At 47.4% G+C, this 121,896-nt stretch overlaps 1 protein-coding gene across 1 annotated transcript; it reads left to right on the top strand.

Annotated features, from left to right (window-relative positions):
- The first annotated feature begins 3,198 nt into the window (after positions 1 to 3,198).
- LOC119381056 (glutamate receptor 3) lies at positions 3,199 to 108,351 on the top strand. Its single transcript, XM_049412206.1, is given in 17 exon segments — positions 3,199 to 3,979; positions 25,519 to 25,674; positions 26,458 to 26,706; positions 35,748 to 35,989; positions 39,554 to 39,703; positions 42,843 to 43,031; positions 47,523 to 47,630; positions 53,861 to 53,971; positions 54,027 to 54,236; positions 54,638 to 54,993; positions 74,842 to 75,040; positions 90,902 to 91,045; positions 91,047 to 91,147; positions 96,733 to 96,835; positions 97,373 to 97,582; positions 103,582 to 103,713; positions 105,011 to 108,351. Coding segments are annotated over 17 exon segments (2,955 nt in total). The 5' UTR covers positions 3,199 to 3,873; the 3' UTR covers positions 105,200 to 108,351.
- Positions 108,352 to 121,896: the final 13,545 nt, after the last annotated feature.

Below are 121,896 nucleotides of genomic sequence, written 5' to 3'. Positions count from 1 at the left end.
ATATAGTTACCGCGGCTGCCGCGGGATGCCGCGACGTGCCCGCGCGCTCGCTCGCTATCACACTGAAAGTAAGCCACGCGTTCGAGGAAAAAGAAAAAAAAAAGTGGTGAAAGTCATGATGCGAACTAACGAACGGATGTAGATTATTTCTCCCTTGTCATCCCCCTCCGTGCGTAGCTTTCAGCGCGCTCGCTGGTACGAAAGGGCAGAGAACGTGCTTAAAGCGTGCGACAAACCCCCGTCACTCCGCTCGTACCTGACGGATTCTAAAAATTTCTGCGGCGGTCGATTCGTGGGCAATAAACTCCTTTAATGAAGTCATTCGGTGAAAACTTGGAAAATGTTGCAGGGCCCCTTTAACGATAACTGAACGCCGCATATCTTAGTCCCGAACTCGCTCCACAGCTGGCGATCCTCGGCGTGTGCCCGCTGTTCACGCACAGCCCAAGACCCGGCTGGTCAGCCAAGAGTAAGTGATCAGGGCGAAAACGGTGTCTTCAATTAAAGCGCTAGTTTTCGCCAATGACGAATGCGGGAAAATGACACGCGTGATGCGCGACTTATGCATCTCAAAGAGCCATACTGTCACGACAACACTACGCGAGTTCCTTTGGTCGCCATGAGCATACTTTATAAATACGTACGTATGCGCATTGTTCCGCATTGTCGAAAAGTGCATGAGAGGAGAAAGAATAAAGAATGTGCACAGCTTGCACTAGCGGTGCAAAGCTGGAACCAATAGTGGAGGTGTTACGTGATTTTACTTGGTCGAGCACCATGGTATATATACCATGGTGGTATAGTATACCACCTGCTTTTTGGAGGCCATTCATGATGATGAGAGTTCTTTTTTTGTGAGCGTAAGCGGAATTTCGTCAATCTTAAACAGCTCGCTGTCAAAAGAGCATTCCGCGTTGCAGAAAACGGTACGCCATCCGCGCGCACGTGTTTATCTCATCCACTGAAACCAGGCGCTGAACTTTTTCGCACTCACCCTGGCTTACCCTGGCGACGGAGCGGATGGCAGCGACACCGCTTTGTCGTATCGATCGAAAGCACGCGGCTCTCTCGCCGTTATATGCTTTGGTGTCCGCAAAGAAGGCGTCGGTCGGGGGGGACCGATGCCGATTGAGCAAATCTGTACCAAAAGGAAGCACTCGCTCTCGCCACGATACGTTTTGTTGCGTTCAACTATTTAGCGTGCCGCTAAATCAGCAAAATCAGTCTGCTGGTGAATCGAATTACCGCACAGGCCAGTAGCGGAAGGCATATTGCTCGCCTGAGTTCGAGCCAACTGAACGGAGTGTTGTCCACTTCGCTTTACGTTTTTTGCAATCAAACGCTTTTCACATCTCTAGAAACGCACGGCGCAGGTGATGTTGATAGCGGAACTGCATAATACGGTGGCGCAGACAGCGTTTGTGCGCCTCAAGTCTTCATAAATTGCTACCGAAATTATGCAAGTAAATATCACCCTTTTGAGCATCTTTTCCTTTTCTTTTTTTGTCGTGGTGCAATGTTGAGCCAAGGGAGGACGCGGAATGGGGATGCACAGGAAAGGGAGGAAAGACAACGAAGTCGGTGAAACGCGCTTTTGGTTTGCTGCCCTACGCACAAGGAAAGGGGCATTGGCATCAATTAACGTAACATGAGAATTGCAAACTTAGCTGGTTGGTAATGTATCGGGTAGCGCTCACAAAAACAACCAACGAGAAAGGCATGCTTTCCTTTGTCCTTCCTTTTTTTGTGTGTGTGTGTGTCAAACGCCATAACTTTCAGCTTCAGTGGTACCGCTCAGGCAGTCAGCTGTGCTCGTTACGAACCCGCCGTGGCAGCGCTAAGGTGTTGCTCTGCTTAACAAGAGTTCCATTCCCGGCCACAGCGGCTGCATTTCAAAAGACTTCTTTATGCGTTTACCTAAGACGACTCGAATGCGAAAGCCATCTTCTTTTCATTCCCAGTCAGCTGCATTACCCCCCCCCCCCCCCGAAAACTTTCTGCATGTCAGGTGGTTTCGCAGTGCCTCCGGAATCGGTCCACCTTCGACCATACAATGATGTCATGTAATGACGTCACGGTGAAGTCGTGTTATGTGAAGTCCTTGTGACGTTATGAGGACGTCACAAATTTTAGCCGGCCTGTGACGTCATCATATGATGATTTTTTTCATCACTCGTGTTGACGCAGCCGACGATCACTTTCCGCATTTCATGAGCCACCGAAGGCTTTCGCCATAATAAGGATTATATGCAAAAACGTCCATCTACTTAGATTTCGGTGACAGATAAGGAATCCTGTTGCGCCATTCCTCACAATCATCGTGGTTTTTGCTCGCAAAATCCCAAAATTGATTTCTTTAAAATCTTATATGCATTAATCCCAAAATCATTTCATCAAAGTTGCCCTATCCTTAAATTTGCGCACAGTTTTCATAGTCTCCCACCACCAATGTGTGCGCAGGGTTCCCCATTAGGGGGTCAGTGTCGACGCTGTGCAACATCCCCCGCCCCGGTTTGTCGAGTACAAAAAGTAACAAAAAAGAAGAAAATGAGGCGATGACACGCTTCTCGCAATGGCCTTCCTTTGGTCTTCCCCGGAGTATGATGGGAAGTAAACAGCTCTTGGAATGCAACGTCCTTCGGCCGCCATTGTCAAAAACATGCGTGGCGATAACCCTGCTCTTGAAAAATGACGGGAGAGGTCGGACTGAGTAAAAGTAGAGGAATAGACTGTTGGGCAAGTTGCTATTCCTTTATCAGGGAAGCTGCGCGAAGAAACGTGGACAAAGGGAGAAAAGAACAACACAAGTGCATACTAACAACTGACATTCTATGGAAAACACTAAGAATATATCGGACAATAAGCAGGTGTGCGATTAAACAACAGAAAGAACCTACATGTGCGCATCAAGATAACCAATCTCTGTGTAATGCTACGCAGGGCTTGGCGACCAACCTCGTAAAACAGAAAATACGTTCAGAGTAATATAACTGCATGAATGCGAAATTAGCTGGCATCAGCGTCCGCGCGCGAGCACCTTCTGCTGAATGAATGTTCCATAAGTCGTCCGAAAAGAAGACAGATGAATCCGGGTAAGAGCAAAAAGAAAAAAAAAACATTCGCTCTTTTTTGAACGGCACGATGCCAACAGAAAGGCGGCACCCAGGCGTCATGCATTGCGTGCCAGCAAAAAGGAGCAACGTAGGGCACCGTGGAAAGGCAAAAAAGAAAGTGAGCGCTCTGCAGCGAACGCCTTTTGCGGAGCGCTTGTTGAGGCAGGCTAGAGTCGCTGCACGGGCCACTGCGCGACTGCGGCTCGCACTCCGCCGCCGCCATATTGCTGGGGACGCTCCCTCCTCTCCCGAGCATCGCGCGCCTTTGGGGAGCTCCCTTCCTCTGGCCACACCCACGAGCAGGCTCCCGTAATGGCGGCCGTCGTCTCCCCAGTTCGCCGCGGCGGACGCCACTGAGCGGACTCCCCGTCATGCAAACCGCGCTCTTCTGAAATCGCGGCCGCGGTCGAGGCTGCCTTGTGCTGTTTTCACGGACGCGAGTCGCGTCTTCTTCATTTTGTAATTCAAAGTGGTCGTCGCTGTACTACGTGAATCGTTGGAGGGGGAAAAAAAAGGGAGCGCGAGAAGAGGCTGCCCTGTGCTGGCCGTGTGCCGTCGAATATGGGAGGAGACACGGTGAGCCGGCCGCCGATGGCTGCGCGGTGACGGCGGTCACCAAGGTGTGCTCTTCGTCACATCCCTGAGGGAAGTGAGTGTTTGTGTGTGTGTGTGTGTGGGCTTGTGTCCAGTGCCGCGAAGGAAACGCTTTCACAGAGATCGTCGGTGCCCGTTTCTTTGTGGAAGCGCCTGTATGCTTGCCATGGGCTGCGTGTTGCGAGCAGGCCGTCGGCAGGCCGTTTCCTGGGTGCCACTCTTCCTGCTGGTCCTCCGCCTTCAGCAACATGCGGCGGACGCGCTCAAGATAGGTAAGCCAGCGGGAGGAAGCATGTGTAATACTTCGACGAAAGCATCATCGCCGGCTGCTGGTTCGCAATCTTTATGGATGTCATCATAAAGGTGCTCGTGTTCATAAGGGTCCCATGAGTTGCAACGATATTACCGTTTAAGAACGCTCCAGAAAGGCAGGCGTGGGAAAATATCACAATTTATTTTGCATTGTTGCCATCCTTTATTTGACGACAGCTCGATGGAGTAGACGTACTGTGGCATCCTATGAGAGTGCGCCGTGATTGCAGCTTCTTGTGCTGCTGTTTATAGCTAATATGCAGTGAGGACCCCCTCCCTCCCTTCCGTGATCGAAATCTTAGCATCCTAATTACTAGTAGTATTTTTGCCACATGTCCTATACCGCTGAAATGAACCTGGTGTTAGCAAATTCAAATTTTGGGCACAGCCACAATTTTATTTTGCATGTGTACCTCCTGCAATACACAGCTACTTCGGCTATTAACCCCCCCCCCCCCTTTTTTTTCCCCAGAGAATATAGGAAAACTGCGAAAACTATGAATCTGCAAATGGATGTCTGCTCTCCCAGATTATTGTTTGTGCTTTGCTTACATCATTGACAAGTTTTAAGGTGTATCACAATTTCTTTCGGTGATCGAGCGTATACTCTCAAAAACGAAGCCACCCAAGTGAACTGAAGCTGGTGGCGAGTCTACTGGTTCGACCAGGCTGCGAACGCGCTTGTGCTCCGCGATTTTGCTCCGGAACTCCGGCTGAAGAAATGAGCGTGCTTCATATCCCGTGTATTGTATTTAAAACCAACAAATGCAACAGCATGTAAGCACGATCTTGAGAACTTCTCAGCCCGTTTAAATTAAGCATGCAAATCCTTTTTAACCTTTAGGCATTACTACAGTAATGCTGATTCTGCAAGCGATATGTAGCGCAGACACTTCTTATAATCAAGTAATCCATTACCGCACTTCTGCAGCGAGTTTCCTGGCCTAAGTTCGTTGTATGTTCGGGCGCTGGAAATTGGCGGAATGTCTTGTGGAACACCCATGCTATACGAACCAACTTCTAAGTTTGTTTCCTTTTTCAAATAAAAAAAGGACACAGAACTCTTCTGTAAACGGAAAAAAAAAATAAATAAGTGAACGCATTGAAGTCAACATCAAACGTTCACAAACAAAAATGTCTGAGATGCTCAATACTTCCGCCAGCTGGGCGTTCTGCACCAAGGTGTCCAGCCTATAGGAACATACAGCTGTTATGGCCGCAAGCAGCCAGTGAAAGTAGCGCACCATCCACGTTTTACAGCGTCTGTATACAAATGAGCGTTAAAGTTGCGTGTTTTCATACAACTCCTCGAAAAGGATACCCCGCGCGAGTTGAACATGTTCGCTATCAATTGTTCTCACCAACTGACTTTGCATTCTTCATTTCGGTTTGTTAATAGAAGTTCGACATGCAAGAATTGATTACGGATATTATGCAGACGAGGGTCCCAATGTCTGACGACTGCTGCGGAACCGTTGGTGAACAATGAAGATTCGTACATAACAGGAGCCCGTAGGCTAAAAACAGAAGACATTAACAAACGTATGGATAAAGTATACAATTCTCTACAGGAAAATACTTATGTAGATAGAAGGAGAGAGAGAAACAGATGTATGTGAAACATTGTAAAGCATTGTATGTAAGTACATCCAATGCTATAAGAAATGAATTAATATCGTACATAGCACAAAAGATGGAAAGCATAAATAAACAGCAAGAAACTTAATAGATCAACGAACTATTTAGAGGAAACAAAGCTTTTTTAATTAGACTTTGAATGGATCCAAAAACGAAGATGATTAATGTGAATAGAGTAAGTGATTCCAAAAGTTAATCGCCGGAAACGATGACGCCATTTTTCTGTTGGTGTTACACTTAGATAGTTGAAACCTAAAACTGCGACCAAATCTAGTGCTGTTAGTATTAGAGAGCAACCAAGAGTCCCTGAGTTCATAATAAAGTTGCTTGTTACGCAATTTCAAAAACAGAATGATTGAATGTTGCCTAAACAAATCAGATATAGGAAGAATGAGGTTACCCTGAAAGGTCGCGGAAGTATTGCAGTCAGAAGAACTGCGGGCAATTATGCAAGATAGCCTGGTTCTGTATGTTCTGAGAGTTATACTTGCTTTCCCAGAAAGTAATTCCTGTGGGAGCCACGTCCATCACCCAGCTACTATCAAAGCTACACGTGGTGCGCACTGGCGATGCGCGTGGCCCACTCACTTGGTTTAATGGTGGCAGCCGAGACGCGGCGCGGGCAGTCGGCGGCGGACACAGGGTTGCCAGTCTGAAAACACAAGAAATAGCCAGGAAATTGGAAAAACTAGCCGAAAAGTAGCCAACTTCAGCCAAGCATAGCAAAAGTAGCCAAATGTAGCCACGTGTATTTGGAAACAAATTTGATGTTCTCATTTTAATGACTAAATGAAAAAGTCCTTTCGACTGAAATATAAATAAGTAGATCACAAGCCATTCAAAATCAATATTACACAGATTAAGGCATAAATTATAGGACTTTAGCAATCATTTCTTGCAGGATGACAAAGTTTCTTGCACTATTGCAAAAATGACGCTCTCTTCGCGCGTCTTGCATGACTTTTCTTAAGAAGGACCAGATAACGATGATAAAAATAATGTATACGGCATGAGTGTACTTAAAACCGCAGTTGCTGCGGTTGAAGCATAAGCAGTAGCCGCTTTCGCAATAATTTCTTGCAAGATGAAGAAGTCTGAGCAGTTAACAGTGCAGTGTCACAGTCCGTGCCTGATACTAAGAACTACAAGCAGTTCATCGGACCTTCGGTTTATAATTTAGATTATTGCAGAGCGCCCTGGATGTGGAGCGCCTTCAATTGTCCTGTGCCCTTCCAATTATACGGCTTGCAGTCGTGTTCATCAAAAGGGGGCCAACAATTTTTCCTGACCCCCAGCTACATATCCAAAGGCCGTTTCGTTCTTTTTTTTTTTTTTTGCGCGCGAGATCTCCTTCACTGGCAGGTTATGAACGTTTTTTTTACTATTTATTTTGTCGTCTTCACCATTGACCCTTACCCCTGCATAGGCAACTGGGCCATTAATTTAATTAATGTTGATTCTCAGCGAGTGCTAAATTCAATTTTGGGAGCTGGAAGCGCGCTTTGGCCGCCATGTTTTGACACCACATACTCGAACACCAGCGGCTGCGACGTCACCAGATATTGATAATTCAGCTCAAATCGAGGGAAGGCGAAAGTAGCAACAAAATAGCCAAGTAGCCAAGACGTTTTTTCTGCCGCCACCGGCCTCAAAAAGTAGCCAAATTGGCGCAAAGTAGCCAAACCTGGCAACCCTGGGCGGACAGGCAGCAGTGCCGGGGGACCTTGAATTCTATACGGCGCGGCGAGGGGCAAGTGCGGTGGCCTCTGAGTTACTGTGCAGTTTTTAATTCATGTTCCTACTAATAAATGTTCTGTTTTTGAGTTCCACCGGTAGCGACCTCGGTGTCCTTGGTGCAGACGGCCTCGAAGCCTTCATACCATAGTAGGTGATATACACGGACCAGGGGCGTAGCCAAGGGGGGGGGGGGGGGGGGGGTTGGGGGGGTTCAAACCCCCCCCCCCGAAATTTTTCAATTTTGCTTGCGCATATATACACGCACACACCAGGCACGTAGGCAAGGGGGGGGCCCGGGGGGCCCGGCCCCCCCCCCCGAAATTTTTCCAGCCCTCTATATTCCCAGGCAACTTTTTTTTTTGTTTTTGCCATAGAAAGATTGTCTTTCGAACAATTAGGCCTTGGGCCCCCCCCGAAAAAAAATCCTGGCTACGTGCCTGGCACACACACAAACGCACGCACGAACATGCATAATGTATGGTTGAACCACCCCCGAAAAAAATTTCTGGCTACGCCCCTGACACGGACGCAAAGATTCTGAAAACATTCCGGCACTTCCTACGCATTGTGGGCGTCGATGACATGCGAAGCAGCCAGCGGCGCTCACAACGTCCGTTGTATTTTACTGTTTCGCCGACCGCGCGTTGCGTTCATGCATATATATCGTAAATGTTTTTAAGTGCGGAGCACTTCAGCATACCATAGTCCTGTATGGCATCACGCAGGCAAAACCATGTATAGCATAGCCATGTAACTATGGTATAGTAAGGGTGCGAGAAAGGGAAGTGAGCGTGAGGATGAGGAAACGCAGGAGGGGAGAGGGTAAAGCATAGCACAGCCATGCATAGGAAGCATAACAAGTTGGCGGGAAAGGGAAGTGAGGGCGAAGAGGGGGGAAAGGACGAATGGTGGGTAGCATAACCGTGTATAGCAAAGGGGTGGAAAAGGGAAGATGAAAGGTTAGTAGGGGGAGGGTAAAGCCAGCATAGTTATGTGCGATACAGAATAGCAAGGGGTGGGAAAGGGAAGTGAGGGTGAAGAGCAGCTTTTTGTGACAGCTCCTATCTCTCCTTTCTTAAAGATGAATAAACTTGATTTGAAGAGTGGTGTGCAAGTGAGGAGGAGGGAAATGGTATAACATAGCATAGCCGTGCATAGTACAGTATAGCAGTTCTACTGAGCAGCGTATCTGAGTATGGCTATCTGACTATCGTATTTATGGCTCAGTTGCACAGCTCAAAGCGAGCGTTTAGCGCTATCTGAACAAGCACAAGAAAAACATTAGCTATAAGTGGAACTTTCGGAGTATAAAAGATATGTATAATGCCTTGTTTATTGGCTTTATGCCAGAAGAAACTCTCTCTGCCTTGGAAACTGCCTGAGCCTCTTCGAACGGATCGTCGTAAAATATACAGATGCATTTGTGTCTGTCAAAAATTTTGTTCCTGAGCAAAATGCTGTTGAGGAGTTAAACTTAATCATTTACTTAACCGAAATTTCTCGTCTGAATATGGCGGTGAAGGAAAACGTCATTGTCGGACGTCCTACGCCATGCAGGCGCAAGAAGGCGGAGATCCTTGGTGCCGTCTCCAGGACACTTTCTGCGCGGACCCAGTCTTCCATCAATGCCTGTCTCGCGTCCTGTGTGCATATAAGGATGAAAAAAACTGTTGCATGGGAAAACCCGACTCGAATGTGCATCTAGACGAACTTTTTCCTAGAATTGCTTTCGCCAGGAACAACACTACGACGACTAGAAATACGCATATGTACAAATGTGCACTTTAAAGCAACACTTCGTCTTTTTTCCTGTCACTTTGATGTTTCGTGAACACAACAGAACATACCTAAGACCCCAAAATCATGACAATGGCAACTATAGCTACCTGCTCGCTCATTTAAATGGCTGCGCGGGAACGTCAATTTAGGCACTTTGGCGGCATTGTAACTCCGACCTCACAAAAATATTACCACATGTTTTTACAGATTCACTTATAGCACGCACTGGGCTTTAATTCTAGGGAGATTAAAGAAAATGTATGATAGCTTTTTTAATTGCATTTCAATGTATTGCATTTTTATAGACATGCCTTCTCTTATGCATTTTTGGTTTGCGTTTGACATCATTCTCGGCAATCATATTTAACACAATTGGTAAAGTAATGTGTGGCAACACTCCGGGAAATTTTGAAAAGTCTGAGTATTATAGACGTGAAGCAAAATATCTGAAACTACGGTGTTATTGAGCAATGTGCCATATTTGCGATTTTGTTTCGTAAAATACGAGCAACAAACCTGCACGATAACAATATTTGGTAAAAATAAGTTACTCGCAGTGTGCCTAGAAAAATTTTGAGACTCACAGCAAGAATAGTTATATTGTAGGACCTCGTCAAAATCCCATTTTCGCACAATTCGCAAAAAGCGGTTCTGCTGAGTGAAGACTTCCGAATTTTTTAATACTAAGACAAACTTTTTTTTCGCGAGACTAACAATGGTTTCGTGGTCCTGGGGACTCAAGCCACAAAATATATTTTTTTCAGTGAAATGAAAGGGTGTGTGAACACACACTGCAGCGTTTCAAAGAGGACGAGACGCTACAAGGGTATTCAGACGGGGGAGGAATGCTCGGGGGAGACGGGGGGGATTGCGTATCACGTGACCGCGACGTCACGGATTAACGAGTGGGCGTGACCCCCCCGCGCCTCCTCGGAGGAGACGGGGACGTTTTCCCCGAAAGGACAAACGATCCCCCTGCGGTGGGGGATGTGGCGGAATTTCGGGCTCTTGTTTGGCCACATTGTTGCACTTGCTCCTGCAGAGAGCGGCAGTGGGTGTCCAGTCTGCAGCTGGATGGTCGTCTGCAGCTCGTCATCAGCAGCTCGTCAAACGGGTGGTGCAAGCCACCAGAGTAGTCTAGTAACACTGGACTCCCTCTCCGTTTGCCTCGTCCGTGTGAGTGGGGGGCATTTGTGGAGACTTCTCCTCGCGAGCTGACGTCACTAGGCTCCGCCTTTACCCCCCCGAGCATTTCTCCCCCGTCTGAATACCCCTTACGACCATGCCCACAACGACGATGGGCAGGATGCTGAAGAAGCTTGGCTTCAATTAGAAGAAACGCTCTTGGACCGCACTTCTCATAGAAGCGATGCATATTACGCAGTGTCGCTGCTGGTATCTGCGCCAAATAGCGGAGCTGCGACGCCATGGTAGGCCAGCTTTTCCCCCCGACAAAACGTGGCTCAACGCTGGCCACACGGGTGGGGAGAGTAGTCGAGTATGGATAGACGGCACTGTCCAGTCTACGTACGAAACAGGTCGATCTGGTTTGTCGACTGGTTTTCAAAACCCTAGTGGCGAAGGCGGCAGACTTATTTGCACGCAATGCGGCAGCGAATGTGGTTTCGTTGAAGGCGCAGTGGAAGTCGTACGAGCTAAGAAATGCTCAGGCGACTACCGCGAGGAAATGAACGGGGAACACTAGGAAAAGTGATTCTACCAAAGGCTGCTCCCAACGCTACCACCAGGCAGTGTTATAGTCATGGATAACGCGCCATATCATTAAGACAGGACAAAGTGCCGCGCATGAGTAGCCTCAAAAGGACATACAGGCTTGGCTTTCCGAAAAACGTGTTGCGTGGAGCAGCAACATGGTGAAGGCGGAGCTCATGATGCTTGTCGACAGCGTACACGCAAGCGGGGACCGATACCGGGTGGACTGCATCGCTGAGGCTGCTGGTCACCTCGATGTGCGCCTACCTCCCTACCATTGCCAACTGAACCCCATAGACCCAACAAACCACCAACCTCCCGAAAATGTCCCAAAAAGGTTTTGGTGGGACACATACTACTTCCCAGAAAAAACCCTACAGCGCCAAAAAACGTCCCCAGTACGCTTTAGCAACCAGCAATTTACAACTTAGTTGTCCTCCCAGAGACCTCCAAATAAGGGTTTCTCATTAATATATCGGCTCCTGCTCAGAATGACGAAGCTGTTTTTTGTGTGTAGCATCTAGACATCTAAATGCACATACCAGCCGAATTTAGTGCACTTAAATCCAGTCGTGTAGACAGGGGCGGGAGTGGCACTCTGGTGAATACAATTCACCGATGTGCCACTGTCGCCCATGGCTACACCGAGGGATTTAAGTGCACGGAATTTGGTTTGCAGGTGCATTTACACATCCAAACACTGTACACAAAAAATCCGGTTCGTTGTACCGTTGTGCCAATGCATGTCTGTGAAATCGGTGCAAAGTAAACAAGGTTTACTTTGAAAACTGAGTACACTCATTGCGAAATATATTTTAATAAAATAACTATGTAAATACAGAAGCGATTAATTTTCAGCTCATCTTCTGCAGTCTAGCCCAAGTAGAAGAACCTTAGTTGCAGTGCTTCTCTTCTTCCTCTGTTTTTGAATATCTGGAAGAAAGCAGAACCCGAGAAAACAAACCTGAGACACCTACAGCATTGTTGACACTCTGCGTACCCTTCTGCGTGCACTCTGCCATCAAAACTCAGGGGCCGCCTGCCACATACAAAGCGAAAAATTCGGCAGATGCCACGCATTGTCGGAAGGCTGTATTCCATGGCTTTGAGTCAAGCATTACGAGGTGGATCGACGTGTTTTTGTAAGTGTAATAGCTGTATGCCCATCGTGGGGTTACCAGGCACGTCGACAACACTGGCGTTTAAAGGGTAACTTATGGTGCGACGTAACGTCACCTCACACGTTAGAGTACATACGTCAGTATTATCGAGACTAAGTGCACTTTATGGTGCAATCATGTGAATATCATACGTAACTTTCGTTAATGTATTCCTTCGCGCTCGAGCAATGCTTCAATATAGCTTTCTGAATCATAGGAACACAAATGTGATGTTTATTAGACTGCTACAAAAGCGGAGCGAACACTGGAACCACCGACGTTAATCTGATATGACGCCTGTATCGTAGGAGTTCATCTGTAGTGTTTATTGCTTTCTTGTAAAATTAGATACAACCACAATCGACGTTGCACCGACAATACGCCTGCATAGGCAGTTTTCCCAAACCAGTTTATAGACCTGGAGTGGCTCTGTAGTAGAATACCTGATTGCAACGCAGAATTCTTGGCTTCGATTCATGCTGGGATCCTAATTTGTAATATTTCCATTCGTCGGGTCAACGCTGCTGATGTCGGTTTTTCTTAACGCTCTCGCACTTAAATGACCAATGTCTGTTTTCCCCGTTCCTGGGTATCTAAACAGCCAATCACCTGCGGCGCATACTCGTACACCGCGGCCCGTGCCATGGTAAACGGGTATGTGCCACAAGTGTCTGGAGGAAAGGGTTTGACGATGTACTGACAGGATTTTCTCGTTATTGATGTCATGACACGACAGTCATATTCGTCAAATCATCTTACCCTCCTATGCAAGTTTTGGTACCTATACACCAAGTTAAGGAGGCGATCATGAGAGCATCCAGACGTAGGCGGCTAGATAGATAGATAGATACGTAGATGGAAACGCTCAAAGTGCCAAATTAAGGTTTGCTAAGAAATGCTTCGCATTTATTATACAAGTGAATGAGTACAGCTTACATAAAGTAATTTCAACATCAGCAGAGTTTTTTGTTCTTTAGGGCAGCGCATCTTTCGCAGAAGCATACATGCAGGTTCGGCTTCTGAAAATGGGTTGATTCTCGAACCCTATCTCTTCCTCGCGAGTTATTTCCTTATAAAACACGTGGACAAAATCAGCACTAAGCGTCTAGCCTATCAGTTATTTCGCGCTATTCGACTGCATGCTGTTATCTCCTCTTGCGCAGCCGAAAACACACAAAACGAAGTGGAATCAGTTGATCGCGCACGATAGTCATGCAAGACAGGACAGAACGGGCATGCGACTCCATGGCAAAGCAAAGTTGGAGAATTCACAACTCATATATGGAGCAATCGAGATCTTATTTCTTAATGGTGTCACGTGAACAGCCTGCGGACGCCATGAATTGGGCAGAAAAAACGGAAAACGCCAAATATTTCGGTCGTACTTTCTATCTTGAGAGGTTGTTTAGGGCCCTTTAAATGTATTACTCTTCACTTACAGATGCAACCTGCCCTTCAATCAAAACAACTTCGGCAGCTTCCAGTTTCATCAACGTTTTCCTATAGCCACTTAAAGCAACATAACTATTCCTGCCTGCTCTCTTGAGCTGTGGCTAATGCGGCAGCCTTGCATATTCAAAGTAGGCAGTGAATGCATGCATGCTGCAACAAACATGTATGGGAAATGCAAGCAGTGAACAGCTGCTTGGAATAGTGAAAAAGTACTTATGGCCTATCGGTTGATAATTAGAAGTGCGTGATGCGCGACCTCACACATTTACAAGGAAGATAAGGGTAAGCGCAAGCTCCATCTTTCACTGTCACTTTCGTTTGATGTCACTGTCTGTTTCTCTTGTGAGCTTGCGCTTGTATGCTACAAATCAAGCGGAGTACACCGCTTACTGTACATAAGCGTTACTATACTGGTTGCGGCTATACACATTGCACACGGTAACCCTCACTTAGCGAAAATGGGGTAGATGTACGCGCTGCTCGACAGACAAAGCTCGAGAGCACCGCCGAACATGCACTTCCCTCGTGGCAGAGCACGTAGGCTACGAATTATCAGCCTGCTGTGAGCGCAACGTGCCAACTCGACGTTAAGCGCTGAGCGTAGTGGGTGAGCATAAAGTGAGAAATAGGAATGATCAAGCGTAACAACTTCCATGCGCTTTTCGATTTTGCTAATATGCGGGGGGAGTATCTTTAGTCCTAACATGAAGTCGGCATTATCAGCCACATTCACACATAAGGGTAAGCAGAAACTAAGATATGAAGGCTACCGTTATATTTATTTCCCGTTTACATCTCGATAGGGCACGCCTTAGAGTATATAATATTTTAAAAGCATTCTCGCATCTAGTTTGGTTTTTGCATGCAAGAAAGCTTTTAAAATATTAATGTATACACTAAGGCGTGTCCTATCGAAATGCAAACGGGAAAATGATATGTGGGAAAGATGTACAGTTCCGCAAAAAGGCTCAATGCAAGACGGTATTTATTTCTATTCCTACGGTCTCAAACAAGACAATTATGTCACGAATCATCTCAAACGGGTTTTTGTGTTAGGTTTTCGTTGCGCCCGCGTTCCCTTGCGACTCGTCGTAGTGAAAAGGAAACAAAGACAGCAGCGGTGAACTCGTAACTTTGCGTTCGCACGCACTATTGAACTTACACCACTTACACGCACAACACAAATATGAGATTGCAACTTCGTCGCATCGAGATGGTCGTACATACCTTTCGTAGCGATGAAAACCCACAAAAATCCTGCAATCTTGACGATGACTTCTTCACTGCCGCCCGAATCCACAGAGCACACACACCCAACGAAAAACCGCGGCTGCACATCGGATCATGAAGGCAGCGCTGCAAAGTTCACAAAGACGGCAGACAAAGACGACACAGACGAAGCACGTCAACAAGCGCGCATGCGCGAAGCGAAACACCAAGCGCCCATGCTGCGCCGCTTTTCTTTTTCCTTTCTTTTTCACAAAAGTATTTTGCTCCCACAAGGGCATTTCGGGGATCAATGCGGGCTGTTTTGTTTTGATGGTGTTTTTATGAAAATTGGTGGTCCCGCAATGACCTTATGTAGCTCTTTTTGGTGCTTAGTAACTTTTGAGTTGTTTGTATATATCCAGAAAAACGTTTTGCCACTTTTTAAGAAACGTAAATTTAGGAGCTCCACATTCGGGTCATTTCGGTATATCCAAGGGAGATGGTGTGGTTTGTTGGGGAGCTTAGATGGGTGGCGCTAATTCCCATAGAGCTTGTTTACAACGACGCGAATGGATTCGTAGCTACTGCAAACAAGACGTTTAAGCACCTATAGACGTTCAGCCTCTGCTATGGCAAGACTACTGTGATTGAAAACCGTATTTCACAAGTTGAGGATTCAGAGCGGAAGCTTGCGGCTAGAATCGACGACCTCGAAAACAGGAGCCGGAGGCTAAATCTGGTCTTTTTTGGCATCCACGACAATGAGCCGAAAGGAACATGGCAAAATTCTGAACAACTAGTCAAAACGGTATGTCAAAACAAAGTTGGCATTGATGACATACTTATAGAAAGGGCGCATCGGGTGGGAGCATACCGGGAGGGGGAAAATCGGCCTATTGTAGCGAACTTTTCGAGTTGGAAAGCACGTGAAACTGTGTTACAGAACGCTAACAAATTTAAAGGCACGGGTCTCGGCGTTTCGGAAGATTTCAGTCACGCAGTCCGAGAAAAACGGCGTCTTCTCTGGGATTTCACTAAAGAAAAACGTCAAAGCAAAGAATTCCGTGTGCGTCTAAAATATGATAAGGCGATCATAAATGGGGACACATATGTATGGGACTTTAACACAAGGCAACCAGTTTTACTGAGAGCGCCTGCGCGTTCTCATGGCGGGGAATGACATGTGCAAGATAAAACCTCTCAAAGCCGCAACAAAGGCTCGGTTGGGCTCAAAGAATTTTCAGTGCTCCTAGTAAACTGCAGAAGCATAAAGAATAAAAGAGATTATTTTGCCTCTCTGGTTGCAACTGTACAGCCACATGTCGTACTAGGCACCGAGTCCTGGTTAGATAACAGTATCGCTAACATCGAAGTGTTCCCACCAGGGTTTCCAGTCTTCCGCAAAGATAGACACCGGCACGGCGGGGGCGTTTTTATTTTAATATCAAATGGCTTGCCTAGTGAAGAACTTCATTTTGAAACCGATACAGAATCAGTATGGTGTCGAGTGCACTTCCCAAAGGGGCATAAACTCGTATTTGGATCCTTCTACCGCCCACCCGATAGTAAGGAAATTCCGATTCAAAATCTTGCTGACATCTTATCAGTGCTCTCTGATACTGTCTTTTTGGGTGGTGATTTTAACCTCCCAGATATAACTTGGACTAGCGATGGTGCAATAACTAACAAATCACGAATTAATACAAGTTTTAAAGAACTACTTATGTTAAACAATTTAACCCAATATGTTCTCGTTCCTACTAGACAACGAGCTACATTAGATCTTGTCCTTTGTAACGACCCCAGCGTTGTAACCAAGGTATCAACGCAGCCTGGACTAAGTTACCATGAGGCAGTCGTTACAAATTTAAACATTTCAGTGGTCCCGACGCGGGTACAAATCCCACGGCGAGTATTCTTGTACGAGAAAGGTAACTTTGACGCCATTCAAGCAGAATTAGTAACATACTTGCCAATTTTCCAGCGTCTGTCAGAAAGTAGTGATGCAGAGCATTTGTGGTCCACCTTTCACAGCAAATTATTAGAACTACTAGAGAAATATATTCCTACAAAATTCCTGCGGCAAAAGAAAAAAGATAAACCGTGGTTTAATTCTGAAGTGCGCACGTTGATACGGAGAGCAAGAAGCGCGTACAAAAACTTCTGTAGCAATAACACTTCACTTAACCGCCAGAACTTAACTGATGCAAACAGAATGCTAAAGCTAAAAATCAAGGAAACAAAACAATCATATTTTGCCCAATTAAACACACACCTGAAAAAAAAAACCCTAAAGCCTTCTGGAAATATGTAAAAACAAGCAGAAGTGATGACACTTCCATTCCAGCTCTAAAAAAATCCGATGGAACTACTATAACGACAGACGCTGAAAAGGTTGAAATGTTTAATCATTACTTTAAATCGGTGTTTTCTGACGGTATAATCGCCGGTACAGCTGCATCCCTTTCTTCCAATGTTAGCCCCGCCGACGGGATGCCTGAAATAACCATAGATGTAAACGGTATTGACTGTCTCTTGCGGGAGCTGGACACCTCAAAAGCTATCGGTCCTGATAGAATTCCATCATATATGCTAAAGAAATGTCATGGTATTATCGCACAGTATCTATGTATTGTATTTCAAATGTCTTATAAGACTGGGTTGGTTCCACAGGACTGGAAAATCGCGGCTGTTAATCCTATCTTTAAATCAGGAGACAGAAGACTGGTGGAAAACTACAGACCCATTTCCTTAACGTCGGTATCTTGCAAGATTTTTGAGCACATAATATACAGTCAATTATTTAAATACCTCGAATCAATCAGCTTTTTTACTGCGTCACAGCACGGATTTCGTAACGGTCACTCATGCAATACTCAGTTAGTTGAATTTCAACACTATATAGGTAAATCCCTTGACAATAATAAACACGTCGACGCACTATTCCTCGATTTCAGGAAGGCGTTCGACACAGTATGTCACCGCCTGCTAAATACTAAGTTAAAGGGCTTAAACATACACAATAAAACCGAAAACTGGATTTGTAACTATCTAAACGGTCGTAAACAGTGTGTAGTCCTTAACTGGTTGTAGCTCATCATACATAACAGTATCATCGGGAGTGCCCCAGGGCAGCGTTCTGGGGCCACTGTTGTTCCTCATATACATTAATGATATTGTAGATGACATACAGTCCCCCATTAAACTTTTTGCAGATGACTGCGTCGTCTACAGAGAAATTAATTTTATATCAGATATAACAATCCTGCAGACCGACCTTGATAAAATAGTAAATTGGTGTCAGCGGTGGCAGATGAGCTTGAATATTAGTAAATGTAATCACATCCGCTTTTCAAACAAGAAATTGGAACGTCAAACAAAATACACAATTGAAGGCACAACGATAAACACAGTCCCAGAGTGCAAATACCTCGGGATGTACTTTACGCCGAAACTAAAATGGAACGAACATATCCAACACACAATATCTAAAAGCAAGTAAAATGTTGTTTTTTATTCGCAGAAATTTCAAATCAGCGTCCAAAGATGTCAAAGAAACACTATACTTTTTACATGTTAGATCTATCCTAGATTACGCCTCTATGATCTGGGACCCTTATCAGGACTATTTGATAAAAGCAATAGAAAAGCTTCAAAATCAGGCTGCACGATTCGTCTCCAGTAATTACAGCCCTTTTCAAAGTGTCACTGAATTAAAAGCATTGCTGGGCTGGGAAACTTTAACAGCTAGAAGAAAAAACTTAAGGCTCAAATTTTTCCACCGTATTTTTTATAATCAAACAGGCATTGACAGCCGCACCTACTTGTCGGAACCATCCTACGTCTCGACTAGGCACGACCACTCCAAGAAAGTACGCGCATACAGTTGCAACACAAATCATTTTTCCAGATATTTTTTTCCACAAACTGCACGAGATTGGAACCTGTTACCGGAAGACTTACGCTTCTGTACCTGATAATCATAATTTTTATTCCCGATTGTGTTTACAATAATGTATAATTGTGCTAGTTTTTGTTTCAACTTTATGTTACCTTTGAACATGCTAACCTATTGTCCTTTCACTTGTTTATCTTGATGTTAACCTTAATTGTTTCATATATTTTTGTTGCTTATTTTCACTGTAAAACATGTAGCATATGATCCTACAGATGTCTCCCCTGCGATAACGCCTTTGAGGCAACGCAGGTATCCTGTAAATAAATAAATAAATAAACATGCAAGTGACCGCTGAGAAGTCAAAAAGATACGTGGAGCATGTTATCAATCAGGAAGATGTCATGAGAAAACTGGACCACATCATCAACCATATTGTTGACCATAATCCATCTGTCTTAATCGACGTGGAGGACAAAACAATGAGCAGTTCTGATTCAAGTTGTGATGAGCACGATAATGTGTTAACATTTCTAACGGACTCACGGCAATAATTACACGTGTGCCTACAGGTCGGGATCAATCAGTACTATCGCGGTGAGAGTAGCCAAAATCAGATAAAGGAATGGTACTATTATGTTGGAAAACAAACCTTCGGATTGATTGATTCAATCATTCGTTCGTTAATTGATTCAGTGGTTGATTTAAATTCATTGGTTGATTCAATGACTGCAGTAAATATTTTTTACGCGTTTCACAGACATTAAAAAACAACTCTGACGTGACACATAGGTAGAAGTGACGATAAAATAAATAGAAAAAGTCGGGCCAGTTCCTTTGGAACGGAAGTCGGCCCGTCCAAAAACAAGCAAAACAGACCAAGAAGGTGCCAAGTACCCATAGGCGTGCGCACAGCGGGGGGGGCGGCCGCCCCCTCTAATCACCTAAGAGGGGGGGGGCGCAAAATCTGCCCCATACGTTGACTTAGTAGGGTGTGGGGCGCTGCGATGAACCTTCGCCCCCCCTAATGGGGAACCCTGCGCACGCCTATGCAAGTACCACTGCTACAAAAATAAGAAAATTAATATAGTGCACCTTTTTCTACACAGAGGGGGCCACCTATCACATTCACGGAAGTGACATGCGCGTACAAACACAATTATGAAGTGCGCTCTGTCATGATTGGCTGAGGGCACTCGTACCTTCCACAGTGCTGCCAACAGCTCGTGAAACGGAGTATAGTACGGTATAGCAAGGGAGTGGGAAGTGAGGATCAGCGATGAGGGTGAGAAGGAAGGAAAGGAGGGGAGGGTAAAGCATAGCATAGATGAGCGAGTATGGTATAGCAAGGCGGCGAGGAGGAAAGAAAGGAGCAGGGTAAAGCATAGCGTAGCCGTGTGATGATGATGATGATGATGATGATGTGTTGGCGGCCTGCCCCTTTGCAACGGAGGAACACCCTCAGTGTCCTGGCCTCAAGAAAAATAAAAATAAAAAGAAAACGGAATGAAAAACACACGACAAAAGGCAGGAGACGCGCACAGAGCAGCCTAAGGTCCTAATTCCGTCGTACAGTTGCCCACCACTCAGAAAGCCGCCTTTTCGTGACTGCCACCGCGTATCGTCCACCCCCATTATCACTGCTGCCATCTTCATCGAGCAATTGAAACCCCAGCGCCTGTGGGAGGGTTGCGCCCTCCACCGGAGCAGTTGGGAGACTCCTGCATCGAAGAACGAGGTGTTCTTGCGTCTCAGTCTTGACACCGCAAACTCTGCACAGGCTGCTGACTACATCGTCGTCGAACCTTCTGCGGTACTCAAGAGTGCGAAGAGCCCCAACTCTCGCCTCGAACAGGAGGCTGCTGCCAATACTGTTGTCGTAGAAGCGCGACCCACTTATGCTCTCCTCATGTTTCCTGTAGCATCCGACGGTGGACTTGGCCTCCATAGCCTTTCTCCATAGGGTGCCTTCTGCTTCCCTGACTCGCAGGCAGACCTCGACCGCCCACTTAGCCGCAGTTTCAGTAGGGATGGATTCTGCAAAGAAGCCATACTTCTTTTCCAGCTGTTAGATTCGTCGTGTCCAGTCAGTGTATTGGCCGCGAGAGTCGCCGCCTGGCGGCTACTGGCTGAACCACGCTTAGTGTGTATGCCTCCTTTCGTAGCCTGCTAGCCACATGCGCGCATACGTCATGCACGTCCTCAAAGGTTAGACTGTGCTTTGCGTTAGTACGATCTTAACTGCTTGTACGTATACCTATCACGATGTACAGAAGCACTTGGCCTTACTATGCTGTACATGCGATGTAATACAATCAATGAGGGCAGCTGTCGAGAGTTCTGTGTGTGGTCGTCGCATCCTCCGTTCGGAAAAATCGTTTCGGTGTGGGTGCCACTGTTTGGTTCAACCACATCGCAAAGTGCACTTAACGTCATCCTAATCACGAGGAAGCATTAAATGTAATGTGAGTGCAGCGTTTTAGCGACTCAGGGGTAACGACAACAAAGGCTGTAAGCCGTGCATTTCGCTTTACGCTTTTTGTTGGATGTATAATTGCGTCAATGTCGTTTATCGATTACGCGACGAGCTTTGGATGGGCTTAAGATGTCCTTTTATTCTAATGACCTGTTCCCACAACAGAGAAATATTTCTGTCAAGTGAAGTCTGACACTGCGGTATTTAAATAGTCCCCTAAAAACAGAAAATGGAGTGACACAGAAGCGGTAAAACTGAGTTGCCGGGCGAAACTTGGGGCGAAATTTATACAAAAACGCCGGTGTACTTAGATTTAGGTTCGACTTAAATAACACAAATGATCAACATTAATCCAGACGGTGTGATTACAATCATGTCGTGCTAATTTCACGCAAAATCTTTTCTTTACATTAACTCGACCTTTTGTGTGGCGTTGTTATAGATTGATGGAAGGCAGCGGACATTATTCGCGTGGAAAAAACACCAACAACAACATATTTTTGTCCCATAAGATAACCGCCCCTTTGTTTCATCACTGTCATGCAAGTAATCAACCCAGAAAGCTCTGTGCTGAGCTGTTACATTTTTATACTGTTAATGGAATAAAAGCAAGCGCGTACGTGTGAAGCATCTTCATAGTGCTAAAGCGCTGTCTGCCCACGTAGCTTTTCTGACTAAATTTCTCATCAACTGCCCTACATTCATGGAGAACCGAATAAGAAGAAAATGCAGGGATGTTTATTCGTGCACGCAGTGCATAAAATGCAATTCTGTTGGCAGATGAGCAAGAAGTGAATAATTAATCTAGTCGGGCATCAGCAGTGCGTTGTAAAAGGAGCACAAGCTAAACACATACAAATAAAACAACAAAAAACTTAGAGGACGCTTGAGCTTCGCCTTCAAGAGTAGAACGCGATAGCGTAATAGTGCCCCGTGCGCAGCGCCTTCCTAATTGCTAGCCTAGCTTCGATTCTCGGTGGAGGCCTCAACCGTGCCGCAAGGAAACAAACGTATGTGCGCGTAACACTGGCCGTTTCACACTACCCTAGAATGCCTACTGCAGATAGAATTGCGAAGTGCCCACTACGCGTACGTAAGGCAACACGCGAACCCTACGCAGCTGCTCACCTTGTTGATGCTTTTGCTGCTGATGATGATTAAATATGTCTGAGTGCTTTAGAATGGGTTGTGCGATTCGTTGTGTGATTCACATGTGTTGGCGCCTGGCGCGATTCTACGCTTCTGCCACTCAAGTTTACATGCGTTAAGGAGACTGGGTTCCCTAGTCTAAAAGACGAAAAAAGCCAAACTATTGGAAAAACTAGCCAAAAAGAAGCCAACTTGAGACACGAGTAGTAAATGGAGCCAAAAATAGCCACGCATGTGTAAAAGCAACTGCGGCATTTTTATTTGAATGATTAAATTCAAGAGTTTTTTGTCGGAAATGCACATAAGTACAGCAATTGAACCCTTCAAAATCATGATTGCTGAGTTTAAAGTAGAAATGGTTGACTTTAGCAATCATTTCGTGAAGGATCACGAAGTTTCCTGTTGCAAAAATGACACTCTCTTCACGTGTATTGCGTGACTTTTCATTAAAGGACCAGAAGTACCAGCCTTGGGGTGACGTTCAAAATGTACACTGCATGACTGTGCTCAAAATCACAGTTGCTGGGATTGCAGCATAAACTGTAGTCACTTTCGCAAGCGTTTCTCCCATGATGACGAAGTCCGAGCAGTTAATATTTCCGAGTTGCACTCCTTACCTAATTCTAAGAAACAGCACAGACAGTTCGTCAGACATCCGATTTCCAGTATTGATGAGTGCAATATTGATGAGTGATGCGGAGAGCTTTCGATTGTCCTGTTCACTTAAAATTGCAGTTTAAAGTCGCATTCACCAATAGGTAGTCCGCTAAATGAGGCGCCATGCAACAGATTTCCCTCGGAGCCTCAGCCACGTATCTTTTCTTTTGTGTAATGTAAGCACCAAATTCAATTTCGGTAGCAGGAAGCATGCCTTTCTCGCCATGTTTTGACAGCGCCTGCTCGATCGCCAGCGGCTGCAACGTCACAAGATGTGTATAATTTCATTGAAATCGAGGAAACCAGAAAGTCGCCAAAAAGTAGCCAAGTAGCGAAGGCGTTTTTTCTGCCGCCACCGGCCTAAAATAGTAGCCAAACCTGGCAACTCTGTGAGGAGACTCCTCGCACTACACGACATTCGCAGAAGGTTCTTTTTGCGCAAACAGTTCCACGCAAAGGCGACACTATATGCCCGCTGACTTGCTCGTACGAATGCACAATTTACGGAAAACTCGCATTTTAGACAGGCATGCGGAACCATAGCGGTCGCATTTTCATACAACTGGCTCTACAGCTGAAAGACTTTTATGAACAACTACAGTTTCAGCCGGTTTTTAATCCACTGTTCACGAAAATGCACTGCTCTAATACCCTTTCAGAACACAGTGTTACTTGAAACTTCTTTATGTGTAACGCTTATTATGCGCTTATAGAGGCAGCTTTGAGTATTTTGTACGCTATGTATATACATTAAGCGCATTTTCAATAGATACCATGCCAGAAAAAAAAAACAATGGCGTGGCTCTGTGGTAGAACACTTGCTCGCCACGCAGAAGGCTTGGGTTGAATTCCCACTCGAACAAAGATTTTTATTATTTATTTATTTGCATCCATCTCGAATTTTCGCTCAGGAGCAACGCCGATTTCTTGCTCACAACCAACCCCTCTTCTACTTTCTGTGCAGAAATATATTGAGGTCATATAATCGAAGGAAATTCATGAACCTAGTCGAGTGGTTTTGATAAGGTTCAAGTAAGCCAATAAATTGTGCTTGATGTGGGTTCGTTCCTCTGTGATACTCTGGTAATTGTTCCAAAGGTTGTGTTATTTGGTATTGTAAAACGTAATCTTTTGTACTTAAACATAAATTGCAGTTTCCCTTGCCCATTATACGTCCTCATTATAAGACACGCCGCCGTAGCAGGTGGACTCTTGATAATTTTTAACCAGCCGAGGTACTTTAACGTTCACCCAAGTGCGTAAGCGTTCCTGCATCTATCTTTGCTGAGAGGGGGTCGATTGTGAGAGTGACACCAAGTGGCCTCCGGTGTGGGGTTCCGGTCCCCAGTGCCCCCGTCGATATTCTAGTTGGGAGAGAGATGGGTGCTGGAGAAGGTGGCCTTTTCTTTTCTCTCTCCCCCCCCCCCCCTCCCCCAACGAAACTGCGCCGTGCTCCCTTGTGGATGGCAAAAATAAGCGTCTATCGCAACGTCACTATATCTCGACGCGACGTACTATTTCTCCAGGATCAGTCTTGCGTTGCAACTTGTCGAGGCCCCCAATCAGACAAGAATGGAAATTTCCTCTTGTCTGCAGTAGTTTCATGTCGACGATATTGTCAGGTTTCCCTACCACTGTCATAATACCACTCATGATATTTGAGCTGTTTTCTCGCTTGCGTGTGCTTTATTCATGGACGTGGCACAGAAGCACAGTATCTGTGTAATTAATTTTAAGTGTGTAGCATTTTTGGGGCCCTGCTTGTCATCTGTAGATCTCATGTGGCGTGATTACGCTCACAATCAAGCGCTCAATACAGGCATAAAACAAGGCTAGCAATGCTCAAAACCGGGTTAAAATAAACTAACAATGTCTGAAATAAATATAATTACCAGAAATAGCCGAGACGTAATCGCAATAATTAAGCCAAAATTGCTAAAAGCCTCTCGGAAACGTCCGTCTGACACCCGCGCCGCGCAAGAGACGGCGCCACCGCCTCGCCAAGCGCGCGATTGCTCCTCCTTCTGCGGCGCTTCGTCGCTACATCTGAAGGGGGAAACAACCTGACGGAACTCGCTAAAAATAAGGTCACCCTCTTTTTTTTTTTTTTTCTCGTGCCTTGGAAAGCGTACATGCTTACCTCAAACATTGACACCATCGGCGGTTTGGTAAACGGAGCAGCAGGAACTCTACGAATGGGAATCGCTGGGTGCCCGTGCTTCCCCGGGGTTCTTCACTAGTGGAGTGGCACTGAGCGCAGGATTTAGAACTACATAAATGTACGCAAGTTTTTTTTTTTTTTATATATAAAGGCTCGCATGTTCTGACCACGAGTTCAATTAGATGGAGCGTACGGCTCTCCGGCTCCTTAATTTCGAACGCTTTCTTCCGAGTCTTTCTCGGCTCGGTCCTAGTCATCAGTGACGTGGTCTAGCGTCTGCATGAATGCTTCACAATTACCCACCTGTATGGAAAACGCGTTTTTGGTACGTAGCAATTTTGTCGGCACAGGTGTCGTAAGTAGCTCCGCCGCCTCCACAATGATGCGAATGAGCTGGCGCTGAGCCCCATCAATGTGAATTATGCGACGGCCGAAACGGCATCGTGCTGTCTTTTTTTTTTTTTCTCTCGCAGGACTCGTGATGGGCGTGAACCAACCTCACCGCGTCGTCACGGCCTTTCGTGACGTCATCGAGTACACCAACCAACGTGCGCCTGGTGACAGATACAAGATCACCCCATTGACAACGAGGGTTTTCGACAATGACACATTCAACGTCACCAATGATGGTAATTCCATAAAGGACGGCCAGTGATATGCAAGGGACATTTTCGCCCGACTGTATTCAATACTTGCCATTAATGCTACGCATCCGCTGTATATGAAGAGCTCCTTGTGTCATTATATAAAAGTATCAACACTGCTATAGAATAATATTACTATTAGATTATTCCTTCACAAGTATCAGGTACTAATGGAAAGATAATTGCCGAATAAATTAATCCAATAAGTTCATTCGCGTCAGGTGCCTGAATAGCCATGCGAAGAGCTGTCGCGCTAAAGAATTGACGGCGATCACCTTTGAGAAAATCTGCTCGGAATTTAAGAAGAGAGAAAAAGTAAGAGAAGGGCTGAGTAAATGTATACGTCCTACTCCAGGCAGTTTCGTCATCCGTGTAATCGAAGAAAGCAATAGCAATACCGTTCTTGCCCAAGGTTCCGAGAAATGAGTGTCTTGATTCCATAAAGAGACCCTGGAACGGTATTTTGACATGTTGTCAGTGTTTAGGCTCCTTTCATCAATCACAAAAGACAGCCTGGTCTTACCATATGATGTGCTGTCGTTTTGTGGCGCTTCACTCAACGTTCACCTGCAGCTTACCCTGCCACCGTAAGGAATGCGGACACATATTACAAATAAACCGATGCGAACGGACAACGCGTTTTGTCAGTAAGAGTTCGTTGCCACCGGGCCATTGGATTAGAGCTCTGCTTTTTAATGAAGTGGACGCACACATTCAACAGGTGGACGACAACCATTGTCGCTGCTTGTTCATCGTGGCTATTTGCAGCGTGCGCCCAGCTGAGCTCAGGCGCGGCGCTGCTCGTGTCCCCGGACGGCGGCACGGTGCTCGACGCCCTGGCTGCCGTGTCGTCGAAGCTGCAGGTGCCGCTGCTGTGTGCGTCGGCTGCGCGCAGCCCGTCATCCCGCCTGACACGCTTCGGCCTCACGCTTCGACCGCAAGCGCACGGCGCGCTGGCCGCGCTCGTGCACGCTATGCGATGGCCGCGACTCTACTACATCTACGACTCCGCAGAAGGTCAGCATTGTTCTTCCGTCCTCTGTGAACCCGGTATTGAACAAATATGTGTGCCTTAGGCCGAATCGAGCCCAGTTTCGTCGTGCTAAGACAGACTCTCGAGCGTGTGTTTCGCGGTAGAGCTTGGTGTTCACTGCAGTATGCTGCAGCATTGCGAGAAAAGATGTGTGCTCACAACGCGTCACGAGCCTGAGTTCACTCCGTTCTGAAAAGAAAAAAAAAAGCTGTCGAACTGCGGAAGAGCGCTTCGAAAAACAAGTCACCTGGGAAAGAGGAACTAATATTTCAATTACAACGGCAAAATAAGACGAAGAACACCGCTGCGTGTTAAATATGGTGACTATTTCCACATGTTCTCTTCTGCGTCTGGGCTAATTCAAAACCATCACACGTTGAAGCTGTTCCGAGAAACCAAAAGCTTTGTCAAACGCTGCCGTCCTATATTTCCGCACAGTAATACATGTGCACAAGCTCCGCCCTCGCCCTCATTTCAGCCAAAATATGATAGTAGCTGTAAAGTGGCTGACGTTATTTTCCCATTTCGACCAACACGCGACGACATAATGTTAAAATTATCCCGAAGGAAGGAAGAGAGAAGGACAGCCCGCCACGTGTCCGGTTGGCTACCCTATGCTGGGGGGAGTGGAGAGAGCAGGGAAAGAAGGAAACGATGCGAGACACTGAAGACCAATCATTTCGTATGCCGCTGCCCTCTGAGAGGCGAACACTTTCTAACGCGTTGCGACCATTGTACGATCGGCCACACTAAGTGCAGATGTTGCTGGAGCACAGTCCCCATCGTTCTTCGGCTCATGAGGCAGTTAAAGCACATTAAAGGATTACGGCCCTGTGCGAACGCCTTTGACTATTGTATACTGCCACTGCCTCATACGCGTCAGCGCACTTATTGAAATTATCCTGAAGGTGCCGGAAGGCTGTTAAGGGCAGTTTGCGATTTAACAAGGACAATTGATGCGAAAAAAGCCGACATAGAGAAGGCTACGCCTACACCATTTTAGTTTTAGGTTACCGCTCCTTTTGCAACTGTCATAACCAAAGCAAAGTAACGTCCTCCCGAAAGCTGTATTCGGCTCGATGCTATCACTGTCTTACTGAGTGATGTAAAAAAACATGACTGATCCCCCTTTTATAGGAATCGGTACAACACGAAAGTGAAACGTGTCTTCACAGGGGTAGTTGAACTTTTATTTTGCATTGTTTCGCCACAAGGGCGAAGGAATGAATGCTATAGCAACAAATTGTAATGTCACGCGAAGAACGGCAAGCAGCTCGAAACTTGCACCGCTCTCAGAAGCAGAAAGGACGCGTGCAAAGAACATACACAAGACGAGCGCGAACTAACAAGCAGCCTGCGCATAACTTCCGTGCCAAAGGGCTACGATTGACGCCTAGCTAACAGAGTAGTCCGCTAAGGCGTAGCGGATTACCAGATAGCGTGTGCCGGGTAGCGAGCAACGTTCGCAAACATGCTCGCAAACGAGCTTTAGTGTATACGTACGGCGAAAAAAAATACGCAAGCAACGCCCGCGTAGCAGTGTTGCCAGCCAATTTTTGGAAAATACCCCACGCCATGGTCAAAATTACCCTGCTTTACCCTACACAATCTTTTTTATTACCCTAGATTTACTCTACGCCTAAAATTGCGCAGTGTCGCAATAACAAAGTACAGACTATACTTCATTGTAAGACATGCAGACGTGTGGTAGCGCTGAAGTCAGTAGCAGCTTTGGCGGTTTAAAATTAGCTTCAAAGAGAGACTAAGATGGCAGATGGGAAGAGAGACCAGGAAGGAAGGAAGGAAACAGAAAAAGGAGAAGGCAGGGAGGTTAACCAGGAACACTTCCGGTTAACTACCCTACACTGGGGGATCGGGGAAGGGGAATAGAAAGACGAGAAATAGAGAGGAGGCAAGAGGAAAAAGAGAGAGAAGAGATGCAGTGAATTCACTGCAGCGTGCGGGATTGCACCACAAGTCAGAGGCGTTCGCACAAGCCCGTCGTTCTCAAAAATCACAAGAGTGCTTTCACTGCCTTGTGAGCCGTCGAGAGATGTGGACGCTGCTGTAGTAGCACCTGCACGGAAAGTGACCGATCATCCAGTCGCCACAGTGCGTTGGACAGTACTTGCTTCTCCGAGGCAAAACGAGGGCAGTGGCACAGCAAGTGTTCGATATTTTCTTCGGTGCCGCAAACATCGCATGCTGCGATGTCAGTCATTCCGATTAACGTTCTATATGCCTTCGTAAAAGCAACTCCCAACCAAAGGCGATAGAGAAGCGAAGCTTCGCGTCGATGAAGGCCGGATGGAGGTCGGAGTTGCAGTGAAGGGTTCAGTTGATGTAGCCTGGTATGTTTTATGTTTGGTGCGTTCCACTCCGTCAGTGGGAGACTGCGGGCGAGTTGTCGAATTTGCCTTGCAGCGTCTGTCCTTGAAAGCGGAATTGGAACGATGTTTGCTTCCAGATGTGATGCGCGAGCAGCGTGATCTGCGGAATCATTTCCACTGATACCACAATGACCAGGTAACCACTGAAAGTCAATATCGTGGCCCTTCTGAATTACGTGGTGGTGAAGTTTCACGGTTTCATACGTCAACTGTTCGTGGTATCCTCGTCGGAGAACTGACCGCAGGCACTGTAACGCCGGTTTTGAGTCCAGAAAACACAGCCCATTTACTTGGTCTTTCAGTATCAATAAATTCTAGTGCGCTGCGCAGAGCCGCGAGTTCTGCCGCCGAAGACGTCGTCGCATGTGAAGTCTTAAGACGCAGAGTTATCCTTTGTGATGGTATAACCACCGCACCACCAGAACTGGACGACGTAGTCGAGCCATCCGTATATATGTGGACGTGGTAACTGTAGTTTTCGTACAGTAGGAGTAGGCTCAATTGTTTCAGTGCATGCTTCGGTAGGTCTGACTTCTTTCGCACTCCCGGAACCGTTAGGTGAACTCGTGGGCGGCTCAAGCACCACGGAGGGAACACTGGTTCTGACGCAGTTGCGTACCCCGCAGTAAATGATGAGCGAGAATTTGCCGACAGTGGTACTATATGTCGTGCGGGGCCTTTCAGCATCGAGGTTCGCCAGATGGTGGGAAGGGGACCTGGCATAATGCATGAGGTACGTACGCATTGTCTCGGTGATAATGTGTGTCGTGATTGAGTAATCTTGAGCGATGGCAATGGTTTCAGCCATTGACGCGCTGCGGGGTAACCCAAGGCATATCTTAAGAACTTGGGCTTGAATGCTCTGAATCGTGCGCAAGTTAGTCTTGCCGGTGTTCGATATTGCAGGTAAACTGTACCGTAGGAATCCAATAAACAGAACCCTGTACAGTTGTAGCATAGATGGTATCGGCACTCTCCTTTTTTTCCTACAAGGAATCTGGATATGTGACATATAGCAGTCAGCCGCTTCTTCACGTAGTTCACGTGTGGAGTCCAAGACAGGTTTCTGTCAATTATGACTCCCAAGAACCTGTGGTTTCTGCTGAATGATATAAGCTCTCCGTTAATTGATATAACATAGGCAGACATTGGCTTCCGGGTGAATGCCACCACTGCACATTTCCCGCAAGACACTTCGAGGCCTTGTTTACGAAGGTAGCATGACGTCATTGTTGCTGCCTTCTGAAGGCGGGCGCGAAGATGAAGCCGTGTCACACTTGAAGTCCAAATGCAGATGTCGTCAGCGTAGATAGAAAGCCTTACGGTGCTTGGTATGTTTTCGACCAGTCCAATGAGGGTCATATTGAAAAGCGTAGGGCTTAGCACTCCTCCTTGAGGGACTCCTCGGCTACTGTAATATTCAGTTGTCGGGCCATTCTCCGTGGTCACATAGAACGATCTTGGCTGTAAGTAGCTGCACACCCACCATCTTGCCACCAAGACCTACTGTTTCTAACGCACTCAGGATGGCTTCATGGGTGACATTATCGTAAGCCCCCTTAACGTCTAGAAACAGAGCAGCACACAGTCTCTTACAGGCCTTCTGGTGTTCGACATATGTCACCAGATTAACAATGTTGTCTGTTGCCGATCGGCCGCGCCTGAATCCGGCCATGGCATCTTGATAGATTTTATAGTTCTCCAAGTACCATTCCAGTCGTGTTGGAATCATTCTTTCCATTGTTTTTCCCACGCAACTGGCAAGCGCGATAGAACGGTGTGAGGAAATGTCCAGTGGCGACTTGCCAGCTTTGAGAAGCGGAATGAGGCGACTTGACTTCCATGCTTGGGGAACTGTACCAGTCTGCCAGGAGTCGTTGTATAGGTGCAGGAGTGCCTTCCGAGCTTCGTCTCCAAGGTTACAAAGAGCACGATATGTGATACCGTCAGGTCCTGGCGCCGAAGAACGTCTGCACAATGCCAGTGCAGCTTCTAGCTCATCATAGAAAACGGGCACTCCATGCGGAGCTCACGTGACAGCAATGGGTGGTCGAGCTCCACCGTCCTTGTATCCGTGAAATTTGAGTCGCCGGCAATCCTTCTACAGAAGGATTCTGCGACGTCAATCTCTCTACACAACAAGTGAAGTGCCAGAGATTTAAATGGGTGTCGCTGACCAAAGGTTGTGCGAAGACCACGGACAGTTCTGCATAAAAGCGATAAAGGTTTTCGCGGATCCAACGACTCGCAGAAGGATACCCATCGTCGCGAAGCCAGTTTATTCGTGTGGTGCTGTATTTTCCTTTGAGTGCGTCTAATCAGTCTCAAATCATCCTTGACTTCGTGCGTCTATATCTTCATTCCGCGCGACGGCGCATTGCACGAAGTTTCTCAAGTTCAATGTCGAAATCGGTGCGTGTGTAACTTGTGTCACTTGTCAAAAGCGAATGCGTGGCGTTCTGCAGGGCATCCTTTATCGCGGCCTCTAGGATATAGGATGAGCCGTCACTACAACAGTCTTGCATTATTATCTTGAATTTCGGCCAATCGGTGCATTGGAGGGCTCTGGAGGACTTGGAGCTGGTCAAACCTTCTATCCTCAGATAAGATGGAATGTGGTCACTACCCCGCGTTTCCAAATCTGAAAACCAATGCACTTTTCTCGTGAACGAGCGTGAAACAAGAGTAAGGTCTAGGCAGCTGCTGTAGGCTGATTCACGTAGATATGTAGGGCTTCCATCATTAGAAACGCAAAGTTCGTGTTCCGAGGCAAAGTAGACCAACTTTCTTCCTCTAGAGTTGACCTTGGAGCTTCCCCATAGGAAATGGTGGGCATTAAAATCACCAGTGATCACCCACGGGTGTGCAGTCGATGAAAAAATACCGCGTAAGCGCTCAGCAATCTAGGCGGCTTGATGGGGATAAGTAATCTCCGAGAATTGTGAAAGCGGCCTTATTCTTCTTTACAGTAAGGCAAACATATTGATTGTCTTCGTCAGGCAGGACAGGGTGACGAATATAAGTCAGATCACGGCGCATGAACACAACAACCTTGCTGCACTCTCCGTGGGTGGAGGACATAAAGCACTCATAGCCTGACAATCTGACGGAAGCAGATAGATTTGGCTCGTAAATCACAATGATGGGGAATTGGTTCGTAAATACAAACTGTCTAAAGTCGGACATGCGCGACTTAAGACCCCTGGCGTTCCACTGAAAGACAGATGCATTCTTGACTTCCTCTCGAAACGATGGTACCTCGCGGGCCGTGGTTTTACCCTAAAGCTGCAAGCACCGGACTCACGGTGTCCAGCACCTGCAGTGCGCTCTGCGCAGACGGGGTCTTCATGTTGCTCAGTAGAACGCGCATGGCGCTCATCAGCAACTGCGGCAAGGTTACGATCTGCAGTCGTCGCATCAGTGGTTCGTGAGGTCGTTGAGGGCGGTGGGATTCGATGCTACACCGTAGCATGCTGAGCTCGTGGAAGCGAGGGCCACTCTGCGGAAGGTGCGACTGCTGTCCCTGCCTTTGACTTCGCAGTGTCCGTCTTCGAGGAGTTCAGTGTTCGTAAGGCAGCTGCTTTGATGGAGGATGGAATCTCGCTATCGGCAGAGCAGTCTTTTCGTGATGTTCTTCGGTGTCGACGCCGTCGTCGCCGAAGTGTAGCGGCCGCCTCTCTGTGCGTTGAATTTTCCCGCACCATACGTTCGAGTACCGCGTGCTCGTTCCTCAAGCGCGGGCAATCTTTGGATGAGGCTTCATGAGCGCCATGGCAGTTCGGACAGCTTAACACAGTTACACCGCAGGCGTCTTTTGAATGAGATTCAGCGCACCGTGGGCACACAACATTGTTCCCACAGACACCTTTTACGTGTTTTATCTTGAAGCAGTTGTAGCATTGCAGTGGCTTCGGCACGTAAGGACGGATTGAGTGGCGAACGTGGCCAACTTTGACGTGTGAGGGAAGGCTGTCTCACTCAAACACAAGCCTCAAGCAACGTGAACTGCCAAGTCTTGTGATGCGCGTGATGAGAGTGCCTTTTGTAGTTGGCTTTATTAATATTGGCAGGTCATCAGGTGGGATGGAAAGATCGACGTCATAAAACGACGCCAACAGGGCCGTTACAACATGTAGTGATCATTGATCGAACTTTCACTATGTCGATTACCGTTATGTTCCGCAGGCTTTGCAGCGCACTACGGTGCAGAACGTCTACGGCAAGGACATTCTTCCGTGAATTTAACCTCACGTCATTGATCTCATTCGGCGCGGTTTCCTCGAGAAGCACAGAGAGAACTTGCCTATTGAGGACTTGCCTATTGTACTCGGAGGACTTCGAGTCATCGGACGATGACTTCAAGGTCGTCATGAGTCGAACTGCAAAAAGAACACTCCTGCGGACGACCTCGTCGGCAAGTGTTTCTACGGTGAAGACTGCAGCACAACGCTGGCCACACACCATGCTCTTCATGCCCGAAGACCCTACGTCCAACTTACGACTCCTCAATAGGAAGAGAGACTAAGTAGCATGGTATTTGTATGGGAAGAGCGGTGACTCACGGTTGGGAAAAATAACTCGTCAGCAAGTATACGGCTACCAGTGCAAAACAAAGAGCGTTAAGCGAAAAATCAGACAGGCGCAGAGGATTCGTCAGAAACAAAACCGGCTCTGACTGACTACCGAAAGACGAAACTAGCAAGAATACGTTTCATGACAATTCAAGGGGAAGCGTTTGCTGCTTGAAGCGAGGTCGGGTTGCCTTAGAATGCAGAGTTATAACGCGAGATTCAGTAAAGAAGAGAAATGCACATGGCGTGGGGAAGGTAAGGAAACGACGGAGCATGTTTTAAGTGAATGTGAAGATATACACTCGGTTGTATGTTAGGGCACTAGCCTACATGTAGCCTTGGGTTTTAGGAACAACATTGGAAAGGTAAACAGGTCGGCGATAGAAATAAGTAAAATGCGACAGGAGGATGGGGGGCGGGAAAGTAGGTAGAAAGCAAAAAAAAAGGAAAGATAAGGTTAATGTGCGGTAAGGCGCAGAAAGTTAGGCTGCGGATTTATAAGCTTTTTTTTTATATAGCAAGAGAACCTTAATTCTGCTAGACAAGATTCGGCCCAAATGTACTGCTACAACAACAACAGCAACAAGAACTGCTACTACTACCAGTACCACCACCAATAATAATAATAATAATAATAATAATAATAATAATAATAATAATAATAATAATAATAATAATAATAATAATAATAATAATAATAATAATAATAATAATAACAATAACAATAATAATAATAATAATAATAATAATAATCGAAAAAAGTCGAATGCTCCCTTATTCATTCGACAAAAATGACTCGAAGGCGAAAGCCATCTTCGTTTCCTTCGCAATCCGTTGTCCCTCTAATGATTTCTGCACCCAGCGTGGTTTTGCACCGCCTACGGGATCGGAGGCATTGCAAGCTTTGTGCACCTCGCCTGCCTCCGGGATCGGCCCACCTATGACCAAGTGATGAAGTGATCATTTGACGTCACACTATGTGATGTCAAATGACGAAGTCACAAATTCTGGCGATCTGTGACGGCGCGATGACGTCACGAAGTGACGTCGTTATATGATAATGATTTTCTGCATCCCTCACGTTAACGCGGATGGTCAGTTTTCGTGTTTTATGAGGCCGTAATTACTGCAACCGACCGCCGTCGCAAAATTTAAAAGTCCCTCCCCGCAACGAACGAATGGGAGACGACTGGGAGGGAAAAAGCATCCATGGCAAAAAGCAACAATGCTCGCATAGTATGGGTGACTTATTACCTTTTGTCTCTGCCCTATGCTGGTGACATGTGATATAAAGCATGCAGTTCCTGTTTTATTCAAAGAAAGGCTCAGTTTCCGGATTTCTTTAGGAATGTTGCCCTCGGAGATGTTGCTTCGATTGTCTACATTTTTCGCTGATCGATGACGACAGAAAAATAGAAATTACCCTACGTCTGATAAGAAAATCGTATTACCGCCCTACTACCCCACGCTACCCGACAAATTCCGAAAATACCCTACAAGTAGGGTAATTACCCTACGGTTGAAAACACTGCCGCGTAGCTCTTAGTGCGTATGCACGATGTAGAAAATAATAAGCTCGCCATCACTGCCACAAATGGGAACATTCAGACAGTTCCAAGGCATGTTTGTCTGGCTTGCGTTATATAATGAAACAGGTTATAAACAAATCACCGTCGTCACTTGGCATCCGCTATGGAAAATTAAAAAAAAAAACAAGGAAACGCGTAATCTGTGTTCTCCGAGATTCGGGAAGCGCCCGTCGCCATACTCGCTAAGCCTATATCTGCACTGGTGATTATCTGAGTATGGTTCTCGGAAATAGTGCCGAATGGACACGAACTACTTTGCTGAGGAAACTTCAGGACATGAATCTAAATCAAATAGAAGCACCAGCAAGGAGCTAACCAGCTACATAGTGCACGACGCCCATTTGATATAGATTCGAGGTAGGCGGAAACCGCTTTCGGCGGTGCGGTCATGTTTTCCGGGTGTTTTTAGGCCCCCCTCTGAATCCGCCAGTGCTCACGCTTATCTTCGTGCGTTCCGCAACTTCATACCTTGCAGGTTTAGACAGGCTGCAAGAGATACTGGCTGCGCTGCCCGCTGACTACCCACTGGAGGTGCAACACGTGCGGCGAATACGCGGCGAGAAGGCTGCCTTCGAATTCCTCCAGGAGCGCGAGAACGAGCAGTGGGACGTGGACAAGTTCGTGCTGCTCGACTGCAGCCTCGAGACGGCACGACGGATTGTGCAGTACGCGTACGGGAAGCGGAGAGCCTATTACACCTTCCTCTACGCGCGATACGTGAGTATCCACGGGCTGAGAAAACTGACGAGGAAGGCGCCTTTTCTTTTTCTCTCTGTATCAACTCTTTGTTTATCGCTTATCTTTTTCTTATTCCAGTAAATTATGGGTTGGTGCTAAGACAAACATGACGTTCCTCCTTCTTTAACGTGATTCCTACTGCCGCTCCCTTTCCACTCCGGTCAACTTGCGTCAAGACTTCTTTAGATCAAATACTTCACGAATGCTATTAGAAAGAGGAAGCAGTCTACAAGGCGAAACATGCGGTATTGTGCAACGCGAAGGTGAACAAATATCGCATAGCAACGTACGCTGGCCTAGTTGTCCAAACGACGCCACTGGACAAAGACACGCATGAGTTAGGCATCGCGGTGAAAGAGAGCCAAGTCATTGCAGCCTGCAGCTGCAAAGCTGGGTGACAACATTGTGTAGAGAGGACAATAGAAATGTCTAATGCGCAACATTCTTTGGCAAGTTCTCCAGCAACCTTGGTGGCAAAATCGTGTCTGTAACGCAACACTCGTGGCAACTTTTCGACAAGAATACATATGATTCCGTAGAAGACAAACGGGTTTGGGATAAGCCAAATTGAACAGAAATTAGGTTAAGTAAACCTAATTTTGGGGGCGATATGAAGGTGAGAAACATATGGGCCACTTTGTGCACAAAAGCGTCCGGGCAGCGTGCGCGGGAGAGCGTCTCAGTGAGCGCTTTCTGCTACTCACCGAACATCGGAGCTCCACGCCGAAGCAGAAATCTTCATCGCGGCAATGATAGCTGCACGTATGTATTTTAGCCGGTAGCTGTTTACCAGTCCTAAGGTTCGCAATCGAAGCTTCGCGCAGCGTCTTAGCTTGCGCACATGAGGGCTGACACCGGGCTCCGTTGCGCACGTCCTGCACTACGGCACCGAGAACTGGCCTACCATATGGGACGCCTGCAGCGAGAGCGACTGCTTATTGCGTTGAAGTAAATGTCATTTTCAGCTCGCTCCGACACCCCCGAAGCAGATGACGCACCCGCTGTGACCACGTGATCCTGCCTAGCACGTCACGCCGATGGTGCGCCGGCTTTTCCATGGCTGGGCCTCACACCCAATATCGGCTGGCGCGGACAATCGTCTCGCGCGCCAAGTGAGCTAATGGAGCGAAGCGCGGCGCGACTTCCTCGCTAATCTGGAGTTCGCGAAAACGCGCGTGTTGGCGCGGTAAACAGCAGCCGCCACCGACGTCCAGCCCCTCTATACCATAGTTTTCCAATATTAACTAGAGGGAACACTGGAGCTGCGATCGTTCAACCACCATGGGAATGATGGGTATAGTGCGCGGATTTGCCTAGTCTTTGTGCTTGCAGGCTCGGAACGCACTTATTTTGTTTATTGCTGTGTTTTGGTTTTGTTTCGGGTAAAATAATGGATCGTTGTTGACTTCCTGACCAGATTTGAATTGGTGAGCCTAAAAAAGTGAAGTGGTGAAGGGGAACAGCTGAACGTTTGCTGAACTTCGTCTTGCGACAAAGCAAATGCAGGCCACACAGATCCAAAAGGAGCCGAAAGAACGAAGATTTGACAAATCCGTGTACTACCCATCATTCCTGTGCTGGCTGAAGCGCCATGCATTTAGGTTCCCATAGGCACTAGCGCCAGAGTTCCCTTGGGTGTACTTATAGGAAACTGTATGCTCCATACGATGCGCGCTATTCTGCCGCCATCTTGTAGTCTTTAGCGGCACTTTGATTTCTTCCTCGCCCTTTTGGCGTCTTGTCCGCGTTCGCTTTCATCTTACGCTGTGTTCGTTCTCGCGGTCACGATAGACGCGGCGTGCCTACCCTCGACGCAGGAACGGGCGCCTAGGAGCTGTGCTATAAAAGGAACGAAGAACAAATACGCACTATTGAAGTCTTCGATGGCTGTCTAAAAGTCATTAAGAGGCTAGGCGTGTTAGCCTCGGTAACTGCGGCGCTCGCAATTTCTCATGTATGGTGATCTTTGTAGACACGTTGTTGTCTTCATTCTGCGTACTTCTTGCCGCAGCATTGTCGTTCTGCACATTTCACTTGTTATTTGTTCTCGCTTCTGCATTTCCTCGCCATGAGACAGCAGCGGAGGGAAAGTCATAGTTTCGCCACAAGGGCGAAGCAATGAATGGGATCGTAATAGATCGGAATGCTATGCTAAGTAAGGCTAGAAGCTCACTCCTTTGTATGAGACCTGGTGTAACTCAAAGCAAACGCTGGCGTAAGGAAACGCCGCTGCTGCAGCACGCGAGGTGGCCTTTGCGCTGTCTATGACTTCAATGGAAACTGTGATGGGAACACAAAACGTAAGGTATACGTGCCGTCGGCCTATCCCCAGTAAAGCTACGGTTCGCGCGACTGTGTGCGACCACGCCAGGCTGGTCAAAGTACGAATTTTCTCCAGAGCCAAGCAGCCCCCCTACCCCCCTCATGCGCCTTTCGCGCGATGGAGACGGCCGGCTTGTTTCATCCCTGCTGGAGCAGCGTTCGTCGGCAGCGCTTTCACGCTTTCGCTCGCACATAAAACATACAACCCGCGGGCGATGTTATCAATTTAGACCATACGGAACATGACGGCGACGGCAAAAAAGACACCTTGTGTGTCCATATAGCTTCCTTGTAAAAGAATGTCACAGTTTCGCCGCAAGGCCGAAGCAATGCATGCGAAAGCAACAGAGTAGAATGTTATACGAAGTAAGGCTAACAGCTCACTCAATCAGGAAACGCGGCCGCTGCAGCGAGTAATTTTAGTGTTGTCTATGGCTCCAAACTTTGCGAAGATATCTCAGATATCAATTCTGGACGGTCATATGGCATAAACATAGGCTGGAGATGATGACAATATTGATGTTCGCGTTAAAGGGGTACTCACACAAAAATTTTGGCCTCGGCGTTTTTTTGCTGCAATGTGTTGCTGGGGGCCTGTTAGTCATAACACGGCACATCATTTGCTGCAGCGCGCGACAAGCTCCTCATTAATTACAGGCTCCTCATTACCGACCAGTGTCAGTTTCGGCTTCAAAAACGACAAGCCTCCAGGTGCAACTATCACCACCTAGCGGGTGGAGCGCTCGAACACGTCAGCACACAGAACTGTGACGCGCTTCCGTACGGTTCGCGAGCAGCCGCCGACAAGTAAGCTGCCGGAGCAAACGCGGCAAAAAAACAAGGCGGCTATGACGTCATCATAACTTGTTGCAGCGTGGTCACGTGACGGAAGCAGCGGGTCCCCAGAGTCCCCTTTGAGGGTGTCAATAGAGCGAGGATGTCGATCGCTCACGCAAACTTCAAAATTCATTTAAAAATACCTTCCAAGCTATATTCGCTGTTGATATTTTGCAGCTGATATACGCATGTTCACGGGAATCGATCCCGCAGGCTATCTCGGCCGCGAAATTTTGTGTCAGTGCCCCTTTAAAACTCGCAGTTCTGTTTCAGGTTGTTGTAGCCGCGTGATTTCCAGCGAATCCCCTATTACGGTTAGAGGCATACAGGTCGTTAAAACAGTGAACTGCTGCCACTGTTTCATTGCAATGATCACGCATGCAGACGCTGCCCGATGACTGGAAGGACACCCAAGTGTATGACTTAAGCAAAGTCATGGCACTGCGCATTCTTCACGATGATGCCAATGGCCACCACAGCGCCGTGAGGGCGGCCAGCAGGGACTCGTACTACAGCTCCTCCGAGGGCATCACGGTGAGCAGCCACTGAATGCAGCGCAAGCCGTTGTGATACCTTGTGTCACAAGACATTCCTGAACATACAGCTATAGCGACACGACAAGTTAAGCGGAATCGGCCAATATATTTTAGCTTTAAGGGGGGGGGGGGAGGACGAGAAAACGAGAGACAGGAAAGACAGGGATGTTAACCAGTTTGGCATAACGGGTATGCTACCCTGTACAGGGGGAAGGGATGGGGGAGATTGAAAGAGTAAAGAAGTTAAGAGAGAAAGAGAGGGGAACAAACACGCACACACATAACTTCACAGCGCAAGATTGCGAGAAATGTCAGTCTAGCTGCGAGTGAGGTTTTCGTAAGCTAGAAAAAACACCAAAGCTAAAGACAGGCTTCAAGTTATCGTTTTAATTGATGTCAGCGTCGTAATATTTGCGTGGCATCTACTTGAGAATACTTCACATTTTATCAACAATTAACGTTTGCACTACCTACAGAAAGGACTAAATGTTCAAACTAGCATGCCTTGCAAACTTTCACAACGATAATGGTCCAAATTAGGAAAAAACATGACTGATCCCTCCGTCATAGGAATCGGTATAACACGAAAGTGAAACGTGTTTTCACAGAAGTAGTGCTTATTGTATAGTATCACAGCAGTAGTGCTGTCACAGAAGTAGTGCTTATTGTATATGAGAGCTTGTACAATGTCTATTCGTGTTTGGTAGCTATAGCACCGTTTGACGTGTATGCACCCATGCTGACGCCTAGTGACATGTCTCCATCAAGACGACTAACGCCCATGATCACGATGAAACTGTTGTGGTAGCTGAAATTGTGAACACATATTTGGACACAGCGAATCGTGAATCCTGCGTAAACATGACATCAACAAGCTTAAATCTACATTGGTACCCCATATACACTTCTTCAAAACGTCGTCAATTAAAGAGAGAAACGGCACGGTGTTCGCTTTCTAGTAATGGTTCACCGACGCCTGTGCTCATGCATACACTACCATACTGCGCTTCAGCAACACGGGAGGCAGAGGTTCGTAGCTTGAGCCGCAAATGCGCGCGTCCCGCTGACCTCTGTCTCGCTCCACCAAGGCACGACATTCGACCGTCGAAATTGTGTCCTTTCTGCAACGCATATTGCAGCAGTTTTGTTAGCCGGTGCTCTCGCAATCGAATCAGTCGGCGGCGGCGGCGGTGCATGTGGAAGCTACACTACTCCGATGAGCCGGCGCACGCTAACACGAAGCGAAAGGCAAAGAACGTAACTGCGTCTAGGGTGCCTCGGCGACGCCAGCGCGGTCAGTGTCCCTCGCTGGTATCTAGACGCTTTAACCATGACCTCCGATATCGCGCGCAATCTCGGAGTAAGCGCTAGTAAGTGTCGATCGTGACGCATTACTTCTTTTCACCTCTCACAGACGGCGGCACCGCCCCGCTCCGCCCTGCCTACCTACGCCGCCAAGAGAGAGAGAATGTGCGAGAGAGAAGGTGTGAAAGATTTAAGGCGCGTTCGTGCAGTGTCTAGCATCTGCGTATACGCAACGTCTTCTTGGTATTGCGGTTGGTCTACTTGTTGCAAGTACTACCATGCACCAGGATCAATATTCAGAGGATTCATAGGCTATTGGCAGTTTTCGCGTGGCAGTCCCAGTATGAACGAACAAGCCGCAACAACCTTTTCTAAGACTAAAAAGAGGACGATTGGCCTTACCGCACCTATTCTTGAGGCAAGTTGTTTCAAAGTTTCTTTTTCTACGTGACCAGTGCGACCCATTTTTACGGACATTCCTTCAAATCAGGCTTGCATCAGCTTTGCCAAACTTTATTGTTACTTCAAATGATGAGCTCCGTTATGGTGTCAGTGGCTTTCTGCGAGAAGTTGTTTCGACTTTTCGATTTCTCAGTGCCAGATTTAGTTTGGATTATCTTTCTAATGTCACTCGAAAGCGCTTGACGAGAGATTTGATTGAAAGTGTTTTTCCAGTTCCTTTGTATCGATCCACGTATAGTGGAGGCCAAAGAGAAGACGTTCTGAAGAGAGTTAAAAAAATGATCGTACCAGCCGGAGTTAAAACGTTCTTTTTTAAGTTACACTCTGATACGCTGCCGGTTAAAACATGGCTAGAGCAAAGAGGTGACTTTTTACCGTGGGGATCCAACTGCTTACTTTGTCAAAAACCAGAGTCGGTAGAGCACGTCTTTATCGATTGCTGGGACGCCTTTTTAATTTGGGATGTTCTCCAAAGAACACTTAAGAAGGAATTCCCACTTACACCACGCGCGATTCGGTTCTTAGCAATATAACAGGGACTTTTAAAATACGATATGTCCTTTCTCCTTGGCTTGCACAGTGTATGGCGAAGCCGCATAGCAGTTAGGCATTGTGATTTAGATACTCGGCCAGTTCGTATTTATTTTATTGAACAAATGTGCAAGTTGCGAGAAGTGTTTGCAAAACTTTGCTACGATGATGAACTACTCAATATTATGGACGACCTGTGTCATCTGAAACCATTTTAAGCGTGTGTGGCACGTGGCATACTATTCGTGAAGCCATAACACTAAGCTTGAAGCTTAGTGGGGATGTATTTGTTTATGTTTGAATGTTACATTCTGCAATAAAGACAAAAAAATAAGAAGGTAGCTTAGTCGGTTGACCGTCGGGCGCTTACCGCCGCGGCCGAAAGGTCGTGGGCTCGATTCCCAGCGGTGCATCTTTTTCATGTTTTTTTTTTCTTTCTCACCCGTTGGCGTCCATTTTATCAACGTCATATCCGTAACGGATGTACTTGGTGGACACCGGCATAAAACACTGTTATATCTGGGGTCTAACGTCCCAAAACCACGATATGATTATGAGAGACGCCGTAGTGGAGGGCTCCGGAAATTTCGACCACCTGGGGTTCTCTAACGTGCACCTAAATCTATGTACACGGGCCTCAGGCATAAAACACTTTCGTGTTTAAAGGTATACTTATGGGGCCGTGACGTCATGCTAACGTATGCTGGCGCTAAGGTTAAGGGGGAAATGCAAAAATAAAAATAAAAGGCTTTTATTCCCTCCGACCAACCGTTCCTCGCGAACTGAATGCATATCAGGGCGAACTAACTTGGTGTTGTTGACTGCTTTCGCGTATGCAGGAAGAAGAGGCCCTGGCGTACGACGCGACACTTGTGGTAAGCGATACGCTGACGCGACTGTCGCGCGAGAGGCCCGAGGTGGGCATTGAGCTCTACCAGGACGCCACCTCAGGCCAGAGCTCACAGTGCTACAGCTCGCCGCTCGTGCCCTACAAGCACGGACAGGCCATCATTGAGCTCCTGAAAAAGGTCAGCTTTCGTGGTAGGAGAGATTGGTTTGTATGAACATAAGGTTGGTTTTACAACAGCTGATAACCAACATCAGCAACCATTTAGCTAATATTTAGACAACATAAGCCATACTAACGCTAGCCAACATTAATTAGCAATAGTTTAGCGGAAAAGATCGGCTGGCCCAGTTTCGCTCAATTTCGATATTCTCATTTTCGATGTATTAACTACTGTAGTTTTGCCACATACCAGCATAGAAGTGAGAGTTAAAGAGGACGTCGTATAGTAATCTTCTTATAGACGTCAGACTCTGCCCAGGCGGCGCTACGAAATACACCGCCACCAGCGCCCTCATCGCAGCTTTGGCGCTATCTGGGTAGTACAAAGAGAGCCGTCCGCAAGCGAATGTGCATATGTAACAACAGAACCCCCACTCTTTCGTTGGCGTCGAGGCGCGGTTTGCTCAAGATCAAGGGCCTGGAAAACTTCTTCCGTCAATCCACGCTTCAGAAACGTAGGAAGCTCCTCAAAGCGAACTGCGAGTACATTGCAAAAGAAGTTTTAGTTATTCCGGCGCGCTGCAACTCGCAAGTACAAGCGAGCATCGCATGACATCGAATTCGAGGCAAGCCCTCCGACATCCGTTCTCTAGCGCCTAAATGCGTTAAAATCGGGTATATACGTAATGCCAAAGCGATGAAGTACATACACGATCAATTTACTTAACTATATATTTTACGATCAGTGCTACAAAAGTTGCTTTATCAGAGACGGATGGCCCCGGCGATTTTCGTTTTTTCAGTTGCATTCTCCCTTAATTCATCTCTCGATTCCTGGGCAATTGACTGTTTTATTACGCATCCTCAAATGGTCTCTTGATGGTCGTCTTCCGTTTGTATATGCTGCAAATGGGGATACGTGCATGTCCACTTTCGCGGGGTACAACCAAAGGTAAAACCATGGCCTCCGAGATAGCTACGGCAATCGCGGAGGCTACGGGCAAAACAAACATGAAAGTGGTCACGACCAACATTTTGCGATTTACTTGTATGACACACGTGTTAGCTAGTTAGAACCAGAACTCTGAGCCTTCAAAACGTACGTCCGCGATGCTGTGTGGTGACGACGAACTCCGATTATAGGTTGTCGCGGTGTGCGTATCACGTCTTCAGTCTGCCTCTAGCTGCGCACTTCGTGTTACACGGCACGCACCGTGGTCAGAGCCTTCGCTGAGCTTCATGGTCAAGGTTACCATGGTTCTCCATCAGGGCTACGCAAATTAACAGCAGAGCCACATTATCACATTTTCGCATGCGACCGGCAGTGGAGAACGCGGGTACTTCGCTTACCCAACACGCTCGCAACGGCCCGTATCCAGTGCTCTCGCCTTTCTTCGTACGACAGCTATGGAAATCGGTAAAACTGAACGTCGTTATTCGGTCTTTTATGTCCGTGGCAATTCACAACGCAACAGTAGCGTCGATTGCGGCGTTTCTTCGTAGCGTGCGGAGCGGTCTCGTCTACTGTTGTTTTCGCCGTTGTTCTGGCGAGTGATCCATCAAGCACTTCATGACAGTTCAGTGGCGCGTCCGACTAGCGGAGAGAAATTCACAGCTCTCGTTCTGAGTGTTAAATGCGCAAACACACGCGATATTAAGCTCAATCATTGTTTCGCAGTCACTAGTTGCACCTGGTCCCACAGCAAACTGTGCGACGGTGTCGGTCTTTGTACTACCCAATACTTATCCGACAGGTGGCGCCACGCGTCTTGGAAACTCCAGTCTGACGTCTATTGCAACTGGCAGCATATGTCGATGACGGTTGAGTAATGCTACATTTACTTAATTTTGACGTCACAGCTATCACTTGTCAATTCCATTACATGTGTTCGTTAAAGGTAATGCGAAATATTTTAGCACATTTTTCAATACGAACAGTGTATGGACCTATCGGTTTACTGATACAAAAATTTTGACCTGGCATTTTTTTGCTGCAATATGTTGCTGGGGGCCTGTTAGTCGTAACACGGCACATCGTTTGCTGTAGCGCGCGATAGATAATTAATTACAGGCTCCTCATTACCGACCAGTGTCAGTTTTGGTTTCAAAAACGACAAGCCTCTGGGTGCAACTATCACCACCTAGCGGGTGCTGCACTCGATCACGTCAGCACACAGAATTGTGACGCACTTCCGCGCGGTTTGCGAGCAGCCACTGAGAAGTAGGCTGCTGGAGCGAACGCGTCAAAAAAAATATGGCGGCTATGATGTCATCATAACTTGTTGCAGCGTGGTGAGGTGAGAGAAGTGGGAGGTCACAGAGGGTCACCTTTGAGGGTGTCCATAGCGCGAGGGTGTCGACTGCTCACGCAAACTTGAAAATTAATTTAAAATACCTTCAAAGCTCTGTTCGCTGTTGATATTTTGCAGATGATATACGCATGTTCACGGGAATCGATCCCACAGGCTATCTCGGCCGCGAAATTTTGTGTCAGTGCCCCTTAAAGGTCCTGGGGCAGCGCAGGCAGTGGTCATGGCGCACTATATACAATACACTTAGTTTTTGTTCCGTTCAATACTAGGCTGTTCGTTTCGCTTTACTCACCAAGCTTCAGCCAAAACGTACTTGCTTCGGTTTGAATGTTGGACAAATCTTTTCCATTGGGAACACTGTACTACCATCGGCGTAGATAATTAACTGACAGCTGGTGTTTATTTTTGTTATGTCGTTTGTTGGAAAGCAACAGGAACTGCTCTCTTGTAGGACTCCCTACTTCGCTATATTCCGTCTACATAAGGAATACTCCCCGGAATCGATCTTTTTTTTTTTTGTAGTAGAATGACACGATCGAAGGCTTTGCTGAAACCTAAATATAGTCCTAGCGTATTATTTTAGATGTTATCTCATATAATCTTTAGCAGGAGTGCCTCTTCTGAGCAGCGATTTCTCCTGACCCAACTGTCAGTTAGATAGGAGATAAAATTTTTACTAACGCTTTCAATGCGAGTATTAATAACTTTCCAAAAAGCTCGCAGAATCGATACACTGTGGTAGTTTGAAAACTTGTTTTTGTTACCTTCTTTTGTATTACTGTTAGCTTAGCCACAAGCATATTGGTTGTGAAAACACCACTTGGAATGTATCTGTTAAATGTGTGTAATCTCAGGGGTGACAAGATCAAGTGCGTACTTAACATGCTTAATTACTAATCCGTTGGCGTCACAACTATGACTGTTCTTCAGACCCGCGAAACGAGTTGTCACCTCAGAAACAGAAGTAGGCTGAAAAAAGAAAGACTGTGGTAATTTTTGGACGCCTCAGTAGTACCAAGGAAGTATATCAGAGTATATATCTGTAGAAAAAAGTCACTGACACTGTTCACAAGTTTCTCGATTCTTAGCAATACGTTATCGATTACCATGCAGTCGACAGTTTCTGATATTGGCTTTCTATTCGACATGGTATTTCATTTTTTCCAGACGACGTCACTTTATCGTAGGCAATCACTGTCGAAAATTCTTCTGAAATCTTTTTCATTTTATTTAGATATGGTTTTGCTCAATTTGTTCCCAAAATATTTGAATTTTAGCAATGTTTCGTTGTCTCGAGTCTTGAGGAGAGTCTGAATGAAACATACTGCTTTTCACTTTGATAAGTTGTACTAATTTTAGTGTCCCATGGTCTGCGAGCCTTTTATTACGATAGCAATTATATGGACAGAATCGGCTGGTTTTGCCGTCGCCGTCGCCGTCATGCTGCGTATATGCATGAATATATACATCAATATCTCAAATAAAAATAAATCAGAAAAATGCTTCCGAAGCGCGGAATCGAACCAGCGACCTCTCACCTCGCAGCGTGGTGCGCTAAGCACTACTCCACAAAGCGCAGATCCCTCAGGTAGCTAGCGGTTAGCGTTATATACACACCCTCTACCGTTTGCAGTCCTCCGAGACGGCAGACGCTTATAAGCGTTTCTTCATTACCAGCGAGATGGCGCGAGGAGCGCGAGGAGCGCAACGGGTGCATTTAAAAGTCGTCGGCCAGCTCGCTCGCGTCTTCTAGTATTTGCGCAGGGAGAACCCTGCCCTTCCTTTGTCTGCTCGCGGGGTAGTTGCTGCCGGGGGGGTAGATGTTTTTGCAGCGTAGCATCGCGTTCATCACGGGCCGCTTTTCTTGCTATCGCATTCATTGCTTCGCCCTTGCGGCGAAACTGACTTTTTGCTTAACTTGGTTTTTCATGCGTAACCTGATTTTCGAGCATTAACATAATGATCGCTCAGAATGTAACTCGTGAAGTTTGTGATGAACAGTTTAAGCAAATATGTATTGGTAACATGGGCTGAATTTCGTTGCGGAGTCCTTTACGTGAAGCGTGCGTTGGACGTCATTGGGAGCGGCCTTTGTCCTGGACATAAGTTAGGCTGACGACGATCACCATAACTCAAGCACCTCGATATACTAACGCGCTGTCATCCCACTACTAAACAATGTTTCTCTTTTGGCGCAGACCTCTGTCAACGGCACCACTGGGCAGATTATGTTCGACGAACAAGGTCAGCGTGTCGGCTACACAGTGGACGTTATGGAACTCACGGCGCGACACAAGATGCAAAAGGTGCTTACCCTTATAATTATTAGTGTGCTCGGCATAAGAAAATCAAATAAGGCTACCATTTAAAGTACTCTTGGCGTGCGCGACCTCGTTGATTCCATGGTACTTTCATGACCTGGCGTTATATTGTACTTTTATGACCTGACGTTATATATTGCGTTAGGAAGTGCGTGACACTCTTCCTTTATTTCACGACAAGACTCGAGCACTTTGCAAGAGTTAATTGTCTATGTGACATGCATGCTTTTGCTGTGACATTTCCATACCCCTCTCCACTCACGCACACAAGGTGTCTAGGAATGTATAACGCTCTTCACCCCATCACCCCCGCAGTACTTGCTGGCGAGTGGTGGTTTATTGCATCGCGTTTATTGATTACTGGTGTTGACACATACCATCATTTATGAATAATCCGCTATGGCACGTACACGTTTGGGTGCGAAGAAGAGAACGTTTTGGCTGGTCTGTACTCGGTCCCATTCGCTAACCTGGGGCTGAACTTCACAATTGACAATGTGTTTACCTTCGGTGCTTTAAATCTGGGCTTCAGCCACAGGAATGCGTTTGATGCCGTGTGTATAGATACCTTCACGAAACAAAACGAATACGACTTTAAATTCCCGCTTGTATAAGTAATATTATAATCGAAAAAGATGTTTTAATAATATTTTTATTATCATTGTGCTTCTCATTATTATTTTTATTCTAATTCCTATTAGGGACAACGATTAAAGCGTCTGATCTGAATGTTTGAAAAACTGTTATTGCACTCTTTCGTTGTTGCGTACGTTTCTTTATTATTACTCTTATTTATTTATTTATTTATTTATTCTTTTTTATTGGCATCAACATTCAATACTCAAAATACTTTTTTAAAAAAGTTTCATACGATGCATTCTTGGGCAATCCCCCAGAGTGGGTATGAGCCATGCAGTAGAGGACACTACTACTACTACTACTACTCGGTCGCCAAGTGTCTGAGGAACAGCAACAGCAACAATAACAACACTTTGACGGAAACGCTGACACGGAGTTGAACACAGACGCCAGCAACATCGGACAAGGAGCCGTCTTGGTTCAGTGGCATAATGGCGTAGAACGTGTAATTGCCTATGCGAGCCGAACGTTACCAGCTCCTGAGAAGAACTATTCTGCGATGCCCAGCTGTCGTCTGAGCCATAACAAAGTTCTGGCCATACTTGTACGGCCGCCCATTCAGGGTAGTCGGCGACCACCGTTCTCTTTGCTGCCTCGCGAATCTCAAAAATTTCTCAGGTCGTCTGGCACGGTGGAGCCTTCGTCTCCAAGGATTTGACGTCACCATCATTCACAAGTCTGGGTGGAAACACGCCGACGGTGTCTTTCTTTCACCTGCACCGTCGGAAATGCCAACATTGACCGTTTCAGCCACCAGCTTGGCTCAGCGACTGCGTGACGACTTGGAGCTCAGCTCGCTCATTGACTACTTGCAAGGGCGCACATCCAGTGTTCCTCGAAAACGCTTGCTAGCCTCGTTTCGCTTCCGGAATGGAGTGCTTTATAAAATCACACGCAAGCCTCATATTCGTTGGTTGCGCCAACCGCGCTTCGTGGCCACATTTTACGCGCCTGTCACGACAAACCGCCGTCCGGACACCTAGGCTACACACGCACATTGGAACGAATTCACCACTCTTACTATTGGCTACGTCCCGCGAAGAGAGTGTGTTCGCACATGTCACGACTGGCAACGACGCAAAACTCCACCTGTGCAACCAGCAGGATTGTTACAACCCATAACCACACCGAAGGCACCATTTCACCAGATTGGTATAGACTTGCATGGATCATTCCTTACATCTTCGTCCGAAAATCGATGGATTGTGGTCGCCACCGATTACCTAACCCGCTATTGCGAAACAAAGGCAGTGCCAAATGCTAACGCAGCAGACGTCGCCCATTTCTTCAATCACAACATCGTCCTTCGCCACTGAGCGCCAGCCGTTGTTGATCGTGGGACGGCATTCACTGCAGAGATGCTACAGGAAGTCCTGAGGCTCAGTGGCACTTCAGAACGCAAAGCAACGGCTTAACATCCCCAAACATATGAATTGACTGAACACCTTAACCAGATGATCGCGGATATGCTGTAAATGTATGTAGACATTGACCACAAAAACTGGGATGACATCCTTCCTTATGTCACATTTGCATATAATACTGCATGTTAAGAAAGTACCGTATTCAGCCCTTTTGATTAGTCCACGGCCAGTAAGTTACCACGATGCTTGACGCCACGCTGCTTCCCGACAACCTGAGAATGTATCACACGGATGCTGCCTTGTTCGCCAAGCGCGCCGAGAAGGCCCGTCAACTCACGCGATACCGTACTCAGTGTCGCCAAGCCACATACGCACGCCGCTACAATCTTCGTAATCGAGAACTTACCTTCAATCGATCCTGGCGATGAAGTTTGGGCATGAACCCCCATCCGGAAAAGCTGCTGCGCTGCCACTTCGGCCCCAACAAGATTGTACGGCGTCTCAGTGAATCTATTTACGACGGTCTCCCAGAAGGCACCCTAAGAGACTCCTATCGGCTTCTACAAACTGAAGCCATGCATGTTTCTAGACTCAAGCCATACTTTTCGCGCTGTGACTCGACATTTGAGTGACCTTTATTACATTCATAACTTGGCGTGTATCTTTTTGTTTTCTCTTTTTCGTTTTGTTGTGTCTTATTTTAACAGCGAAGCTGTTGTAGTTCGCCGTATTGTGCAGTGTAACAAGAAAGCTCATCATCATGAACCGGCACGAGCTCTCTTCTTCCTCGTCGTCTTCATCTTCCGTTTCGCTGCGAAAACACAAGCGCCGATTTCTCCCGCGCGGGATGCAATAACTCTGATGGACGAGACGACGAGTACAGAGAAAAAGAAAGAAAGAGAAATAAAGATACAGAAAGAGAAGTTCTAGGCAAAAAATTTCTTCGCGAGGCAAGATTCGAATCCGTGTACACACCATCCGAAAGCGAGCGTGTTAACAACTCTGCTATCCAGGGACGCTATAGCAGAGCACAGCATAGCCTTGTACGATAGGGTATAGCAACGGGGTGAGAAAGGGAAGTGAGAGAAAGGAGGAGAGAAAGGAGGAGATGAGAGAGTAAAACGTACCATAGAAAGTAAGAGAAACAAAGAGAATGAAAAGCAGTAAGAACAAAATTTCACCATCTCCCACTAAAGGGAACCATGTGGGGATGCGAAGGGGCGTATGGGTCGACTTAAAGTTCCGTTCATCAGGGGCACCATGCCCGATGTTAACGCGTCCTTTCATGTGGAGAACACCATGAATTCACTGTAGTTGCTGTTGCTGTTACTCGTTCTGAACTCTTGTTGGAGCACGCCACGCGGGTTCATCGCTCGTCTGCAGAATCTTGTTCCCCGACGCCATCACGTGATTGCTGAGAGAGTGCAAGGGGGAGAGGCCACAGCGTCTTACCCAGCCCCTTACACAGGCCCAAACGCGCTAGCGCCTGCCAGCGCGTTCTGACTAGGATACAACGCGCTGGTTCGTCGCACGTCTGCAAAATCTTGTTTGCCGACGCCATCACATGATTGCTGAGTGAGTGTAAGGGGGAGACGCCCCAGCGTCTTACCCAGCGCCTTACACAGGCCCAAACGCGCTAGCGCGTGCACGTGGTTTTGTCTGCGTTACGGCAAGCTAGGACAGCATACGGCAGCCCGGGCCCCTAAAGTGCTCTGCACGTATCATCATCAAGGCGGTCGAAGAAGGCGAAGACTTCTCCTTGGCGCAAGCGCGCGCTCAATATGTTACAGATGGCTATGGTAGCTTTAAAGACGATATTAAAGACGATAGTCTTTCTTGGGATACTTAAACGGAGAAATTTTGGTCTGTCTTTCTGTTTGTCGGCACGTCACTCGATTCAGCCACTCGGCCAAATTTGAACCACTTACCCAAGGGCCAGCCATATTGAACGGCTGACTAGGGTCATACTTGTGTACATTGTCGATCAAAAAGCAAACATTACGCATATCTGAGGCGCAACATCACTAGGTAAATATTAGGTGGTGTGTTACTTTAATAGAAAATGCATACATACGTAATTATGAAAACCCTAGTTTCTTAAGCTGCGCTGAAAATGCCACTGCGCTGAAACTTGACTTCCTCCGTGCCCTCTGCACGAGCTCATTGTTGTGTTTCGGTTTCGGTTCTGTATTGCACTGTACGAATGTCATGGGGCGCCGCTCTGGCATTCCTGTTTTACCCGGGCGACGTGTAAATAAAAGAGTGTGTGGAGATTACTCGTTGAGTGCGGACGTTTCTTCTGCTTCAACGCTTCGCGCCAAACCGCGTGATCGGGCTGGCTGGCGTCCCCGCCGGTCGCGTTGGTCACCGCCAGTTTTCGCCTGCTTCTGCGCCGGGACTACCAGCCCGCAACACAGCACTCATGTTTCCCGACGTATTGCCAGATGGCGTCCATATCTCACGCAGCGCCTCTTCTATCGTCTTTAGACGACATTCGCAGCGAAGCACGCAGATACGCGGCCAGTTTTTTAGAAAGCGGACGGTCGCCAATGGAACTACGGACATAACCCAGCGCAAAAGCTGCTTCGCATCTAAAATATGGAGAGAAAGAGAGAGAAAGATATAAAGTGCTAGAGAAAGGGATAGAAAGAGGGGAGGAATAAAGGTTTATTGTACGAAACGGTATCGCGGTGCTAGTCCCGCTTCTACCGTAGATGGAAGGTCTCCTCATTCCAGGGACCCTCTGGCCTTCGCTGCCTCCTTGGCCCTGGCGACGAGACGTCGTTGTTTGTCCAGGTCCTCTGAGATACAGATATAGAGAGAAAGGAAGAAAGAAAGGCTGAGGAAGAGAAATAAATAGAGACAGAGAAAGAAATAGGGAGGTGAGAGTGAGGGGAACGCCATCTTCGTCTTCGCAGCACTAGTGCTGAGCTGCTCTACTTTTATTTGATTCCTTGTTTGACAGTAGCTGGTTGTTATTTCGCGTTACGGCAAATTTATTTCGCTTGTATAGCACCCTTCTTATTTGTTCTACTTTCGCCCTCATATACAGCATCGAGACGATGCTTCTTTGGGAGACGGAGTAATGACACATACCATCATTAATGAACGATCCGCTACGGCACATACACTTTTGGGTGTGAAGAAGAGAACGTTTTGGCTGGTCTAGTTCTCGGGAAGACGTCAACTTCTGGCTGTCTGTTGTGTTTCGCCGACGAGAATATTGACGACGCATATTTTGGCAGGCGCCCTGTTTCATCAGATACAGCATCCCGGTGCATTTACCTGGAGATTGACGCTCTTGCGCAAAAGCTACGCTTTGGTTTTGGCTGAGTGTTACGTGCGAAACCCTCAACTTCATAGAAGTCGAGCCTGTAAGAAAATTTCGATTTCTACTCAGGGCTAAGCTAAATTCACTTACGGCTCAACACAAATAAACAAATAGACATAAGTAGCAAAACTGCAATTCGGCCTAGTTGGAACAAATTCATCCTTCACTTACTCGCACAAAACACACAGGGACTAGAAGAGACTTACGAGGACAGGCGCGATGTCCTCGTAAGTCTCATCTAGTCCCTGTGTGTTGTGGGTGAGTAAGTGAAGGAGACATAAGTAGGCTTATATATTGTCCTCTGATGAGAGTGAGTGAGTGGAGTATCTTCTATATTAAACTGCGCTGTCTCCCAACGATTCTTTGCAATGTAGAGGTGGGAGTCGACGAATGGTCTGCCTCCGGATTTACCAAGGGGTAATCCCCCCGACAGTGGAGGGCGTGAAACTTGATCTCCCGAATCCAAATCTATCTCCGTCCTGCGCAAGTGTTTCATTGTCTTCTCTTTTAGATTTCTTTTTAGATTTATTTCCGCTATGCACTCTTGCTCCAGTGAGGCCGCACCTTTCAGTGACGTTCTTGACTGCGTTGTTTTCATGCCTTCAACCTCTCAAGCACGAAACAGGCGCTGTATATCAAACGGCGTCGAGGCTACAATGCCGTTCAAAGCAACCAGCATTGCTGTTTAAAAGGAAGTGGCGGGCACAACACCCCTCGATGAGGGAGTTACACACGGTCACGCCAGAGATTTTACCTGCGCCACCCTTCCGCATTTGCGGTTCTTGGTGTTGTTGCTATTACTGTATATTTCACGAAAGCTATCTGTGATAGCTTGAAGAAGCTTTAAATAGTAATGGGCTTCCATATATTTATTTGCGTAGATTGGCTATTGGTCCCAAGCAACTGGATTCATAAAACAGCCCGACCCCAGGGGCTATCCGCCGACGTGGGCTGAACCTACTGAGAAGAGACTTGTGGTCACGAGCATACTGGTGAGTGTCGACAACGTGGAGCGATGAACGAAAATGCGAGAGTGCAAATATGCAGGAGCCGCCCTTTCTCATGTACAAGAACGCCAACGACACCAGTAATGACGAGGACAACCTGGAAGGCTATTGCAAAGACCTTATCATCAAGCTGATGCGTGCAATGGGCCGAGAGTACAGTATTCATATGGTCAAGGACAATAAATACGGCGCTCGAGACAAGTCGGCACAGTCCGGATGGAATGGCATGATTGGTGAGATCCTGAGAAAGGTAAGTCTACCGCGTTCGTAATTTCAGCCGCTAAACGGGCTCAGGTGTTATAACTCCTGAGCTCTAATAACGTCCATAATCGCGAAAGGCAATTTTTTTTTCGCAATGCGGATTAAATGCACAACAACACAAGTGTGCTTCAGGGCAATAGTTTTACTTACTGACTCTAGAAAAGAACCAGATACGACGACGCACAGCGTTTGGAGGCTTCTTGTATAGCTTTAACGACTCGACTATAGCAGCATCGAACAGGTTTTTGTTTTCAGTGTTTCAGTTACAATATATTACAGGAAACTGTAGGCATATATAGTTCTATTAGCGAAATGTCGTAACAACTAACCTAGTATTAAAACAGAAAAAAATGCAAGCTTGTGCTATGACAAAAGCCTACGAATGTGCAGGAAGCTGACATTGCCGTGGCACCACTGACCATCACGGCTGAACGAAGCCGCGCCGTGTACTTCAGTGAGCCGTTCATGAAGTCTGGCCTGGCGGTGCTGGCGCGGCGGCCCGAGGCAGAGTCGCTCAGCGTGTTCAGCTTGTTTAGCTTCTTGCGGCCTCTTTCGTGGGAGGTGTGGCTGTGCCTGCTTTCTGCCTACGTGGCGGTTGCTGTGCTACTGTTCGTCATCAACCGACTCAACTTGGCTGTGGCTACTCCGCCCAAAGAACCGCCTGGATCATGCAGCCACTTGTACAACAGCCTATGGTATGCCCTCGGGGCATTCATGTCCGAGGAGTGCAACAACTGCAGGCCCAAGTACGTCTCCACACCTCTGTCCTATGTTATGTGCTCGTCCAAGTGCTCAGAGTATTCTAAAGAGCGACCAGCACTAATCTTTGAGCGCTGCAAGCAACTGCTCTTAAAAATAGTTCATTAGGGTGGCTTGGGCAAGTTGGTACGTAGTTCTAGTTAAGGAAATGCCAGCAGCACCAGAAGAAAGCAGAAGAAACCGATACAAAAATACAGAGACAGGAACAGGAAGGATGCTGGACTGTCAACCGACCTTAATTCGAAGAAAACGCGAACAACAAACCGATATGAGCATGCGTAGCAACTACAGCAATCGCATCGAAAGGCACCCATAACTACCTGCTACAATCATTGTCAAGAAACTGGAGCTCTTTGTCATTCAAAAACACAGACGGCGCGCTCACACACTTATCAGGCCAAAGTTTGTAGATCTGAAGCGCTTCAATAATTTCACGCTCTTTCTGTGTTTTAGTACTTCCAGTCACCGAAACGTTGCTGGGTAGAGGGGCGCAACCGCACGTCTTGCAATGTATTGGCACATTGCCAACCGCGCCCGTAGGGAATAAATTGGCGTGCTCGCGCATCCTATCATTAACACACCTGCCCGACTGCCCCACATATTCTTTGCCGTAGGTATAGGGAATACTGTAAACAATGCACATGTCACACCTGCTGAATCTGTTGATATGCGCAGTACCACACCTGTACCTTCCTGCCCCATGTCGCGCAACGCGCGCATATGTTGGCCAAAATGCAAGGCGCTGAAAAAACGAGCATGATGGCATTTCTCGCCGCGACCTTTTTAGGGTTGTGTGAAACGCCATGTAAGTATGGCATAACAACTACTTGGTTCCTCTCTTCACACTGCTTACGCTGTCTGCCAACCTGCTTCTTTGTCCTGTGCAGGGATGCCGCCACCGCCTCAATCGTAATCTGAGAGTAGCCTGCATTTGACAGTCTATCCACCTGCGGATGAAAACAGGTTAGCACTTGATGCTTACAACTTTTTTCCAATGCATTGGAAATGCAAAGGTTCGCAAAAGCTCGCTTTACAAGCTTCGAGATGGAAGACTCAAACAGGAGGAGCGCCTTTGAGTCCTAGGACTGTACACCCAGCAGATATGATGATGGGACAAAAAAGTTAGCGACAAACTCAAAACCTAATGCAATTATAAAGCGGTTCTTCGTGAGTGAATCAGATTACAACCTGTCGAAGAGAAGGAGAGGTGCCTCTCAGAGGGACTTGACCACCTCATGAAGTCCAGTTCAAGTCATTGCCCTACTGATAAATTTCTACGTCCTGTGGTACGTTTCCTCGTGAACCATAGCCTCAGCATTCTGCAATCGGACAAAGAAGGTGGGATTTTGTCCTCCCAAATGCCTCGTTTAATAAGAAGGCTAGCTACGCCATCACTAAGAATTTCAAGGTGGTGAACGAGAAGCCACCAAGGGTGAGAACGAAGCCATTGAAGCTTTTAAAGCGGCTGAACCTTGAGTCTTTGAAGAGGGCCGTCAAGAAGAGTAAGGGTAATGTGTTTTCTGCTTTCTTACGGTGAAAACCCACAAGCTTGAGTACCCAATGCGAACCGTCGTCACGGAGACAGGTTCCTGGAAGAAATTAGTCGGGAGACTCCTAGAAGGTTCCTTGAAGACCCTGGTCATTGCTGGTCCTTTGACAGTTCCAGGGAGGTGATCGAGGTCTTGAAGTCCGCAGATTTGACAGCGAACTCAGCGTTCTCGGTGGACATAGAGGAGCTCTATTACTTCATTCCCCATCGTGAACTGTTTGTGAAGGTTAAGGAACTTAATGAAAGCAATGGGGAGATGGTCTTTCAAAGTAGTTGCTGCCTTTCGACGAAAAATTTCCTGAAAATATTAACGTTTTATCTTGAGGCTACTTGTGTGTATGTCGACGGCAAATTGTTTTTGCAGAAAAACGGAGTGTGCATCGAGTCCTGCGTGACGCCTATTTTATGTAAGGACCTAGCAAAATTTGACAACTCTGTATGTACAATTTTAAATGATGACCAAGTTTCCCGTATCTTCAAATATGTGGACGACTTTCTTATTCTTTTAAATTTCGGACCAGGTGACTGCCTCACTAGTGCCATTTGTGACATCTTTCAGGTGTTTCAGTCCCGCTCCACTGATCTATGTTTCATTCATAAAGGATCGCTTGGAAATTGCATCAGGTTTTTAGATTTGTCACTAACTTTTTTGTCCCATCATCATATGCGCTGGATGTACAGTCCCAGGACTCAAAAGACGCTCTTCCCGTATGAGCCTTCCCACTCGAAGCTTGTAAAGCGAGCTATTGCGAACCTTTCAATTTTCAATACATTGGAAAAAAGTTGTACGCATCAAGTGCTAACCAGTTTCCATCAGCAGGTTCATAGACTGTCGAATGCAGGTCACTCTAAGTTTACGATTGAGGCGGTGGTGGAATCCCTGCACAGGAAATAAAATCACGCCATATCCACAAAGTGAATGATAATTCAGGAGAAAAATGTTTTAGCGCTGCAAAGTTGAGGACAAGAAAAACATGGACAACACAGACGAAGCACCTTGTCCTCAACTTCGCAGCGCTGAAAATTTTTTCTACAGTGATGTCCCAACTAGCCCCCCCCCCCCCCGAAGCTCTTCTGAATTATTCAGAAGCTGGCTCGGAGAAGATCGGGAAAACCCGTGAATCTTCCGTAAAAGTCCTCTACCATCATATGAAGACGTGACACACGTTTGCTATATATACATACATACACAATGTTTTTAGATGCGAAGCAGCTCTTTGACTAGCCTGTGTAACGCTGTCCCTCCGTCCGCACAAACGCGAGGCAACGCGCTTCCCTCGGCGCAGGTGTTGGAGCGGTGCCAAGTAGGTCGCGCCGCAGCTGGGCGTTGACGTCACGCTCCCGTCGCACGCCTCCCTCGCAGGTGCGCGCGTACGTCACTCTCTCCCTCACCCGCCGGAGCGCCCGCAGCTGCCAGCTCCAACGCTCGCTCGCCTCCCGTGTCTGCGTTTCAAACTACACCAGGAAACGCTACACCGAGTTTCGCTTCAAACGAATCTTCCAGCGCTCACCGCAGCACCCGCGTTAGCGCCGTTCAACCCGTGACGCCACCCGTGCGCAACGCTGCTGCTTCGCATCCCATCAGGGTCCAATTTTTTATTAATTTATAACTTTGATGAACTATATATACACAATTTAGAATTATATATACATTGATGAAGTATATATAAAAGAAATATCTAAGAGCGTCTGATTATCCATTGTCGACACTTGCAGACGCAACGCTACTAATGTTCTTTCAATTTGAAAACTGCCCTCGAGACGCGCGCAACAAAGTGGCCCTAAATATAGCTGTCCGACGCTCGCCTGGCTGTCGACCGCGTTCCCCGCTCGCCCTGTGAGAATTAACGGCCAGGCTAGAGGGAAGACACGGCGTGCGTAGCGTTCCTCTTCGCGTTCCACGACGCTTTGAATGGATAGATGCAGGTTACGGCGAGGGACTTCGCCCCAGCTTAAAGGAGCACTGACACAAAATTTCGAAGGTGAGATAATGAATTAAATAGATGTATGCGGAGCCGTACACAACGTCTACGAAATATCAAGGGCCAATATAGCCTAGAACATATTTAAAATCAATTTTAAAGTGCATGCCGTGCGACTGAGCGGGATGCGAGCGCTTCGCGACGCCGACATCAACGCGGGGGGTGTGTAAACAAACCTACGTCACGAGTTTGTGTTGGCTGGTGGCTGGTTGTGCCCTTGCGCTTGTGCCGTGCTACCTGCCATTTCTTCCTCCGTGCCTGCGGCTTGGAGTGTTCTAGTTGTGTTCTCTTCCGCTGTTCGCTCGTCGTGCCCGTTGGCAGATGTTATGGCCCGCTCACGCTAGCGGCAAGCCTTGAATCACGTCACGCGCTACGTGACGCCAACAGGCAGAAAAAGAGTGTTCCACACTCGCCGCCATGGCTGCGATCGGCGCTGACTAACACTCCTAGGTTTAAATGCACATATATACCCTATAAAGTGGACGAGAGGATGACCGCCGCCGTAGATCAGTGGTAGAGCATCGGACGCGTTAGTCGAAGGTCGCAGGTTCGGTCCCTGCCGGCGGCAAGTTATCTTTTCGTCCACTTAACTTTCTTCACATTTATATCCGAATAGCTACAAATAACACCCCCTGTACTTTCCTTGGCATAATTGGCTGTTAGTTTTCATTAATAGTAGTGTTTAGTGCTTCCTGGACACTCGGTTTATCCACGCAAAAGAAGGCATGTCATCTGCGTAAGCTAGAACCTTAATCTCCTCGGCTTCATATCTATATTTTTTAATGCCAGAAATAAAATGCACACTTAAACAAAATGGTTCCAAATATATTGCAAGAAGCAAAGGCGATAGCGGACACCCCTGACGTACTGACGAATTTACCTCTATGACACCTGAAAGCGTGCGATTCACAATTAATCTTGTGGTGCACCTTTTATAAAAAAGTGATATGCCATTGTACAATACATCTCCTAACTGGAGATGTCTTAGCAGTCGGAACAAAAAATCGTGCCGTACCTTATCAGACACACGCTTTGCTTTCTGCAGAATGACTAGTCAACATACCAATACACCGTTTGCCTTCAGTTTAAGATTCCCAAAAGGAGAGGCGCGCTTTCCTTCTCACCTAAGGTGGCCACTTAATAGTAATTTGTGGGGTTTTACGCGTCAAAAGCACCATATTCTTATGAGCCACGCCGTAGCGGCGGGTTCCGGAAGTTTCGACCATGAGGTGTTCTTTACCTTGAACTGACATCAGACAGTACACGGGCATCTAGCATTACGCCCCCATCGAAGTGCAACCACAGCGACCGGTATCGAAACCGCGACTTTCGGGTCCGCAGCCGAGCGCCGAAACCGCTGTACCACAGCGGCGTACAAAGATGGCCACTTCAACTGCGCCTTTGGGGAACGGGATCATGGGGAAATGATGGTTGAAATGGATAACGTTTAATTCCAATGGTAGTATCGGAGAAAAAAAATCTATGTTCTCCTTGAAGCTGGTTTGTTCCAATTACAAACTGTCTTTGGAACGCGTGTGCCACGTGTTCCAATGAGAGACTGTGAGCGGACTCGGATTATCTGTTCGTCCGGGCAAAAGGAAAAGTTCCGTAAAAGTCGGCGGAGTGGGCCGGAATCCTGCGTGAAATATTTCCTGCCTGCAGCTGTCCTCTAACACGTTTACCTGATTGGTAATTCTGCAGCAATCTCTTAGAATTCGGGTTAACTCTGAAGGCCGCGGTTAGGACAACCGCTCCTTCCTCGCTCCGGTGTATGTCTCGATCGGGTATTAGAAGGCCAGCGGCTCACTCGCAGAGTCAGTAAGCTGCACCGAATCCGCAATGATAATTCGACATACGAGAGGGGATTGAGTGCGCGCTCGGCCACATCGCTCGTAAGCGTCACTGACCATGGCGACCGACTTCGGTTCCTCATGCCGCGACCGCAAGTTCTCCAAGAAGCAAAGCAGAAAGCTACGAAAAGATAGAACTCGTCACGCCAACACATGCTCTTTCTCCTCCAGCACTACGCAGCCCTCGCGAATGCTATTTGAGGCACTCAGGTGCTTTTCCAGATAAGCTTGCCTCCTGTAGTCAAAGTAACGGGCAGCTCAGTTTCTTCTGGCATGTCCAATAGTGACTTGATTTGAAAAAGTATTTCCATAAAACGCTCCCCAGACAGCACTTTAAAACTTTTACGTGTTAAACAATGCTAACAACGGGCCCTTCTGAGAGGTAGTAGTAGTATCTTTATTTTATTTCTTGTAATACAAGAAAAAGGAACAGAGTCAAAAGGCCTTTCAACAGGAAGAAAGTGGTGTTCTAGAGAGTAAGCGGCTGTAGTCACTGTTCGTGTGGACATTAAAGGAGCACTGACATGAAATTTGTACATGTCAAGATTTTTGCATCCACGTGTAGCTGTCGACCCCATAGTAGCGATTCGCGGCCCAGAATGCAACTGAGGAAAGAATAACTATCTTTTTTATTGAGTTAGATCACCGGTATCTAGCACGATTCAAAACGGCCGGCAAGCGCGCCATTTTTTAACGCCGGCAGTGCTTCCTCGCGGCCACCTTCAGACAGGCAAAAGACAGGCACCAACGTTCGCGAACTCTATCACCGGAAGTAGGCCACACTGATGCCGCTTGACACATGTTTTTTTTTTCTTTTTTTTGCATTCTGTTGTTGCCCCAGCACTAACGCAACGCTTAAAGATGGATAAGTTCCATTCCGCACCACATTATAAAAAATTAAGTAGACTTCAAGTGCCCTGTGGGGAAACTCAGCGCAAAAAACTACAGCGCGGAGCGGACGCCTTCGCTTTCCGCGCGCTTCCCGAGCGCGGAAAGTCCACGGGTCCGGCGCAGCAGTGGCGCGGCGCGGCAGTTACAGCAAAAAGTCGACGCGGGAGCGGGCGCTTTGGACACACGCCCTATTCTAGGTCACTTTAATTAAACGCTCTTCCTGCGATGACCGCTGAACTACCAGCTCGCAAGGAACGAGAACGCGCCCCCTCGCCCGCGAGAGACAACGCCGACGCAGGCAGCGTCTGCTAGAGAGTTTCTTGATTGAAAAAACCGACTGCTCGCGCTGCACAACCGTTCAGCGGCCACCCCGTATATATAGGCACCGGATGTTGACCTGCAACGTAGTGCCGGGGGGAGATTTCTCTTGTGCATAGTTGAACAATAAAGATTCGCAGCGTGCACGTTAACTAAAAGTGGACTGCCGGTCTCTGCATCTAATCTTTCTTCAGTCTCTCACCTCGCCCATTAGCAGTGATTTTGCTGTTGGAAACACCGGCGCATACTGCATGCTTCGCCCATCCACAGGTATCATGTTAGTGGAGCTGAAACACCCTTTTCCCCATAGGATACAGAGCACAAAATGACACCCGACCACAATTATCTGCCCAAGCCCTATGTCGGATCAAGGAGGTGCCCCCCCCCCCCCCCCCCCCGAAAGATATTTCTGCCTGCTACACTTCTAGTTCCAGCGTTGCAGAGTAGGTTGCCATTGGTCTTGCATTGACGGACGGCGTACGTGACACAATTTATTCAGACTCCAAGGCCGCTATCAAGGCCTTTCAAATGGGCATGGTGGCTCCCTAGGTCCTACAGATCATTCAAAAGATGGCTGATTCCTCTGTCATAGGAGTTGGTATAACACGAAAGTGAAACTTGTCGTCACAGAGGTACTCGATTGTTGATAGTGCATCGGTATATGAGAGCCTGTACAATGTCTACTGTTGTTTGGCAGATATAGCACCGCTTGATGGTGGACGCACTCACGTTGACGGCTAGTGGCACATCTCCGTACCCACGACTAACGCCCATGAACATGATTTAACTATTGCGGTAGCTGAAGTTGTCAAGATATATCTCGACACCGCATATGGTGAATCCCGCGCAAACATCGCATCAACAAGCACATAATAAACTCGATATGCACTCCTTCAAAGCGTCGTGAAATGCGAAGAAAATGCTACGCGCGTCTTGTCGTCCCTCTAGGCTGGCCGTTGATTATCACAGGGCAAGCGGGGAGCGCGGTGCGACAGTCAGGCGAGTGTCGGAGAGCTATTTTTCTATGTGGATGAATGCTATGAGCTAGGCTTGGGATGAATGCTATGAGCTAAAGCCACCACTTCGCGGTGTGTTAAAGCGTTGGCGAAATTACACTTCTATTGGAAACACGCCGAATAGGATGGTCGTAGCAACGGCACGTCTTTCTTTTTTTTTTCGAGCCTGGTGGTCAGGGTGTCGGAACGGAACGAAAACCAAAAACAAAAAAAAAACGATATTTTTGATCGGAACGAAAATATAACCGAAACTATCTATTATTTCGTTCCGGAGTGAAACCGAAATTTTTAAAACCGTTTTTCGGTTCACGAGAAAACTTTGCAATACGGAACAACTGAGGTCATGCAACGTGAGCAGTTATGCACATCTTAGAGTACAGTATTAGCGCGTACCTCAGGCAGGAATTCCAAAGCAAAGATACGTTCAAATTGTGCGGAAAACGAGAACAGTGGCAACCAGAGATGTTTATATTAACGCAAGGGGACATTTGCGCGCCTGTCACACAGGCCAGCGTGGAGAGGGCATGGTCGGCACCGAAGTTTGTTACAGCGAAAGCTGTTATGAGATCACAGCAGCCAATTTTGGCGCCATAGTTGTCCGCCGCCGCCGGTGTCCGTAACCGCTATCGCATGAAATAAGAAAAAAAATGAAACGAGAAACAAACTTCTAGGATCGGATGAGATTTTAACCCGCGTCCTGTGCGTGGCAGTCGAGTATTCCACCACAGTGTCACGCTGGTGCTTAACTTCTCCGCAAAAATACTCTATGCAGGCGTCATGTCGGCCAAGGAATCGTGTTAACATATGTTATATAGCGTGGTAGAAGAGTAAAATAGCAACCTGGCGTCACACAAATCGAATTGCTCAAGGAGTCAGTCGTTGAAGGCCTTCAACCCGTTACAAAGGGCTCAGCCCTAATTCTTCATCGTCATTAGCCACAGCACAAAGTGCACATAATGCCTCACAGATGTGTAGCAGGTGCCACGATTCTCCGAAGAATCAGGAAAAATGGCATAGTGGGTGCTTCGCTACTAGAAAAACAATTATGATGATTTATGGCGTAGTGGGTACCTTGCATGTGTACTTGTATTAGTTTCCCCAAGAGAGTATATAACGGGCTCTAGAAAGGCTGCTGTTCCAGATTACGCTGTGAGAGAGAGAGACATAACTTTATTTTGTCCTTGCTGGGGTCAAGGGAGGCGGGGGCCGGGAGACTAGCCCTACCGGAGCCCCCCTTCCTCAGGCGGCGGCCAGACCTTGGGTCTTGGCGGCGTCTTCGGCCAGCCGGACTGCCCAGAGTTGGTCATCCGGGCACGCGCTGAGCAGCATAGCCTCCCACTGCTCGGGCGTGGTAATCTTAAGTTTAGGGTTCTTGCTGTGTTTGGTGGTGTGTGTCGCTGCGGGACATGCCCAGATAATGTGGTCGAGGTTGGCGCGAGCCATCCCGCAAGCTTTGCACTGTGGTGTGTAAACGTCCGGGTATATGCGACTGTACAGCGCGGGTGTAGGGAATGTTCGCGTCTGTAATAATCGCCATGTTGTCGACTGTTGCTTACTTAGCGACTTGTCAGGGGGTGGGTACTTCAATCTTGCCCTACGGTAATGCATGACAATTTCACCATACGCGACCATTCTTTCTTTCGCGTGGCCGCACCAGGATTCGATTTCTTCGTCCTCAGCCTGCTCGGCTCGTCGGGAGGGTAGCTGCTCTGATGACGGGTGACGCGCCCGGTGGACGATTTCTCGGGCAGCGTCGTGAGCGGCTTCGTTCCCGGCAAGGCCCGAATGGCCCGGAGCCCAGATTAAATGAACTTGGCGGCGACGAGATGGGGATGTGCTTGCAAGTATGCGGTTCGCTTGCGGTGAAATGAGGCCCTTGGTGAAGTTGCGGATAGCTGTCTTGCTGTCACTAACAATGCAAGAGGCGGTAGTCGTCGCGTAGGCTAAAGCGATGGCAGCTTCTTCGCCCTCTTCGGGTTGTGTAGTGAGTAGGGAGCTGGTGGTGGTAGTTACATGATTCTGTCCCGTGACGACAGCGAGCGCCATGGCCGGTTGTTGCGGGTACTCTGCTGCGTCGACGTAAGCTACATGCGCGGCCCCCTTGTAACTCTTGCTGAGATGTTTAGCACGGTCGGCGCGCCGTTCTGCGTTGTAGACGGGGATTACGCTGTGACTGTGCTGCGTGTTCCGCGCAGGCCTGGCGATTTTTTTTATCAGATGAGCGGTCTCGCATAGAGAGTGCACTCAATGACGTGCTGCTTTTGAGATCGTGCTCACTCCCTTGACACAAAACATTGAGCCCGCTAAAAAAAGTCGTAATTGACTTTTGAGAAAAAAAATACTATGACTTTGAAGGGTGTAGTACTGCCTTGTGCTAGTTGGTAGGAATTCGTGGTAGAGTTTCTTCCACTCCTCTGAAGAACGTAGAAAGAACATGTTTTACCCCTGTCCCACTTTCTTAATTAAGAGGAGGGCAAGTAACTATATCACAAATCCAGTGTTTTTATGATTACCTTAACTTCAAATTATTGCATAAAAAACGTTACGAACCATTACGGAACGTCTTTTTTTTTTTCGTTTCGGAACAGAAACGGAACGGAACTTTTTGCGGTGGAACGAAACTAAAATCGAAACGAAAAACATTTCGTTCCGACACCCTGCTGGTGGTACACATGTCACCGCCGCGTTACAAAGGAGACGCTGATAGCATCCATCCATACACCGAAGAACACTGTGAGGGCAAAGTGCGAAAGATAAAAAAGTCACATGTTTCGCAAGCAATGAATGCGATAGCAACAAATTCGAATGCAACGCGAAGAATGGAAAGCAGCTCGAAATTGCCAACGCGTCACTCGAGCCCAAAGGACGCACGAAAAGAACGCACACAGGAGGAGCGCGAACTATCATGCGTCACAGCTCGACACTTGAAGCGCACTGCTCAAACATAAAGCAGGACGCACGAAACGAACGAACAGGTACACACAGGACGAGCGCGAACTAACTGTCACAGTTGTTACTTATTTCTGTTTGAACAGTGCTCTCATTTCGCAAACGCGGCCGCTGCAGCGAGCGAAATGACCTTCGTACGCTGTGTGACTTCAGCGCGGACATCGCGGGGAAAGCACAAGACATACAACCCCCCGCTTCACCCTCCCTCGCCAGCCCCCTTCTTTCCACGAGATAAGATCACGGAGGCGACCACGCCCTGTAGGGCGATGAGCAACGGCGTTCGCAGGAGCGGGGCGACGACCTTTAAAGCGCGCCATCTCGGTGGTGACCAAGAAAGCATGCTGAAGTAAATGGTGTATTTAAATAGCTCGCCGTTAGCAGGCTGAAAGACGGTACCCTTCGTGGCCTAGCCGTCTAACGCCGCGCGCTGCGGAGCGGCAGGTCGCCCGTTCAATTCCGCGCGTCAGAAAGCTTTTCTGAAATATTTTAACACGAAAGTGTTTTATGCCGAGATCCACCAAGTACTTCCGTCACGGTTATGACGTTGATAAAATGGACGCCAACGGGTGAGAAAGAAGAAAACTAAGAAAAAGATCCGCCGCTGGGAATCGAACCCACGACTTTGCGGCCGCGACGGTAAGCGCCCGACGCTAAACCGACTAAGCCAGGGGAGTAGCCAGGGGGGGGGTTCAAACGCCCCCCCCCCCCCGAAATTTTTCAGTTTTGCTTGCTTATAATACACGCGCACGTACAAACGCACGCACGAACATACATAAAGTATGGTTGAACCCCCCCCCCCCCCCCCGAAAAAAATTTCTGGCTACGCCCCTGGACTAAGCCAACTTGGCAGATGACGGACACTCCACAACGCGCCTTTATATTTTTCACATATCCTCTTTCGCTCGGTGCTCTCTGTTGTCGGTGTAGGAGGCGGAGCGGTGCCGCCGTCTGTAAGAGGTAAAACGAAGTAATGCGTCACGATCGACATTTACTGGCGCTTACTTCGAGATTTCGCGCGATAACGGAGGTCACTGACCACGCTGGCGTCGCCGAGGGAACCTAGGCGCAGTTACGTTCTTTGCCTTTCGCTTCGTGTTAGCGTGCGCCGTCTCATCGGAGTAGTGTAGCTTCCACAAGCACCAACGGGATTTCTCCGCCGCCGACTGCTTCGATTGCGAGAGCACCGTCTAATAAAACTGCTGCAATACGTGTTGCCAAAAGGACGTATGTCGTGCCTTGGTGGAGCGAGACAGAGGCCAGGAGGACGCACGCGTTTGCGGCTCAAGCTACGAACCTCTGCCTCCCGTGTTGCTAAAGCGCAGTGTGGTAGTGTATGCATGAACGCAAGGCGTCGGTAACCCATTACCAGTAAGCGCACACCGTGCTGCTTCTCTCCTTAATTGACGACGTTATGAAGAAGTGGCTGAAGTGCATATCGGGTACCAGTGTTGATTATGATCTTGTTGATGTCATCTTTACGCGCGATTCACGACTCGCTGATTCCAAATATATGTTCACAACTTCAGCTACCACAACGGTTTAATCATGATCATGGGCGTTAGTCGTCGCGATGGAGACATGCCACTAGGTGTCAACATGGGTGCATCGATGTCAAACGGTGTTATAGCTGCCAAATACCAATAGACATTGTAGAAGCTATCATATATCACTACACGATAAGCACAACTTCTGTGAAGACACGTTTCACTTTCGTGTTATACCGATTCCTATGACGGAGGGATCAGCCAGGTTTTTTTTAAGGGTCCGCTGCAAGACGTCCCAGTGGAAGATTGCATCCCAGCAGTCGATGAAAGCATGTTCGATGGTCTCTGGTTTGTGGCAAAGTAAGCAGCTTACAGTTCATCGAACATCAATGCCTTTTTCATCAAGCCATGCTTTTACGGGTAGCGTGTTTTTATGTAGCTTGAAGAAAAACGTTTTTTGAGAAGGCCTAATTGGCATCTTTTTAACCCGTTTCAATACACCGTCTCCGTGGCCTCCCTAGCTTACAGACATGTGCAAAGGTATCGGCAACATTGTATCAACTAAATCTCTGTACAGTCTCTTTCTTGTCACAGAGCACAAATACTCCATTGAAAAGCTAGTGTATGAAAAACGGAAAGAATCAACCACTTCACGCAAATAGCCAGTGACACTTCCAATAAATTGCGGCAGTGCTTTCTCTAATCGAACTTGAATCACTGTGCGCAGAAAATCGTTTGTCTACTCACGCAAAAAAAGAAAGCGACAAACAATTTGTCTGATAAAGAAATGTGACAAACCTAGCCCACCACTGCTGACGGAACGAAACAAATTGGTTCTGCTTGCCCTCTCCCAACTTGAAGCCCATATGAATACGGCAAGAACACGGTGCATTTTTTGCACATTTGAACCACCGGACGTTTGCAAAATGAGCCGGAGTATTGTCCCAGTGACCGTGACAAATCCCGAGGCTCTTCTCCCAATTTATCTGAGCTCCAGGTTGCTCACAGTATGTATTTACGAGGCTTACAGCTTCAAGAACGCTGTCGCGATCCTCGCAGAAAACCGCGATGTCGTCAGCGTATGCCAGTATTTTTAACTTCAGCGCGTTGTAATTTGAAACCTCGGTTGTTTCATTGCGCATCACTGCTAAACAAAGGGCTCGAGGTATAGCGTGAAAAGCAATGGGCTTTGAGGACACCCTTGTCTGAGGGAAGACATCACTGAAAGCTTTGCGCTGAGAGACTTGTTAATTATAATCTGTGTAGTACAGTGGTTGCAACACTTTAGCAAGCCAAGGTGCAAATGCCTTGTAGAAAACAGCTCCCAATCCATCGGAACCTGGCGACTTGCCTGCAGGAAGTGCTTCGATTGCGCGTTCTATTTCCCGCGTGCTTATCGGTTCCTCCAGACTAGCTTTTACCTCGTCATCGACACGTGGCATGAAGTTCAAAAACCGTGCTTCATATTCATTTCCCGCATGAATTGGGACCCCGAACAATTGGCGGTAATGTTCTATGAAGGCCTGTTCTATCATATTCTTGTCGGAAGTAACACCATCACGATAAGTAATCTGTACTGTCTCTATTTTTCTCGCATGCCGCTTTTCATCAGCAAGCGCGCGTTTGTTCGGCCTTCCATCAGCCCATAGTCTTTCCGCACGTGCCCGAATAACCGCTGCTCTATATTTTTCTGTGTCAATGGCTTCCATCTCGCTTTTTATTTTCCTAATTTCTTAGCGATACTTTCCCGGCTGCGCACTATCCATTGAAATAGGAAAATTGAGTTCCTTCTGGAGCTCATTTTCGTTCATTTTTTTATTATAGCGTCTAGTGGTGCCTATCTAAATCGCAGCCATCTTCACGTGGACCTTAAAATCTTCCCATGCTTCCGCGTAATGTAAAAACTTATTTCTTAACAAGTTTCTAATCTGGCTCGTAACATCATTCACAAACTTGTCATCATCCAGGTGCTTTTCGTTAAACTTCCACAGCGCCCAATCAAACCGCAGTTTTTTGGACTTTGGTACCCAGCCACGGCGACACACATGACGGAGGCTACATAAACACGCCTTTTATCTTTCACACTTTCCTCTCACAGTGCTCTTGGATGGATGGATGGATGGATGGATGGATGGATGGATGGATGGATGCTATGAGCGTCCCCTTTATAACGGGACGGTGACGTGTGCCACCAGGCTCGGGAAAAAAATTAAAAAGAAAACGTGCCGTTGTTACGACCGTCCCATTCGGCGCGTTTCCAATACAAGTGCAATTTCGTCAACGCATTAACACACCGCCAGGTGGCGGCTTTAGCCCAAGCATTGCTCGTAGCATCCATCCATATCGAAAAATAGCTCTCCGACGCTCGCCATGGCTGTAGCACCCACTGATCTCCACTAGGAGGAGCTGGATGGCGCATCGAGCACGCGGGCGTGAAGCCACCGGAAGCCGCCGTTTTTGTCCCGGAAGAGAGCTTTTCTCGTCTTTTTTAAAGAAATACCTGCCTGTAGCGCAGTACATTGTACGAATCGAACGGAAAAGTCGTCAGGGAAGACATTTCACGCGTAAGTAGCTGAAAGTTGCATTACTTTTTACGCATTGTGTACGTTGCAGCACTCCGCCGTATTCGGACGGTGTCGGCACGGCGTCTGTCATCTTTCGTGTAGCGTTCGTCGGCGTCTAAAGTGAGACGTAATCGCAGAGTTTGAAAAAATAAAATAGAAAAACAATCATAACAACAGCTGCCACCCGAGAATATTTGAATTGCGCGACTGAGACGGACAGAAGACGCCAGCTTCCGGGACAAACAAGGGACCTTCCGGTGGCTTCACAAGCGCCCGCCTCACAGAGCGGGGATGCGCCGTCCAGCCTTTTTAGTGGAGGTCAGTGGTAACACCGCGTTCCCCGCTCGCCCACTGAGAATTAGTGGCCAGGCTAGAGGGAAGACACGACGCGCGTAACGTTCCTCTTCGCGTTTCACGACGCTTTGAAGGAGTGCATATCGAGTATCAGTGTTGATTATGTGCTTGTCGATGGCATCTTTATGCGGGATTCACCATATACGGTGCCCACGTATATGTTAAGAAGTTCAGCCACCGAAGGGTTAGATCATGATCATGGGCGTTAGTCGTCGGTACGGAGATGTGCCGCTAGGCGTCAACGTGGGTGCGTCCACACAAAGCGGTGCTACATCTGCCAAACAACAGTAGACATTGTACAAGCTCTCATAACCAGTGCACTATAAACAGTCAACTACTTCTGTGACGACACATTTCACTTTCGTGTTATACCGATTCCTACGACGGAGGGATCAGCCACCTTTTTTTTTAAACGTCATTTTTTGGCTTTTATGTTAGATGTACAATTTATCGCCCATACTTTTGCAGCATCAGGTTTCTGTTTACGCAGTTTCTTTCAAAAGATTCAAGCAAAAACGTTAGACCACCCGTCATCTACGAAACCGAAACTGAAAGTGCCAGTTTTGTGTGCATCGTAACATTACCGTGATACGTAATATTTTGTTGGTGGTTTAACAATCACATATCAAGTGCGAACATGTAATAATGCTCTATTAGCATTGTCACCACATCATTTTTATCATAATAGTTAAACTTCTCACCAGGCGGACGCGCAACGTCGTACTTAAGCTCAAGGACACCTATGTGCCTATCAATCATCAAATTTGCTTTGTATGACACTGTGTGTCATTTCAATAATGGCAACAGAAGCACATTTGATATTTTGAAGCAAGTTGGCATATCGAGCCTGGCCTCTACGCTGCAAAAGGATGCCTCACAAGCATTCCGTCACAGCACTGATGCTGCAGAGCGAGCTAAAAAAAAATGGCGAGGTGCCGCTCGGGCAAAGGCAGACGAGAGCAAGGTCCAGGATGGAACTAGCTACAAATATTGAGGATTTTAGCGCGCCTGATCACTTTGTGTAAGCGCTGCACTTGTTTCAAATCTTTTTTTGTTGATTTTCTCAGAATTCATATTTTTGGCATTTTTCCGTACGCAAACAGTCATAACTTTTTTGCTAAAAAGATTTTTCATTGAAACACAGCACACTTCCTGATCACATTAGTGGCTGTGCAATGAGCTTTAATAAGCAAAATCGTGCCACAAGATTTAATATGGCTGCCTGTTACACAAAGGCGCCCCTAGTGGTAGTGCATAATTTTTTGGGTATTTAATTACTGTGTTTTTAATATTCATCTGATCTCATTTGTTTTGGTTCATTGCACTGAACAAAGCTTCTTTTATGTCCCTACAAAAATTAAGGTTCTAATTGAGACAAATTTGAGTAAGGAGTGTTCGCGTCAGGCCCATTTTTAATGAAATTTTCACTTATGAAAAACTAACAAAAAATAGGACTTGCTTTATAATACTCACATGCGCTAAAAAGGTGTGCTTTATAATGTAGACTAATAGTCTGTAGTGCTTATTGCTTTTTAAAAAGTTTTTTTCCTACACTTGGCCTCATACCTTAAAGATATCTGAGCTGAAAGCAGATAACTCTAGATGCAACGCAGAACATACATTCGTTGACTGACTGCATTGAGAACGCCAGGCACGACAACGCTATATTTCTTTAACATTTACTTGCATAAAAAAAGTAGGCAAAATGCATGTGTCTTTGGCATTATACCAGGCTCGCAATGAACTACTAAAGGAATGAAAATTTACTGGTAAGCTACTGAGACCAAGGTCAACCTTCACTGATTCACGATGAGGTAGCTCCACGCTCAGGTGCCTCATGAAACAGTATGCTGTGCCAAGGAGCTTATTCTAACAGGGTGGTAACCTGTGGTGTGCAGTGTCTTGGGGAACTGCACTCAGCTCTACGACAATACGTGTTTTTTTTTTTGTGTTTTGCGGACGCCACATCAATCGAATAATCACGATTAAATCGTTATTCGGAAAATTGGGGAGTTATAATTTTCCCGCACAAATTACTACTATTAAAAAAATAAGCTCCAGCGCTTATCAAATGGGTGCTGCAGAGCTAGGGCTGACCTGCCAAAGGGGGGGGAGCGGGCCCCTCTTTAAAAAATAGAGAGACGGCCGGGCCCCCCTGCCCCCCCCCCCCTCCCGACTTGCATGTATCTTCGATACTGCCCAGCACTGCATTTTATGCATTCGGGGAACAGTAAAAGTTTTCAAAGTGTCGTGGAAGCCCTTCAACTCCCTCCTCATGCACTGAAAATTTAGAATTCGTTCATCTACCTTCCGCCACGTCTATTGGCTTCTGCTGCTGACCGCGAAGTAGTGGTCTAAACTAAGCTGGTGACATTAACTCATGTTAAATAGACAAGGCGTGCAGACAAGGACACAAGAGAGAAGTCAAGACACCACAAACGCCAACTAAGAACTGAAAAAAGGCGCACAGCGCTGGAAAGGAAGGTAGACACAAAACATCCGGCAGATCCCACGCACTGTGGTACATCGATGCAATGCAAAGCAGTCAGTGAGGAGCTTGCATACACCGCATTGTTTGTATCTGAGGAAAAACAAGGCATTCATGTCATGACATGTTGTTCACTACCTCATGTTTGTCATGCCTGTGAAATCTAGTATATACATGCTAATGAAACGTATGTCGTGGTGTACACAATGCATAACTTGCCATTTATGTTCTTTATACACTGATGTCATACCAATTTTTACACATATTAAGGTAATGAAACGGCCGCGAGCGCGCCATGATCGTGGAATGTAGATCATGCTTAACATGACATGCCTGTCATGATTTTCATGTTACGACCTGTCACTTATGTTCGTCATAGAGTCATGTCATAGAGCCGCTGTGCGCCTTTTTTCAGTTGTTAGCAGGCGTTTCTAGTGACTTCTTTCTTGACTTCTTGACTTCTTGACTTCTTTCTTGTGCCGTGTATGCGCGCCTTATCTCTTTAAAGTAGGCTACCACCTTCAAAAACCCATTCTTTGAGCAAAAAATGATTTTTTTGAATTTATTATTTTCAAACTCCCTGTCTATTCAAGAATATTTAGCAAAAAGAGTGATGTACTTACCTTGAGCCGTTCGAAAGTTATGACCATTTTTCCAACCCCTGCTAGAGGCGTCCGAAACTGAAACTGAAGGTTTCCGATTACACAACACCTGCCGTCTCGTCATAAATGTCTTTTCGTGTATATATGACGTAATGCTAAGTTGTGTAATTACGTTCTAAAGCTTGTGCAACATGTTTTGTTTTCTTCTGTTCAGCTGGCTTGCTGTGGAGAGGTTGAGGTTTATATTACCTCGGCTACTCCATCTCTATAAGTTCTGCGGCGAAAAAAGAATAAAAAAAGAAGGGTTGCCCAAAATAAAAATTGAGCAACTAAAAAAAAACATATAGCGCACTGACACAAGTTAAAATAGCATGGTAATGTACAGTTTGCTCGCAGAAGTTCACATTGCAATTGCAATAAGGTGTCTACTCGCACACATTTCTAGTTCGGCCCACAGTATATGAACTAATACATCATTCCGTATATGGCAACACATCGCTGTTCATCACAAGCGCTTATCTAGTCCGGTGTCCACTAAGAAGTCCTCCAGCAAAATGTTAGCCTTTATCTGAAAATGCGTTTCAGGCCACGGTCCAAGTAATTTTTGTAGTGTGAGGGGGTGTCTGTCCAAACTTACTAGTTTCTTCTTTAATTTTTCTCTTTCACTTGCGTACTTTACGCACTCCAAAAGAATATGCCCAACATTCTCATCTTCGTGACCACAGTAACATCCGGTGCGCTGGATCGGTGTATCTTGTGCATGTTTCGATTTATTTTAAAATTTCCACTAGACGGCTGCAGCACTCTGTTGTTTAAGTTGCGCGCGTTTTCGCTCGGCTGTCTGTGCTTCTTCTATGCCATTCCGAACTCTTGGACTTTGTTCTGGCTTTTCAAAAATAAAGTTATAGTACTTCATGAAAAAATATGGCGAAGTATAGGACGAAAAAGAAGCGTCAACGCAAGTTCGGGAATCAATATACCAAGCGTGGACCCATTGAGGAGCACGTGGATGAGAGTCAGCTGGAGACGAGAAACGAGCTAGGAAAGAAATACGCGCTTTAGCTCACTCAAAAGGAGATTTTTACTGCTTCAAAATAGGTCCCAAGCTATGAGCCTGGCAAATTTCAGGCATATAGAATGCTTCTTTGTTACATGAACAGCCGGTTCCAATCTTTAAAGCCATTTGAACACGAAAGTGTTTTATGCCGGGATCCACCACGGTTCCACTGACGTATTTCCGTCACGGATATGACGTTGTAAAATATACACTAACAGATGGCAAAGAAAGAAAACTAGAAGAAAAAGGTCCGTCGCCCGGAGTCGAACCTACGACCCCTCGCTCCGCAGCGCGAACCGACTCAGCCACGACGGCACGTTCTGCAGCATACTAAAGGCGATCTATTTATATACACCATTTACTGTTGGCGGTACTCAGAAATCGGTGGGACTTCCGCGTGTTTTCGTTATCACTAGCGAGATGGCTCGAAGATGCGCGCTTTAAAGGTCGTCGCCCCGCGCGTTGCGATGCGCGCGCGCTTATCTCTTGATGGAGGGGGGGGGGGGTTGTACCTCTTGTGCTCCCACCGCAAGTTTTACGCACATATACGGGACATTTTTATTAACAAACCCACACCTTGTCCAACTTGTTACTAGTTTAACAACAAGAAAAAACAGTAGTCTTGCCCAGACGAAGGAACAGGTAATGTATTGAGAAATTAGCATTGTGTCGTTCCTGCGAGCTTATGATCCATTCAATGAAGCCTTCATGTGACGCACTTGATCTTGCAGGTCTGTTGGCAGCCGACTCATCAGCTTTGGATGGTGGTTCTTCGTACTGGTCATGCTATCAATGTACACAGCACAACTGTGGGTGAATCAACCTTTCAAGGCACCTTCTCCTTCAGTGAAGGACGTGAAAGAACTGGCCATGCAAGATAAAGTAGAATATGGCATCGTCAGAGATTCTGCCACCGAACAATTCTTCCAGGTAAAGATCCCTAGGTTTTCTCTTAGAACTTTCTGCTCACATATTTGTATATCTTCAATTTTCTGGACCTTGAAGCCCTGGTGTCTCATTTTTGACGCTCCTGTTTATGCGAGTTGGTGGCAGCCCATTTGATCACTATGGCACGAAAAGCATCCGCCTTGGTAGCTTAGAGGCTAAGGTCGAGGCTTCGGCTTCGCTTCCCGGTAGATGAGGCGAAAAGCAAAAACGTCCGCGTGCTTAGGTTTAGGTGCTCACTAAAGAATCCCAGGTGGTCAGAATTGGTCCGGTCCTCCCTGCCACGGCATGCCTCATGTGTTTTGACACGTAATAAAGCCCGAAGATTTAATCCTTTTTTTTTTCAAAAGCCGTGACAGTCATTTCACTCGGCAAAAACAAATAAATAACAGCAATCATTGTAAGCACTGTTGCGACAATCAGATCACATTAGGAGAGAAAGTAGCTATTGAGACGACTGTGGTTCTGGGTAAGCCGAGGCAAATGTCAGTCCGATTGTGTTCGCGTGAAGTTGGTGAGCTCAGTGAAGTATTTACCGCACATTACATGATTTCCACTTTTCCCGGAGTATAAACCGCGATAGCATGACGCTTTGTTGTGACGTAATCTCTCGCTTCCCATGTATGCTTGTGTTATTACTTGAACAAACAGGCAGTTAGCAGTTGGTAGTAAGCCCAAGACGGTGCTCATTCAGTAAATTTTACGACCGGCGTCTCGCGCTTTCGACAGAAATTCACAGGGTCCCTTATGCATTCGCCTAAGAGGACAAGAAGGCAAGGGCAATCTTCTTCCTTTTCTTCTCGGTCAATGTACTGATCCTCCCCCGCCCTCCACCGAAAGCTTCCTCCACTTACCTGATTTTGCACTGCCTCTGGGACCTGCCACCTTTGACCAAGCGACGGTGACGTCATGATGCCGTCATACGGTGACGTCATCACGTGATGATTCTTTGCATCACTCGTGTTGACGCCGCCGACGCGGAACGGAGACGATGCTGCCAATGGTCCATTTCGCGTTTGATGAGGCACCCAAGGCTTTCGCCCTAATATTCAAGCATATATGGGGGACGAGCGATGACGTCATAACACAGCCTCACGCTTCAAGGCAGCAATAGCATTTGTAGAAACGCTGGTTCCAGCTGCACCCCGTGTTCAAGGGTCTTCCAATGTACGGATAGGTTGGAAGAGCAGGAAAAATTTCCCTGTTTGAACGCGATGGAAGGGACATAAACGCAAATAACATTTTATGTCAGGGTGAAAAGTTAGTGCTTGAGAACGTCTAAGACGTCAGTATTATACACAGCAGTGCTTTAGTAGATGATAAATTAAATATTCGTGATTTGCGCCACCAGTGGGACATTCTGGAACACGAGCCCCCGGATTACGTAGTAGGGCCTCAGTACAATTATTCAAGTGTAGCCAAACTACCCATGACAAAAAAAAAAGGTTTCATTACATTACAAAACGGAATAAAATTAATTTTTTTTGCATTTCAGTCCGATTTACGCAAGTTACGATTTAGCCAGGCTACGCTCGAGCCACTGTACGGGCTGTTTATGCTGGGTTCCTTCTACGCACTGTTCGACCTTGGTCGAGCGTGCTTGGGTGCATGTTATAGCTGTGCTCCGCTAAAGCGCCTGCCTTCGCTGCAACGCAGCGGCCGTTGTCGGGCAGTTCGGTCATTGCCAATGCTACTTCAGAAAGCCGTTCTCGGAGGTGGGTGGTTTGAATTGTGCAAACGGTATGCGGACATCTAATGCGTGATTTTCTTTTAAACTAGCCACTTTTTTAGCACGAAACAAGCACTGCGAGGTTTCTGGAACACTATTTGAACAATCCACGTCGACCTAATATTTACCCTTAGTGTTCCTTTAAACGAAGTTTGTCTTGCGATAGCTTGTGGGCGTTCTTCTTATCCTCAGCCGATGAATCACACCCAATACATGGCCAAGTAGTAAGTGGATTCTTCCATTAGGTTACAGTAGACTGCTAAAGGCTCAAGAGCCCAGCTCCCCCTTCCTCCATGCCTGGCTCTGGCGAAGCGGCTGCCAGAAAACTGCTTTTGTAGCAGCAACTGCCGCATCTACAATTGCACCACAACCGACGGACCGCTGCTCGGCGCCGTCGGCGCGCCATTCTCCATCTGGGCGCGAACGCGCCGTGAACTTGGATGCAGCCAGCGCCTCTGGCGGTGGCGGCACTAAAGACGGACCCTGATACTCGGTGCGTTTTCGCGAAACCGCCGCACTGGCGTTTCGCTGAAGCTCTTTGGCCGGCGTTGCGACGATGCGCGTGGAACGGAGCACGTGATCAACGCGCTCATCTGGAGGAGACACGTCGGCGCGAACTCATCGGCGAAAACTTTTCGCCATCCCGCGCGTAATGTGTAAAGAAGGTCGGAGATGCGGGGACGACCTTCGCTCAGGTTGGAGGTCATATTCACAGAATGAAGCGTCTTATAGCTGGAGGAGTACAGTTCTAGAAGCGTTTCAGACAGGCTGGCCGACGTCACGATAGGGAGACATATATTTGTCAAGGGAGCCTTGTAATCCTTGGCGTGTTAAATTTATGTTGTCATCATGTCCCGTGATGTTACTGCGGGTACTTCTCATATGGGGAAGAAAAAGCATGTGGGAAAAAGATGAGCATGACAATGCTAATCTCCTTTCTATTTCACGTAATTAGGGTATATCAGTTAGAATGACTCACGTAATCAGGGTACATTCCATAATTGTGCGAGTCTGTGTGCGTCTGCGATTTCGCGTGCTGCGTCGAGTCTGAGCATATAATCCGCGCTTCTAATCTGAGTCTCTGAATGCATGTGAGCTCGATACCTGGCGACAACTCTCTGTGGCAGCACAACCAGGCTACGGAGCCGAAGCACACACTTTTTTACTACGCTTCTGCGTGTAGTCCGCGAGCGCTAACTTTTGTAGACTACGTAGCATGAGAGAAAAGATAAAAAAGAAAACAAACAGATATTACGTTCATTCAAGATTGTTTGCATTGTAAGTAAGAAAGCTTATCCCGTGAAAGATTTTCGTTTTTTGCAATTTCTTGTTTTCTGGTGTCAATTTCACGTTTTCCTGCCCTGTAAACAACAAGTGCAGCAGGTGCCCATCGAAGCTTATAAGCGAGCATGAGCGCGTCATCATTGATGACCTGTATTCATCCAACGGAAAGAAACGAGAACAGCAGTGCGTTGCGAAATATTTGTCCCTGTATATACAACCACCAGCAAAGAAGTTGTGTGCAAGTGGATCTCCCATCGCGATATTCCCCTCGAAGGTACGTGACGCCGGCGACCCGCAGTCATCAGCAAGACCTGCTGCTTGAAAGCAAAACTGCGACTGGAAACAGCACGTTAAAGAAATGACCCATTTCATATATTGCGTTGCATACATGGGCGGTATTAATGCGATAGCATTAGAGAGCTCGCATTGCAGAAATTCCGGTGTCGGTGTCGCTTGTGAGCGAAAAATCGTCCGTGACCGAAAAATAAAAAAAGATGCCAATAAAAATGTGTAGTTCCACACTCGCCGCCATGGCTGCGATCGGCGCTGACTAACACTCCCATGTTTAAATGCACATATATACCCCATAGAGAGAACGGGAGGATGACCGCCGCCGTAGCTCGGTGGTAGAGCATCGGCCGCGTTATTTGAAGGTCGCAGGTTCGGTCCCTGCCGGAGGCAAGTTATCTTTTCATCCGCTTTACTTTCTTCACTTTTATATTCTAATTACTAGAAATAACATCCCCTATACTTTCCTTGGCATAATTGTCTGTTAGTTCTCCTTAATATTGTGTCTAACAAAGGAAAACGAGCCTTTAAAAGTCATCTAAGTTTTTGCTAGTAGTACTAGGTATGGCTTGACTTCGCTAGACATGTCACGTGACTACCTGTTACGTGATGTGATTTTATCGCGTGACTAGCTGTTACGTGGTTTATGGCGGCAACATGTCACGTGACTAGTTATTACGCGATGTTGCGTGTTTTAGTCACGTGACTAAATGTTACGTGATTTTAGTCGCACGAGTAGTTACGTGATGTTACGTGATTCTAGTCACGGGGCTAGTTACGTGATGTTACGCGATTTTTAGTCATGCAAGTGTTTGTTACGTGATTTTTAGTCCCGTGACTAGTTGTTACGTGATGTAACGTGATTTTAGTCACGTGACTAGATGTCATGTGATTTCAGTCACGTGACTAGTTATTACGTGATGTTACGTGATTTTAGTCACGGGACTAGTTACGTGATGTTACGCGACTTCAGTCCCGTGACTAGTTGCGTGGTGTTACGTGATTTTTAGTCACGTAACAGACTCGCCTATCATAGTTTTTGTATTCCATGCCGGACAAATAGGCGCACGTGTTGTGGGAGCAGAAGCTGAAAAAGAGGACGAAGCGAGCGCGTTGCCGGTTAATGATGATGATGATAATTCCTGTTCGCACTACCCGGCGCAACGAAAAGCTTAACGAGCTCCACTCTTGAAAAGCCGCCGGGCAGTTCACTTCGGGCTCTCCAATAAACAGTTATTCGGACACCTCTGTACCTGTCGTGCCTTTAGACGTAACACTGGCAACGAGCCGAACAAGTTCCCGCGCATTAGGTCGGCATCAGACAGCGGCAGCCATGGAAACACATGGCTACATCGCAGTTTTCCGGGACTGGCTGGGCATCGTGGCCCGAGCGTCTAAACTTCTACTTTGAAGCGAAGGAAATCAAAGAAGACGTCCACAAGTGAGCCGTCTTGCTGACAGTGTGTGGACCTTCTACTTATGAGACAGTGAAAGCATTGGTGGCTTCCGAAACGCCAACACTGTGCCTCTCGCGGATATCGTCTCACTGCTTCGGCCACATTACGATCCACAGCCATCCGAACTCTACAGTCGCTGCTGCTTCCAGCAATGGGACCAGCTCCCAGGCGAGTCTGTTACTGCCTTCGTAGCAGCATTGAAGAAATTGGCCACTGAATGCAATTTGGGCACTCCAACTTCTCAGCAGATGGCAGGAAGCGAAGCACAGGCTCATACCAGCTCATCGCATGAAACGACGCTACCGCTGGACATATGCTTCGAGACCGTTTCCTGTGGGGCCTGCAGGATGACAGCCTGCAGTAGAGGCTTTCACAGAGAAGGATATAACATTCCATAGGGCACTCCACATCGCTTTGTGTGCAGGGGACGCCAAGTTCTACCAACAGCGCAAAAAGGCGAGGTACCCGAAATCAACCGAACAGCACCGTGAGCGACAAACGACAGCGCTCGCAACAAGCAACCAGCACGGCTCTGCTTCCGCTGCAACGGGGAGCACAGCCCAGACCGTACCGCACAGCGAGGTGCCGCTACTGTAAAACAGTATGCCGCATCGATAAAGCACGTTTCAAGAAGAAGCGGAGGAGACAAAGCGAAAGCTGCGTGTTATTGATGAGTCTGAGCTTTTCGTCTTGTCAAAAACACTAGAACAAACTCACTTGCATGACCTAAACAGTATTGTGACAACACCCTAAAACGACCAAAAACATGTGGTGGCACTTGAAATCCAAGGCACAAACCTGTTATTCAAAAAGGACACAAGAGGCGTCTACTCGCTCATTAGCCAAGAGACCTTTCGGCGTGCATGGCCCATGGCCTGACAATCCGCCTGCCCTCATGCAAAGTGATATTCAACTGTGCAGTTGGTCAGGAAAAAGCTTCACACCGGTAGGAACCGCGACTGTTAAGGTGACATTCAAAGGAGCGCAGCACACACTGCCACTACTCGTCATGAAGGACCCAGCTGCAACCTTCTAGGTCGAAATTAGTTCCAGGCCCTTGGCATCTTCCTTCTTAGTATCGAACAGATCCGATATGAGGAGATTGCAACTGCTACATTTGAATCGAAAGAATCATTGCCAACGTGGGAACGCCCTAAACAGCCCTGGGAAATATCGCGCTTGAACTTTGTGGGACCAATAGAGGGCTGCATTTTTTAACACGAAAGTGTTCTATGCCGGGGTCCACCAAGGCTTTCATAACGTATTTCCGTCATGGAAATACGTCAGCAAAATACACGCCATCAGGTGGCAAAGAAAGAAATTTTAAGGAAAAGTTCCCTTGACAGGAGTCGAACCCATGACCTCTAGATCCGCGACGATGGCTGGCGGGCGTTTAGCCCGCTGAGCTACCGCCAAACACATACCGGTGGCTACATGAACGCGTCTTTTATCTTCCACACTTCGCTTTCGCTTTCGCTCATAGCATCTATCCATATCGACAAACAGCTCTCCGATGCTCGCCTGGCTGTCGCACCGCGTTCCCCACTCGCCCTGTGAAAATTAACGGCCAGGCTAGAGGGAAGACACGACGCGCGTAGCGTTTCTCTTCGCGTTTCACGACGCTTTGAAGGAGCTACGGCTTTGAAGGAGCTTCAGCTACGGCAAGGGTTAAATCATGATCATGGGCGTTAGTCGTCTGTACGGAGATGTGCCACTAGGCGTCAACGTGAGTACGTCCACATGAAACGGTGCTTTATTTGCCAAACAACAGTAGACATTGTACAAGCTCTCATATACCAATGCACTATAAACACTCAACTACTGCTGTGACGACACCTTTCACTTTCGTGTTATACCGATTCCTACGACAGAGGGATCAGCCATCTTTTTTTGGTCATTGTCGACGCCTTCACCAAATGGCTCGAAGTAAAATGCCTGACAAGCTCAACCTCTGCTGCCGTAATCAAAGAACTTGGAACACTTTTCGCCACCTGTGGCATACCCAAGAAGGTAGTTGCCGACAATGGTACCACTTTTGGTACCGACAATGCCACCGCCGAAGTACAAAAATTCTGTCAACTGATAGGAAAGCGCGCACAAGCAAGGACAGAGGGAGGTGATGACAACACAAACGCTTAAAGCGCTTGCGTTGTCATCACCTCCCTCTGTCCTTGTTTGTGCGCGCTGAAGTGTTCTCTTATGCAAAACCACCGCGCCCAAAAATCGGTGGTCGAAAGAAATACGCCTTGAACTTATCCTTGACGGTATCTAAGCATGCCCATTCTGCTGCTTCTAAGCCTAACGTACCGAGTATCCGCCTAGGTTGCTGCGAACCCATGGTATACAAAAGAGTTCTGACTTTTACCTCACCGGTAGCTCAGTACAGTCCAGAAGCGAAGCTGTAATCTTCGAACTGAAGAATCCACTGCGGCCACTCGCTGGGGCTCTCGAAGGTAAACCGCGGGGTAGGCGGCTGCCTCATGGCAGTCGGGAGTGTATGTGCGCCGTTCTCGTCGGCCATTGTTGGAAGCTCAGCAACGCCGGGCCACGACTAGACAAACGCGTGCAACCGAGTTGGCGCTTGAGTAGTGGCAGTGCGGGCGAGCACGTGTGAGCACGAACTTGCAGCTACTGACATCCCATTTCTGACACCATGTTGCACGTGCTGCAGAGCGCAGGCAGCGCGCCCGATGCCGGAACGCAATAGGCAGCGTGCAGGGGGGTTTTCCAGTGTGACTACAGCGCGAGAACGCACAGCCTAGCGAAAAAAAAAAAAAAGTCTGATCCCTCTGTCATTGGAATCGGTATAACACGAAAGTGAAACGTGTATACATTTGATTGTTCATAGTGCATTGGTATATCAGAGTTTGTACAATGTCTGCTGTTGTTTGGCAGATACAGTAAAACCTCGGTGATACGATCACGGTTCCTACGAATTTCGGGGTGATACGAATTTTTCTGTGGTCCCGGCCAAGGCCCATTAGCCTGCAATGTATTGGGGTGCGGTTGTTGCGAACCGATTTGCACCCCGCGACGTTTGATACGAACGTACGCTAGCGCACAGGTAAGGACAGGTGCTGCCCGCGCTGTCGCGGAAGACCCGGCAATCACACGCGGGCGCGGGCGCGGGCATGCGCGCTGCGCGCTGCGCGACCATCAACGGTGCGTCGTTGCCTCCGAGATAGTGCGCGCGAATCTTGGAGGCCTTTAGGCGCCTTCACAGATGACGTTGTTTTTTTTTTTTTTCGGACACGTTGACGCGTGCTGCTATGCTCGAGGCAGCAGCATCTTTGTACTGCGTTAACACGTGCCTGCCACGTCGATGCAAGCCATGTCCCCGCAATCAGACGTTGTATGAAACAAAGACCCCAAGAGACGAAGCGGACGGTCTTGGCGAAGGGGGTGGCCTTATCTATCGTGTGCAAAGCGCTTCTTAAGTCACTTTCGCCGCAGTAGTCTGTTATCATGCAGAAAAGCGTAGTAAGATTAGGAAGGGGCTACTAGCGGTCACGGGGCACAACACATCTGGTTCATTGCTTACACACGCGCGCATGCGCCGTATATTTACGAGTACAAGTATGATCGTTGACGTCTAAAAACTTTACTGGCAATCATTCAGAGCTGTTCATCACGTCGCTGCGGCCCTGAGAAACACTAAATCAAAACGTATGCCAACTTTCTTTTCCCGCATGCTAATTTTCCATGTGTTCTGGTCATATGAATTTCGGATGATACGAATATTTTTGGTAACCCCGCGAGATTCGTATCACCGAGGTTTTATTGTATATCACCGCTTGATGTGGACGCACTCACGTTGACGCCTAGTGGTACGTCAACGTACCAATGACTAACGCCCATGATGATGATTTAAGCCTTGCGGTAGCTGAAGTTCTTAGCATATACGTGGACACCGCATATGGTGCATAAATCCCGCGCAGATATGGCATCTGCATGCACATAATAATCACGGATACTCGATATACACTCCTTCAAAGCGTCGTGAAACGCAGAGACGCTACGCGCGTCGTGTCTTCCCTCTGGCCTGGCCGTTAATTCTCACAGAGCGAGCGGGGAACGCGGTGCGACACCCAGGCGAGCGTCGGAGAGCTATTTTTCGATATGGGTGGATGCCATAGAATTTCCTACACTTATGGCATCTTCGACAAATCGCACTGGTGCGCACCGGGGCGCCCTGGTGCGCCGTTTCGTCCAATCGTCGTAGCGCCTGGGTGCCCCGGTGCGCACCGGTGCGATTTGTCGAAGATGGCATTACCTAGAGGGAAAAGTGGCGCTGCACGCTGTTGGACGCATGGGAATGCCGGGATATGTGAGCTTCGAACTTAACTCGGATTCGTGTCCTTCACGTAGAGCCCAGAAACCTCGAAGACGCGTCTGGCTTCAACGCGTTCCTTGCGTCGAAATGGTTGATTTCTTACTGAAGGAGCACGTAGTGAGGTATTTGTTTTTTATTATTGCAGAAGAACAAGTTTTATTTAACATTGGAAACTTCTGCGTCGATGTATAGTTTTACTAAGCGTAAAAATTAACCAACGGCCGCTAGACTTGGCAGGCAGACGACAAAGGCAGCGTTCTTTCTGCCACTGTTCGTCGTCTGTTTCTTTCTTTCGCCGTTTGGTTATGCCGTCAAGGTGAGTGGACGTTTATTTTAAAATATAATACACGTAAACGGCATCCGCTTATAAAATATTTGTTTGAGAGAAGCTTTATTTGCGCAGTCGTATCCGCTTTTGAGCCGAAGCCTCGCACAACACCAGCCAACACAAGCCTCGAAGCCACGTATACCGTCATTCCCAGCGCTCCAACGGCGGCCCTTAAGAAATTCGCATAGACGGTGGCGCCAGATTTCCCTCTAGGTATTCTTGTAAGAAACTCTATGGGTGTATGCTATGAGAGAGGCTTGGGCTAAAGCCACCACCTCGCGGTGTGTTAAGCGTTGACGAAATTACACTTCTATTGGAAACGCGCCGAATGGGACGGTCGTAGCAAAGGCGCATTTTTTTTTTTTTCGAGCCTGGTGGCACACACGTCATCGCCCCGTTATAAAGGGGACGCTCATAGCATCCATCCATTCATCCAAGAGCACTGTGAGAGGAAAGTGTGAAAGATAAAAGGCGCGTTCATGTAGCCTCCGCTATGTGTTCGGCGGTAGTTTGTATTTTGTGCGTTGAATACTATGTTTGTGACATGAAATTCACAACTATCCGTAATAAGGAAAAAAATTCGCGGTAGCTCAGTGGGCTAAACGCCAGCCATCGTTGCGGACAGAGGGGTCATGGGTTCGACTCCTGACAACGGAGCTTTTTCTTAGTTGTTTTTTCTTTGCCATTTGATGGCGTTAATTTTGCCGTGACGGAAATACGTCATGAAAGTCTTGGTGGACCCCGCCATAAAACACTTTCGTGTTAAACAGCAAAATTGAGCCGCGCCGGGACAAGATGCGAACGCGGTGCGCACGTTTCCCCCGGCATGAGTGGGCGGACTGATGCCGGCCAAACGGGGGGACGCGTCTTATTTTCTTCGTGCCCATGGAGTTTCTCACAATAATACCTCGAGGAAAATCTGGCGCCACCGTCTATGCGAATTTCCTAAAGGGGCGGTGTGTCACGATGGGAATGACGGTATGTGTGTCTGCGAGGCTTGTGTTGGCTGGTCTTGAGCGAGGCTTCGGCTAAAAGCGGATACGACTACACAAATAAAGCTTCTCTAAAACAAAACTTCTATAAACGGATCTTATTCACGCGTATTACATTCTAGAACAGAAGTCCACTTACCTGTACGGCATAACCAAACGGCGAACAAAAGAACAGACGACAAGCAGTCGCAGAGTGAAAGCTGGCCTTGTCGTCTGCTTTCCAATTTTAGCGGCCGTTCGTTACTTTTTACGCTTCATAAAATTTTACATTGACGCAAAAGTTTTCGAAGTCAAATAAAATTCGTTTCTGTGCAACGACAAAGAAGAAATAGCTTACTACGTGCACGCTCCTTCAGTACGAAATCAACCATTTTGACGCAAGGAACGCGTTGAAGCCAGACACGTCTTCGAGGTGTCCGGGCTCTTCGTGAACGATGCTGATCCGAAACAAGTACAATTTGGACCTATCCCAGCATTCCCATGCGTACAACAGCTCGCAGCACCAGTTTTCCCTCTAGTTAATTGTAAGAAATGCCATCTTCGACAAATCGCCCCGGTGCGCACCGGGGCATTAAGGCGCTACGATGATTGGACGAAACGGTGCACCGAGGCGCCCCGGTGCGCACCGATGCGATTTCATGAAGATGCCAAAACTCTTATGGCTGTGCCCCTAGCTGCAAATACCAGCGACCCTGGGACGTCCACTGAGAGTACACCATGACTGAGAGCTACGTAGCTCGATCCCTCTGGTCCTATAACGCACAACCGCACACGTTGGTTACCGACAACCGAGAGCCCGTAACACCGTACCCGTCGGCGTCTACAGCGGGGAGAGTTTTTGGCGCTTTGCGACGAGAGCGATTTAGGATGATAAAATTACCAGTGCAACGTTTCGCCTGGGCAAATACGCGCTCGTTATGCGTTTGAATGTGCAAAAACAGCGTTCTTGACCACGGCGGGTAAGGAGCGCATTTCCCCGCTTGGAAATACGAACGTGAGGCGCCTGCTCCCGACCGCTCGTGGCGAGCGAAGATTTCTGCGGTCCGTCGATGCCTTCGCGTCCCCTGACAAGCGTCTCCAGAGAGTTCTTGCGCCTCCAAAGAAGGAAAACGACGACGCCTAACCCTGCGTTCGAAATTTAGAAAATGGTTTCTTGCCTTTGCGCAAGATTTCCATTTGCACAGTTCCTGCTTGGCCGTGCCCTTTTTCTCTTTCAAAAATAAAACCAACCGCTTCACTAAATCTGCTTCGTAGGTTCCTTTCGCAATACAGGATCTTCTGTAGCTTTCCGAAAAAAAAAAGATCAAACATTACCACATGGTGCTTGCTTTGAACGCGGACTTGAACCGCTGGCAGATTTGCGTTATATAGTCTCGTTTGCAGGAGAGATCAGCCCTGATTTCAAGTATTTGTTGTTCCTTCAGTGCTGCATCCATAAATCTACGCTTGAGGTAGTTTTTCATGAAAGCTATATATAACCTATTTTTCGTGACAGTATTTCACAAAAAATCTAAATTGTTCATGTTCGTACGAAAACCAGCATGTTGGATGCCCTTGTGAAACCAAAGCTGAAATCGCCCGAAATAGCCCGCGTGGCAATACATGTGCAGAAGCTCCGCCCTCGTAGCTTTGGCTGTGCTGCCACAGAAAGCTGTCGCGAGGTATTCGCCCCGAGATCGGGCTACAGGTGGCAGCACTGTCGCCGCGCTAGTGTGGATAGGCGGCCGGCGGCGTGTATACAAATGTACACAGCGGCGCTTCGTTGTGAGCTGCTTGAACTGATTCTCGGCGAATAAAACGCGATGACTGCAGCCCTCTAATATGTACGTTCTCTATTGCCGAATCGATGCACGAAGCCCACCGAACGTTACTATTACTTGTGAGAGAAGCGCAACCTGCCAATGAACGGGATGCTCCTCGGCGACAGTCTGCGATTTTGCATTGTATGACATTTTTTGCTGTTTTATTTGAACGTGTTTAGCTGGTGTTCCGCCTACTACGCATTGCCGTTGCTCGACTGAACTAATTACGTATTTACTTCTTGCATATCTGGCTACCGAATACGCACCCGTGCTTTTTTTTTTATTCAGCTCTCCATGATATGTAGGACAGATGATAAGAAATTAAGCCAGAAAAGCTACGTGCCATACAGCGCTTAGCACTATGAAGATCTTTCACACGTAAGCACTTGATTTTATTCCAGTAACAGAGTAAAAAGGAAACAGTTCAGCACAGAGCTTTCTTCGATTCATTACCTGCATGACAATGATGCAACAAAGGAGTGGTTAATTTATGGGGCAAAAGTGAGTTGTTTCTTTTTTTTTCAAGCCAATGATGCTTACTGCTTTCATCAATCTATAGCAAAGCCACACAAAAGCTCAAGATAACGTAAAAACAACAAAGATAAGGTTTTGCGTTAAATTACAACGATATGACTGTAAGGCACGCCCGTAATGTGGATTAATTCTTGACCATCTGCGTTCTGTAACGTGAACCTAAATCAAAGTACACCAGTGTTTTAGCACACATTTCGCCCCAAGTTAAGACAACGCCCGGCAACTGAGTTTTATCACTTCGGCGTCATTCCATTTTTTTTTTTTTGTTCTTTTTAGGGGATTGTTTAAGTACCGAAGAGTCAGACTTGTGAAAAATATCGCTCTGTAGTGGGACCAGGACCGTGGAATAAAAGCACATCTTAAGCACAAACAACATTGGTCACGTAACTGATAAAAGACAACAAGCGTGACACGCAAGTGCATAGCTTAGAGCCTTGTTTTTGTTTACCACTAAGTCGCTAAAGCACTGCATTCACACGATAGCCAATGCTCCTCATGTTTAGGACGAAGCAAACTGCACTTTGCGATGTGCTTGACCCAAAGAGCGGCACCCACACTGAAATGATCCTGGCGAAGGCAGGGTAGGACGACCACACAGAGCACTTCGACAACTGCACTCATTGATGTTTTTACAATGCATATACAGCCTAGAAAGGCCAAACGGTTTTTTACATCGTGGTAGGTACACGTACAAGCATTTAAGAGTGCGCTAACACAACACACAAACTGCCCTTTGAAGACGTCCATGACGTACGTGCATATGCAAACACGCCGCCGCTAGCAGACGACGCAGGGAGATATCCACACTAGGCGCGCTTCAGCCAGTAGCCGCCAGGCGGCGACTCCGCTCGATCTCGGGGCGAATAGTGAGTCTCCACTGAGCTATTTGAAAACGGTTTCGGTGCATTTCAGTGTGAAGGAGCATGGCTGTGCGTTTTGCGTCTACTCTTCTGTTGCGATTATATCTGCCATGCAGTGAAGAGAAACAGTTAATTTTTCCGGAGCTTTTCTTTAGTTTATTTTCAAATCAAATCAAATCAAATCAAATTTATTTCAACATACCAGCGATGTCGTGGACAATGAACTAAAAGCCAGCAAGGCTTGACAGGGTCCATTGCCCATTTTCCATGCAGTGACAAAACGGGAAAAACAAGAAATACACCGGAAATAAACTATAAATACACCGCATGATATTACAAGAATACAAGAATTACATGAAACACAAGAGATACACAAAAAATACACAAGAATTACACCATCAATACACCGAAACATATAACAGGAATGCAAAAATAACACAAGAAGTACACAGCATTATAAGCACTAATACATAAACATTGGCATTGCAGTAAATAAACATAGTACATAAACATAGGCATTGCAGTTGCATACATGTTTTTTTTTTTACATTATGAAGAGTTATATTACATTTTTTTGTATTTAAGTGATAGGGTAGTCTATAACGTAGCATCTGATAGGTATAGTTCGTTCTAGACCTCGGTAGTTCCCATATTTCAGAGCTCCTTGTATTGGCCATTTTATGTTTTCGCGTTAAATTAGAAATACGTTTTAGAGTGTCATTGTTCTTTTTAATAGCATTCTTATAACTTCTTATTAATATGTTTTCGTAAATGTTAGGCATTGGTACCAAATTTAGGTTTTCGAACAGAGGACTAGTTGGCGTTAAGTAAGGCACATCTAAAATGCAACGCACGGCTTTTTTCTGCATTCTATGCAGGGTAATGATGTTAGTAAGTGTCGTAGTGCCCCAGACGAGATGACAATAGTGTACGTACGACAGGAACAGGGATTTGTACAGTAGAAGTTTAACACTTTCAGGAAGAAAAAAGCGCAACTTGCATAGTATTCCAGTTAACCGAGAGAGCTTACCTACTACCATTTCCACATGAGCATTCCATGATAAATGTTGCTCAAATACAACACCAAGACATTTAAAAGTAGGCACAATAGGCAAAACAGAGTTAAGATGTAAATTTGTTGTAGTAGCAACGTTTCGATTTTTCGGCCTAAAAAGTACGGCCTTTGTTTTATTGACATTTATTTTCAACGAGTTAGCGGTTCTCCAAGATGATAATTTTGACAGTACTTCGTTGGCTTTAATCATGACATCTTCAGCATCTTTCGCGGTTACTAGAATTGTAGTGTCGTCTGCATATATAATAAATTTTACGTCATTATCAATACTAACTACGTCATTAATATAAATACAAAAAAGCAAGGGCCCCAAAATACTTCCTTGGGGCACTCCTGCAATAACTGGTTTCAAATCGGACACGTGACTACTTATACCTACTTTTTGCATACGGTGCTGAAGATATGATTTTATTAATTTCAAAAAAAAAACACCGCGAAAGCCATAATAATTAAATTTTTCTGTAAGTGTGGTATGATTGATGTAATCAAACGCCTTTGAGTAGTCCACAAAAATACCCAAAGTACATAGCTGACGTTCGAAAGAATCTAATATAATTTCCTTCTGTGTTAGAAGCGCAGTTTCAGTAGACTGCCCTTTCGTAAATCCAAACTGCATATTTGTCATTAATTTATGCTTAGTTATAAATGATGTAACACGGCTGTGAATTAATTTTTCCAGCGCTTTTGAAAAAATCGGTAAGATTGATATTGGTCTATAGTTAGTTAGCGCGTTTTTATCCCCGCCCTTATGCAACACTATAACCTTAGCAACCTGGAGTGCTTTTGGAAAGGTACCATCAGATAGAACTAGATTGTAAATATGGGTCAGTGCCGGAGTGATGGCATCTAATACGTACTTTGCGGGTCTGATTTCGAAACCATCTATATCGCAACATTTACTATTTCTAATCGACAAAAATGCGTCAGTTATTTCCTTAGGTGTCGTAGGAGCCAAAAAATGCAGACTGGCTGGTCCGCGAACTTAAAAAATTTAAACAGTTGGGATCGTGAGAACTCTTTACCAAGCTAGTAAAAATATTCATTGAAAATATTAAAATATTCATTAAAATATTCGCCAGAAATATTCATTTTCTGGTGTCATGATCGTTACTGAGCATTATTCAATATTGTAGCAATTAATACTCAAGTGAATTATAATTGCAGCGCACCAAGGACACCTTCTACTCAAGAATGTGGGACTCGATGACTTCGTTCAACAACACCATGACGGCTACAAATGAAGAAGGCGTAAAGAGAGTCCGCGAGTCCGAGGGCAACTACGCCTTCATAGTGGACACCATGAAGATAAAAGTATGCGACACAGAAGGCGCCCTGTGACCTCATTCAGATTGGCGAGCCATTTCAGCCATCCGGTTACGGTGTCGTTGTGTCGCACAAGTCACCGCTCAAGTAAGGAGCAATTTCTATTTGGTTTAGAAGCATGCCTCCACAATAACTCAAGTCGGCCATTTTAGATAAAATAGCGAATGTAAGAAGGCAATATATATAGTGTGCACACTTTAAAGAGTTATAGTGCAAGCGACAAGCGTAGTTGTACCTGTAGAGCGCGCGCAGGAGGAACCGAGAGCTACAACATCTGGTTAGGAACTGTTTATTCGTTTCCCAAAAGCGCGAGCAGGCGCGCGGGGCGATGCGAAAGGGAAAGAGGAGAAATAGGAGAGAAGGAGCGCGGTTCGAGTTGTCCCCTCTTCCCCGCGCCGCCGGACCGGCGGCGGCGGCTTAGCAAGAGAGTTTTTGTTTCCTTGCGATGCCGCAGGCGCCGGTTTCAGGGCGCGACGTAAGAGGATGCGCTACAGAGCTCCCCAAGTGAGGAGGCCACTGCGACGAACGATAACCATTCCCGCGGTCAAAGCGGGCCCCAGTGAACCCTGAGCGCAGGACGGGATGGGGATGAGTGACAAAGGGACAGAGGGGAGGGGGGCACAGTGAGACAAGATGCCGAAACAGAAGAGAGCGCGTTTTCACTGTACGCTGGCTTCAGCCGCTCGAGCGCTATAGTCTCACGCGATCCATTCATGTCCACAACAAAGTTCGAGGGGAGGCGCTCCAGCACGGGGAAGGGTCCGAGGTAATGAGGCTGCAGCGAAGCACGCACAGGCCCGTACCGCACAAACACGTGTGATGCTCTTTCTAAGTCCGGCATGATGTAAGCTGCCCGGGCTGGGTTTGGACGCGTCGGCTGCGGTCGAAGATTCCGGAAAGCTGTGCGAAGCAGGCTCACATATTCGCTGGCTGTAGGAGCGCTTGGGGTTGCTGTGGCGTCGAAAAAGTCGCCGGGGAGGCGAAGTGTGGTGCCATAAACAAGCTCTGCTGTGGCTCCCGACAGCTCTTCTTTGTATGCCGATCGGATGCCCAGAAGAGTGAGGGGAAGTGTCTCGACCCATTTGTTTCGGGACCCGTGCGCTGTCAATGCCGCTTTGAGGTGCCGATGAAAGCGTTCGACAAGGCCGTTTGTTTGGGGGTGGTAAGCAGCTGTTCTCAAACGGGCCGTTCCGAGGAGCTTTAGAAGTTCTGCGAAGAGCGATGACTCAAACTGACGGCCACGGTCAGTGAGTATTGTTGTCGGGCAGCCAAACCGTGCAACCCAAGTGGAGACGAACGCTTCGGCGACTGTGGCTGCTGTAATGTCAGCAAGTGGCGTTGCCTCGGGCCACCGGGTGAAGCGGTCAACGCATGTCAACAAATACCGGTGGCCTTGACAAGGTGGAAGCGGTCCGACAATGTCAACGTGCACCACCGCGAACCGTTCATCAGGTTGCAGGAAACGGCGGGGTGGCGGTACCGGGTAGCGGTGAACTTTAGCACGCTGGCAAGGTGCACACGCGCGCACCCAATCGCGAACGTCCGCGTTCATGCGAGGCCAGACGAATCGAGCCGCGATGAGCTTTTGCGTTGCTCGAATTCCAGGGTGGGCGAGATTGTGCAATGAGTTGAAGGCTTGCTTGCGAAAGGCGACGGGTAGAAATGGCCGTGGTGTGCCTCCTGAGGTGGAGGTATCACAAACAATGGGTACACTCTGATAGGTCACTGGCTCCAGTTGCAGAGAGGTCGTCGCGTTGCGCAGATATGTCAAGTCCGGACAGCTCTCTTGCGCTGTTGCGAGCTCTCGGAGGTTGAATGGAAACGAGGCTGTAGAGCTGTTCGAACGACTGCGCGTGACGGCGTCCACGCGGCTGAGAGCGTCCGCCGGGGCGTTATCACAGCCGCTGATGTGTTGAATGTCCGTCGTAAACTCCGATATGAAGGAAAGCTGGCGTACCTCGCGTGGAGTGTATATGGACTCGGAACGACCGATGGAGTAGGTCAGGGGCTTGTGATCGGTGTAGATGGTGAACGATCGGCCTTCGAGCAGGTGGCGGAAATGGCGCACGGACAGGTACATGGCGAGGAGTTCGCGGCCGAACACACTGTAGCGGGTTTGGGCGGGGTTCATGCGTCTAGAGAAGAAGGCAAGAGGTTGCCAGTCTCCATCAACTTCTTGTTGAAGAACCGCTCCCACCGCCGAGCTGGATGCGTCGGTCATGAGCGCCAATGGAGAGTCCGGATTTGGGTGAACGAGGAGGGTGGCTTCGGCCAAAGCACGCTTAATTGAAAGAAAGGCGTCCTCCGCGGCACTGTCCCATGCTAGTGGTGTGGCAGACTGCTGTTTGCCGCAAAGCAAACGATCGAGCGGTTCCAGTAGCGCGGCACAGTTTCTTACGAAGCGTCGGTAAAAATTCACCAGACCAAGAAACTGGCGGAGCTTGGTAAGCGATGTCGGCTTGGGAAACTCTACGATTGCATTCACTTTGTCGGGAAGTGGGCGGATGCCGTTGGTGTCCACATAATGGCCGAGGAATGCGAGAGCGTGCACTCCGAATTCACTCTTCCCGCTGTTGATGACGATTCCGTTGGCTGCCAGCCTCTCAAAGAGAAGCCGGAGGTGTTGCACATGCTCTTCGAAGGACGAGCTTGCTACAAGCAAATCGTCGACGTAGGCAAACACGAACGGTAGTCCGCGTGTCACTGTGTCAATGAAGCGCTGTGAAGTTTGCGCAGCATTTCGGAGTCCGAATGGCATACGCAGAAATTCGAGAAGGCCGAATGGTGTCGTTATGGCTGTTTTGGGGATGTCTTCTTCAGCCACGGGGATTTGGTGGTATGCACGAACAAGATCGATTTTGGAAAATATGGTGGCACCGTGCAGAGCAGAGGTGAAATCTTGGATGTTGGGCAGTGGGTACCGGTCAGGGACGGTCTTGGTGTTCAGGAGCCGGTAGTCTCCGCATGGTCTCCAGTCACCTGACTTTTTAGGGACCAGGTGGAGGGGGGATGCCCAACTGCTGGATGACGGTCGAATTATGCCAAGTTCCAACATGTGCTCGAACTCAGCACGGGCCACTTTGAGCTTGTCGGGGGCAAGGCGCCGTGGACGGCAGAAAACAGGCGGGCCGGATGTTATTATATGGTGCTGAATGTCGTGAGCAACAGGTTGAGTCCAATCTGGTGGGGATATCAGGGATGGGAATTCATTTATCAAGGCGGCGAACGGTTCTGAGGCTACTGCAGCGCAGGAAGGTGCCACATCAGTAGTTGCGCCCGCAGCGATGCCTTGGACAGACAGGCTCGTGGCTGAGTCCAGGAGACGTTTGTGTCTGAGGTCGACGAGGAGCCCATGCTTGGCAAGAAAATTGGCCCCTATTATTGCGGACCCGACGTCGGCGACTAAAAACACCCACCGGAACAGTCTGCGAAGCCCCAGGTTCAGCGTGAGGGAACGTTGTGCGTACACAGGAATGCGAGCGCCATTTACAGCTTGAAGGTATAAAATGGCAGGCAAAGTACGTTCTGACCTTGCTGCAGGAAGGACGCTGACCTGGGCTCCGGTGTCGATGAGAAATTTCTGTCCTGTGGTGTGATCGGCGACGTGGAAGAGGCGACATTCCTCGAGGCCCTGACCGCTTGTCGCCGCTAGTGGTCGGCCGGCGGGTTTCCCGTCCAAGCGCATGGCAACAGGCAGTGGCGGGCTTCGGCTCCAAAACGGCGATGGTAGTAGCACAAGCTTGGGCCTGTAGACTCACTCCGATCACGTTCCCCGGCACGGTGGGGGGTTGAGGATCGGCCACGTTGTCGCGAACGGCGTGGAGCATAGTCTTGTCGCGTGGCTGCCACGATTATTTCTTCGAGCCTGTCACAGAGGTGGTCGATGTGGGAAGGCGAGGTGGTAGCGGTTGTCAAATTAGAAGCAGCGCATGACGACGGGGGTCGTGTAGAAGGAGTGCTGACGGCAGCGATTTGCAAGTGCTGCGTCGCCACTTCCATGACCTTGTCGGCGAGTGCGGCGAGTGACGGTAAATCCATAGTGGAAGCGGTGGCCAGCACCATTTGCACGTTGGACGGCAAGCGTTGGAGAAACAGTTCGCATAGCACAGCATTGTCCATTGCGTGGGCGCGCGAACCGAGGAGCTGCATCATCTGACGAAGCAGCTGCGTGGGCCTCCGGTCGCCGAGCTCCGCAGTTGAGAGCAACTGTTGCATTCGCGTCCGTTCCGATGCAGCGGTTCTGTCGAGCAGCGCTGCCTTGAGTTCGTCGTAGGGAGCTGCCGGGAGGTTCGTCCTGAAGGAACCAGTATGTCGGAGACCTCTTCTGCTGCAGCAGGTGGCAGTGCGCTGACGACGTGGTGGAATTTTTGAAGCTGAGATGTTACGCGGCTGATGTGAAACTGCGATTCCACCTGCAGGAACCAGACGGTTGGGTTGCGCTCCCAGTATTGTGGCAGGCGTAAGGATACCGCAGAGACTGCGTCACCGGGGGCGTCTGCAGTGTGGGAATTCTCGCCGATGTTAGGGGGATCTGCCTGGTCTTGTGGCATGGTGGTTCCTTGTGTCAGTTGTGCGTCCGGCTCTGCGAGGGACATGACTCTAGCTTGAATTAAGGGCGTGTATGCAACAGGGTCACCAAATTGTAGAGCGCGCGCAGGAGGAACCGAGAGCTACAACATCTGGTTAGGAACTGTTTATTCGTTTCCCCAAAAGCGCGAGCAGGCGCGCGGGGCGATGCGAAAGGGAAAGAGGAGAAATAGGAGAGAAGGAGCGCGGTTCGAGTTGTCCCCTCTTCCCCGCGCCGCCGGACCGGCGGCGGCGGCTTAGCAAGAGAGTTTTTGTTTCCTTGCGATGCCGCAGGCGCCGGTTTCAGGGCGCGACGTAAGAGGATGCGCTACATACCATAGGGTAAATATCATGGCTACATTTGCAGGAATTGAAGTGCACTCGCTCGATGGCAAGACTGAAGCTCAAACGATAGTGTCATCAGGACTCTGCTTATTGAATGAAATAGTGTTGGTGCACTGCGTGCAGTGCTCTCGTGACTTCAGTCGGTAAGCTAAAAGCACTAGAGCAAGGGCGTCATGGCGAACGCCCTTAGCTGCATAGGCCAAGCGTGTGCTACTACGGAGGTGGGTGCGAAACGATGGAAACATCGTGGAAAGTAAGTAGAGCTGTGGCTATATACGAAATACAGACTATATACAACGCTACATGGCAAATTCGTCTCACTTTCGAGCACGATCGAATTTCTCGACCGCGACATGCGTATTTCCTCAGCTTGTGCAAATAGGCCAACCGCTATCAACAACTTCGATAGGGACGGATCATGATGGAAAGGGACACTGGCGCTACCTATTCACAGAAGTACGAGAAAATGGTAGGTATTTTGCCTTCTGTTGCTTTCAGCGACATGCGATAGTGCGTCAGTACTATACTTAAAGCTACCTACCACAATGACGACAAAAATTGCGTTGAGCTCTTTAAGACTTTTATTTGCAATGAATCGTAGTGACCTGTCGAGTAAAGGTCGATTCTCGGCTGAATATTGCAAGTTTAGCTGGGCCTATCCCCGTGCAGACGCAAAGGCACAAGGGTGCCATTTCATTATATCCAAACCATTCATTGCCGCCTGGTGCCACTGCTACATCCTCACTCTTTTCCTGCTTCAGAAAAATACTGGACGTCAGTATAGCCAGGCTACAAGAGGATGAGGAACTTTACGCTCTGTACAAAAAGTGGTTCGGGAACGAGGAGTGTCATGAGCCGGAACACGTAAGACCTTATTTTTCATCACATAGAATCCTCTGTAATTAAACAACTGTTAAGTTATTCTCGCCTTGTTAATGTACGGATATGTTAGGCCATCAAGTTCATTGTTCTGCGCGCCAAGTGATATTCCTTACTTCTCAAGTATGAAAACTACAATAAAGAACGTCACTGCAAAAGTCTATGCGCAATAAAGACGTGGCCACACCCTATCGCTGAAGCAAAAGCACAACTATCGCCAAGTTCACACCATAGCCAGCCCAGTTGCGCAGGTGAATGAGTTTATGTGACACATTAACAAAAGGAATGTGAGAATAATGGTCTTCTAATCACCAGTTTGTCAGCGAATTTGGTTCAAAAGAGGTAAAACGAACAAATAATAAAATCCACCAATATAAAAGCCATACTAGGTTAGTAACCACACACCCACATCGTATGTATGACTGAAGTAGCCAGGACATATCCGCATTCAAAATGAGGAGCGATAACTTGTAGTACTTGTTCTATAATATATAGCCCCCATTGTCTTTTGTGAATGAACAGAGCGTCACTCCGCTGGAGGTAACCAAGGTGGGCGGTTGGTTCGTCATTCTGGGTGCTGGACTGATCATCGCCGTGGCCGTTGCCGTGGCCGAGGTGTGGTGCAAATCGCCCGCCAAACCCAAGAAGGAAAAGAAGCCCAAGGAGCCCAAGGAGCCAAAGCCTAAGAAGGAGAAGAAGAAAAAAGAAAAAAAGGACGGCGAGCAGATCAAGGCGAGTTTGTGCACTCTTAGCCAAAAATGGAAAAAATTAGAGTAACCTCTCATGAGGTTACACCTCTCATGGGTAACCTCTCATTTTGAGGTTACACCTCAAAAATGAGGTGTAACCTTAAGAGACAGGGAGAGAGCAGAGTGGGTCAGGGAACAAACGGGTGTTAAGGTTATCATAGTTGAAATCAAGAAGAAGAAATGGATATGGGCCGGGCTCGTAGCACGTCGGCAGGATAACCGGTGGTCATTAAGGGTAACTGACTGGATTCCAAGAGATAGGCAAACGCGCTGAGAGGGGAGACAGAAAATTAGGTGCGTAGATGAGATTAGGAAGTTTGTAGGTATAACGTGGCAGTAGAAAGCACAGGACCCGGTTGATTGGCAGAACATGGGAGAGGCCTTTGCCATGCAGTGGGCGTAGATAGGCTGATGATGATTATGATTAACTGCGGGTTTTAGTCCTTTACTCCCCAAAAAGACCAACTGGAACAAGATGGCTGACATGTCTCAAGTTGGGGGAGTAAGCGTTTAGTGTTACGTTGGAAGGGAGCAACAGAAGGACGAACGGCAACAGTTGCTCTCGGCGCGCAACCGTTGCTCTCCTGCAGGACGCACCCTGTATCGGTCGATGCATGGGCCATATTTTCTTGCGGGCTGGCCTAAGGAAACTACTTTTTGTAAACTGAACAGAGAGACACGCACGCTAATAGGGACATTTAGCTTGTATGTATACTTTTTAACGTTAGCGTGTTACCGGAACACATGTTTTAGAAAAGTTTTAGCTCCCCGTACGTAAAAGTTTGCGTACGTACGTAAACGGATACCTTTAAGTTTGAATAAACCATGAAATGGTGACGATAACCACATTTAAATTATATTTAAATTTAGGTAAGATTGTATCACCGCTGCGGCAAACTCACGAGGGGTTTTTAGCGTGCACAGTATCCCGGTATACGCAAAAGGGTGTAGAATACTGGGTTATCTGATGATAGTGTCGCCATCTTGTGACGCTTCGTGCAACCATAGTCATGGACACGTTTGTTTTCGCCTAGTGTTTTTGAGGAAAAAAATGATTGAAAATGTAACTTATTCGTAATTATGCTGCGGCAAGGCATTTACAGCAGAAGTAGAACGCACGATGTTTCTGCAATAAAAATTTTTTGCTTGCCTGGTTCATCTTGTTCCCGCTAGATGGCGTCACCTATCCAGCCTGTCGGGGTATTTATGTCAAGGCTTCTCGCGTTTTTACGGCTTCAGTATTCTCTTTCTAGGGCACTCTAGTGACTTTAGCCGCTGAAACAAGGTGATCGCAATTGGCGCTCGCACTTCGGCTTATTTTTACTCGGCGGCTGGAGCCTCGGCAAAGCGGGTATCGCGATTAGCCGCGAACGAAGGTGGATTTGCGAGATAGGGCCGTAAACGCAAAGCCAATCCGGCGAGTAGTTCACGTTCCGTAAAGGCCCGCGCATGCGCAGATTCCTTCCGGCAACTCGTAACATGGTAACGTAAAGCTAAAAGCCCCTAATACAAGCTAAAAGCTCCTAATAAAAGGCATGGTTGCACTAGAACGCCAGCAGCTGAAGCTGCTGTCATCGCAAGTTAAGTGGTGTGTTTGCGTATATAGCCTGAGAATGTGGCAATAAAATGCGAAGCTTCGCGAGACTCCGTGTGTACTTCACGACAAACAAGCGGTTGAGAGAAGTACACAGCTGATAGACTTTACATTTGCGGTTTTATGCTGAACGGCAGTCTCGAGTACAAAGCAGCAAAAGCCCCGACTGCAGGGTTGCAGCAGAGATCACGCAACGCACTTTTATCGCTATGCGCAGAAAGACTGACAGTGAGCTAACGCCGCTGCCTCCCCCCCCCCCCTTTCTCTACCTTGTCACTGGCTGATTTTGGCGGGAGGGCAGCTATCGCAATCGGGTCCGGTAGTTTGACTTTGTGTTTAGTCTCAGAGCAAATGGACGTTATCAGCTCGGGCGGATGTTGTCTATTGAAAGGGGAGGCGACTCTTCCGCGAAAAAATATTACTATTATTAATATAATATTAATAATGATAATGATAATAAAGAACAAAACACACCTCCGGGCAGAAAAGAAAAAAAAAAGAAATTACTGGCCTTTTAGCTAGCGCGAAAGGGAGCACTGGCAAAGCCTGTGTTTTCGCGAGAGACTCATTGTCACTAATCCCGTTAATGGGGATGGCAATCGCCGGGCGGATTCCAAGGGCTGGCGGCTCGGCCCTCCGAAAACGAACCACGAAAGCGCGGACAAGCTGGCGCGCCCGGCGTCATTCGGCGCGCTACGCGTGCCCGGCGCGGAAATTTTTTTTTTTTATTCGCGTTAGTTTGCCCTGCGGCATCAATACACATTACACAAGATTGTGCAGCTGTGTTTCCTCCATGAAGTCCAGGATATGGTTCGGACCGTATATCCATCGCTGCAGGTCCGGTGGCCTGGTGTGCTGAAGTCCTGCACGCCGCAGGTGGCGTCGACGAGCCGCTTGTAGCCCAGGGCATGTCCATAAGAGGTGGTTCAGGTCTGCGTCCCGCACCGGCGCAGGACAAAATGGGCAGCTTGAAGTTGTGTCGGTGTAGCCCCACTTAGCGCGGATTGAAGGTGTCACAGCCGCACTCACGCGAACTCTTCGGAGCGATACCTGTTGTTGTTGTCGCCTAGATAGAGCCGTTCCTATTTCACACGCTCCACGCGGGACCACAATGCACTGCGCACGGCAGCGGCGGTCGGCAAAATGGCGGCGTGCAGCCCGCGTTCGGAAAGTGCGGTCGTGTTTTACTCCACATTGATCGACGATGACACGATTGCGCGCCTGCTCGAAGGGATTATAAATCACATGTGTGTGTACACCAGCAATAGCATGGACTGCTGCGACACGGAGGGGAAAACGAACGCCTGGGAAGCCTGCGGAATTCGCTCTCGTATGTAGGTACATACACGATCCGCTTGCAGTTTCTGATGCAACCAATGTAGCCATTTTCTGGCTCCCAGAGCGTTGAATGCAATGATAGTGAGGAAATTTGTTTCCGATGCAAAGTCATACACTGCACATAGCGAGAAAAACCACGCGTGTCAACCAAAAAGCACGGGTAGGGAAGCAGAGAGCGAGAAAAGTGTGCACGCGTCAACCGAAGAACGCGGAGCCGCGGACACGTTCGACGAAGCGAGTGCGCGTGCGCTAGTAGGACTATTGCTATCTTCTGGCTCTGAGGACGAGTTAATGCCATGCCAGCAAGGGAGCCGTTCTCGAAGAACACTCGAACAATGCAGTGAGCGCGGAAAAGCGCGCGCGAAAACAAAATACCGCGGGCCCGCCGGTGGAAACTGCGCATGCGCCACTTAATCAGCTGATTGCCGCAGCTGTCAAAAGGAGCGAGTTTTCAAGCAGATGGCGCTGGCTTCGCGCAGTTTCGCGGCGCGCGCGCGCGCAACTGTAGAGTGCAAAATCACGGAGCAGGCTGGCGCAGCCGGCGTCGCGTAGCGGACATGGTCGCGCGCGACATTGTGCGCTGAGCGCGTCGGACTATATCTAGGCCTTTAAGAGTTGGTCCTTTTGGTGCGCCAGCGAACGCCGATTGTGGTCCAAAGACTGAGTCAGAGTCGATAACACAAACGAAAACGAAACGTATTCTCACTTAAGGCAATACAAATATCACAAACACATGAACACTCGGCCGGTACCAGTTTCAGCTTCACAATATAACTCAGATGGTGTTTACACAACGGGAACTGAACAAACATATCACACGCTACAAATGCAATCGCATGCATTACAGCTATTCAAGGACAGTTAAAGTCCTGAATGTACAATGGCGTATCCAGTCCACAATTCTTGGATGGTACTTGAATGCTTCTCTTCAAGGAAACACTCACGCCAACTCTAGCGGTGTCTGTCGTTGCTCAACCGTCGTCGTAACTTGTCACGGCTCACACGGCGTCGTCATCCGATTCTTCCAGATCGACGATCGACTGGCCGCACACCATCATAAACACGTCTTCTTTGGCTGACGGGGCCACACTCAGCATAATTTCACCGTCTCCGGGCCGTCTGACTCACTCACTCACTGACTGTCTTCACTGACTGACTGCCGTTGCACGCTTTTATCTCCTCTCCCCAGGGTTCTAGAAGCGTCGGGAGCGTTCTCCGGCGTGTAGTACAGCCAAGGCAAGGGAAAGGGCGAGAGCTTTCTCGTAGGTTCGAATCGCGGCGGCGTCGCTCGGCGATGCGTCACCCCTTTCCTCTAGAAACGTCCAGGCTTTGCAGGGCGTTTGATTTGAGATTGCTAGTGGGCGAGGAGGATGCGGCGCGTCGGCGTCTTTTGATGCTTGTTTTTTCGTCGTTCGCGCTTCTTGGGCGAGCGGCTCGCGCCGCTTTCTCCCACTGCTGTTAGCAAGCGACCGCGCGCGCGCTTTATTATGCGCTCGTTTGTGACACTCATTACCTTGACGTTTTCAGATGTTTACATTCTTACTTTCTATTCTCTTTCGAACATCACCACTGGTTCTGCACGCCTATGCTCATTTCACCAACGTGTCAGAACGCGCAACGACCCGTCGGTACCTACATAACCCCGTTTCATTTCAGACGGCGCCGTAGCGTGTGGTGGCGTAGTGGTTAGCTTACACGCATGGTGATTAAGTGGTCGCGAGTTCGAATCCTGTGTGTTTGTTACAAATTTTCTGATTTTTATTTCTGCATGAGCTGTCTGTATATCGTTTGTACATCGAAACAAATATCTGTATAAGCCTCAATATGCTCTATAAGTAAATCAAAAACGAATTTTTTTTTTGGCCCAAGAAGAAACTAAGGAGTAACGGGAAGGAGCATCCGTTGCTCCCTTGAGGAGCATCAGGAACGTGTCACAGTTGGTCCTCAAGGAGCAACTGGGGGGACTAACCGTTCATCCACCGAAGGAGCAACTGAAAGGAGAGCAACGGTTCGACCCCTTGCCGTTGCTCCTTTTAGGAGAGTAATGGGAGTGGCAATGCACTTGCTCCCTCAAAGAAGGAACACCTATACCCCCGTTGCTCTCTTTTGGCTTAGAGTGATAGTGTCGAAAAACAATTCTCCTCAAACGTCCCAGTTTGTTCGTTGTTTTTTTTTTCGTATTTAATCACTACCATGGCCTATTTTGCCGACGCGCGCTTTCTCCTAACTTTTACCTCGGTTATGATTGCCTTTGCGAACGGCGTCGTGCTGACAATGTACAGTGTGATTCAAAGCACCCTCCATGTTAATGAACAAAATTTTCTCATTTACGGCAGCAGTCACCTGAATGTTCGGCATCATACATAGCGTCCAGATGTGGTGATAACGTTAATCATAAGACATTGCGTCAAAGCCGATGAAACTTGTGTTTTGAAATCAAAGGGTTTTGCATAATTTTATTGCGATAACATTTATATAGGCACTCCCGGCGCATTTTTGCTGCCACCGTCGCCGTGAGCTTCAGGATAAAATCGAAATCGATAATATCGTATGTTTTCTGTACGAGTGAAGGCGCAGCCGATGAACGAAGCGGAGAGGAAACGCGAACGGCCCACGGAGGGGCGGCTGCTTCGCTGAGGCTGACTACTCTGCTAGGCTTTATCTACCCAGCTTGCGGAAGTGATGTGCTCACCGCTCGGTTTGCGATCAAGCGATAGCATGAAGGTCGCTTCGCTCGCTGCAGCGGCCTTTGTTCACTCCGGATGATAAAGGAGTTTACCTTACTTCTTATACCATTACACTTTGTTGCTATCGCATTCATTCCCTCGCCCTTGCGGCGTCATTGTGACTTTTTGTCATATTCAGAAACCACTCGCGGGCATCGAATCAGAAATATATGGTGCTTAGATTCGCAATAATCGCTTGGTGCTACCTTTTTCTAGACGCCGGCACCTTGATACGAGGTGTCCACTTCTATATAAATTTATATCATTGCGTGACTTCGAGCTGTTTATTGATCAAAGCCAGGAGATTTGTTGATCGGTTCGCAGGAAGAAGGCGTCGAAACGCAGCTACTGCAGCCTGGGACGAACCCGAGCGCCTACACGGGAGGCTACATGGGAGGTGCAGACCTCACCATCGAGGAGGTGGGCGAAGAGGACGAGGACGACGAGGTGGTTAAGGTGCGTTTGAACTTTCCACGCCAGGTAAAATGTCAAAATTATTGCACAGCGCAAATGAAACGTGTCTTGTGTCGTCTCCTCAGTCGTCGTTTCATCTACGCTTTACAATCATGTCGGTATTGCACGCCAGGTAATTTACTGGTTCGTCAATAAAGGCCCACCATTTAACAAAATCATCGAACCAGCAGTAAGTCAAGCGATTTTCCTGGATCCTACTCAACTTCCTAGCAGAGTTAAAAAAAAAAACAATTACACCATCTCCCGCTAAAGGGGACCATGAGGCGATGCGAAGCCGGAGCACTTGCTCGATCGCGTTCCGTTGGCGTTCGCTGGGCATGCTACCGACCTTGCGTCGTGGAACGCGAAGAGGAACACTACGCGCGTCGTGTCTTCCCTCTAGCCTGGCCGTTAATTCTCACAGGGCGTGCGGGGAACGCGGGGTCGACAGGTGCGCGAGAAAGAGGCAGCGTAGGAGAGGAGAGAGAGGGGGAGGAGACTGTTAGCCAGCCAGGCAAACATCTACAGCTTTTCATTAAAACATTTCTCTCTCTCTCTCTCTCTCTCTGCATCATGATACTAGACAGCGCCGACAGGGAGCGCTTCGGTTGTTTCAGCTTTCGGTTCACGGGAGACATGCCAGCGGGTATAGTGTACTAGAATACATGCCATCTTTGCGCGTAATTCAGCATATGCTGTGTCCAGGTGTATGTTGACTTCTTTAGCTACCACAAGGCTTAAATCGTTATCTTTGGCGTTAGTAGTCGGGATGGCGATGTGCCACTACGCGTGTCAGCGTGGGTGCATCCACGTCAAACGGTGGTTAGCAAGCAAACAACAATGTTGTGCAAGCTCTTGTACATACATCAATGTACAGTAAACAATCAACTATACTCCTGTGAAAACACGGTTCACTTTCGTCGACTCTTCTGCATCACTTTTGTGTTATACCGATACCTATGACGGAGGGATCAACCATGTTTTTTGTTTCTTAATTTACAGCTGCGCAGAAGGCACCGGCTGAGCGCACCGACCTTTAGTGTCCGAGCGTTGCAGTGTCGCTAGGTGATACAGTAGTTTCATCAAGCTGAGCGAGACGTAGAGTAGTGAAATGTAGTGTAGACATCGCAGAAAACTGGATATCAAGGTTGTATGCCATGGTAAAGAGTTACTAAACCGTGTGTGCCGTTAAATGTACGTTATTGTGTATCGCTCGGGCTGTGAAATACACCCGTGCCTAACCTAATCTTTACTACAGCAGTCAATCACCGCAGCTAAGACCACTCTGACACATGTGCAGGTTCCCATCGCCGATGTGGAGAATCTGACTGACTCAGCGGATGACAGCCGCGACATAACGCGCGATGTGACGGCAGATCGCATCGTTCCTCTGGCAGTGAACCCTCTGGAGAACCATCCGGAGATCAAGTCCATCGACCACAGCCCCGTAGAGTCACCTAAAGGCGGCTACGAAAGCTCCGAAGTCTAGTCTCATCGAACCAAGTTCGAGGACGAGGTTTTTCCAGTCCTGTCACCGAGGCAGCAGGATGGGAGCGTTTAACTGTTGGTGTCACGAAAACGAAACACTCGCGGTGCTCATTTCATCGTGGCAGCTGCGGTGGTGACCTCAATGAGTAGCACTGTTCTCCCGTTAGAGAAAACAGTGGGGCAGGCGCCTAGAAAAATCGCTGCGTCTCGTTGTGCGTTCTCTGCAGGATGTTCCATGATGGTGGCTTTTGTAAGCATTGTCTCTTTTTTCTTTCATTTCCATACTGCTCACCATTCCTCCTGCAGGGTAACGCTTTGGCAGTCAGAAGAAAACCGCAAAAATCAACGCCTGGAGATTTTACACACTGATTTTTTAGAGATAAAATAGAAAAGAGACTTTGAGATTTAAAACATTCGCGCTATGTGCCGCAAGAGGACGCATGGTTTTATCCCAGTGGCACAAAAGATGCAGAGGGCATTTCTGAAATCGTCAGCATTGAATCTACCGAAATCGAATGTTCATAGAGCGACCAATGACATTATTTCTCTTGCAGAGTGTAGGACACCTGATTATCCGCGAGACTGTCGATCATTTCTGTTTCGATAACTTCGCGAGTTAACCAACTCCGGCCAACGATGCGACAATCTTGAGAGTCCCTGTTTCTCAAGATTGCAGCTTTGTGGGGACTAGCGGGGGTCAGTTTAGCACGCCTAATTAATTGTGCGCATCCCAGCATCCAGACAACAAGAAACAAAACCATAGAAAAACTACTTATACACATACCGGAGCAAAAACAAAGCCTTTGCATCAAATGGCCGTTTTTTTGTACTGATTACTGAATGAGATCTATCATTATGCGGGGCAACAAGGAGAGCCGCCGAGCAACGCACACTGCCACTTCTTAAGATGGTTACAAGCCAAACGTTTCCATATCCCAGTATTGTGCAGTGCACTAGTTTCCCGACGTACAAAAATACACGCATCAAGCTTAACAATTGCACAATAAGTATTGCGCAGACATGAAGACCTCGCTAATGGCGCTTGTTCCGTTCTTCAAAGAACGTGAGCTTGGGCATGTTGGCATTCCGTTCTTCGTGCCGGTTGTGTCATTCTTAAGTTTAGACTATGTACCAACTAGCCCAGCAGAAAGTCATTCAACGCACCATTAGACAAACGTACTTAGCGTTTCCCTCTGAAACGCTACTTGAGATTCAACTACGAAAGAGAAACTTCTACCAAGAAAAAAGCCTCACATTTTTTTACGAGCGTTCTTCCACTGCATTGCTTACGAATTAAAGAATAATCCTATTGTGAAGATTTCCTTTAGCCGATAGTAGCGAAACTCTATATGGGTCGCGTCCTAAAGTAAAACGCCTACTATGTCTGTAAACTAAACAAGCTTTCCATATCCTTATTTCGCGGAACTGTAAAGAGTAGGAAAAAAGAATTGTCGTAAAAGATTATGCTGAAAGCGCGCGTTTCTGTTTTCCTGGTGGCAATTCGACAAGCAAACAATGCAAAAGAGGTGGTTTTTGCTATGTCACGCCACATATGCGAGACTGAAGGCGTTTAGAACAACGATAAAAACCGGCGAACACATGGCTCCGGTTGTATTTCCTTGTACATTGCTCAATAAGTTATCGCAGTGTTCCCACGATAGCCAAATTTTGTTGATTTTGTAAGCTTGTGCCTCATCCCATTGCAGCACATTTCTAAATAATTTCAAGCTTTCTTCAAAAGCTGCACCACAGCTGCAACACAAGTAGCTAAAGGTGGGTTGTTTGCTTAATATAGACTTGTTCCTTCAAGCCAAATAAGTCGTACCCATCTTGATGGCAGTGATCACGCAGGAAAAAAGAAAAAAGCTAGCGACCATCGCACTCGGCGTAGGAGTCCTTTGGGAATTCTCTAAGGGATTCGTAAGCGTCGGCCTTCCCTCGAACACTGCTGTCGGGCATGGCGTCTTCTTTCTAGCGCTGGGCTCAATGCGCGGAAGAAAAAAGTGACGACGACAAAGCCTCCATCTGCGTAGTGTACCAAGATTATGAATCACCAACTTGCCCAATCGTACATTCATTCTTGTCCGCATCTTGAGCGGCCCCTTAAGAGCGCATGGCGAAACGCATGTTTGGCATCAAATTTTTGCAAAGCCCGGGTATTCTCGATGTTTGCAATTCTCCAAGTCCGCAATACATGTTGTCGTAGCAGGGCTTTTATTCCACCATAAATACAACACCGTAGAATAACGGGCAAAGACGGGACAGCGGTAACCGCTGCTGTTTTTTGCTGTACGCACGCGGAGATCCGCTGAAAACTATATAGTGTATCACAGCTCCGCCGTAGAAATAAAATAAAATAGCTCATTCTACAGAGTGACGCTATGCTGAAGAAACCTGTCGGGTGTTGTATGCTAGGTATGTTTTACTCTTTTCTGCATTGGCAGCTTCAGTCATTCACAATACACGCGGTGGAGGCTCCTTCGGGCTACGTGCGTCCACAAACGCTCAGGCGGTCACCTTTTAGTTTGGTCACGTGACGCCTATGTGTTCCAGAGCACGTTGTCTCCATTGTTGACAACTAGCATGTAGCAGCCATGTCATGACGTCTCCAGAACGCTACAGACTCGTCGTCGTCACTGAATGCGATACCACATTTTGTTGCAGCCACATACGACTGCGCGTTAGAGCGCGGTACTACAAATCTACCGTGCGTTTCCCGTGCACAAATGTCCTCCGACCGTGATCGCGTGTGGGGGCTTTCTTCTGGCTGTCACGTCATCTGGTCGCACTACGGGCCGTTTCCAGTCCTGCTTCTTTTGCTGGGTGGGTCTCGGCCTGATTGAAGGTGTTCCTCGAACCTCTCATGAGTAATAACCATTGGTCACTTCACGCCGCTTGTGCCGGCTGCCGTCACCACGAGAACACAGCGCACTCTGCTCAACAGTTGCGCCATCTTTCTTTTCCCTCCGTGTCCCAGCGCTTAGTCACGTGCTGTTTGCTCAAACGGTCGCACGGGGGCGCTGCCTTCCTTGCAGCGTCCGTCGTGGTGCGCGTTCGTGTGGAGTGATAACGCCACCATGTTTAGACGTAGATCCTCATCGACGTGCGAGTGTGCATCATCTGTCATTGTGCCTCCTCCCCCCCCCCCCCCCCCGCGCCGTACGTCCCTCTAGAATAATGGTGATTCTTGACGCAAGGGGGCGCTTCCTGCGCGGCAAAGCACTGAGCACTGATGTCGCCGCGTGTTGAGTCCACTGAAAATGTGAAGATGAAGCTCACGGCCTCCTCGAGCAGAAACTACAGCTGTTCCTGTTTGCTTTCATTTTTTAATCTCTTGCTTACCTCTCTTTATTTTTCTGTCGCAGACGCGCATTCTAAAGAGAACTGTCGTCCTCTCTACATTTGTACGAATACACATTAAGTGCGAAGTGGGTAATAATGCATTTTTAAGGCTTCAACATGGCTATAGCCTTAGGCAATCAACTATGAAATAAGCAACAAGAGCCGTGTCATAAATATATTATAGATGAAATGCAGCGATTAGATTCACTTCGTAAGGGGGGAAGCTTAGGCATGTTGGTAGTTCATCGTACTGTTTAAACCTATGTGCGAAAAAAACGTACAGTCGGCGAGATGAAGACGGGACAAGCGCGAACTTTCAACTAAGGCTTCATTGCAGATCATGGGCACATGTACACACATCTGTAACTGCAAAAGGAAAAACTAACAGAAAGAAAGAAGGAATACGGCCACGTGTATATGCCATAGATTCAAGCTATTTTCTCTCTGTCTTTATGACAGTTTTTTTTTTCTTCGGCACTTACGGACGCGTGTATTTGATGCTCAGAATCTTCAATAAATCCTTAGTTCAAAGTTAGCGCTTGTTCTGCCTTCATCGAGTCCTTTTTTTTTTTTGTTATTCGCGAAATCGGTAACATGTCTGAAATTCTCTCAACCAATGTCAGCAAAAAAGAAAAAACGTCAGTTGCGGAAAACGTTGCCATCCTCTCTATTTTCGACATGAAATGTGCATTGTGTAAAGTAGCGAAACTGGGTCGGATATTTCCATTACATGTAGATTATTGATTACACGTGCCAAATCACCGCCAATTTGCAGCCAATGACAAACTTAATTGCAATTTTTGCGAAGAGCCGCGTGTGTCTGTTTTTGTTTTGTTTTTTTATATCTTGACGGACGCTAATGAAAACATGCCGAAAGCAAATGAGGTGACAGTTCAGTTCTAAGAACACGCTTACCTTTAAAGCATGTTCCCATCTCCAAGAATAAGGTAAAGCTATATTAATTATAAACGTAGACCTGACCCACCATATCGAGAAATTCTGATCTTTTTTGTAATTTTTGGCTTCAAAGTAATATCGTAGTGTCCCTGTGTGTAAATGAAAAACACACAGGCAAGGAATAAACCCTGTGTTTACATTTGAATTACTTTGATCATTTCCACTGCATTTTTCATGTTCCCCGTTTTCGTCGACATTAAAAGAATATTCGACTTGCTATGTTCCGAAATTGCAGAGAATGCAAGAGAAGCGCATAGTTTATTAACGTTTTGCTTCGTTGAGGTGAAAAGTAATTGTCCAGCGGGCAATTCAAGTCGCAATATGGTTTATGGACAACCCATCCATTTGGTTCTAGTTCCGCGCAAACAGGTGAAAAGTTGAAGTAATGCAGCGTTTACAATTGTAGGGTAACTGTTAGGTAGTTTTGACACGTTCAGTGATTGGCAGATTGCTGTAGCTGTCTGGTGATCTTTTTTTTTATTGAATGTAATGTGGTTTCGCCGGGCGTTGCGTGTTTTACAGCCCGTACTCCGTCATAACTGAGAGTTGGGCGAGCTAACAAGAGACGAGAAAGAAAAGGCGCCGTGAACAGACGGAGACGTGCAAATAAAGCGACACTTGCCGCTCACTTCGAAGCGATCAGAATAGCTCCTTCTATTTTCTTTTTTCCTTTGCGTGGTCTTCTGTTCGGTTTCGAGTAAGAGCACCTGTTTCTTCGCTTTTTTGCACGTTTGTTTTTCTTTTTCTTCTTTTAAACTCCAAGTACTCCCCGAAAAAGGTCAAAACATTGATCAATTCTGGCGAGCAGAACATATGGCATACTTCTTCTCCTTGATCTTCTGAATAATTGCTTGGTTATTGGGGAGACACTGGGACAGTTAATGCGTGGTCTTTCTCACTCTAACGCAGCACCCAAGGTCAGTAACAGAAAACAAAATGCGCGTGAGAGATAAAAGGTACATGTTGCTCGTTCATTATGCAGTGCTATTGAACCGTTGTAGCCCAGCCTTCGTTATTGAATTGTCGCAGTTTCTTTGGTCGCATTTTCGATACAACCAGGCGAACCATGGAAGGGGATCATGCATGTCGCCCTTCATGCCTTCTATGAAACTCTAATAACAGGCCTTGTGCACGCAGCTACATTCGCGTTCATAGTGTTAAACAATTTATCTTGGAACTGTTGGAGAAGAACACTTTCTTTTTTTATGTACTACTTATTGTAGTCGATTGTATTAGGGCTTCTTGATTTATAATACCATTTTTCCTACATTAAATGTAGAACCTACTCGTATGAACACAAAATACCTGCCTAAGGCAAAATGTAGCGTACATGAGATATCTTAAGCCGACGCGTAGGTTACTTTCTAAAGATGGGTTGGCAACTCTGATGTACTTTTGTGCGCCATACCCTGGCGACGTTTACTGCGTGGTTTTTTGTGGCGCTGGTCTTTCCTGGCTCAAAATGCGAACCTTCATTAAAAACATGAGAACGTTACTATTGTTCATTTCCTCAGATTTCAAATATTTTGGGATCTCTTTTGTGATTTCTTTAGAAAGGTCTTTGTGACCACGATTCGCGAAACAATGTGCCGTGCAGCCCCGTACTTTGACCGTTCATCGCTTTCCACTGGAGAATGTCATCAGGGACGATTGACTTCGACTGCATCACTTGAACACTCTTTAGAATCCCATAGGAAAACACTCCTTTATGTGACGTGTTTTTATACCTCGCCAAAGGTCCTTTGGATGTCAGCCGAAATGCTCTTCTGGCGTACCAAACTCTATCTATATATGTGGTTCCTTTCGGACTGCTCAAGTGAGTGCATTGCAAGAGAGCTCTTGTATTTATTGTCGAAAGAATATCTGCGGCACCAGGGATGCGGTCGACGTGGCGCTGCACACGTGCTGAACGACGTAGCTGCTTAACGAAGTTTTATGTCGCCCAGAGATTTCATTGTGTGTGCATGTGAGTTGTTTCTTTCCGGTTGTAAACTGCTTCGATCTTCTCTCTCCATACAGAATTATGTATTACGTGCATATATCTGAAAATGAAAGTCGTGCATACCGTATATCATTATTCCAATGCATGCCTGTATATCGCGTATACGTAAGGGCTCTACGATTTTGTAACTGTTTCTCTCTTTATAAGTGGCATCGGTTTTACAAAAATAAAGTATTCGGAATGGGCCCAAATGAGTTTTCTTCCTTCTCGGTGGAGCACAATTACTGAAGGGCTTTACTCAGTCCGACCTGCAGCATCATTGCTTAAAGTGCCTGGTTATGGCCGATAATTGCGTTCCAACAAATTGTTTGCCTTTGCAGACAAAAAGCCAAACGCAGAGCGTTGTGAAAAGCCCGTCATTTTCTTTTTCTTTTTTTCGCATGCATTGCGAAGCTCGTTTTCTCACCGACTCGACCAGTCTACGAAGAGAGAACTGCCCTTCCCTGTGCACGCCGATTCCAGTATAACGGCCAACTGGATCTTAGACCGAGCACGATGGAAAGTGCCCATGTCACAGCATGCAATACGGTACGCGTTCGCTAGCGATTCAAAGTGAGCGTTTTGCTGAAGAAAGCGTCTAGCGTCACATCTACACGTAGAGATAACCAGCGTGTTAAACAAATGAATTCAGCCTGTTAATCACTTTGGTAGCGCGGCGGGCTAAAGCACCGCGGACTGCTCGGGACTACGATGACGTTACTTCAAATGGCGCGTTTCTTGTTAATGAAGGAAGGGAACTTTGAGGGCTTGCTTCTTTGTTTTCGCACAAACTTAATGAAAATCAACAGATAATGAAGCCTAGGAAGGTATAGGGGACGTTAATTGTACTGCTTTAATTGTATTGTAGCAGTTGTGATATACAAGCGGAAAAAGTAAAGTGGACGAAAAGACATTGCCACCGGCAGGAACTGAGCCTGCCGAGGGCTTATTGGTCAGCTGTCTGCTCGTCAAAGGATCACGTGCTACGTGACGCCATCTGATAAAAAGAAAGAATGTTCCACACTCGCCGTCATGGCCACGAGTGGCGCTGACTAACACTCCCAGGTTTGGTTTGCATGCACGTAAAACTATAAATTGGTCCGGGATACGACCACCGCCGTAGCTCAATTGATAGAGCATTGGGCGCGTTATCCGAAGGTTACAGGTTCGGTCCCTGCCGGTGGCAAGTCGTCTTTCTGTCCACGTTACTTTCTCCACATCTAACCACAATTACTACAATACAGTAAAATTAACGCCCCCAACGCCTTCCTTGGCTGCATTATCGGCTGGTTTTCATTAAAGCGTTCCTTGTTAGTGATTTGGAGTTTTGTTTTCTCAAGTATTATTTGAATATTAACATTACTGCTCCGAATAGGCACTAATTTTCGTTGAAACAGAGAAAAAATTCATGAGTCATTCCACTCTGTGAAGGTAGATGATCAGCGAAGCTGTGTAGCACAATGCACAGAGGTGACGCGGAATTTCGATGAAAGGTACAGAAATGCACGGAATTTTCGTGACAGGTAAAGGCATATTCTTTTGAATTTAGCCTATGCTGCTTTAAAGTTTTCCATTTGAGCAGCGTGGACCTTTTTGCCGCATTCTCCTTTTCGCGGCATTTTAGGGCACCAGTAGGGGCGTTTAGGGCACCAGTAGGGGCGTTCGCTCAATTTGTGTGACACATACCTGCGCCAGGGATTTTCTGTTAGCAGGGTTACTGTGCGCGGAGTTACCTAGCATAGTTATAGAGGGTGTTTTTTTTTTACGCAATGCAGATTTTTGATAAATATCCTATGACAGTAAGGATCCTGTCGTTTTCGCACACTAACTATACGTCCAGGCGGAAATACTTTGCCGCAGCTGAAATGACAATGATGCGACTAATTAACAGAAACTGCTTAATTAGCTTGTTAATTATTAATTTGAGGGCAGTTATCTGTATTAGAAAGCTGCAATGTAGTGCATGGCAACTTATGGCATACCCCTTTTTTAGAAATCGCATAAGTTGCACGTAATTTCAGAAATTTATAATCAAATTGTAATGGTGATATCAAAACTGATCCGGCGCACAGAACCACTCCGTTACGTGAGGTCGGAAGTTCACGTTACAAGGAAGAGGTAGAATGTCGTCGCAAATCCATGTCTCCTCACCACACAGCACGAATATGACATGTGTACACAACTTTCACTAGTATACGTGCCCTACAATGTTGAACAGCGACAGCAGAGCGTAATTACACGGTGGCGCGGAGCCAAGTGCCATTTTCCAACTATAGTCATATATGCGGAAGCAAGGAAAACAATTACCCCATCTCCCGCTAAAGGGGACCATGAGGCGATGTGAAGCCGGAGCACTTGTACGATCGCGTTCCGTTGGCGTTCGTTGGGCATGCTACCGAACTCGCGTCGTGGAACGCGAAGAGGAACGCTACGCGCGTCGTGTCTTCCCTCTAGCCTTGCCGTTAATTCTCAAAGGGCGAGCGGGGAACGCGGTCGTCAGACGCGCGAGGGAAGGAGCGTAGGAGTGGAGAGAGAGGGGAAGGGGACGCCCATGCGCTGGCGCTCATCGCGGCGTTGCGCAGGAGAGCGGCTCACCATCTCACGCTAAAGGGGACCATGCATGAGGCGATGCGAAGCAGCGTTTCGGCATGTCGAGCCCGCGTTTCTGAGAAGGAGTGGACAGGGGGAAATGGGAGAGGGGAAGTGGAGAGGAGGAGTGGAGAGGGGAAGTGGAGATGGGGAATTGGGAGGAGGTGTGTGGAGAGGGTTTGCGCATGCGCAGTAAGGGTGGTCACGCCGAACACCACCACCACCACCGGTTTGAGCTCCGCCATAAGATGCTTCGCATGTAATAAGTAAAAGTGCATAGAAATATGACCAAGCATGCTATTTATTGACCTCTGATTGCAAGGTTGTGCTCTGAAAACTGCACCAGGAAGAAGTCTTTCAGTGACATCAATGTATTGTTGAAAACGTTTCTTGATGTCGTCGTGGAATCTGTAAGTCCTCATCAACGGCTGCAACTTCATCACAACAGGCTGAGTCACGGAGAAAGAAGCATTTGAGGATCTGCCAGGCCGCCGCAGCACTCGAGGAGGAAATGCGGCTTCCTGCGTGTTGCCAACGCGTACATGTGCTTCTATGGACGCAATGCATAAAAATCATGATACCGTCTCGTATATGGCAAATTTCCCCTGATTCCCGTCTGTAGCGTCAATAACTAAACGAAAATTAGCCGAGATGGGAGCTTTTCCAGCATATGAGCCCCTAAAACCCCCATGCCCCAATCATTTACTCCGTGGTAGCGGGGTGAAGTCGGCACATGTCGTCGTAAAACGCCCCTTGCTTAATGAGGGAGTTTATGAACGACATGACCTTGTTAAACTCCCCACGGAGTTTTAGATCACGTGGTTAGAAACTCCCTATGGGAGGTTTAAAAAGTATTTTTGGTCGTGACGTGCGTGTCACGAGGTCAGAAACTCCCTATGGGAGTTTTAGAAACCATTTTTGGTCGTGATGTGCGTGCGTGTGTGAATGTGCGTGTGTGTACGGGCATCTGTTTGCAGCGACGATTTGCAGCGAGGATTTGCAACGGCCGGTTGGTTTGTGTAGACGTGTAGGACTATTTTCTCCACTGAACCGTTCTGGTCCGAGACAAGTTCAACTCGCGCCAGCGTCCGACCGCGAACACATCGAGCTGGCTGTCCTGTGTTTATTCTCCCGTCAAGCGGCAATGCCCATGCACACGAGTGCAAGCCTCCGACACGCCACGGATACCTCGCTTCAACGTGCCGAGTTACGAAGAACTGCGAAGAATAATTTCATCGGTAACAAAAGTAAGCTGTTGCGATCGTCAGCGGGTTGTTTCTGGAGTTTCACTGGCTAAAACTTCGAAGCAGTAAGAAGTAGGCTTCGCTACGTCGTCGGCATCAAGCCGGCCGGCGGCCGGTGTGAGAGCTGCGCCGGCGACGCGCTCGCCCCGACCACCGGCAACGCTTGCTTCTCGGAGTGTCACCGAACCGATGTTTCACCGGCTGCAACTTCTAAGCGGTAAGAAGGCTTCGCTACGTCGTCGGTACCAAGCCGGCGGCGCGTAGCGAACTCGCACAGCCACACCGGTCGCCATGACCGGCCACCGGTGAAGCAAAGAATATGTTTCACAGAAAATAAAAGCTGCTGGAATGAGTAAGTTTAAATTGTCTCTTTGTGCCATGCAACCACCGTTGTCAAACGTATAGCGAGAAGGCGAGCGCCGATACGAGATAGATTGAACCAACATGCGGCCGCCGCTGCACTGCGAGCAACAGGAACCGCGACTACGAGCCGTCTCGTTCGTTGTAAGTGCATCGCTCCGTAGCTTAACGCGGATAGCGGACACCTGTTTTTTTATTGTGTGTGTAAAATAACGGCGACGAAAACTGCACAGCAGCAAGCATTTTGTGATCGCGAGCCGCCGTTCGTCGTATAGCCGTGCCGTACTCCTGCGAGAGGCCTAGCGACGCTGTCGGCAACAACGCGGTATACGTGGCGTTGAATGTTAGGCGGGTTTATAGTAAAAGACGGGTCTACCTCAGTAGTATCTATAAGCCCACCGCAAATATACACGTACGCCATGAATGTTTGGTGCATAATTACGCGGAAAAGGAGTGTCCCATCCGAGCTACATTGGAGGTCAAGATGTGGTGCCTATATATACTCGGTGACCAAAGTTTGGTTGTGAAGCGCGGGTGGCGAGCGGTTGTCAGTGTGAGTGTTGTATTACTTTGCGAATGTTGTGTGCATGTTTGTGTACGTGTGATCGAGTTTGCGTGCTTCGATGCTAATTTAATTAAAGATTCTTTGGTGCATGGTGCGACAGCGAAAAGCATTTTTTTTTTCGATGGTTAAAAAATTTACTCCCATACTTACCTGGAAAAGCTCCCCTATGGATGTAAACAAATACTCCCATCAGTCCATCCAAAACCTCCGTCCTTAAGGGGGGTAAATTTTTTACTCCCCTGGAGGGGGTATATAAAAACCCCCATCGGGGCGTGCGCTAGAGGACAAGTCCATTTACTCCCATCTCGGCTTTTTTTTGCTTAGTGTGACAGACATTTTAGCGGCAGTTATTATTAAATACTGCCCTTATTAAACGCCGTACAGCGCTTGAAACGAGTGCTCCCTGAGCAGACGTCTGCCGCATCCAAAGGTCCCTCACTCGCGTGTTGTGCGCACGCGTGCGTAGGTGGCCTTGGGAGGGAACGCTTTCGCGAGCTGCCGACTTCTCTTTACGCTCTCGCGGGCTTCGGCAATGGCTCCTCGCTCGCGGCGCGCGCGTTTCATGCCTGAACAAAGGCGAGCGCTTTCCAGGATTTCCATCTGTGCTTCTGTATGATGGGGCGCAAATGTGTGGAGCGGAACTGCAACAGTGGCTACGCATCCTGCAAGGAGAAGGTAATTACCATCAAAGTTCCAAGTGACCAAGTCAGGTTCGAAAGGTACGCTCGCGCATTACCAAGAAAAGATGGACAGCTCACGACTTTTGACTACGTTTGCGAGAAGCACTTATCGGAGAGTGACATTGAGAGATGGCAGTATTAGAGCTTGAAAATTGACCCACAGGATACAGAAGTCGGCATAGCGGATTAAATGCACTTCGTTATTTAGCAGCGTCCCACGGATCGTCAAACACCTGAAGCGATGATATCGCAGAAACTAGTGGTTGCTAGCAGTTGCCATTCATAAGGAGCACGAAGGGAAAGCACTGATAAGAAGTTAAGAACAACCTAAGGGGGGACGTGGCTTTGGAAAACCAACTTCCTTATAACTTAACAGATGTTGATGAAAATTGGCATAAATATTCAGCATGTCTTCCTGGTGCTTCCAAAAAAGTTTCAGAGTGATATCTTTACAACTTTTTATTCAATTAAATTTTTACTTCTTGCATTCCTTAGCACTTTGCGCGATGCCTGGAGAGTTTGAAAAATGCACTAGAAGGCTAGATGAATATTTTTTGCAAGCTAAATGCACGCTGAGTGTCGTGACATTCTTGCTTTATTTTTTTTTTTTTTTGCAACACAGTATTCTTGCATTGAGATTATTTTTGCTCCTTCAAATCAGGCACACTCTTGGGGTGAACGAGTGGTCACATCGTAAAATTACAAAGCGTCAAAGTGAGAAAGAAAGAATGTCACGACATGCACTGCAGTCTAAGAAACATGACAAAAGAAACGGAGCCAAAATAGGCCAAACGGTTATGAAGAAAATGGCTGCGCAAACTTGGCAGGCAGGCAAAAAGGCACTTTTGTGAAAACGGCTCTCGAAGTTTCACCTTGCGTCCAATGGTCTAGAATGCACCAGGATCATAGTTTTTGGTGTCCTTAGTGATGTGAGGTCTCTCTTGAGCATTTGGTGCTTGCTTTGGTGCACTTTTGGTGCCTTTTTTTTCCCGTATGGCATCCTTCTCTGCAGCTTTTCGAATGGAGTGCTTTCCAGGCTTCGGGCCAAGTGATGCGCAACTCTCAATAAGCATGGAGAGTGCCAGTATTAACTTGCAGATTGCCTCATTGACAGCTGTTTCAGCGGCAATCAGTGAAGCATTTATTTAGCTCTTCTGGTAGAATTGACCAAACTACCAAATGAAGACTCTCGGCCGCATTGAGTTTTTTTTTTTTCTTTTGGCAACAGCCGAGCAGCTGAGGGTGGTCAGGTTTTGGTAGACTGGCAGAAATGCAGTGCTGCCAATTTATACGTGTGTAGTTGTGGAGCCTTGCCTTCAGCTTCTGCAGCACGGTACTTGCACCAGCTCAGGGACTCAAGTGGGCAGAATTCATGGTGCAGCTCTTCATCTCTCGAGGTGACGTGAGAGAATGTTGCCATTATGGCATTGTGCATGTCATCAACGTGAATGTTGTGACAGATAGCCATACCATTATAACTAGTCAGTCTTTTAATCAGGTCTTGAGTCAGGCCGACCCATCCTCCTAGTCGTTGATCCTTCTTGCTTCTTGATGCAGGTGTTGGCAGAACTGTACCCATCCTCTTTCTGACATGATTTATACAGTCTTCTTTAGCCAATGGAATAAATCCGTATGTTTTTTCTTCAGAAAGAGTCAGGAGAGTATCACTGTCTCCATCACAAACAATAGATGTGTACCGGTGGTAATTCTTTCCAGTGACCTTCTGAACAAAATTAAGGTAGGAGACGTGGCATTCAATACCAACTTTCTTATTCCTTCGTAGGTTTTGATGAAAATTGGCACACTTATTGCAAACATTTATGGCATCAAATATCTGAGCAGTTTATTCAATAACGCGAGTTGGTCACATAGAAATGCAACTCCCTGCTTCACACACGCCACGCTCATTTGCAAACATCGCCTGTGATGTGTTTCATCATCCACTCGGTCACGGAAACGGTAATCTGCGAGGCTGTCGTTATTTTAGAAGATTCATCAGAGCTACCGGCGATACCAAGCACGAATCCAAGCGTGCCTAAATTGCATCACAAGCGCTTTCTTTCAAGCCGATGTACTCGGCCGTGGGGTCCAGGAAGTCGGCGCACGATATGCTGGCTGGCGGCATTCGGTGACAATGCACAATGCTCCTAGCCGCGGCAACGAAAAGTCGGCGCGCGTAACGTGCTTGGTCTCGCATCTTGAGGCGCCGACGCGCGAAATTGCTGGCCGCTGTTCCGAGTGGTCAATGCGCGACGAGCTTGGCCGGGAGGTCCGCTGCCGATGCGTAAAATGCCCATCCGCACTTTCGAGGAGCTAGCGGACGATGCAATTTGTTGCTTGCGAGGAAGCACAGTGCGGCTTGTCCGCTAGAGCGATGTCCTTGCCCGCAAAGTTCGGATTCGTCTCGTAAACCAGCGCAGTGAGCGGAGTTAGGCCTAGCTACGACTCCGAGCAGTAAGCTCGGTCGCGGTGTGCGTGGCCGCGGTGCCCGATGTTTCAAACCACGCCATGTTCGATCGCGAGTACGAAGAGTAGTCCCGCAAAGTTATTCGTCATGGAGGACGAAGTGCTGACAAGTTGAACTTCTGCCCGAGACGCGCGTCTGCGATGTTCGTGACGAGCGCGGCACGCTATCGTCTATCGTACACTGATGACTGCGCTTCCGCTTGCAGCTGTCAAACTACATACTTAAGGGTAACAGCGCGAAAATAACACATGACGGACAGGAAAAAGACGAGACAAGCGCTGACTTCCAACTGACCTCTATTACTCCCTTCCCCACAAAGGTTTGATAAAGTGCATAAAAGAATGCATTGACGGTCTAGGAGTGCTGGCGTTCCAGAACACCGCGTGTATGTCATCCAAAGGTTTCTTAGACCTCTTATCTCTGTACATTACGTCAACGTTCGTTGAATAGAGTGATAAGACGTACATTCAAAAAACGCCAGGCCTGCGCTGAAACCGCAGCACAGTCACAGAGAAAGCTGGAAGAGCGGCGTTTCTAGAGCCCGTTGTAAGTTCTCTTGGGGCTACAATACAAGTACACTAGAAAGGTACCCACTACGCCATAAATCACAATTTTTGTGAAGTTGGAAAGCACCTACTAAGCTATTATTCGTCATTCGGCGGAGAAGCGAGGCACCACCTACACGTCTGTAAGGCATTATGTGCACTTTGTTGACGCGACAACTGATGACGATGAAGAATTATGGCTCAGTCCTTTGTAATGGGTTGGAAGCTTTAAACGGCCCACCAGTTATATAATTTGCATTCGGTGACGCCCGGTCGCTATTTCCCTCTCCCGTCATGCTGTATAACATACGTTTACGTGGGAGAGAGACGGGGGGGGGGGGGCGAAGAACTTTACTGAGACCCCGAGGCAATGGATCATGCGCTTAATGGCTTCCTTGGAAACCAATACAAGTGCACTTGCGAGGAACCCACTACGCTATAAATCATTGTAATTTTACTGAGACCCCGAGGCAAATGGATAATGCGCTTATGGGCTTCTTTGGCAACCGAATACAAGTGCACTTGCGAGGAACCCACTACGCTATAGATCATTGTAATTTTTTAGAAGTAGGGCAGCAGGCACTGTGCCATTTTTCGTCATTCTACAGAGTGCCGTGGTACCTGCTAAACGCCTGTAAGGCATTATGCGCACTTTGTTGATGCTGTGCGTGATGACGATGAAGAATTATGGCAGAGCCCTTTGTAATGGGTTAGAAGCATTGAACAACCTACTCGTTGCGCAATTCGCATTGTTTGACGCCTGGTTACAGAATTCGCGTTGTGCGACGCTTGGTGCTTATTTTACTCTTCTACCACGCTATATTGCATATGCTAATGTGGTTCCTTCCTGACATGAAGCCTGTATAGGACCTTTTTGCAAAGCAGTTTCAAGCACCGGCATGGCTCAGAGGTTGAATACTGGGCTCCCACGCAGAGGGCCCAGGTTCGAACCTCGTTCCGTCCTGGAATTTTTTTCTTATTTCGAGCGATACTGGTTACGGACACCGGCGGCGGCGGCGGCGGCGGACAACTACGGCACCAAAAACGGCTGGTGCAATGATCTCATAAAAGCTTTCGCTGTAAAAAGCTCGTTTATGTCACTGTAATTCACAGCCAGTGTCTTGTGACACATTTCGGTCGGTTGTCAGTCCCTTTAAGAAAGCACATCGCGAATATATATAGTGATAGAGTAAGTATTTACTCTAAAAAGGCGTGACCTCACTCATGCTCACCTCATGTTCCACGATCCCAAATAGTTGTCCATAAGTAAATATTGAGGAGGCTATTGTGTATACATATTTGAACTTTCTCACTATCAAGGAGGTAATTTCCGCGTCACTACAAAATCTGCCCTAAATGGTGGCTCTGTGCTGTACAGCACGCGTGTGTTAAAAAAACCTAATCTAAGGAAAAAAATAACATGTTATCAGATTGACAGGAATTCAATTCTTTGAGCTATTTCCACTCAGACAAAGCTGAGAGGGAATGTCTAGAGGGTGTTTTCTAAAACGCGTGCATCTATGATAGCACTGTGCTATCGATGCGCATTAACCAGACTTCACACCTGTGTGCAGATATCCCTATTATTAAAGTCGACGCTACATGCCAGTTAGCGTGTCTTCTGAAATATTATTAATTTTTCTTAGTCGCTTTTGCGCGTATTTCTATTGCAACTTTTATGTCGCAGTAAATTTAATATTCAATTATATATTTTTTAATATCTATTTTACTATGCTTTCCTTATCTACAATAGAAACAAAACTACCCGATACAGTGGAAGGGACTTTCAATGTGGCCCTACAGGTTTGAGCCGAAAAAGAACCCCAACCAGGAATGTCTTCGTAGCTTTGACATTCCTATCAAGCCAGAAGATTCCAAGATTCAATACGTGGCTGATATTTTGCATCATGAAGTACAAAAAAAAGCTCCGGTTTTGAAGACCCTCGAGCGGAGCTGTAATCATTCTAT

Source organism: Rhipicephalus sanguineus, chromosome 2 (assembly GCF_013339695.2).
Source record: "Rhipicephalus sanguineus isolate Rsan-2018 chromosome 2, BIME_Rsan_1.4, whole genome shotgun sequence".
In the NCBI taxonomy this organism is placed as follows: Eukaryota; Metazoa; Arthropoda; class Arachnida; order Ixodida; family Ixodidae; genus Rhipicephalus; species Rhipicephalus sanguineus.
This window is presented reverse-complemented; position numbering and strand designations above follow the sequence as displayed.